At 27.4% G+C, this 115,997-nt stretch overlaps 2 protein-coding genes and 1 long non-coding RNA gene across 8 annotated transcripts; 1 reads left to right on the top strand and 2 right to left on the bottom strand.

Annotated features, from left to right (window-relative positions):
- Positions 1–4,154: 4,154 nt before the first annotated feature.
- LOC135922941 (uncharacterized) lies at positions 4,155–4,883 on the bottom strand. Its single transcript, XR_010571075.1, has 5 exons — positions 4,799–4,883; positions 4,622–4,693; positions 4,505–4,574; positions 4,286–4,357; positions 4,155–4,238 (listed from the first exon to the last, which is right to left on the bottom strand). It is a non-coding gene; the product is annotated as an uncharacterized LOC135922941 (long non-coding RNA).
- A 24,312-nt stretch (positions 4,884–29,195) lies between these two features.
- LOC135922940 (uncharacterized) lies at positions 29,196–113,012 on the top strand. Of its 6 annotated transcripts, none has more exons than XM_065457480.1 (11): positions 29,196–29,301; positions 61,830–63,400; positions 63,896–64,341; positions 67,915–68,102; positions 71,971–72,238; positions 72,686–72,887; positions 80,216–80,380; positions 81,059–81,892; positions 83,659–84,022; positions 84,745–84,877; positions 111,749–113,012. In XM_065457480.1, the coding sequence occupies exons 2-11, from the start codon at positions 62,022–62,024 to the stop codon at positions 111,913–111,915; spliced, it is 4,146 nt and encodes a 1,381-aa protein (XP_065313552.1). In that variant the 5' UTR covers positions 29,196–29,301; positions 61,830–62,021; the 3' UTR covers positions 111,916–113,012. The 6 variants fall into 6 exon arrangements, with proteins under 6 accessions (XP_065313552.1, XP_065313555.1, XP_065313553.1 ...); XM_065457483.1 differs by having other exon boundaries at positions 80,219–80,380; XM_065457481.1 differs by having other exon boundaries at positions 29,196–29,297.
- Positions 39,162–40,199, bottom strand: LOC135925334 (piggyBac transposable element-derived protein 3-like). The gene has a single exon (XM_065460606.1). It carries the CDS (start codon positions 40,197–40,199, stop codon positions 39,162–39,164), a length of 1,038 nt encoding a protein of 345 aa, XP_065316678.1.
- Positions 113,013–115,997: the final 2,985 nt, after the last annotated feature.

Genomic DNA, 115,997 nt, shown 5'->3' on the forward strand with positions numbered 1-115,997 from the left:
TTCTTCTGAAAGAAATTGGTCGGTTTAGGGCAATATTCACACGAAAAACAAAAATAGATTAAAGGCTTCTACAGCAGGAAAATTAGTAAGAGTGTATCATAATTTAAGATTGATTAAAAATATTAAAGAAAATAATGATTTGAATATGAATCGGAACAAGACTCTGCCACGGAGGGTGAAACATTGACTATAGAATGAATTAAAAAATATTATGATATTTATTATTATACATAGATTTATTATAATATTATATAAATGCAAAATAAAGTTAATATTGGTGTAAAAAACATTTATTTGAATTTGACCATATTTGACCATATTTGACCGGTCAAATATCGGTCAATTGACCGAATTGTATTTGACCGGTCAAATGCACAACCCTGATAAAAACTAAACGTCTTCATCCTAGAATAATACTCAAGGATGTGATGAAGAGATCTTTTTCTAAAAATTTAAAGCTCAAAAAATTATTTTTTACTAAAAACAATCTTATGAATAATTATTATTTCAAAATACTTTTTAAATTAAAAAATAAGGACATAAAGTTTAAATTTCCGAAGAGAGAGATGGATGTACAGACATACATATCATCTCTTATGAAAAATATACATAATATAATATTGATTTTTTTTAAAAAAATAAAATAAAACGCGACCAATTATTTATTTCATTCCAAATATTCAATATATTGAGAAACGTAAAACGCTATTATCTAAAACGCAAAATATATAATATAATATAAAATAAAAATAAAACGCCACCAATTATTTATTTTATTTCTATTCAATATATGATAAATTTATTCTGATTCAATTATTCTTAATCAAATTCGTTAAATTAATTCTATTTCGTTTACTCGATGAATCTTATTCTATAATGACGTTATTCAATAATATCTACATTCTAAAATCTTTTAAAATCTTCATATACATATATTTAATAACAAATAATGATAATAACAATTTTAAAAAAAATTGATAATAATAACCATTGAGATATGAAGCTTACGATTTAAACAAGCCAACGATTGAGACGACATATGCAACAACTTGACAATCAAAATGATGAATCATTTGTATGACAAGCCTGCTATGACAGCTCAGATGGATTGTGGGAATGCTTTTCAGAAGAAGGGGAATGTTTGATTTTTTATTTAACTTAAATTGTTATTATAGCCTTAAAATATATATTTCGTTTAAATTGTTTTTTTTATAATACATATATATATACTTATTTTATATTTATTTTTAGTATCATTTTTTAGTTTTAGAATAATATAATTATAACTTAAAACCGTTTTTCTTACCATCTTTATTGTTATATAACATAAAGATCTCACTTGAGGAAGAGGATATACTTCAAACGGATATCCTACTTTGGTGGAAACGACAAGAAAGAGATTTGCCAAAGCTACCAAGATTAGCAAGATAAATATTGGCAATTCCTGCAACTAGTGCTTCTTCTGAACCAGGTTTAGCATTGCTGGAAGGTTTTTAGAACATTGAAGAAAGTGTTTGAATCCAGAAAATGTTAATTCAATATTATTTTTGCATTATAATTATATACTAGTAAATAGCCCGCAAAAATGACAGGGAATGAGAATTTTCTTCGTTCTTTTACGGAAGATGTTACCTTTTATTTAAAAACCATAATTTTTATATTTTTTACCTCCCCTTTCATGTCAAGTCCAACCCATTAATACTAAGAGTGAATACTATTTATTGATTGAAAATTATTTGTTATAATTGATTACCTATAGCTAATATTTAATATTATAAAATCCCAAGCCAGGTCCAAGCCCGTTATATTTTTGAAAATTTCTCCAAACACGAGTCAAGACCATAATAATTTTGGTAGTTCAGAACTAAAATAAAATTTTAAAAAAATCGTAATGCATTAATCAGAGATCCTCATGGTCCTTTTTTTGATCAGGCCCAGCCTAGGCCCGGGAAAAATTTCCTTAGTCAATGTCTGACTCATATTATATATTAAAAAATTTTCAAGGGTCCAAGACATTAATAATTTTGAAAAATATTTAATTTAGAAATTTCTCAAACCTGGTTCAAACCATAATAATTTTGAAAATTCCAAGCCAGGCCCATAATAATTTGTAAAAGATTTTCCCAACCCAGGTCCAAGCCGATATTAATTTTGAGTAATATTTTCCAAGCCCAGCCAAACCCATAATAATTTTGAAAATTTTTTCCCAAGACCGGAGATAGTTAAATTTTTAATTGATTTATCATAGCCCGGCCTTAGTCTGGAGTAAGTGCAGCCTGGGAATTATAAATGCCATGAAATCAGATATTCCCATGAATAACAAATGGCGAAGGATCACAAATCAGGAGATATCAGAGTTTAAATAAAAATATAATATGAGTATCGGGTTAAGAATGGATATTAAAAAAATATTATTAATTTATGTTTTGCCAATATAAATGAGTATATTTTCATAGGTTAATTAATTGTACAAATATTTACTATATATAATAAGTATATATGTGAATTAAGATAAATATTGTTTGGAGAACGATCGTAGAGAATATAATTTGTTTTTAAATATTTAAAAAAGCAACGATTTTCCATTTTGAATTGGAATTTTCCCCTTTTTATTGGATCTTTTACTTTTTTGATAGAACCTTTTCCTTTTTGATCAAACTTTTAATGGGAAATTAATGGTGCTTGAAAGAAAGTAGCAATCCAGAATCAGTTGGAATTAAACTTTTTTTAAGAATGATAGGAAGAAAGGGAAAAGAAAAATAGAAAGAAGCAGAAGAAATGAAAGGAATTGGGAAAGGGAAGGAAAAAAGAAAGATAGAAAGGTAAACGGGGTAATGGAAAGTGAAATAAAAAATAGAGAAAAAGGGAAAGTGAAATAAAAAAATAGAAAAAAAGGGAAAGAAATAAAACCTGGAAAGGAACAGTGAGAGGATAAGGTAAATAGAAAGAAAATGAAAAGGCAAGGAAAGAGAAAGAAAAAAAATAAAGGAAAGGAAAAGGTTCTAATGAAAAGAAGGGGGGGGGGGTTGTAGGATTGTTAAAATCTGATTTAGGTCGTTTAACCCAACTATTTTAGCCAAAATAATATGTAAGACTGAAGATTTTGCTAGTAGATGGCAAAAATGTTTGCACCTATATTTTACCAATTCTTGAGGCTTATATAATATTATTTTGCCTAAAATAATAATAGGGTCATTTTTATAAATCGACTCAAATCAGTTTTAAAAACCCTATAAAAATTGAAAAATAAAGAAAAAAGGTAGAAAAGGAACAGGGAAAGGGAAAAGAAAAAAGGAAAGAATAAATACAACTTATTATTATTTTTATTGAAATAAAACATGTTGAGAAGTCAGCTAGTATTAATACCCTTTAGAGAACATATCCAATGTAGTGGATTAATATCCACTGATTGGGAATTTAAACCCGGGGTGGGGGAAAGGTAGGGCACATCCTTGTTGCTAAATCCACCTAACAACACTTTGTCAAAAATGAAAATAGCCACCCTTAATAAAATGAGTATTTAAAATTCCCCTCCTTTTACAATGTTGCTAATGATATTTATGATATATAGCTTTATCATTAATATATAAATATTTATTAGACTATAAAAGTTATTATATTTTGATTTTATAAATTTATAAAAATGCTTTTTTAAAAAATATAAATCTTGAAATTTAAATGATGATTGATCTATTTAAAAATAAAATAAATAAGAAAATTAATTTTGAATATTGTAATATAATTGATATAATGAAAATATTATGTATCATATTACTAATTAGTAGATTGGAAAAGGGGAGTAGGGCAGATCCCTGTTGCTAAATCAGCCAAACAACACATTGGCAAAAATAAAAATAGCCACCCTTAATAAAATGTGTATTTAAAATTCCCCTCCCTTTACAATGTTGTAAATGATATTTATGATATATAGCTTTATCATTCATATATAAATATTTATTAGAGTATAAAAGGTTATTATTATATTTTGATTTTATAAATTTATAAAATGCTTTTTAAAAAAAAATAAATCTTGAAATTTAAATATCTATTTAAAAATAAAACAAATAAGAAAATTAATTTTGAATATTGTATATAATTGATATAATGAAAATATTATGTATTATTGTATATAATTGATATAATGAAAATATTATGTATTATTGTATTTTACATTGGTGAATAATTGTTTTCACTGATAGTAGCTTCTTGATTGAGAGTGATAATATCATCTTCAATAGCTATATAATTGATATATTAAAAATATTGGTATCATATTGTATTTTACATTGAATTGGTGAATAGTTGTTTTCACTGATAGCAGCTTCTTGAGTGAGAGTGGTAATATCATCTTGCATAGCTTTATAATTAATATAATAAAAATATTATGCAAACTTGAAATTTAAATGATGATTGATCTTAAAAATAAAATAAATAAAAAAATTAATTTTGAATTTTGTAATATAATTAATATAATGAAAATATTATTTATCATATTGTATTTTACATTATAGAATAATTGTTTTCACTGATAGCAGCTTCTTCTTGAGTGAGAGTGGTAATATCATCATGAATAGCTTTATAATTGATATAGTAAAAACATTAGTATCATATTGTATTATACATTGAATTGGTGAATAATTGTTTTCACTGATAGCATTTTATTAAGAGAGAGTGGTAATATCATCTTGCATAGCTTTATAATTGATATAAAAAAATATTATGCAAATTTTATAAAGATAAATTAAAATGATTTGTAAAATTTTGTAAAGATAAATTAAAAGAATATATAAGGTTTTACTTTCGCTTCCTACAGTTGCATGGTTAACTGAAATTATAGGCTCATCTGTTAGTATAGATATTGGAAAAAAAATAAAAAAAATAAATACGTAGAGATGACATGACGTAGCGATGACATGATTTAGTGATGACGTAGTGATGACATCGGAAATAATATAGATAATATCAATTTTGTTTTTTTTATTTTTTTCATAAATATTTTATTTGATCAAATAAATTATCCAAAATTTAAATTGAATATTTTTTTATACTTAATATAGTAATTTCCTAAATCATAAAATTTTTGTAGAAGTGTAATGGTGATTTTTTTTTTATAAGATGCTTAAAAATTGAAAGAATGTAATTAAATTTTATAATAGCGGCTTAGATTAAAATTTCTTTTTTAAATAATGGGCGGGCGGGTAAAATTTTTTAGACTAATGGGCTGGTAGGAAAGAAAATTTAGACTAATGGGCAGGCGGGCGGGTATAATTTTTTGAAAATTATGGCGGGCCGGGCGGGCAGTTAAAATTTTTTAAAATATTGGATGGGCGGGCTTATGGTCTAAAAACCCGCCCAATGCAAACCTCTAGTAGTAACATATAACAAAATATATTAAGCATATAGAAGGGCATTTTAAGTTTAGGATAAATTCATTTATCCGAATGTCTTTATTATATCGATCAAAGTTTTTATAAGAAACGATAATACTTTTATTTGTAATTCTTTTGGTATATATACGTTTATATAATTATCCAATTTAACTTCTAATAATATGCAAGATTAACCTCGATAATATAATATTACATGTCGGAATAATATAATATACAAATATAAGGTGACCTTTAAATATATCTTACAATAATAAATATTCAAATGTAACAGTCTTAAATTTAAAAATGGGATACTTGCTCAACTTGCCATCTTTTCTTATCAACTATTAATCCACTAAAAAGTTTTAAATGTATAACTCATTTCTAATGCCAAAAATTTTAAACTCAGCTCAAGTTAAAGAAAAAAGAAAAATATAATATAAAGCAATAACTAGTGTTGTTAAATACAGGTCGGAGTCGAAAAATTGGCTTAAGCTCAAGCCGGCTCAGGAGTTGGCTCAAGCCGGCTCAATGGCTCAAGCCGGCTCAGGAGTTGGCTCGAGTCTAGTTTTGAGCCAACATTTATTAATTTAAATATTTTAAAAGAATATAATAAATATTATTTTTGTTTTAAAATTTTTTTTAAACATAATAATTTATATTATATTATGAAAATGGATTTATTTATTTGATATTTTTTTTAATAAAAAAAAATGCTATGCTGATATTGTAATATTATTTTTGTTAATAATTTATTAGTAATTTTCATGTCATGCCTAAAATTTTAAGCAAAAAGATATTTATTTGTAAGAATTTTAAATTTTCTTTGTAATTGAGGAAATTTTTTGAGAATTTTATTATAAATAAACTATCCTTTAGATGAAATCGTTTATAGTTTTTTTTATATCTTTGTAAAATTATCTATTTTTATGTATATTAAAAGAATTGGTTTTTTCTAAATTATTTTTTAAAAATATTTATTTGCTAACATGTTTAAATAAAACTTCAGTGAAGATGTACCCTAGATAAGTGACAATTGTCATAATCGTTATTCTTGAAGTTTATTGAAATGCGTATAAATATAGGTTGTAAACATGTTAAATTAAAATTTTAGTGAAGATATACTAAAGATAAGTTACAATTGTCATAATCGTTATTATTAAATAATTTTGAATTTTTTTACGCAAATGGGGAAATTAATGCAAATGGGTAAAAATATATATTGTAAATATGTTAAATTAAAATTTCATTAAGATTTACTATAGATAGGTGACAATTGTCATAATCGTTATTTTTTTTAAGTTTTTAAAATTTTTTTGATGTAAATGGGCTAAAATAAGTATTTCTAACATGTTTAAATAAAACTTCAGTGAAGATGCACCCTAGATAGATAAGTGACAATTGTCATAATCGCTATTTTTGAAGTTTATTTAATATTTTTGACGCAAATGGGTATAAATATAGGTTGTAAATATTTTAAATTAAAATTTCATGAAGATGTAGCATATAAAAGTGACAATTGTCATAATTGTCATTTTTAAAGTTTTTGTGAATTTTTTTGACGAATGTGTTAAAATATAGATTGTAAACATATTAAATTAAAATTTCATGAAGATGTACCATGGAAAAGTAACAATTGTCATAATCGTTATTTTAAGCTTTTTGAATTTTTTTAACACAAATGGGCAAAAATATAGATTGCGTACATGTTAAAATAAAAGTTCAGTAAAGATGTATAGATAAGAAGCAATTGTCATAATCGTTATTTTTAAAGTCTTTTGAATTTTTTGACCCAAATGGGTTGAAATATATTGTAAAAATGTCAAATATAAATTACATGAAGATGTAGGAAAGTGACAATTTACAACCTATATTTATACCCATTTGCGACAAAAAAATTCAATTAACTTCAAAAATAACGATTATGACAATTGTTACTTTTCCATGGTACATCTTCATGAAATTTTAATTTAATATGTTTACGATCTATATTTTAACACTTTCGTCAAAAAAATTCACAAAAACTTTAAAAATAACGATTATGACAATTGTCATTTATCTAGGGTACATCTTCACTGAAATTTTATTTAAACATGTTAGCAATATTTATTTTAGCCCATTTACGTCAAAAAAATTAAAAAAACTTTAAAAACAACGATTATGACAATTGTCATTTATCTATAGTACATCTTGATGAAATTTTAATTTAACTTATTTACAATATATATTTTTACCCATTTGCGTTAAAAAAATTCAAAAAACTTTAAAAATAACGATTATGACAATTGTCACTTATCTAGGGTAAATCTTAACTAATATTTTATTTAAACATGTTAGCAATATTTATTTTAGCCCTTTTATATCAAAAAAATTTTTAAAACTTTAAAAATAACGATTATGACAATTCTTACTTTTATATGTTACATCTTAATTAAAATTTTAATTTAACATGTTTAAAAATACATATTTTTATTCATTAGCGTCAAAAAAAATCTAATATTTTTAAAAATACCGATTATAATAATTATCATTTTTCCAATGAACATCTTCATTGAATTTATAATTTATCATCTTTACAATATAAATATTATTTTTACCCTTTTTTGTCAAAAAATTTATAAATTGTTAAAATATCGATTATGATATATGTCACTTTCCTACATCTTCTTGAAATTTAAATTTGACATTTTTACAATATATTTTAACCCATTTGGGTCAAAAAAATTCAAAAAACTTTAAAAATAACGATTATGACAATTGCTACTTATCTATACATCTCACTGAAGTTTTATTTTAACATGTACGCAATCTATATTTTTGCCCATTTGGGCCAAAAAAATTCAAAAAACTTAAGATAACGATTATGACAATTGTCACTTCTCCATGGTGCATCTTCATGAAATTTTAATTTAATATGTTTACAATCTATATATTAACCCATTCGTCAAAAAAATTCACAAAAACTTAACAATTATGACAATTGTCACTTTTATATGTTATATCTTCGTGAAATTTTAATTCAACATGTTTACAATATATATTTTTACCCATTTGCGTTAAAAATACTTTAAAAATAACGATAATGACAATTGATAGTACATCTTCACCGAAATTTTAATTTAACATGTTACAACTTATATTTATACCCATTTCCATCAAAAAAATTCTATAAACTTTAAAAATAACGATTATGACAATTGTCACTTATCTAGGGTACATCTTCACTGAAGTTTTATTTAAACATTTTAGCAAAAATTTTTAAAAACAACCATTAGCATCAAAAAAAATCTAATATGTTTAAAAATATTGATTATAATAATTGCCAATTTTTCAAGGAACATCTTCATTGAATTTATAATTTAACATCTTTACATTGTAAATATTATTTTACTTTTTATGTCAAAAAGTTTCAAAAATGTTAAAAAATAACGAATATGACAATTGTCACATTAAAATATTTTCGTTAAAAAGATCATATAAAATAATATAAAAAAGATATAAATATTTTTAAAAAAATTATTTAGAAAAAACCACATCTTTTAATATACTAAAAAAATAGATAATTTTACAAAGATGCTAAAAAAAACTATAAAAGATTTAGCTAAAAGATTGTTTATTTATAATAAAATTCACAAAAGAATTCCTCAAAAATGATTTATTTACAAAGAAGATTTAAAATTCTTATCAAATCAAAATATGTTCAACAAGTATATAAATATTATAAGGCAAAATCTTTGTTGATACTGAAGATAGAAATAACAATAACAACTTAAACGATTGATAGATTATGGTTAGACCAAAAATACATTAAAAAATTATGGGACGGGCCGGCCCTAAGTATATAAATCACGGACTATGTCTAAATATTTTTAAAAAAATTCTTGCCAGGCCTAATTTTTTTTTTGAAAATAGAATCCTGGACGAAATTTTTCTATTTTAAAAATTCGGGCCATGCAAATTACCTCTGCAGCTATCTGATATTAAGATTAAAAAAAACCACATTTAAAAATTTATAAACAATACTTAATATTAATAAAAACCACCTTTAAAAATGTTAAATAAAAAAATTAATTAATATTTATATCAAATGAAAAAATAAAGAAATAAAATGTTGAGTTACAGGGTTGCATGTGTTTTATTTGGTGATATAATAAAAACAAAAACTATTAAGTGGTATATTTATGTATTAGGAAAAAAATTTAACAATTAATAAAAATTTCTCATAAAACTTTTTAAAAAATAATTTTTTAAATTTAAAATGTTTAATATTAATAATATTTTATCCAATAATACCAATAATAGTTTTAGAAATTCTTCTTTATATAATAATAATTCCTTTTTATCTAATCATTCCTTTTCCACATCATTTTCGCTATCTGCTATAAGTGCCAATTCTACAATAATAAACCCTATAAACTCACCGGCAATTCAAAACCCAAAAAGAAAATATAATTGCTGGAATAAAGAGAAAATTGACATAGTAACCAAATTGTTGTCCCAGCCGGAAATGGAAAGAATGGAAATAAAGGACATTGCCAGACATATTGATATGTCAATAGTCTCGGTTAACAAATTAAGGTAAGAAACTTTTTTTGAGTTTATAGGGGGGCCATTGAAGCAATATCAAATTCAAAAAAGGGATAGAAAGGTTATAAATGTTTTAATGGATAACAACACCTCGACTATCAAAGATATCATAGAAAATTTGCCTCCAGGTTTCCCAAAAAATGAGGGGACCATCCGAAAATATATTAAAAAAATAGGATGGTCTAAAAAAAGGGCTGGAATAGAGCTTGATCGACGAAATACACCAGGAGCAATTCGCATTCGCCAGGCTTATTGCCTTAAAATGCTAAACATTCCTATGAAAAAATGTTCTTCCTAAATAAAACAGGCATAAACCTACATACATGTTGTACCTGTGTATGCTTGGGCCCCCTACAACGTCACACCAACTGTGATAGTTCCACCTTCCAAAGGCAAGAACGTTAGCATTTTATATACAATAGGAATTGGTGGCCTTATAACCTATCGAATTATTAAGGGCCCTTTAATGGGTTGCTTTTCCTTGATTATCTGAGAGAATTAGTAACAATTCTTCCAAATGATGCAATTATCATTATGGATAATGCCGCAATACACAAGTGTCATCTTATTGATAGCTATAAAAATCGAATTAAATATCTTCCGCCATATTCACCTCAATTAAATCCTATTGAAAACTTTTTCGGGGTCATAAAAAACAAATATAGGTCTATACCAAGGCCTAACAATAGAGATTAAATCATAAATAATGTTACTTCGATATTAAATCAGTACATTCCGTACGATTTTACAAACTTTTATAATCATATGCATGATTTTTTGGAACTTGGTTTTCGGGGACAACCAATCAATTAAAGGTAATATAAATTTATATAATATTTTAAATATATTTTTATCTTTTCTCTATTTATATAAAAATAAAGATGCCAATTTCGGAACACTCAAAACTAAACGAGATTGCAATTTTAAAATATAATATTTTCTGACAAAATTAAATCATTATGTAAATTATTATTATTGTGTTTGTATTTGTAATTATAGATTATTATAATATATACAAAATAAAATATTCTTTGGTTGATAATTTTTATATTTCGTTCTTCTGAGCGCCTTTCTATAGAAAAAAACGAATGGCATTTACATTTATCTGCAACATAAGTTAATTACTTTAAAGGTGGGTGGTGGTATTTTAAGTTTAAATTCTTTAGTGTAAGTCTTTATGATCAATATTGAGATTTAAGGTTCATAAATAAAGATCATTTAATACATAGTATTATTTTTTGTTGATGATTTATACTATACAGTTATTATCACTTATACTTGCAAATCTTCCAAAAAATTAATTTCCAATTACATACGATATTCTAGAAACATTTCATAGGTAAATTCTTATGTTACTTTATTTAAAAAAATTATTGTAAAAATTTGAAAAAATATTCACTTAAACTATTTTTTTCCAAATACATAAATGTGGTATTTCTGTTTTTTTAAACACTTCAAACTTATTATTATACCACTTAATAGTTTTTGTTTATTATATCACCAAATAAAATACATGTAACCCTATAATGAAAGATTATTTATCAAATATCTTTTAGCTTAAAAGAAAAAATTGATTTATATTTAAATTTATATACCTATAAAATAAAATAACATGTACGAAATAATATTTAAAAACAAAAAAATAAAATATTATTAAAAAATATATATGAGGGGTATAATTTATTTACAAATTCTAAATTTGTGTTTTTTTCCATTTATAGCATGGGTATATAAGAATAAATAATAATTATAAAATTATATTAAACAAATTCATAATAATAAATAAAATATATAAAAAATGAATCAATCCTTTTTTTAAATGTTTTTAAAAAAAATTATTATATCATTTTTTTAAAGATATTTAAAATAGCTAGTTCGATTATTTAATATCCATAGTCTTTTTTTTAAAAAATGAATATCTAAAGTAGGAGTTATATGTAAAATGATTAAGCAACTTGTGAATGAGTTTTGTCTAAATAACCAATTATTATCGTCTTAATACAATATACTTTTTGCAATTTCATAATGCGGGTAGAAAAAAAACAGGAGTCTGCCACACCGATGCAATATGTGTCGTAGATCTTTTTTAATTATGGGATCTTCCTTTTGGCTTGAGCCTAGTCAATTTTTGACTCAAAAACAATCTGAATTTAAGGCTAAGCCGGCTTGGCTAAGACGTTTATAAATAAATTTAGGCTCAAAAGTCGGCTTGAGCCAAGTCATGAGCCGACTCGAGCCAGCCGACTAATTTGGCTCAAAGAGCCGTCTTGAGTCAATTTTCGACTCAAAAGTTAGATGAGTTTAGGGCTAAACCGGCTTGGCTCAGCCATTTAACAAAACTAATCTCAAATAAATAAATTTTGGCTTAAAAGACGGCTTGAGGCAACTCATTAGCCGGCTTGAGCCGACTCAACCAGCCAACTAAAAGGGGCTCAATGAGGAGGCTTGAAACTTAGTCAATTTTTGACTCAAAAACTGGCTGAGTTTAGGGTTTTGCTGGCTTGGCTCAGCCGTTTAGAAACACTAACACCAATCTCAAATAAATAAATTTCGCCTCAATAATCGGCTTGAGTGAGCCAACAGCTGAACCAGCCGGTTCAATGAGCCGGCTTGAGCCTGAATCGAATTTTTGGCTCGAAATCTAGCTGAGTTTTCTGCTAAACCGGCTTGGCTCAGCCATTTAACAACACTAGTATCAACTAGACCCTAAGGTTAAGGATATTTATCAAAAGCATTTTACTGGTCTCAAAACAAATATAAGTTTTTTTACATTTCTAGATTTTTACGTGTAAAGTTAAAAAATGCTGGAATTAGAAAATTCTTACTGAACCCAAAGGTTTTTAAACATTTTTCCAACATCATAATTTTTTAAATAGGCTTAAAACAAAGATCTAAAATATAATTTTTTCTCGTGGAATAAAATATAATGGCAGTGATACCTTATTAGATCCAGTGTCGTTAAACGCTACTTTTAAAAGTAGCCCGCTATCGCTATCGTTTTCAAATGAGTAGCGCGTTATTAGCTACTTTTTACGCTATTTTGATTTTTTTAAAATATTTTTTACATAACTTTATTTCCACAAATAAAATATTGGTATAATTACATGACTATTGTTACATATATATATAATTTATTTATTATTGCACTTTAATAATAATAACATTTCGGTACTGTCATCCCCAAGTCTAGAGCGACGATCAGAAAGTATAAGCTTTGCCATACTAAATAATCGTTCAGCTCTAGCACTTGAGGGCAACGCAGTATTAAATTTAATAAACACACTTTTTATATGAAAAAATTATCTAAAATATTTAAATGAGTATTTTTAGATTTAAAAAAAGCATCTAGAGGTTGAATATTATTATTATTATTATTTATTTCAAAAAAATTGTCTAAGGAAGGCCGCGGTTTCGATCTTGCTATAGTATTAATATCGTGGTTAAGCATGGCATTTTTTAAAGTTACCATCAGCCTATCAAGTTGCCCTTTAGATTCAGTCAAATTAATGTATGGCCAATTTAACTTGAAACTAGGATGAACGATATCAGCTATTACATTATCATCATCATACAGATCTGGAAATCTAATTTATATAAAGCGATTGTAATTATTATAAAAAAAGAAGAATACCTTTTTAATTTTCAAAATTTAAATTTATCTGATATTTAGATTCATTTATAAAAAATATTAAAATAGCATTAAATTATGGCAAATAAAGATTTTAAAAATATAATTATTATACACAAGGTAATAAATATTATATTAATTTTGAATTTTATATTAATACTATAGATTGTGTTGTGAATTAAGCCAATTTAAATTATGGCTAATCTGGCAATAAATTATTCATTTTATACAATTGTATAATAGAAAATAAAAATAAAGTTTTGACCTTTTCTCGATGCCTTTTAGCATAGACTCTACCAGAGTTGGCAAAATTTTAGATTATAGATTCTTTTGAGCTTGGTAATTAATATACTCAGTGTGGAAACATAATATCCCATGCTCATATTATCTTGCCCTTCCAAGATTTTAAGTGAGGATTTAGTAAGACATATGGATTTCTGAAATAATATTTGCTAGAATGTCATAAGTGACAGCCAATTATTCTTTTTAAAGCTATTGCTACAGATTTTCGTTTTAGATTTTTTGGATCAATCCAATGTGCGGTCACTCTTACATAAGCTCTAAAAATATGAATATCATATTATAAATCAGAAAATAAACATTTTTACCTTCTATTGTGTGCCCAGCAATTTGCTGTTGTACAAATGTAGGAGACATCTGATAGATTTAATATTAAAGATTCTTTCATTCTTTAAAGCTATCCAAAATTCTTGCCATCTCTGCCGGCAAAATATCTTGGTACGTGGAGAAAAAGTGTTTATCATCTTTATAAAAGAACCATTATCTACCAAGGATAATGGTTGAATAGTCTCTATTATAAAGTTCATTATGACTTTGTAAGCCAATTTTTGACATACACTTGGTGTTGATGAATCCAAATTGCTTCATTTTGTTTGAATTAAATTTGACTTGGAAGTGGATGTATCTTCTTCCATTACTCCAAAACTTTTGAGATATTTTTCAATCTCTTTATAATTTGAGGTGTGAACAGTCTAAAATTATAACAGTAATACTTAAAATAAAAAATTAAGTAGGAGATAAGTACATAAAAATGATTGAAATAACTATTTTAAAATGTTTTAAATAATTTAGATAAAATTTATGAATATATAAAAAAAATGATTGGTCTTTGATTTAAATTTATTTTAAAAATTAAGGATTAGCCTACACATTGATATTAAATTTGTTTAATATATTACCTTTAAAAGTTTTGTCAAATTAAAGCTGCATGTATGATTTGAGGATAAAATTTTGCGACACATCTTGCATCAAAACCGATATCCAGTAGTAATTTTTTCTTCTAGATTAAAGAATTTTTTAAATTTTGGGAAAGGATAATCTATATTTTTCTCATTTTCCAAATAAATTTCTCTATCTTCAACAATCTCACACATTTTTAATAACTAAATTTATAACGCTAGATTTATAATGTATATTTTTAAATATAAATTTCAAAATTAAATTAACTAAAAGGATTATAATTTAGATTTAATAAAAATTTTTAATAATTTTTGGATGTATTTATTATGTAAAATTGAAAGTAACGAAGTTAAATTAGCAGCGAGCTACCGCTATCGTGTTTTTCTAAAAAAAATAGCCCGCTAAAGCTACCGCTACTGAAAAAGGTAGCGCGCTATTTTAACAACACTGATTAGATCCAATGGTTTTAGAAATTCTTTATAATATCAAAAACTTTTTAGTGGGTTCTAAACATAAATAAATATTTTTTTATCATCTACATTTCAATCGTGGAGTTAAAAAAAATGGCACTATAAATTTCTTTATAAACAAGTTTAGAACATCTTTCAAATATTAAAAACTTTTAACTAGGTTAAAAACAATCGTGGACTAAAATATAATAGCAGTGATTACTAAATCCAAAAGTTTTAGAACATCTTTTTGGTATCAAAAACTTTTAACAAGGCTTAAAACAAAATTTTAAAAATTCATAATTTTTTTCCTCGTGGAATAAAATATAATGGCAGTGCCAATTTATTGCTAAGCCAAAAAGTTTTAGAACATTTTTCTAAGGCTTAAAATTAATTTTTAAAAAATTTTCACATTTATTTTTTCCTTGTGGAGTAAGATAAAATGGCAGTACTAATTTGTTACTAAACCGAAAGTTATAACATCTTTCCAGGCGCGTAACCAATGGGGAGGAAAGAGGGAAATCCCCCCCCCCCCATCGCAAATTTGACTGCCCCCCCCCCCCAAATCAAAATTTTATATTTGTAAAGTATTTTAGAAGATTGGTTTATATAAAAATCGTTTATTTAAATTTAAATTTTATACAATATATATTTTAAAATTTTACATTTTCTTTGAACTAAAAAAAATCTGCTTTATATAACAAAATATATCAAAATTTATATAAAAAAAATCAATCTATCAATTTATATCAACATAAAAACAATTTAAAGGTTAGTATTAATCGGTCATATTAACATTCCACCCTTTAAAAAATGATCTCCACTCAGGTTTTTCTTGCATGTGAATCTTATCGTGCAGTCAACGTTTCTTGATAGTTTGTCATTAGTATATTTCATTAACTTTTGCTATTGTAAGTTTTTATTATTATTTTTTTTTTTTAAAAAGAAAAATATTTTATTATATATATTTTTTTAGTCTTTATTTCATTATAAAATTATCGAATTTTTTTGGCAACATTATATTCCTGCTAGGTCTTTGACTAACAAGACACTGTTCTTGCATTTCTACTTTTTGATCATCATTTCTTCTAAAATTTACAGTAATAGGTATTGCATTTGTTTTCACATGTGTCGTTTCATCCAGAGGTGCACTACTCGTAGACCTTTTTTAATTTGGTCTAAATGTCTTCTAATAATTTTGTCTCCTGTTTCAACTTCAAATGTTAAATTTCCATTTTTACGTTTTATCGTGCCTTTGTCCCACATATTACCTTTGAAGGTTTTATACCATATTTTGTCACCATTCATGATGTTTCTATTTGACGATAAATTGCGATTAAATTCGTTCACTTTATCTTCTTGCGGTTTTATCAAATCCCATGTGGTTCTTATGGTTCTGTTGAACATCACTTCGCTTGGTATCTTGTTGGTTGTCACGTTTGGTGTGTTGCGATAGTTAAATAAAAACTTTTCTAAAGCTATATCTAAGTCTATTTTCTTATTACTTTCCATATTCCTTTTCATGCATATTTTCATTGATCTTATCATTCGCTCACACTGACCATTGGACTGTTGGTGATGAGGCGCGGTGAAAATGTGATCAATTCCATGATCACTACAAAATTTTTTGAACAAGCTACTTGTAAAATTCGTACCATTATCGCTGACTATCATATCGGGTATACCAAACAAACTGATTATTTTTAATAATTCTTTGATAGTAGATTTAGTAGTTATATCTCTCATTCTTCTAATAACAGGGAATTTGCTAAATGCGTCAACACATACCAAGAAATTGCTACCTTCAAACTGTGCAAAGTCGATGTGCACGCGTTCAAACACTTTAACAGCTGTTTCCCATGGATTTTGTACATTGTGAGGATTGTCCGCATATTTATTACACGTGTCACAGTTTCTCACCTCCTGATCTATTTCAGCGTTTAAACCTGGCTACCACACGTAATCTCTCGCCAACAATTTCGTTTTCCCAGCACCAAGATGCCCTTTGTGTAATTCCTGCAATATCTCCTTTCTCATATTTTTTGGTATAATGATCCTATTCTCTTTAAAAAGACAATCTTTAATTAAGCTCAGTTCCATTTCCATATTTTTATATATTTTATTCATTATCTGTTCATGATTCTTTATATTGTTGATTACCTCCATTAATTCGATATCAATACTAGTTTCTTTAACTATTCTTTTAAAATTTATTGGTAAATCCCAAAATTTGTCATCAATTTTTTTATCATCTATCTCTTGTATAATTTCTTCTGTGCTCATTTGGGGTAATCTTGACAAACAATCCGGTACTATATTTCGTTTCCCGGGCCTATGAATTATCGTAAAGTCATAAGCTCCCATAGCCAAACTCCATTTTTGAAGTTGCATTGATATGGATGAGTTATCATTAAGTCTCTTTGTAAATATGTAAACGAGTGGCTTATGATCTGTGATTATTGTAAATCTCGTACCAATTAAATATTCTTGAAACTTTTTTACCCCATATATAACAGATAAAGCTTCCCTCTCTATATTAGTGTAATTAAACTCTGATTTCAATAAATCTCTTGACGCGAAAGCAATGGGTTTCTCTTTACCATCACCTTCAATATAAAATAAGACTGCGCCTAGACCTTTCTTTGAAGCATCAGTTGCAATGCCTATTGGTAGATCCGGATTATAAAAATTTAACGTAGGCGGAGTACTTAGCAGATTTTTTAGATCGTCGAAGCTTTCTTGATGTGTATTATCCCATAACCATTTGTTTTTATTAACCATTTTGTATAAAGGATCAGCGATGTCCACAAAATTACATAAAAATTTTCCATAATAGCTCGCCATCCCCAAAAAAGTTGTCAGTTCATCTTTTGTCTTCGGTTCCGGCATGTTAGAAATAGCTTTTATCTTATCATCGTTGGGATGTATACCATATTTATCTATATCATGTCCCAAAAAACGTATTTTATCTTGCAGAAATAAACTTTTGTCGAAATTTGGGGTTAATCCATACTTGACGATCTTTTCAAATACTTTTTTAATGTTTTCCAAATGTTTCTCATCGTTGTCACCTGTTATTAACAAGTCGTCAATGTAAAATATAACATCTTTCAAATCTCCAAAAATGTTATCCATAGTTTGTTGGAATATTGCCGACGAAGTTTTTAAACCAAACGGTAGTCTCGTAAACCTATAATAACCTTTATGTGTCGATATCGTAAGAAAATCTCTTGATTCCTTGTGTATGGGTATTTGGAGAAACGCGTTTTTAAAATCTATCTTGGTAAATTTTTTTACCTTTAGATAATTAGCGATTAAATCATTTATACGTGGTATAGGGTACTTGAAATCTTGTAAAGCAGGGTTGATAGTATTTTTGAAGTCGGCGCAGAGCCTAAGTGAGCCATCGCTCTTATAAACGGGAGTGAGAGGACTAGCCCATCTAACATCTTCAACGGGTTCAATAATTTTATCGTTTATCCACTTTTGAAGTTCTTTTGTTATCAAATCAACTCTAGAATATGATATACGCCTTGGCGGTATGATTTTCGGTGTGGCATCGTGTTTTAAACGTAATTTGACATAGCTGCGTAGCATTGGTTTTTGTTAAGTTTAAAATTGCATTGCTTGATTAATTCTTGTATGGTATTATCATAATCATCCTCGACAATATTTACAAATTTATCTAGTATATTCCCAAAAACTGTTATCCAAGTCCTTCCTAACAGTGTAATCTTATCACTCTGGACTACATAAGCAGTTAAGATTTGACTTTTGTCCTCGAATTTTGCCTTGACTTTGGTAGTTCCTAAAACATTTATTGTGTTTCCATCATAACCAGTTAATTTAATATCTGATTTATTTAAGATTTTTACTCCAATCTTTTTCGCGATATGAATCGGTAGAATACTATACCTTGACCCGGTGTCAATCTGCATCAAAATAGGCAAGTCGTTCAAATATACCGTGACCTTATAAGCATCGTTAGCTGTGTAATTATTATCGGTATCCATATTGTTTATGTCTAAATTGTATAAATTATATTCTTTTCTTTCTAGTTTGTCATTATCGTCTTCTTTTATCTCTTCTATATTTACAGTGTTTACTTTATTTGTATATCGTGATTGATTATTGTCGTTGTTATGATATTTACAATTGCACATTTGATTTGTTCCTCGATTTCCAATATTATGATTATCGTTATATCTTTGAATACATCTTGAATCGTTATAATGTCTGTTATATCTGTAATTATAATCATTATTAAATCTATTATTATTATAGTCATTTTTATTATAACTAGCTCTATTATCAAATCTCGAAGAATTATTGTACGATCCTGGATAGTTTGCTCTGACGTTGTTGTGATAATTCGCGTTATAATTCTGATATCTAGGGTTGTAATTATTTCCTTGATATCTGGGGTTATAAGTATTTCCTTGATAAATATTTCTTTGAAAGTCATGGCCTCTTGCTGTCCATCGTTGTCTGTTATCGTAATTAGATTGTAAATTTTGTCGTTCATCATGGTCTCCATATCTCACCAATTGTTTATTTTCTTCTGTTTTTCTGCCTCTTTGCCTTTCTACATGTTTCACGGTTGTATCATCTTCTGTTTTTTCGTTTAAAGAAATATTTTCAACTTTAGCAATTATATTTTCTTTCAATTCTAACTCTTTAAAATCATCTCTTAAAGTAAGAACTTCTTCTAATGTAATGTTTTCTTTTAACGTAATTTTCTGCCTAATATTTTTGCTGATTGACGAAATTTTTACTTTTTCAATAACTCTACTATCACTTAGCAAACATTCATTTTTTAAAATGCATAATCTACTTACCCAATCGATCTAACTTTCGTTTTTAACTTGTACAGCTGCATTAAATAATAATAAGTTGGAACTTGTAGATTTCCTCGGGTGTAATAATCTGAATTTTTTAATCAATATCGATGGATTGATGAAGTCGGTAGGTGAACATATCGATTTAAGCTTGATGTATACCTCATCTGGTAATCTTCTTGTAAAGGAACCTGCTTTTACGATGTCCGATATCTGAGTGTCCTTGAAGATGTCTTCAAATCTACTCAAAAAAAAATCGCCATTGCCTGCGTATATTGGAAATTCAATATTTATATTAACATTATTATTGGGAATCTGTTTCATATTTATTTATTTATTTACGATTTCCTCGAATATGTAGCGGAGCTGCCACCATAAAGTATTTTAGAAGATTGGTTTATATAAAAATCGTTTATTTAAATAAATTATTAAATTTTATACAATATATATTTTAAAATTTTACATTTTCTTTGAACTAAAAAAAATCTGCTTTATATAACAAAATATATCAAAATTTATATAAAAAAAATCAATCTATCAATTTATATCAACATAAAAAAAAATACACCCCCCCCCCCCTTTTTTTTTTGTTCTTAATAACACTTTTTATACTTTATGTATCTAGTCTTATTTTATAATTATTATTATTTTATTTTTTTAAAATTTACCAACCCCTCTAATCTCGATTATACTTCTGATAGGATAGCTCATATATCTTTCTCTTTTTCCAATTTGGATTTTTTTTCCCCATTTCCCTAGTAAATATCTTCTTTTTTTTTCTCCCATTCAAATATATCCGTTAATATTTTTTATTTGTTTTCTCCCTTTCAAAGCCATCCCATGGTAAACTCTTGTTGTCAAGTATTCTTGAAAATAATTTCGCTTAATTTAAATGGTGTGTTTAGGCAACACGGTTTACCCGCTTGCCACAATTCTGGAAAATTTCCCCTCTATTACGGCCCAGATCCTTTTATTAACGCTCCTCAGTCGTATGACCCCAGTCCGGTTTGTTGTTCCTCAAGCTCTGTTGATTTATTCCTTAATTCGCATAAGCCCCCAGTTCTTTCTAGGATCCCTATAGCCGCTCGAGAGTCTATCTCAAGGTTTTTTACGTCTCTTATGAATAATTTAAACTCAGATTTCTCCTCAATACCCTTGAGGTTAGATTTAATTAGTTTCTGCTTTCGAGTTTTAGTTAAGCCCAAGAATAGAATAAATAACTTATCTACCTCAATCAAGGAGAAAGTGTCCAATTTTGGAAATACGATTATCGATGAATTTTCTCGATCTAACTCTTTAAATCCCAACTCCTTCCGTTGTAAATTGGTCTCTGAAAAATTAGATCTTGGAGATATTAGCGGTGCTGCCCGAATATTGACTTCCGATGATACTATTTCACCTATCATATCTTTCAACAACTTCTTGAAAAACATCCACTAGCTTCCCCTTTTAATTTTCACCCGCATGTCTCTTCCCCTATTCCTTTTACCTGTGATGAAGTACTTAAGTGCTTAATGTTCTTTAAAAAAGGGACGACAGGTGGGTTGGACGGCTTCAGCCCTGTTTTTTTTGGATTTAATTCAATGCTCTGATAGTGGTTTTATAGACCCTTTGCTGAAATCATTAACTGAACTTTGCAATAATATCCTCGTATGCGAAATTCCTCTTTGTATTCGTCCTATTCTTTTTGGCGCACGTCTTGTTTCTTTAACCAAATCGTATGGTGGCATTAGACCCATAGCCATAGGGTCATTTTTTCGTCGTTTAGTCGCCAAGGCTATTGTAAATAGGATTCGGACTAAGGCCAGTTCCTTCTTATTTTCTTCACAGTTAGGAGTTGGAGTGAGAGGTTGGTGTGAAGTGGCCTCACATGATGCGCGCATTTTTATAAATACTGAGGCCGATGAGGTTTTCTGCAAGTTAGACTTCAGAAATAATACCATCCATAGGAGGGCATTCGTACCATCTTTTTTACACCATTTCCCAAAATACTGGAATTTCCTTAATACCTGTTATGTCGTTACTCAAATTCGGGGAATTTCCCATATCCTCCGGAGAGGGGATTCAGCAAGGTGATCTACTATCCCTTGCTCTTTACTTTAGGGATTCAGGATTTGATCAAAAATTTAAAGTCTGATTTCAAATTAGACTTTAATTTATGGTCTCGACGATGGCTCTTTTGGCGGTTCTTTATCCAATGTTATGTCGGCTATAGAGTACGTTGAAATGGATGCTCCTAAAATTGGTCTTTCCCTAAATAGAAAAAAGTGTGAAATTTCCTCCCTCAACAATAAGGATTTTATCCCTCCCTTAGATTTTACAATCATTCCGCACGAGGAACTCTGTCTTTTAGGTTCCCCTATCGGTTTTTCAACTTCCTTTTGTCAAAAAACTTTTGACGATTTGATCCAATCCCTTTCCAATTCACTCAAGAATCTTCCTCATCTCCCCAAGCATCAGTTCTTCTTTCTCAACAAAAAATGTCTTTTTCTACCGAAATTCTTACATTTATTTAAATCAGGTCTTCAAATTAAAATTTAAACATTTTATCGAATCCCTTTTAAGATTTTTCCGATTTCAATTGGTCCCTCGCCTCTATGCCCGCTTACCGGTGTGGACTGGGATTTTATTGCGTGCTTTCTTTCATCTCGAATATCCTTTACCGATTCTATTTCCTCGCTTATCGAGTTGGACGATCCCCTTCTATCTTCAGCTAAACAAGAGTGGCTTACTCTAGTCACCCAAGGCTCCGAGCAGCCAGTTTCCAGTCATCTAAAGAGCTTCCTGGTTCCTATGCTTCAATGTGCGTTTGAAAAACTTTGTATGTATCCCTATCTAACTAACCTTCAACTGCTCAGAAACGCAAAAAAAAACTTTAACGGCCATGAATGGCTAGACGCGATTCCGAGTGGTAAAAAGGAAACGTTACTCACAGACGATGAGTTTCAAACTGCCATTGGCCATAGGCTTGGTTGCCTTATCCCTTCTGTGGACACCTGTGCTGCCTGTCACAAACAGGTTGATCCTTTCTCAAGATATTGTTTCTCGTGCCTCAAAGTCAGTGGCCGTTTTCTGAGGCACGACAACCTTAATAGGTTAATCGGCAGAGCCTTGATTTCGGCCGGTTTCCCCAATATTTTGGAGCCATTAGGTCTCTTAAATGTGGACGGTAAGCGCCCCGACGGCATGTCTTTAACGTCTTGCAAGCGGCAAAAGACTTGTCTGGGACGTCTCTTGTGTTACCTCCTTTCCGGCTAACGGAAATACCGACCCCTTGGAACTACAAGAAACCAATATGTATAATAAATATAGATTCCTCCCTAATTCTTTTTTATTTATTCCCCTAATTTTTAGCGTCCTTGGAAACCCCGGCCCCCATTGGGTAGAAGAATTTCGTTAAGGACAGGGTTTAAAAACGAGTCCCTATCTCTTAAACAAAAAATCCAATTTGAAATCCTAAAGGGGAACTACAAATGTTTCTTCGAAAAACTCCCATTTCCCTCCTAGTTCATCAAATATAGTTATTTATTATATATTAAAAACTGTTTTGTTAATTTTATTTATATTTTGCATTGCAACTATATTTAGGATTTAACCACAAAAAAATATTTTTCGTTTATGTATTAAATATTTAATATATATATAATTTTTTGATAATGTATATACTTTAAATAATAAATTAATATTAAATAGGAGAAAAATTATAAATTTTTTAAATATTTTGTATAGTAAGTTAATAGTAGCTCAACCTTCACTATTTTTGGTTAGCTTCATTGTAAGAGATGAAAAAATTTCCCCTTAGAAGGAATAATCTAAATTGTATAGATACATGTTGTTGATCATCAGTTAATTTTATTTGGGTCTTCTAATAGTATATAAATCAACCGATTATAATTTTTTGACATCTCAAATTGTGTGTTATCATCATCATTACAAGCTTAATTTTTGATATCCACATCATACCCAAAAAGTTACGATTTGAGCTTTGTCAGATATTCCAATATTTGTATGAACTTCAACAATTATTTCACAAATTCTTTCAAATGCTTCAAACTCAAATGAAAGTATTAAAAATACGATCAAATGTATCTTTGGCAAGCTATATATAACTATAATTATTATGTTATTTTTCAATCAACCCTACCCAATGGCTTGTGGATAACTCCTACTTTTAATATACCATAAGGCAGTTGTGCAGATAGTCTTGTTTTAACTTTTCTTTTAAACTTTTTATTCCAATTATAAATTTTTCGACAATGTTTTGTTTGTTGCAAAGATCTTCGTGACAAAATTATATACAAGAGCCAATAATCATGATTAGATTTACTAAAATTTTTATTAGAACAATTTTCTTTTATTTCTATAGCCTATTTATAATTACATAAACACTTTAATGTATATAATGTTTCATCATAACTTGAATTTAACTCTTTTGGAAACACTGCTTTCATGACTAAATATAATTCATCTGGTAAATTACCTATTAAGCTTAGAGTATTCTTACTATCATGAAATTTTAAATAATCTTCTAACTTGTCAATGGACTTTGTTTTATTATTATTATCCCATATAGGTATATTCATAATTTAGAGAAAAATTATTAAAATTTTTTAATTATTCTTCACTTTTTCAAATTAATCATTTCTTACGTGTTTTTGATATAAATATTACATTCCAGAACTTTTTCTATCTAGTTGTCTATGTTCCAGTAGCAAAATCATATTGTCTGTAGATTTTAGAATATTTTGTAAGTCATTATAGCCCAATTTTATTTAGTTCGTCTAATTTGATATATACCTCATCTGGTAGTCTTCTTGTAAAGGAACCTGCTTTTTCGATGTCCGAGATTTGAGTGTCCTTGAAGATGTCTTCGAATCTACTCAAAAAAAGCTCGCCATTGCCTGAGTATATTGAAAATTCAATATTTATATTAACATTATTATTGGGAATCTGTTTCATATTTATTTATTTATTTACGATTTCCTCGAATATGTAGCGGAGCTGCCACCATAAAGTATTTTAGAAGATTGGTTTATATAAAAATCGTTTAATTAAATAAATTATTAAATTTTATACAATATATATTTTAAAATTTTACATTTTCTTTGAACTAAAAAAAATCTGCTTTATATAACAAAATATATCAAAATTTATATAAAAAAAATCAATCTATCAATTTATAAAAAAATCAATTTATATCAACATAAAAAAAACAATTTAAAGGTTAGTATTAATCGGTCATATTAACAATTTGAATATCAATTTTCCAACATTTTATTCAAAAATATTAATAAAATAGTATTTAGTCAAAGAGATTGAAATCAAACGATAATTTATTTTATTATTATATATATTTATTCTATTAAATTTAAAATTATTAGTGAGTTAGAATTAATAAGTGTTTTTAATAATATTTTAATTATTAATATATATCTATAATTTTTTAAATATTTTTCATTTTTACTTCCATTTTGTAAAACAGAAGAAATAGAAATACAAAAGTTAAATAAGGCTGAGCATGAAAAAAAGTAATGTGTCGTAAGCCATATATTATTGAATTCAATTGATCAATCAGAGTTTATCATTGCTGCTTATTGCATAATAAATTTTTTTAGCTCACTACTTTGTAGAAATTTACAAAAACCAAATTTAGATTTGGTTCAGGTTATTGATTTGACGGAAAATATATATGAACAGGTAGATAGAATAAGAATGAATGTAGATAAATATTTTCATAATATTTATCTAAACGTTGAATCGAAGGCTAAATTTTATGATATAACACTAATTAAACCTCTTCTAGCCCCTAGGCCATTATTGAGATGTAAAATAAATATTGGCTCAACTGAAGAATATTATAAAATATTTATCTTCATCCCATTCTTAGATACTTTTTTATCCCAAATAAAAGTACATTTTTATATAAAAAACAAGTCTTTAGGAATCTTCAAGTTTTATTACCCAAAGATCCTTCTTCGTTTTCTAATGCCACTATTGGTAAAATTAAATATTTAGCAAAATTTTATTCCTATGAGATTGATACTGAAATAAATTTAATCAGTGAATTCGAGTTGTGGTATAAAAATTTACTACGTTTAGCTATTTTACCTGAGCATGCTAATGATGCGCTCAATCGGTGTAAAGAAACCTTGGCTCAATTTCCTAATATTTTTAAGTTGTTTTATATTCTTGCATGTTTGCCTATTACAACATGTACGAATGAAAGGACTTTTTCCAACTTGAGAAGGTTGAAAACATATTTACGAAGTACTGAATCTCGGCTAAATGGGTTAGCTCTGTTAAATATACATAGAGATTTGGTTCCAACGACAAACGAAATTCTTGATGAATTGGCAACATTCCCAAGAAAATTAAAAATCACATTATAATTATAGAAAATATTTTGTATAATATTGTATTTGATAAGAAGTTAAAAAAAACTTGTTAATTTAATTATTTTCTAGTCAATATTTTATATACACTACTATTAGTATTTTCACAAAAAAAAATTAAATTCTACTTATATTGTATGAGAATTTAAGCTGAGGCTAGTTTTTAAAGCAAATTTTATAAAAAAATGACATTACACTTTATTTCAACTTTACATTTAAAAAAACTTTATTAAATATAATATATTTAACTTGAAATAATAAAAAATAGGTTTGTAATATGCATAACACGAATTAGTAAATAATAGTTAAAAATAGAAATATAATTATTATTAAATTATTCATAATTTAATAGAATAGCTAAAATATAAGACCCGGCCGAAGGCCGGGGGAAAGCTGGTTGAAGGCCAGGTTAAAGGGGTTTGGGGGCGAAGCCCTGAAAATTATCCCCCCCCCCCATAAGAAAATCCTGGATACGCCACTGCATCTTTCTAATATCTCTAACATTCATTTAGGTTTAAATCAAAGTTTTAAAAAATTTTCTTTTTTCATCGTGGAATACAATATAATGGCAGTGCTAATTTATTACTAGAACCAAAGATCATATAACATTTTAATATCAAAAATTTTAAATCCGGATTAAAACAAACTGGTTTAATTTTCTATATACTTTGTTAACAAGCAAGCCGAGCAGGACGACCTTGGACCGAGCAAGCCGACCTAGCAGGAGGACCGAGCAAGCCGACCTTCGACACAGCAAGCCGACCCAAAGGGACGCTTGAAGCTCATTTGTTCGGGTCGGGTGATCTATAGCCAAATAGGTTGGCTCGGGTTTAAGGTCGTTTTATCGGATTTACCCTTGTTAGGTTTTCGGTCAAGCCTACCCGACCCAGAAATTTAAAAACACTACTCACGCTCCATACTGGTATAATTTCTTTTTGATTTCAATAAAGCTATTTATGCGAATCGGCTTTGCTTTCTCCTTCTAAAATAAAATATCTTCTAGATTTGCAGCTATGCCAATAGGTAATAATTATGGGCTAAAAAACTTAATGTAGGTAGTTGGCTGATCAACGTTTTTAATTGTTTAAAACTTTCTTGGTGATTCACACGCAAAGTCAATTTTTATTTATTAACGTTCTGTAAAGAAGATAACAAAATTGTTCAAAAACATTTTGGTGGTGGCTTGCTCTGTTTAGAAAGTAGAAAGTTCTTCCGAAGTTTTTGGCTCAGTCATGCTTGTAATTTCTTTAATTTTATCCTCATTGGTATGCATGCCATCTTCATCATTTTTATCTTTTGAAGATGTGATTCATTGTTGTCTCCTATAAGTAACAAGTCACCTATGTAGAATATTAAGTCATTAGGATCTCTAAATATTTGCTCCATCGATTGCTGAAATATCACTGAAAAGGTTAAAAACTAAAAGGTAGTTCTTGTAAAACGAAAATATCTTTTATGCGTCGATATATATCCATTGAATCTTTGTATATAGAGATTTGGAGAAGGCCTGCTTGAAATCCATTTTACTACATTTATTTCCTCTGGATTATATAGAAATCAAATCATTGATTCATTAAGATAATTTTGCTTAAATAAAAATTAAACAAAATTTGTAAAATATTTAGATAATCATTTAATAGATAAATTATATAATATGGTATATTTACCTTTAAAAAATAAATTAATTTTAACACTCTACACCAACAATGATTGTGAAAGTATAAATCATGTATTAAAAACAAAATTTGATTGGAAAAAAACTCCTTTACATATAATGATAAATAAAATAAATGATATAGTTTAAATACAGGAAAAAGATGCGAGCCATATGTGGGTTGGGCAAAGCTGAAATGATCATATCGTAGAAATCGCGCAGTCTCAAACTGCCATTATTTAAAAAAACCGGCATCAATGGGCTTACTAATCTGACATCTTTTACTAGCTCAATGATTATATTGTCTGTTCATTTAATTTTTTCGTTATGCCAATTATTATTGTATAAGAGGGGGGGGGGGGTTGGGTACGGTTTTTGGCTTCTCATCTGATTTCATGTAATTTGACAGAAGTTTTCGTCATGGTTAATTCATTTTTATAACCATGATCTATCATTCCCACAAATTTAAAAGTATTCAACCATGTTCTGCCTAACATCGGTATCTTGTCGCTGTAAGTATAAGCAATTATCTACGCTTGAGATTTTCCTTATTAACTATTTATAATACAAATTATTTTTTTAAGCCCTGAAAATTATTTTAAAAAAATGAAGGTAGAACAATGTAATATTTAACTAATAAAATGTGAGAGGAATACCGTATATTTCATTAGTTATATTATATTTATTTAAATAAAGAAACAATTGAACCTAAAAAATTTTAAACAAGGATATTTAAAAATATTGAATATGTGTATAAGGAGCCACCGTTAAAATTCCTCAATTTGTAAGATTTAATCAAAAGTGGAAGGAAGGGGGGGGGCGAATTTTATAGAACGCTCTACAAATGCCCGCCCCCCTCCCCCACCCATAGTGCAATTACTGCACTAATAATTGGCAGATAATTAAGAAATATAAAAATAATTAAAATACCATGCAAATGATTAAAATTTGCAGAGTTTAAAAATTTGTGAAAAAGGCACATATCAAAATCTGATTATATTTAATTCTCCTCCGTAATTCTAATTAGCAACTATTCACGAAGAGTCAATCAATTCATAATTTATTCAATCAATCTCATTTTCTAACCTATCTTATTTGATAAAGTATTATATATTCATTCATACAATTAATATTTCACGTCTAATTGGATCTCCTCACAAGTCCTATGCTCGCCAATATTGTAGGTTTTTAAATTACTATTAAAGTTATAACATTTTATTCTAAATTTATAATTATATTTTATTTAAGAAATATAATTAAAAATTTTTTTTTATATAATATATAAATTTTTACTACGAAAACTTTTAAATATAAATAGTCAAGATTAGATATAAAATTATATTCAAAAACTTTTATACATAAACAGTTAAGATTTACTTAAGTTAATTTATTAAATTTAGTTTTACATCATAATAATTGAAAGCATATGGTTTTTATATTCCTACTATTATAGGCAACTTTATATTAATGATTTATTTATTGATTTTTTCATAATATTAAATTATAATTACCTTTTTTACTCCAAAATTGCATTAATTTAAAATAATAAAATTTTGATTAAGTTATTTCAATAAAATATGATTAGATTCTTGAATTTATTTTTGGAATGTCTCATTGGGTAAAAAAAACATTAGGTCTGGCTTGGCTGGGCTTCTGTGCTAACTTTATTTAATTGAGGTTAGGAAATAAACTCAAAATATTTGTCTTATTTTTAAATCTCATTATTTAAATTTAATAATTAACAGTAATGAGCCAGCCTTACAGAACTCTAAATAGCTGATTTAAAGATAAGTCTAAGAACATTTTCTTGATGTTTAAATATGATTTTTCAGACAATTCCTATTTTAAATGATTAAGGTAGTGCCCATTAAGACTAAGTTAATGGTAAACAGACTTAGGTGGTATGGGCACACAATGAGAAGGCCTATGAACTACATAGGAAATAAGATTGAGAGTTTGGAAGTGATGGGCAAATGTAAAAGAGGAAGGCCAAAACTTCTATGGGGCCATAAAGTTAGAGTCAATATAAAGAAGTATAAATTAGATAAAAGAGATTGTATGAATAACATAAAGTGGAGAGAGATGTTGAAGGAGCTTACCACTAGAAAAGGTGAAAGCTAAAGAGAAAATTTTTTTTAATGACTATAAAGATTAAGCTTTGTACTACTACATAATGACATATATTATAATTTCTTTATCTGTTTATTTCTGCATTTAATTAATATAAATTTTAATATTATTTGGTGCATTGTAATTTTTGATATGTGCAACTATTACTGAAAAAGAATCTGCATTTCACTGTAATATTCTGATATTTATTGATTAATTATCAACTTACAAATAAATAATTCTATATCATTCTTGGAAAATATTATTTTATAAATAATAATTAAAAATGGTCTTATATTAAATTAAACCAATTCCCAAATTTTGAAAAAAATTAATTTGCTATAAGAACAAGTGAATTTTCACTACCTCATAAAATTAAAATATTTATTTGTAGGGCTGTGCTGATCCACATATTTTTCTCCAATCCGATCCAATATTTTCCGATATTGGTTCAAAACCGATCCTATACCAATCTGATATTGATTTTCCACCACCAACCAAATGTAATTAACCCTTTAAAGTCCCGTGAGCTAATTTGACATCATCTTATTGAATGTTATTTTTTAACGTTTAAAACGACTCAATGATTTAATTTAACATTTTAAAATAAATATACAAATAAATTCAATTGTATTTTATCAATAATAAAAAAAAATATGCTTAATTGTTTTTATTTTATTATCATTTAAATTTTGACTATATTTCCGTTTCAATTTTTTCTGAATTACTTGTTTTTACATATTATTTAAATATATTTTAATTGAAAAATTTTGAAAACTGTTTATTTTATAAAGAAGAAAAAATATTCAAATATGTCATCACGAATTTATATTTTTTTAGAATTTTAATTATTTTTGTAAATATAATTTTAAAATTATGATGCCAAATTAACTCATTGGGAATTTAATAAGTTATTTTATTAACATTGAATAGATTTTATTTTTTATAGATGTCAAATAAAATAATTATAATTGAAGGTGATATTTCGGAAACAGATATTGATAATAGTGAGGATAATTTTAATCATCCTATTATTCGCCCATAAATGCACTTCACATAGAACTTGATAATGTTCATGAATGCCCTAGTTTTCCTAATCTCAGTAGTAATTGGGTATTAAAAAATATTGAATCATTTGATACATTTTCTAAAAAATTTTCTAATCCCCCAAATAATATTCCAACACCATATCGAATAATATTTCATTTGATAGATACCTGCATTGTGAATGCATGGTAATTGCATCGAAGACATTACTTCAAAAAAATGAAAAATCTTTTATAAATTATAACATTTAAATCTCAAATAGCTCCTGCCTTGTTAATGGCAGGTAAAATTAGTAAAAGAAAATTAGGGAGACCATCAAATGAAAATCCTAAAATACAAAAAGGATCTAAGTTACCTAAGATAATAACTGACGTTAGATATGATAATTTAGGGTATTGGCCAGAAGTTTCCAAGACTCGAAAAAGGTGTAAATTATGTGTTATCGCATATTTAAGGACTATGTGTGAAAAAATTTATGCTATAACTAGGAAATAAATTTTTAAAAATTTTTCATAATAAATAAATATTTTTTTATATACATGCATTTCGCTCAATGATGCCAAATTGTAACATGATTTTTTTTTACCTGTATACTATGAAATAAAAGTCGAAATAAGAATTTTACATCCTTGGTGTATATAAGTGAAGATTTTTGATAAAAAAAATTTTTAGTTTTATTTTAAAAAGTCGAGCTTTAAAGGTAATGCAAAAAATCAAATTATGCATGTAATTTAATTTTTTTATTTCTACAATAGTTAAAAAAAAGTTTACGGATATTGGTATGAATTTTTCATTAGTCTTCCCCTTGAAATTAGAATTCTGCAGATAACGCATTTTGTAAAATTATTTTTCCTCTGTAAAATATTTCCATAATTCAGATACCATATTTTAAAAAATTCTTTTATTTAAAGTATATATAATAAAATTGGTGTCAATATTAAAAAGATTAAAAATAGATAACGTTTTGTGTGTTTCTTTCTCTTTTTTATGGGTGTATCGATACCACTAACTGGAGGCCGATCCGATATTCAGAATATTAAATTGATATCGGCTGATTACCGATCCGAAATCATCCAATTTTGTATTCTGTAAAGATACCAATGGTTTTTATTTTTAATATAATTTTTATTAGTATAACATCTATAATTTAACCATAACATAACTTATGTCATTTAAATATATTATAATGATCAGTTATAGTTTATATTTAATTCAATTGCAATTCTAAAAGTATATAAAATATTTTTATTGTTAAATCACTTTTATATTATAAGTAATACATTAATCTATATACATAATAAGTAATAAACAAATATATATGAAATTTGAAATAAATATTTAAAATAACATTTAACATTAATATATCAAAGATTTCTTTTTAGAAATACCAAAATCCAATTTATCAGAGGTCAGCCTGTGGCCATGGTAACTATCAATATCACCAGCTTCACTAAAAACTGATTCTGAAGAGATTATCGCATACTTTTATAAACAGAATACGAAAAAAAATAACAATATGGCAGAATGTTTATTAATTAATTATTATTATTTAAAAAAATATACATAAAAATGGATTTCGATTTTATTTATAAAAATAAATTATTTTAGATATAACTTTTTTTTAAAATTTTATAACATTTTATTTTGTTAAAGACGTCATTTTATATGGGATAGGATTTTAAAATATTGGCCGATAACAATGGATGAATTATCGGCCTGATCCGATCCGATAAAAAATATCGGTACATCCCTCATATTTTTATAAAAAAACTTTTTAAATACTATAAATCTATTTAAGAAAATAAATAAGACGTCATTTTTATATGGGATCGGATAATTTTATAATATTGGCCGATAACCGATATTTTAAAATGGGTGAATTATCGGCCTGATCCGATCCGTTAAAAAATATCGGTACATCCCTACTATTTTTATAAAATTTTTTTTAAATACTATAAATCTATTTAAAAAATATATAATTAATATCTAGGTAAAAAAATGACGTAAGTGGTCTTAATGTATAATATATCTCCATTTATAATCATTATTTTGCTTTAATATTTGGTAAGATAGAACTAACCTTAAACTTGATAAAATATTTATTTATTTAAATTTATTATGCTTAGATTAAAGATAATCAGGATAATTCTAATTTGTGCCAAAATTTTCTAAATAAACTTTTTTTAAATTTCAAATATTAAATTAAAAAAATATTTTTCTATTATGTCATCATTATAATTCATTATTTTGATATTTATTCTTCATATAAAACAAGATTTACATGAATACATTCAAATATAAAAAATATAGGACATTGAAATATGTTAATTTTGATATTTAAAACATTTATCACATAAGGAATTAATATGTTTCAAACATAATTTTTTTTCTCATATCTGGCAAAAATATTTAGTTTTCTTAAACTTCTATGACACATACTACACCTTCCTCTTGACTGGATAAAATTTCTATTTTGTTTTTTACCTAAAATATTGCAAATAAATTTCTTCAAAAATCAAGGCAATCTGAGAATTTTTGTTGTACTTCTAAATATCACTTAATAAGTTCCATTCATAATTTTTTATATGAAATTACTTCTTGGAGGTGATATTTTTATGTTTGCTATATTATGTGGATTAATTAATATTATGTTTAAAAGTATGTAAAAAATGTCTAGAAGTGTGTAAGAAATTGTTAGGGGCCATCAATTTGACCTTCTTAAAATTGAATAATTTTTTGTCATTCAATCAATCATATCTAACCTAACCTTTAATTATATTATAAAATATTATAATTTATCGTTTGTTTCGGTCATTTGTATGGTGGAGAATAGATAGCATTACGACATCCTTTTCTTTCTTTGGAATGATAATAATGTTATTTTTTCATATTCAACTCAAATGTATGAAAGAAAAATGATATAACATTTTAAATAATTTTATTATATTTACTTTCAGAATATGCAAAAATCATAATAAATGACAAAAATAATTCGAAAAATTAGATAATTATAATAATAATTTAAAAAAAAAAAAATTATTTATTTACTCCGGTGAAACCCCAATTAGCCACAAAATGCTTATATCTTAAAAACTACTTAACCAAAATAAATGAAATTTGGAATATAGACTCTGTTTTTATATAGTATCAATTCTAGCAAGCCTGGGGTTTCATATGCCCCACCAGAGTAAGAAAAGTTAAGTATTTTTCTTGTCAATTTATCATCTTTTAGACTTTCCAATTTTTCTATCTAAATAAGGACTAGAGGTTGACTCCGCCTAAACTGGCTCATATACCTGGTCCATCCCATAAAATATATCTTTTACAAGTTTCTAATATAAATTTGCTTAATTATTAGCTTTAAAAACATTTTCAGAACTTTTTTGTCTGGTTGGACCCAAAAATCTTTTTTACCCGCTCTTCAGGTCAAGCTAGGTCTGCACGAATATCTAATAAGGTTGGATCTTCAGGCCTGGTCACTGCACCAACCTCTAATAATGGCATCAATTCAATAATATTTCTAAAAATCTGTTACTCCATTATGTTATTAATATTTTATTTCAATTATAAATATTTTATAAATATGTTTACTAATTTCTAATTTCTTCCCCTCGTTTTATGAAATAACATATTTTTAATATTTAAACAATAAGATCCTATTTATAAATTTAAAAAAAAACGAAGGCGTTTGACATCCCCACCCCTACTCTCCTTCTAAATATTTTACTGATTTTGTAAAAAAATCAAATTAAATATTATATTGATTATTTTTTTAAAAAATTTGGAAAATTACCTAATTTTTTAAGTAAACTTTCCGAATTTACATCTTAAAATGTTAATGAAATATATTATCTACAATCCCATAAAAATAAAATATTTATAAAAAAAGCAATCGATATTATTTTGACAAGTAATTATATTTTAATTCATAATATAAATATGATTGTTATTTTGTTAGCTGAGTCAGGAGAGCAGGGACATTAATTGATGACAATTATATTCAATAAATATAGCGCACGCTGCAATATTTGAATTGTCGATTTCGCTTTTTTTTTAATCCCTATCATTTTTATATGATATGCTTAATCATATTATACTATAAAACAATTAGTTATTTTATTTATTTACAAGAAATTTATTACAAATAAAATGTATATAGCAGCTATATATATACTGACCTGTGCTCGACTTTGACGATTCCGGCAATCTTTTCCCCCCATTTTTTGACTAACTTTTTATATATCTCTATCCTTTTCTAAAAAAACTTTTAAAAAATATTATATTTTTTAATATATAAATGTAATAAATTATTAAAAATTTTACAATGAGAATTAAAAATTTATCAAAAATGTTTTATTTTCAATGGCAATTGCCAGAGTTTTGGATAAAATGACATTCCAATTTTCTGATATTTATGATATGATTGCTTTAAACATATTTGGAAAAATATACAAAGATAAAGATCATTATATATTAATCACATCACGCAACTTAGTCCTGTAAAATGAGGAATATCCTTAAAATAATGAATTGACTTTAGTCAAAAAATATGCAAGGAATGATATAATTAATGTTTAAGTCTTATTATTTGAAAGGCAATTATCGCCCTTTAAAATCCTGAATTTGACATCATTAACTTGCATACTTTTTATAACCGCTAAGAACGCTAATGATTTAATTTGGCATTGCAATATAATTATATAATAAATTTAATCTTTTTTTTATTAATTCGGCTAATAATAGGCTTTTGCTTGTATTTTATTATGTATTAACCTTTCCCCATTTTTGTGTATTCATTTTTAATATATGGTTATTTGTTTTTTTAAAATATATTTTTATTTATAATTTGTAAAAGAAAAATTTGTGAAAATTTGTTTTTAAATAAAGTATTATATTCAAAAAAAATAATAAAAACGAGAAAATGTTTATATATTATGAAAATCCTTGAAACATTTAATATGAAGTGCGATTTGACATGTTTGGCACATATATATATTGAGTATGTAGGCAATACTGCATCTGTATCTTTTCCCATCTATAACTTTGGATAAATAATGTCCAGATCAATCAGTAGGGTTTTCACTTTATAATGCCTGGCTTGCGTGCCCTGTACCTAAATTTTTCAATTTTTACTGGTTTTCGAAGGAGGTAGTTAGCAGTGTTGTTAAACGCTACTTTTAAAAGTAGCGCGCTATCGCTACATCTATTTTATAAAAAAAGTAGCGCGCAATCGCTACCGCTATCGTTTTCAAATGAGTAGCGCGCTATTAGCTACTTTCGGTACTGTCATCCCCAAGTCTAGAGCGACGATCAGAAAGTATAAGCTTTGCCATACTAAATAATCGTTCAGCACTAGCACTTGAGGGCAACGCAGTATTAAATTTAATAAACAAACTTTTTATATGAAAAAAAATCATCAAAAATATTTAAATTAGTATTTTTAGATTTAAAAAAAGCATCTAGAGGTTCAATAATATTATTATTATTTATTTCAAAAAAAACCGTCTATGGAAGGCTGCGGTTTCTATCTTGCTATAATATCGTGGTTAGGCATGTCATTTTTTAACGTTACCATCAGCCTATCAAGTTGCCCTTTAGATTCAGTCAAATTAATGTATGGCCAATTTAACTTGAAACTAGGATGATCTTGGTCCGTGGAGAAAAAGTGTTTATCATCTTTATAAAAGAATCATTATCCACCAAGGATAATGGTTGAACTGTATATTTTATAAAGTTCATAATGACTTTGTCAGCCAATTTTTGGGATACACCAGGTGTTGATGAATCCAAATTGGTTAATTTTGTTTGTATTAAATTTGATTTGGAAGTGGTTTATCTTCTTCCATTACCCCAAAACTTTTGAGATATTTTTCAATCTCTTTATAATTTGAAGTGTGCACAGTCTAAAATTATAAAATACTTAGAATAAAAATTATGTAGGAGATAAGTATACATAAAAATGATTGAAATAACTATTTTAAAATGTTTTAAATAATTTAGATAAAATTTATGAATATATAAAAAAAATGATTGGTTTTTGATTTTAATTTATTTAAAAAATTAAAGATTAACCTACACATTGATATTAAATTTGTTTAATATATTACCTTTAAATGTTTTTTCAAATTAAAGCTGCTCGTATGATTTGAAGAGATAATTTTGCGGCACATCTTGCACCGAAACCGATATCCAGTATTAATTTTTTCTTCAAGATTAAAGTATTTCTTGAATTTTGGGAAAGGATCATCTATATTTTGCTCATTTTCCAAAGAAATTTCAATATCTTCAACAATCTCACACATAACAAGATTTATAATGCTTAATATAAAATGTAAAATGAAATATAAAATAAGATAAAAGCAAGGACATACCAATAACGGAATTTCAAAAATATATAATTCAATGAATGCGCGAAATATAAATTAAATACAGATTGCTATTTAACAACTGTTTATATCTAATATATAACAATAATGTATATTTTTAAATATAAATTTAAATTTCAAAATTAAATTAAATAAAAGGATTATAATTTTAGATTTTATAAAAAATATATTTTAATCATTTTTAGATGTATTTATTATGTAAAATTGAACTACTTTCTAAATTAGTAGCGAGCTACCGCTATCGCTATTTTTTAAAAAAAGTAGCGCGCTATAGCTACCGCTACTGAAAAAAGTAGCGCGCTATAGTAGTGCGCTATTTTAACAACACTGGTAGTTAGTAACTTCTAGTCTAAATCAAGCAAACTCTTGTTATCTCGATTCACGAATTTACTAAAGCTGCATAGATAAAATTGGTGAATACTGGCCACTACCATTTTTTTCATCTTATTTTTATTCTATATATAGATATGAGATTATCACACATCAACTTCACCTCCATGTCAAATCGATCAAAAAAGGCACTTTTTCTGCTGACCCCTTTTTAAATTGTTAAAAATTTCTGGAATTATTTAGATAGGTAAAAAAATGAGAAAGCCTTTTATTTTAGTCCGCTAGCAAACCTGGTTCTCGAGATATATGGGCCCATAGGTACAATAATAAGCCACCTTGGAATCTGTAAATTTTTTAAAATGCTTATAATAAAAAAATATTTATAGTAAAAAAAATATATAATATATCATATTGTGGGTAAAAAAATATCTAAATGGCTATCATAAAAAAATAAAAATTGACGCCAATTTGAATCTTTAATTTCCGGTTTACCTATATTGCTTTATCAGTATTTTTAAGCAAAAAAGGGAGTTTATTTTCAAAATTTTTTTTGATTTTATTTAGACCCTTTTATAAATATAAACTATGTCAAAATTTTGGCACGCAATCGACTAGGGATGTACCGATATTTTTTATCTGATCGGGCCGATATTTCACCCACTTTAAAATATCGGTCATCGGCCAATATTATAAAATTTTCCGATCTGATATAAAATGGCGTCTTTAACAAAAATAAAATGTTATAAAATTTTAAAAAAAAGTTATATCTAAAATCATTTATTTTTATAAATAAAATCGATATCTATTTTTATGTATATTTTTTTAACCCTTTGACGCCCAACTTTTTATTAATTAAAAAAAAATTTTTTTTTTATAAATTATTCATTTATACACTCCATAGATGCCTAATATTTATTTCAACTTTTATATTTAAATATACAGTTAAAAAAAATGATGATGCCAAATCAAATCATCAGGCTTTTGTGTAATAAAAAAATACAAATATTTATTTATTATGAAAATGTCGAAAACAATTTCTAAATTGATTAAAACATAAATAATATATATTACATTTTCCACATTTTGTTCTTGAGTATGCATTTATGCATAACTTGCACCTTTGCCTAGTTTTGCAGGAATCTGGCCAATGACCTATGTTATCATATCTGATATCAGATATAGGAGCCATTAGAAGAAATTTTTTTTTTAATCGGTTTATTTAAAGGCCTCCCTGATTTTCTTTTACTAGTTTTTCCTGCCGATAACAATGCTTTAACAATATGTGTTTTAAATTGTATAAGTTTCATGATTTTATTCTCCTTTTCATGGCATATTTGCCGTTTATACAAAAGCCATGAATTTACTACACACATATCTAGGAGATGAAAAATAATTCTTAAGTAGAATCTTTTTCCTTTGATATCTACTCTATAGCATTCAACAAGCATATTGTGTAAATCGACTCCTCCCATACCTTCATTATATATTTTTAATACATTTGGTCTTGGAACTTCAATATATTCCTTGTTACTCAGTGACCATCTTTTTACATTTACTACCGGATGAACACCGACAAATGTTGAGATGATGTGCACAAATTTATTGTTATACCATTTGACAATTATTATATTTTCTTTTTTATCAACTTTATATACATAGCTCCCACGACCTTCTTTTTTTAAGTCTTTATCGCATTTTAACTTGCAATCTTTCAAACGATTACTTCTAATAGTCTTTACCATAAATATACCTTTTTCTTTTAATTTTTTAGCCAATGCTATTGAAGAAAAATAATTATCGCAAAAGAGTTTATGATTTTGAAATTTCGGGATATTTTTAGCCAATTGGAGGACTATATCACCACTTATCCCTAATTCTGAGGGTGTTGGATTAGTTTGCTTTCCCGCATAAATCTCAAAATCATATACAATACCGGAGGATCCAGCTAATGCAAAAATTTTGTTACCCCATTTGTGAGGCTTCGATTTTATATATTGTTTTAAGGAACTCCGCCCTTTGAACGGGATGATTAATTCATCAATACATACTCTTTCCTCCATCTCTAATTTTTGCATATTATTTTGAATCTCTTTAATAAATGGCCTAATTTTAAAACATTTATCATATCCATCTTGATTTCTTGGGATAAGTTGAGAATTATCATTAAAATGTAAATATTTTCGCAATATTTGGAACCTGGTTCGAGACATAGTTTCCGTAACCTGTGGGAACGCATTGTGCAGACCAATACTGTCTATATGAAGGAACTTTGACCAAAGAAGAAAAAAGATGTATGCCTATAAATTGTTCTAATTCATTTATATTAAGATTTAGCGATCGATTTATTTGCTGAAAACTGTATAAATTACTTTGTTCACATATATTATTTAGTATATTATTTGAAATAAATAATTTGAAGTATTGATACGGAGTTAATATATTGGTTGAAGTGGAAAATTTATTAGCATAATTTGTGTCCAATTGATGTATATCACCTACTCTCCATTTCATATTATTTCGAATGATAATGTTTTCATTAATTTCTCTATCCTCTATCTCGATTTGAAGATTATTAGATATTGGAGTTGATGAAGTTGAAGGGGAATCATTGTAGAGAGTTTGCAAATTAAATTCCTCATGATCTGATTCATCGATATCAGCTTCCCGAAATATCTCCCTCCACTATTAATAAATTATTTGGCATCTATAAATTATATAGAATCATTTTAAAAAATATAATAAATATAAAATTATAATATAAGTCAGAAGATATAGGTCTTATGAACGCCAAATTCAAAAATAGTATGGTCTGATTGGATTTAGAATATATTTTATGGTAAAATTTAATTATAACTATAGAAAACCATTATAAATATAAAACTAAAAAAAATATTTAAAAGTTGTATTCTAAAATCCTTGACTTATTTTGGCATCATGCACTTTGAGTTGTTATAAAAAAGAGCATAGTCATTTTTAATAAAATAATTGATCATAATATTATACTCTTACCTTTAATAATTAATAAGAATTTTAGGAATAATATATATTTTCCACAGAATATGTTTTATTGTCGTTATAAAATCGTAAAATTCAGTAAAATGGAAAAAAAAAATTATGAAAATATAATTGGTTCAAATTTAAAAATAAAAAAATATACGTTATTAATTTTAACAAAATGCGAAAGTATTTTTATTATATTTATATCATATGATGTTAAATTAAATCTATAGGCTTTTATAAATTTAAAAAATATAATTATATTATATGATGTCTAAACAAATCATGAGACGTTAAAGGGTTAATAATAATAATTAATTAATAAACATTCTGCCATATTGTTATTTTTTTTAGCGCATTCTGTTTATAAAAGTGTGCGATAATCTCTTCAGAATCAGTTTTTAGTGAAGCTGGTGATATTGATAGTTACCATGGCCGCAGGCTGACCTCTGATAAATTGGAAATTTTGGTATTTCTAAAAAGAAATCTTTGATATTTTAAATGTTTATTTCAAATTTCTTATATGTTTATTACTTATTATGTATATAGATTAATGTATTACTTATTATAAAAAAGTGATTTAACAATAAAAATATTTTATATACTTTTAGAATTGCTATTGAATTAAATATAAACTATAACTGATCATTATAATATATTTAAATAATATAAGTTATGGTATAGTTAGATTTAAAAAGTATATTAAAAATTAAAACCATTGGTATCTTTACAGAATACAAAATTGGATATGATATAGGATCGGTAATCGGCCGATATCATTTTAATATCGGATCCGATCGGCCTCCAAAAAGTGGTTTCGGTACACCTCTACAATCGACTCTTCCGAAATATACATTTTTACACAAAAAAATAGATGGCGCTAATGGTTGAAAAATATTTTTCAAGAAAAATGAAAATATTGATACGTTTATAAGAAATGTTATAAAATTTTCCAGGTCTGCCCCCACCCTCCATTATTTAAAAAGTTTTACATTTTTTAGATATCTACTTTGCTGCTATAGCGAATGACTTATTAGCTCGATAATGTATAACAGCAGCATTAAAAAATAATATTTTATTAGGCATATTATCGATTATATTTTACGAGCATATTATTTTACAAAATAAACTGTTTAAAACGATCTCTCTTTCTACATAATATTTTTTACCTACCCGTTCAGATTAATTTTATATAATTCAATCCGTCTGCTTATTATTTTATCGTCCAATGACATCCGGGATTTGGAGAGTGCAAAAACGTATATTATAGGTGCAGATCAATTAAAAGTTTATTCTATATCACAGACGGACGTACCAAATGTTAAAATTTCAAAATGTTGTCACCCATTTAATCTACAAAGACATGCTTATTATCGCAGGAATCTAGGAAAAGAGCAAATAATTTTAGAATAAAAATTCAACAAAGCGTGTACAATACCAGGAACGCAAAAATTTCATACTTTTCATCTAATTTTTCAGGATAAAATTGAAGCAAAATTTTATTCAAACTAAACAGAATCGCAAATATTAAATATAACATTTCACTCGAATATTAATGCAAATTTACTATATGAAAAAATAAATGCATATTTAACATGTATCTATGACAATGATGGCCTATGTTTTAGGGAAAAAATCGAAACAGAAATGTTAGTTAGTATTTTTATTATCCTCAAGGACCCTCAAATTCTTATACATATCCCTCCTTGATTGACAAATTATGGATACAAAAATCACAAATTTTAGATGTGGTCAGTCTTTCAAATGCTACCGGACGAATATATACTTTACATAAGGATGAGATGAGACATTTTTAATTTATTTTCTTTAAATATATAATTATCTATATCTAACTAAATAGATGTTTCAAATATATAAATTATGGAATGAATATGATTATCTATCTATATTTCTATATTATTAATAAAAATGAATGATAAAAAAATTATACCAAAGATAATTATTATTGGAAATTTGTTACATTATTAAGTGTCTAATGGGCATTTGCCCACACTGCCTCTCAGTTTTATTATTTAATAGAAATTCGAAATTTTTTAGTGTAAATATCCTGTTATTGGTAAGTTATCAACAAAACTTTAATCATAATCCGTAATTTCATAACGCGCCATATATTTTTCTTTAATTTTTGGTAAAAATGTATATTTCGGAAGAGTAGATAGCGTCGCCAAGATTTTAATATCGTATATATATTTATAAAAGGTGTCTAAATAAAAATCAAAAAATGATTTCGAAAAACTCCCCTTTTTGCTTAAAAATACAAGTAAAGCAATATAGGTAAACTGAAAGTAAAAGATTCAAATTGGCGCTAATTTTTATTTTTTTAATAGCCATTTAGAGATTTTTTTTGCCTACAATATGATATGTTATATTTTTTTTACTATAAATACTTTTTGAGATAAAAGAATTTTAAAAATTTTAGAGATTTCAAAGTGGCTCTTTTTTGTACCTATGAGCCCCTATATCTCGAGAACCAGGTGTGCTAGCGAGCTAAAATAAACGGCTTTCTTATTTTTTTACCTATCTAAATATTTCCAGAAAATTTTAACAATTTTAAAAGGGGTCGCCGAATCACGATTTGACGTGGAATAACCTCCATGCGTTTATTATAAGCAGTGATCATATTTGGCTTGGGAATTTTTATTTTAGAAGATATTTACTTGGAATATCTTGAAACATTAGAAAGCGAAGAGAATATATGTCATGCCGATTCAACGGTCACCACCGAATTATTATTCCAACGAACTATAAATATTTCGTTTGATTTTTCAAATCTATAATCATAATATCCTCTATCTTATTTTTACTACAGCCTTTATAGATTCAATTGGGCAATGCTCTATTCTATTATCCTTCACAGTTCTAGTTGTAAAATATCCCATTTGTTTTAAGTATGACAAAAGTTTAAAAGGTAAAAAAATTTATCAAAATATTTTTTATGATAATTTGGCATCTGTAATAGTGATCTGCATCCGGCCTAATTCTTCAAGACCGGCCCGGCCCGAAATTAAAAAAGTTTTGGCCCTGTCCGAACCCGAAATATCTTTCCGATTTTATTTTTTAAAAAATTAATTTTTATAATTACTCAAAATAAAAGACATATGTTATATGGCGTCTAGTTTTATAAATAAAATCAAATATTTTTATTGTATATAAAAAATTCAATATAAAATTGATAAATTTAAATATATTTTAAAAAATTTCCAAGGCCCGGCCCGAATTTTTTTAAAAAATATTAGGCCCTACCCGGGTCCGAACCCGTTTTCCTATATATATATATATATATCAAATGAAAATACGTAACCGTCGGAAGAAGCCAATATCCAATATTTGTATCCAAAACTAATTGGCTTTCTTTTTATGAACATTTTGTAAGAATATCTTCCACGTTATATTATGATCTTTTCATCTATTGATAAATGATTTGAAATTCCTAATTGTTGAAATTTATGGTATGATCTTTTCATCTATTGATAAATGATATTTGAAAATTCCTAATTGTTGAAATTTATTATACTATATATTAATATAAGGCCTAACTTTATAACATCTATAATATATATCTATTTTAGTATTATCTGCTAAATGAATATTATATTATTTCAAAATTGTAATTGGGTCATTGTATTCATGATTTTTGGAATAAAAATATCACTATCATTATACCAATACATCCTTTCTTGCGAAAGCGAATGATATCCAGTAAATAATATAATTCCAATAAATCTCTTAATATCTGTGATGGTTATAATACATATATTAGGCCTATTCATTTTGCATAGATATTACTTTGATCTACAATTAGGATACAAGTCTTCGTCGAAAATTAAAGAAAATATATCTAATGGACTTTTATAATGCAAATCGTTTTCGTGTTTTATTATATCTTTCTCTTCCCCATTGAAAGGACTTGTAGAATATAATGCATCGGGTTTTCTCCATTTTAAATTGCGAAAAATTACCGAATAGCTTCTTGTAGAAGATGGTTCTGGAATGTCGTCATCAATTGAATTATGAATCACTAATTCACGAGCAGCATCTGAAGGCAAAACTCCATCATTTAAGTCATTAGGTTTATAATAAGAAGAAATTAAATAAATTTAAAAATAAAATAAAATGTTCAGCAAGGAAGAGGTTACAAATAATTTAAAATTTTTATGAATAATTATAAATATTTTCGAATATTTATGAACAGAATATTTGCGAATAATTTTATATAATTTGATCAAATAGATAAAAAATTATAAAAGGAACAATATATTATTCGATTTAATTTTAGGGGGCTCAAAAAATATTTTTTATAATTATTTTCAAAAGACCTTTTTCTTAGCTAACATTTTCAAAATGACATTTTTTGGGTATGAACCCCCCCCCCCCCCATCTTCTGTGACGGTACTGATTTTAGGTATAATATATAAATAACTATTATTCATTATGCTAAATTTGATTCGAATTTTTTAAAATAATTTATATTGCTGAATAGTTTTATTTTATGTAATTACCTATAAAATTTTAATTATTTAATTATTTAAAAATTCAAAAATGATTTTTAAATATAAAAAAATATATACACTATCATCAAAATAATTTCATACTATGCTCGTGAGATCACATAGAAGACTTTGCATTTTAAGCCTCATAAATTTGCCATGTTTAGGGACATAAAAAATATTTTTTTCATATTTTTATTTTCTAGTTTTGAAATACAATGTCTGAACTATATAAAAACCTTTTTTATTATTTTTTAAAATAAAAACTACTGTTTAAAGATGATATATAGGAGGTGGTGTGTGACTGTTAACCAGTAACGGGTTAAAGGGTTTAATTTTATAATCGCACAATAAACTTTCACTCCTCTAGGTATATGAATGGGAATTTTTTCTCTAGTCATAGTCAGGAAAGGATATTTAGAGTGCAGAAAAAAATTCAAAAGCCATTCTTACTCGATATAATAATAATTACAAATAATCATAATGAATCATTTATTTTAAAAATCCTCAAAGAAAATCCCCGGGTTAAAGAAAAATTAAAATATTTTTTTTACCTCTAAAATTGAATAAATTTGTTGTGAATGAAAATGTAATATACTTTGTTAAGGTTTTATTTTTTACCGAATTCCAAAACATTTATTGCATAATATCAATACAAAAATTATGATCATTTAAAAGTAATATATAATATGCAAGAAAATCTTTTCCTAAGGCAGGACGAGATTGACTTGTAAAAACACATGTTGCACAATTATTGGGAATTGATTCTAGGAAAGGTTTCATTTATACCCAGTGTTCTAAATGTTACTTCTTTGCAAAAATGCCTACTGAATATAACGTTTGAAAGGGCATATAAATTCTACGAATACGAAATTTGTTTCAACTTTAAAGAATAGTTATAATAAATTTAAAGTATTGTTGCAGGCAGGCGCGTACGCAGGAATTTGGTCTGGGGGGGGGGGATAATAAATTTTTTTAAGAAATAATATTTTTAATTAAAAATACTAAGCATAAATTTATTAAGATTAATAACTTTTCTAATACACAATTTTAAACTAATGTGAATTAAAAAAATTATATATATAAACCGGCATTTAAATGTGAATCATAAAATATAAAGTGAATATAACCCACGATATGAATCACATAAATGACCCAAAATTGAAATTTGAATTTTTTGAGCTTTTAAAGTATAAAAAATTTAAATGTTGTAAATATAAATTAATACACAAAAAGTTTCTTAGGAATAATTGTATTTTGTATGTTTTGAGCTAATTTTTCAATTATCAATCCTTGCTTGGCGTTAAATGTCTATGAATATTCAAAAGATCCAAATCATTCAATCTACTTTCAAATGTTGTATTTCATAGGTATGTTTTTCACAGACTTGCAGGCCTGGCCCCTGAGCCGGACCGTATTTTAATTTTTTTAAATATACCCGGGCCGGGCTCGTAATTTTTTTTAAAAAACACCCGGGCTGGGCCTGAAAATTTTTTAAGAAAAAATATCCGAGCCGAGTTGTATATTTTAAAACCAAATATTTGAAATCGCCATTATTAGCTATAAATATCAAAAATAAATATAATTTTTTTTAAAAAATTCGGGCTAAGCCAGCCGGGCCGGGCCTGAAAATTTTTTAAAAAAAACCCGGGCCGAAAAAAATTTTAAAATAAAATCTGGGCCTGGTCCTGCAAATGGTACCTCTGCAAGGCTCTGTTATTCTTCTTAAAAAAGTGAATGTTCTCTCATTAGTTTACTAAAGAGCTGCTAATATATATATATAACCATTTTAATAATTGGGAGTATAATCTAAAATGTGTTTGAAATAAAAAGCATCCATAGCATTTTTTGGGACTGTATCAACCATAGTTAATCTTTTAATCATAGTTATTCAGCTAATAAGGCATCATAAGATATTTTAACATCTTCATGATAAAAATATAACAAATATTTATATTTTTTTTCTATCACCATATGAAAAAGGTTGGGAGAGGGGACATTTGTTTTATAATACTCTTCTACTGATCCTATATTAATGTTTTGATGATGAGCTTGCTTGCTGCAAGTCGAGGGGGACAAATATTTAACACGTATAGCTCTGCTTTTGACTCAACAATAACATATAAAATATGAAATTCTTCAACAACACTAGCTCTATTTCCTTGAGTTCTAATAAAATGCTCTCCGCTATTCTCATCTTCTTAATCAAGTCAATGTTATGTTTTTAAAAGTATTACATAAAATAGTTGTATAATTAAATAATACATTCTAATGAGAAAAAAAATTTGGAATAAGTATTGAATCCAATAATTTTCTTGCTTCTGAGGAAATATTTCTTTCAAGCCATTGTGATATTTCAGTAATAGCATTAATAATCAGCTCTTCTAACTCCAAAATAGCTGTTACTGTGGCGGAGATCTCGTTGGACAAGCTTGCAATTTTTTTCTCCCTGTTGGACAAGGAGTTTCAGAGATAATTATTATTTTATTAGAAATTTAGATAAATATTACGCCACTAAAATTCGAAAATAATAGGTAAATTACGCCAAGAAAAACTTGAAATCGAAATTGATTGATAAAATAACTTAGTAGATGAATGTGATAAATAAAATATATATATATATATGTATATATGAGATAAGAATAAATATTAACAAATATAAATTAATATTAATAATAATATTTTTGAAAAATATAATCCGGCATCTGCATTTTTTGGCTTTGGGGGGGGGGGGGATTTGTCTCCCTGTCCCCCCCCCCCCCCGCTGCTTTCGCGCCTGGTTGCAGGTAATCCCATCGTTAAACCCCGTTTTGAAATCATTTTACGCCAAATATATATGCCTTTTTTTTAAATATAACTAACCCTAACCCATATATGTTATTTTGATTAGCAGATTAAGAATTTTTTATTTAGTGCTGAGTCGATATTAAATATTGGATCAATACTCGCAGATATTTACCAGTTACAAAAAAATATGATCGCGTCGATATCTTCAAAAAAAATATCAATAAAACAAAATACATTTAATCATTCGTGCCTTGGCTATGAGATTTCAATATTTTTTTATTTTGCTCATACTTTATAGTAGTGATCTGCATCGGGCCTAATTTTTCAAGCCCGGCCCGGCCCGAAATTTTTTTAAAAAAGTTTTGCCAACCCGTTCCGAACCCGAGATTTTTTTTTAAAAAAAATTTACCGGCCCGCCCCGTTATTTAAATATAAAAATGAATTTTTATAATTACCAAAATAAGAGACATATGTTATATGTCGTTTAGTTTCAATAAATAAAATCAAATATTTTTACTTTACATAAAAAATTCAATATAAAACTGATAAATTTAGATATATTAAAAAAAAATTCCAAGGTCCGACCCGACCCGGCCCGAATTTTTTTTAAAAATATTAGACCTGACTCGGCAGAACCCGATTATTTTAAATAGAATTAGGCCCGAGCCCGGCCCGAACAGGCCTAACTTTGCAGATGTCTACTTTATAGCTTCTTATTTTTTTGCATGGAATACATATTAAGTTTTTTACTACGTTGATTCATGTGGTAAATAAAAATTAATTGAAATATCGGATTGGTATCACAGTTACCGGATCGATGAAAAGTTTGTTGAATGGCCCAGTTCTACATTTTTTTTAAAACCAGAAAAATTAAAATTGAGCATTATGCCCTTGGAGCGAAACTTTAGTCCACACCAGGCCTTGGGCCAAATGTTGGGTTCTTTATTAATGATTCTAAATCAAATTTTTTATTTAAAAAAATGATAGTTTTTCCTTTCTTAACCCTTTGACGATCGCCAACTTGTTTTATTTAACTTGTCATTCATTTTATATATTATTTTTTTTACACACTAAATACTAGTGTTGTTAAACGTATCCATTTGAGCCGATTTTTAAAAATGACGAACATACTATTTTAGCAGAAAAATATTGTCTAAGCCTTGCCGCCATCTGTGAGCTAGGCTTGTTTTCTCGATAAAATACTGATTTTGCCAATTTTAAAAATTGACTCAAATCAAGTTGTTTAACAACACTACAAAATACCATGTGAGAGCCGAGCAGATGCTTCATTGGTTTTAGCAGATCTTGCTATTATTTTTATGAAGAATAGCTCGGGGAATTTAAAAGTCAAATTAGTATTTATTTACTGAAAATTATTACCGAATTGAGGAACGTCTTAAGCCCAATTATAATAAAAATTTTATGGTCGACGAAGAACGAGAACTGAATTTGGAAGAAGAATTGAACATGATAATAAAAAATGCGAAGGACGATTCACAGGAAAAACTGGATTTTAGCAAATTTAAGCAGGAGGTATAATTAGTTTAAAAAATACTGGAAAACCTAGAGAAAATCTTTAGAAATTGTACAATAAAATCGACGTCAACCACTAAAATTAGATTCAAATTATTCAACGAATCGGTTACATTCATTGTTTTTTTTTGAAATTTTATTTATTTACATGAAAAAAATAATTTTTATTAATTTAATATCCATTTATATATTGAATCAAAATAAAATAACAATGCATCACCTATAAATGTCTAAATAAATCAAAGCCCTATTATTTTAGTGAAAAAAAATTATGTTAATAAATATAAATAATTAATGTTAAAATTAAAAAAAATTTTTTTATGACGGAATAATAATTTTTATAATCTTTCATTTTGGGATTCTTCGATCTCAATATCAAAAACCGTACCCACATGTGAATTTACTTTTATTTAAACCAGGGATGTGAACCCTTCTACAAAAAAAAGGGTCCAGGTCCGGGTTTGGGTACAGGAATAAAATTTGAAAGGACCCGGAGGGAACATAAAAATAATGACTCAAAATAATATATTTTTTAAATTCATTTATTATTATACTTCAATATATACATATTCATAATTTACAAATGAAAAATTTAAAAATGAAATAATTTTATTTTAAATGATTTATTCTCGCACAATCATAATATCTTCTAAAATATCATCCTTGAGATTTCCACGTAAAGTAGACAATATATATTTCAAAGATGAAAATTCACGTTCTACCCTTACCTAAAATAGATAGTTATTTTTATAAAATTATTATACTTTGTCGCCGGTACAGCCATGAAGATTCTAGATAAGATATACTGAATATATTGAAGAATTTTCTTCCCAAAATTTTAAAATTTTATATCCTTATTTATTCTTTTAACTTCTGAGAACTTTACTATTAAAGATGCAGGTTTGATCCTCCTGTCTATCTAATGATAATTTGATTTTTTTTTCTCTATCTAAAAGTAAAATTTCAAGATCATCAATGTTGCTATCATTATTATTATTATCACTACAACCAAAAGATATTGTATTGTAAATATTAGTTTTGCTTATGCCATAAATCAAGATGGTCTTTAGCCATTTGTTTTTGCTCAATACTCAATAAAACTTGATATTGAGGGTCTAAATATATAGAAGCGTATACAACACTATTTTGCAAATATTGTTGCTCTCGAATTTTCATGTTTTCTAATATTTCGTATAAAAAGGACTGTAAATTTTTCTAAATCTTATCGGCATCTAATCCATATGCCTTAAAATCAAATAAACATAATTGTTCTGATTGTAATCTTAATATTTTTATTTTTAAAGGAACTAATACACTAGCAAGGTCCTTTATTTGGCACCAATTATCTTCCGACAAAATGACTTCACATGCTCCTATAATAAAATTATTACAGAAATCTTTTAAACTTAATAATCGTTCTAGCATCATACAAATTGAGACCAACGTGTTGTGAATTATCATTTAAATTAAAATATTATTACTTGCAATACAAAATAATTCACTTTCAAAATAATCAACGTATTTCTATAACATAGCATATTAATAAATTTACATAATAAAATATTACCTACACTAGAAAATAATTTATGATATCAATCTCTAAATAAAATGGAAGTCCAGGAAGAAAATTGAAAGAAAAACTCGAATATAAAAGAGTATTTAGGAAGGTTTTAAAAACATTTAAATGATTTTTTGAGAAGAATGTAGATTTCAAACTAAGTGGCCTCTGGATGTGGAAAATTTCTTAAAGAATTGATAAATATCATAACTCACAAATCATATTTTTTTTATTCCATATTTTTCATAATATATTTGGCCTTTTCTCTAAAAATTTATAGAAATCTTGGGAGGATGAATACGGATAATCTATTCCTCTCATTTGAATATTATTCTGATTCATCCATCGTCAAATGAAGGTAAAATTTATTATTTATCCATACGGAGAAAATTCTGATCACCCGTCATTCTTGACGGGCTATCAGCTAGTATTATATAATAATGTATTTATTCCATGGCAGGAAAACTATAATTATATTATGTAATAGATACTATGAGTGTTAGCTAGTGTTTATCACCCAACATTATATTAATCATAACTATATATAATCATTATAACCATATCTAATTGACGAATATAATATTTCATTTTGTATAAATATTTTAAAATAATTTTACGGCCCGGCCCGGGTATTTTATAAAAAAAAATTTCAGGCCCGGCCCGGTTATTTAAAAAAAATATTTCAGATTTTAAAAATTTAAAATACGGCCGGGCCGAGCTTTGGACCAGGCCTGCAGGTCTCGGATAATTTATCTAGCTTCTGGAATTTATTAATTTTATATAAATAAATATTTATTAACCATCCCATTGATACACAGTCCAAAATATGATAGGTAAGATAAAATTAGTCGAAACAAGACTAAGAAACAGTTACCTACAATATTTAACAGTTGGCATGGGGGGGTGCCTTCGCCTTAGGGCATCAAGGGATTTTCAGTGTCATGAGCTCACGGGGATCTAATTTATGTAATTCATCACTAAAATTTAAGGAAAATATGATTTGCTTAATGTATTAAGTGTCATAATTAGGGCTGGGCAAATTTCTAAAAAAATGTATTTGAATATAAATACAAATATGTTTTAAACTGATTTTCATTTTAAATATAAATACTAAATCTCAGGATATTGTATTTAGATAAGAAAATATGGCATCTGCATCTGTATTATATATTTGCTAATTGTATCTGGATACTATTTTAGAGGTATCAATATCTATTTTTTGATAAAATTAATATAATTATATTTTGCCTCTTTTTTTATTAAAAATAATAATATTTGAATTAAATGTTTTAAATATTTTATCCGAGTTAATTGATTACAATAAAAACGACAAATTTTATTATGATGATTTATTAAAGTTTCTAACTCACAGATAACCTGTGAAAAATAATAAAAAATTTAATATTACAGATTTTTTTTAGGCACCCCTTAGAAGATACGAATAATGATATAAATTTTATTCTCATCAAATTTTGAATAATTTAAAAATGAGTGTCGGGATTTCACTATATTTAAAGATTATCCCAATATAAAGTTGTTAGTATAGTTGGGTTTTGTTTGGTCCGGTTCGAGATTTATAACTATTTTAACCACCGATCCAATCCTATTGGTTGAATGTCTGTTAATTCGGCTCAATGTATAGGCGTATGCCGGGAAAAATCATTTAATATTAAGGCTTTTGATTTTATTAGCTTCTTTCAAATTTGAGTTGCTATATTTTTAAGAAAAACTCTAAGCAAACTCGGTTTAACCTATTTTTTAGCCGGATAAAAATATATTAAAAACTCGGTTTAGCAGATTTTTTAGCCGGTTAAAAATATAGTAATTACCCAACTATATTTGTTAGTCATAAATTATAACACCACTTTGCCATCAACTATCTCGGTCTGCTTACCGCTATGCCCTCGCAGGTTCTTATGGAATATGCATTTTTTAAATCTATTATTATCTGTTTTACAGTTTATTTGTATGAATTTCTTTTTATTATTCACCGGTATTTTCAAATTATTCTTTCATCGATGGATCAAAGGAGGTAAATTAATTTTTGTAAAACCCTCACCTATCAAGAAGAATTTTTTGGGGTTATAAATTACAAACACAAATGTATAAATATTTAGTTGAAAAGATTTTATTAAAAATAGTATATTTACAAATATGTTTAAATTATTTGTTTATATTTGAAGGTGCTAAATAAAAATAATAGAAAATTTCGGATTCACCATCTAAATAAAAGTAAATTTATAACTCAAACCTCACAGAGGAAAATTTCTGATTCACTCATCATCAAATAAAGGAGAAAATTCTTCCTGTCATTCTTGACGGAATATCTGCTCGTTTCTTATCATATATATTGTGTATATGTATTGTAAAATATAACAATTACTATTTATCATTTTATTATATATTTTATACATGTATTAAATATAATAATAATTATTTATCATTTAATTAAATATTTTGTATGCAGATGAGATGTCAATCCAATAATTTTTTTAGCTCAATTCAAAGAATGGAATTCTAAATTAGGCATTATGCGCACCTCTTAACTATAATAAATGTATTTTACGGGAAATTATATCTATATTTATATACATTTGGGGAAATATATCTAAATACCATATATTTCAGTCGTTGTCTGTATCGAGATCCATTTTAGGGGATATATCTCTATCTAGATCCATTTGAAAAGTATCCTTAACAACTCCTAAATACTATTGAAAATGTTCCAAATTAAATTTTATCTGAAGAAATGCAAACATTATAAATAATATAGTTATTGTCAGTAGTGGCATATTAAATTATGTTATAATTGCAAATATAATTAATATCACAGTTTTACAGAACATATAATAAATTTGAACATAATTATATTCCTAATAAAGATGAATATTGCAAATAACAAATTTAAATGATAACATAATATTAAATAAAGCAACCATAAAAAATTTCAAATAAATCACATTTATAAATTGAAAAAAAAGAGAATATTTGATAATTTATTAAAAGATAGAATTAAATATTAGTCTATGTCAATTTGTCCTATTAATTAAATTTACGCAGTTGAATAATCTTTCCACCGGAACAGATTGAAATATATTTATATACAAAATAGCCTAAAATTGGGTGACAGGTATATATATGGCTTAGGTATGACTTGGCTTTGGAACCCTGTTATTTCTAATCTAACTTTAAAAAAAGTAAACTAGATATTTTTTCATTTTATTACTATTTTTTTTAAAAACTTATTGAGAAGTATACATTGTATCCGCGATATGCTAAACTTACATTTTTAAGATATTTTTCTTCCTTTTTAAAAATTTTTTTCTATCCCTGTCGGCAAACTAATTAATTGTCATAAAAAATCACACAATCAATAGCAAAATTTAATTAAAATTTCTATCACGTGATCAAAACTATTAACCACATTAATATTATTATTTTTATAGCTTAATCAATTTTTTTTTTATAAAATGGAAATATATTTTAAAAAATTCTCTCCCTTATAGAATATAACCGGAAAATGTTGGATTAATTTACTACATTTATGGCTAGTTAAAAGGGTATTTATACATCTTAACATTACATTGTAACAGTTAGATATAATTATTCTTATCTGCGAATATTACATTTTGCTTATCAGAATTTTAAATTTATTTCCTTATTTAAAAATTATTCTAGTAAAAAAAGGTGATTTTTTCAAATCACAAAATCATTGTGAATATGCTTTATAATTATCTTTTAATCACGAAATTTTTTAGTATGTATGATCGTATCTCCACTTTGCCATGTAAATCTGGCTGGATTGACATCTTCTTATTTTTGTGGTAATGTTAAACGGCTCGTTTTGAGCCGATTTTTAAAACTCAATATTTTAGCCAGAAAAATATTGCCTAAGCCTCGAGATTTCGATAATATATTCTAGACCTTTGTTCCTTCTATGAGCAGAATCTTCAGACTTACGTAATATTTTTCAGGATAAAATATTGAGTTAGCCATTTTTAAAAATCGACAGAGCCCTTTAACAACACTATTTTGTGCTTATCTATATTGGCTTTCATTTAAAAATTCATTCCTCCCATAAATTTCTTAATCTTCCACCGCAAGAGAAATTTTTTCCTAAAGCCTTAGATAAATAAATCTAAGCCCATCATTTAAACTATTTAAAAATTCTGTCCCATAAAGCTCAGTCTAATCTCATTTAGATAAAATTGTATACGTCGAAGCCCTAAATTGAATAATATACAATAAAATAAAGTAAACTAGTTAGGATCGGCACTCTTCTGTAAAAGTAGATTTTTCTCCAAAACGCAAAAACGGAACCATCATGACCTATTTTATACGGCGTGATGAACCTTTTCAATTTCTCTTTGGTAATACACGAATCCAATAAAAAATTTAGCCATTAAAATTGAAACTCCATTCATGAGCCGTTGAGTAGTCTCCTACCCATAATTATGTTGCCTGTCTAAACGTTCTAATCTTTAAAGTATTTCCCCCCCGTCTCGAATCTAATCAATCACTTTAATTAATTTTCCATTAATTTAACCCACAAGGAGGTTGAGCTCATTACAGCGTATTTTTTGTTTCAAAATTTTTTTGCTTTTATCAACAATTTAAATTTTGCTTTTTTATTTTTTAAATCTACGAGATATTACACTAATTAATGTTTGAAGAGGAGGAAAAATATAAGATTATACTTTAGAACTAAAAAAATTCCTACCTGTTAATTGTATCGTCATAATTGATCGGAGAGGGGGTCGGTCCTTCTATTATGATTGAAAAGATATTCACAAATACTTTGAAATTTCTTTCATAAATGATTGTTTATTTCCTTTGGTATTCTTATTATCTTATACTTTTTTCCAGGTACTCTTTTCTAAATATCTGGCCAAAAATTGCGGATTGTCTCTTTTTATAGGATATCCTCAAATTAATCAAGATGGAAATGAGAGTTCAAGTGTAGCACTGCTGTTTAATACAACGTGATGATGATGACTTATAATCATAATAAATTATTATGTGTAATATAGCTTTAATGGTAAATTTTCCTCTAACGTTTCGGAAATAAATTAACTTACATATATCTGCAAAATTAGTCCGATACTTTAAAAAAAATATAAAGCAATTAATCATATTTTGGCAGACAAGATGTAAATTCTAATAACCAAAACCAACCGCTGTAAATTTTTTTATTTATAAAAAATCTGCTAAATATTTCACCTTGCTCTACTAAATGAAATAAATTGTATTTGAGACTGAAGCCTTGTAAATCGACCCAAAGTCTAGCTCGGGACCTATAATTTTAAAATAAATGGGCCGGGCTAAAATATAAAATGATCTTTTCTATTTATTTATCAAAATAAAATGATAATTAAAATTTAACTATAATTTGTGATTTCTATCTTTCAATATATATTTCTTTAATAAAACTTTGTGCTGGGCTCAGGCCTAAATAAAAAATCCGGGCCGGACCTAAATAAATAAAAATTTCTGGCCTAATAATTAAATTAACTGGGTTATAAGCTAGGTATTTCTTAAAAAATTTATCTAGCCCTAAGTAAAATTAGCTAATAATTTTTCCAAATGATACAACATAGGACCTATAGCTTACCTCTTTTAAACGAGAAGCAACGATTTATCTTATATAAATAATATAAAATAAACCTTCGTCATATACAACTTGCTACATATCTATCTACTTGTACGTTCAGATCAATCAATTGCGTCAACATGTAAATATTGATTATATTCAATTTAAATAAAATTTTTCTTTCACGGGATTGGAACACCAAATCGAATGATCACTTAAATAAATAATCATATATGTTCACGATTTTTTTTTTGAACGAATAAAAAAAATATTTTTTTGCCATTGAAATCTTTATTTATTTAATTTACAAAAAACTGAATACCTTACATAAATCGATTTGATTGAACAGATTTTACACTTAACTGCCAAATGGATTTCTGATTCTAAAATACAGGTCATCTATTTACTTATTCCATCCATTTTGAATATCCTTGACAACTTAATTATGTATCCATTTTATAAACCAAATAATTGTGCACGAAAATAGTGACGGAACGTGAATAACGCAATTTTAATATAAAATTTAAATACACATTATGCTTTATTAATTAGTAGATAATTTTAAAATAAATCTCCATTAAAACTTTTGTTGATTAAGATGTTTATTGAGATCAAACAAATTTGTCGCATTCTTCGATTTTTGATTCTTATGATTTTTGCGACATTCGTGTATGTTCTATTTTATCGTAATTTTGATCCCTCTGTCTTACCATAACATTGTGGTAGCACGTCGATGGTAATATTTTTTTTATTATGATTTTATGAGAGATACTAAATAGTTTTCTTACCTTTGTTTGATAATTCTTAAGTAAATAATTATTCCTGGTTTTAAGAAAAATGATAATTTTTTTTATTAGATATCTTTTTCCTATGCTTATATATTAACGCGTTACAAAATAACCTTTTACTAAAAAATCAGGTAATAGCGTTACTTACGAAAAGACACATATGAAAGTAACTTATTACCTTTTACGTTACTCATTACTTGATATTTTATGTTTTATTGTCGTTGAATGATGAATGGCGTTCCTTTTATTTTTGACGAACTTTGAACATGAACGCGTTCCTTTATTTTGACTAACGCGTTCGAATTTAACGATTGTTCAATTAAAAACTCTTTATTTTTATTTATTTGAAAAATTTAATATTAATCCGAATTTTTAAGAAAAAAGTCTTATATTTTATAATCAGCTGTTTTTCTTTTTTCACATTTCAATTTTTTAAACACGCCGTTATTATAGTTTATTAATTTGAATAATTTTGTTTTTATTTTAATTTAATAGATTAGCATAAACATGGATATTATTATTTCATCATCATCTGATTCTGAAAATTATAAATCAGATGAATTAACATTACCATGGCCCAAATATGTTAAATATTTTACAGTAACATCCTATATTGAAGGAACTAATTCAATACTTACCAAATGTAAAATGTGCCCAAAAAGTATTATATTAGTTTCAAAATCTTCAAGTCCAATTTTAAACGACATTTGATTGTAATATTAATAATTTTATTTTATATAATATAACTAAGCAAATCATTAAATTTGAAGAAAACAGTATTTAGGGTATTTGACCCCAACACAAAAGTTATTTTGAAATTAAATTAATAAAAATTAGTGGCCTAAAAATGGTCAACCATTGATAGACGCAGTATTAAATGGGATTAATAATAAATATTAAATGGGATTAATAATAAGTATTATCAAATCAATTACATATATTTTATTTTTTTAAAGATTTGAACATATATATGAAGATCAATATGTTCTTTCTGCAATTATACATCCAGTATTCAAGATTCAATGGCCATCGTAAAACTTCCACAGAATGAATCTATGAAAAATAAACTTATAGCGTTATTGAAAAAATGCATTGAAAACCTAGAAATTATAATGCAAAAATTGTTAATTTCGAGATATCCTTTTTTTTATAGAGAAAGTAGAAGATGAATTGGAGGAGGATTACTTATCTCAATTTTTTGAAGCAAAGGACAAAATAATAAATGTTTTTAATAAATTCCTAAAATAGTTGTTTATTAAGTATAATACCGCAATCCCCTCATCTACCCCTGTAGAGCGCGTTTTTAATATAGCTAATGCCGTATTAACTGCCAAGCGTTCCTGTCTATCACATAAAAATCTTGAAAAACAATTGTTATTAAAAATTAACAGAGTTGTTAAAAGATACTTTTTAACTGGATCTAGATACAGATACAGATACATAGTCTCAAAAGTTATCTAGATACAGATACAGCGTCTAAAAAGTTATCAAGATACAGATACAATTTTTAAATGTATCTGTATATAGATACATTTTTTTATGCTCTTATAGGTTTGCATAAACCTAAATTAATATTATATTGTAAAAATTCATGAAATGAGCTAAAAATTTATTGACGCGATATAACATTTATCAGAATATAACTAAAATTATAATTTTAATATAATATATGAAAATATATGATTAAATAATTATTAGATTTCAGTAATAAAATATTTTCAAAATTTTGATCATTTAGGCATCCTCGTTTATCTGTGAAGACATTTTTAGCAACACTAAATAGTCTTTCCACAGGGGCGCTTGAAGGAATTGTAGTGTTATATTTAATAAATAACAATTTTATATCAGTTCTTTAAAAATGCTAAAATCTCTACATTTATTTTTGAAAAAGTTATTTAAAATTTGTTGATTTAGAAATTATATCTGCTGTAGGGTACTGAAAAAAATCTGAAATTAAATTATTTTTTTTTTTGGCAGGTTATTTGCTTGCAGTCAGTTGATGACTTTGATAATTCACCAGCTAATCTTTGTATCAATTGTTTTCTTTTATAATGGCTGCATGCCATCTATAATAAAAGCAATAATTAAATCATCTAAAGTGCCTTGAGTTTAAGTCAAAGGTCTTTTAGCAAAAATATTATTGGAGGATGAGCCTTGCCAATATTTTCTTTAGTAATTTATTTTCCTTCCCCTTTTTTATTTTTGTTAACAAGGTTGGATATTTTCTCTTAAAATTTTAATTAGAATTTTAAATATATAATATCTATACCCTTATGTGCTTCACGATATTGCACGTTGAAGTCATACTGACGGATATTTTTGTATTTTTAGGTAGACACGGGAAACCTTTTACCATCAGAGAATTAATTGTTTTCTTTGTTTTGAGATATTATTTTAAAATATGCACAATTTGGCCATGGTAAAGCAATAGAACTTGTTGCTTCCTCTTCTTCATCGATATAGATCTAAATAAATATATAAACTTAAAAATTTAGTTATAAAATAAAATTTACCATTTCCATATTGTAATATTAAAATTTGTATGGTTTATTGATAAACTAGGACATAATATTTAAATTAATGAATATTTATATATATTTTTTATATATAAGTTTTAATATTTTATGTATATATAATTCTTTATTATAGTATTAATAAATATTAATATATAATATATATATATTTATTTATTTCATAAGCTCATATGAAATAAAATAAATTTTACAGTCAAATATTTTTATTTATAATAAAAAAAGGGGTATATAAAATGTATCTTAAAAAGTATCTAAAAACAGATACAGATACCTCTAAAAAAATATCTAGATACAGATACAGATACCTTTCTAAAAAATCTATCTTGATACAGATACAGATACTACATTTTTATATCTAGATACTTTAACAACTCTGAAAATTAATAAGAAAATTTTTTATATAAATAAAAATATCTTTTTTTCGCTATATTATATATTATATTTTTTTTTCCGGTCATGTGTTACTTTATTTGAATATTTACATTTATAATTATATTATCAAAAATAATTTTTTATCATGGCTAATATATTGCGTTAAAAAATATAAGACATTTATTTATAATAAATTAAATTTATAAAATTTTGAACGAACGTGAACGTGTTCGATTTTTCTAAATGAACGCGAACGCGTTCGATTTTTTTATAGAAATTTTTACAGCACTGTCTTTTAATGTTTAGGTCTTTTTAAAATAAATTACAAGTATCTCATTTCTTTCTTTTTTTCTTCTGTAATTTTTGTGGCTTATTGGATGTAGTTATATTAGAGAAAAGCTTGTGAGGATAAAATGTGAATTATTTTCATCATTACCTTAAAGACAAATGAATAAAATACAGTGTTTGCATATGTGCCAAGACTCATTCCCTATAATAAGAAAAAGTGTTTTTTTGTGATAAGGATATGCTTGATGACTCGGATGATGAACTATCAAAATATTTCCAAATAAAAAATACATGTTTAGAAGAATTGTTTAAGAATTATAATAAGCCATCCACAGCTCATAAACTAGTGTCCAGCACAGCAAAGAGGTGCTGAATGTTAAACGATCTTAAAAACTTTGGAAAACAATCGCCATTCAAAAATTATATATAAATAGAAAAATCAATAATAAAAAAATTTGTGAAATTTATTTGAATTATGGCTAGTAGCTATTTTGGTACTTAGAAAGGGTAAAGTAACTTAAACATAACGGCCTTACTATTTTTGCTGAGCAACGTGAAATGTAACGAAACGACGTTTCCTTTTTTTGAGTAAAATCTTAAAAATTAAAAGGTAAAAGATAAAGATTATATTATGTTAAAATAATAAGAATAAAATTAAAGTATAATGAAAAATAATATTCGGAATTTTTAAAATTGAATTTAATAGTAAATAAATAAGGTGTCTCCTTGTTCGAGATCTCTTTCTTGACATTCATGTCTGTGAATCTTGGAACGTATTTGATATTTTTTATTTAAAAAATCATATTATACTATGCCTGTGTTTCAGTGATTTTGGAGAATTTTTAATAATTTTTTTTTTCGACTTTCCTCATTAATTTTTATTAGATCATTAAGTACGTGATCACTTACCAGATTAAAACGAATCTATTTGCTGGAACACAACGAATTTAAACACATATCGTAAATTTTTACTCACATCGGATCTCGTACTATTACTTTCGTGGCAAGGAAGCATACAACTCGTTATTTAAATCTTACGATTATTATAAAAGAATAATATCCTATAAAACCACGATCATGAATGACAGCTTATCATCCTTACAACACGACCAGCCTCGCAAGGCTCTTTTAACGACCAAGTCTAACGGGTTCACCAATTACGGCATAACCAATAAAACTAGCAAGAGTGATTCATACTACCTAAACGATGAGCGCTATAACAAAAACAATGATCAAAAGATATCGACCGAAATATCATATTATGATCTCAAACCGGAAGTTCCCCTTTCGAGTCTCTCGCCGCTAAAGTCCGAGAAGGCCTACTTTCACGACAGCGGATATCACGAGGTATACCAAGGTGAATATCGCGAAAATGACACGAAATATTTGTTGCACTGTGGCGCCCACGACAACGTTGAATATCATTGCGAAAAACACCTAACCTTTGATGATTATCATTCACACAAGAAAGAGACGCTTACCGCCTTTGAAATCGCACAACTTTTTTACCGCACTTCTTTCATGTTTTTTAAACATTTTCTTTACAAAATATCCCGTTTCTTCTACTGCCTTCTCTGCCTTCGTCACACCTGTTCGGTATCCCTGACTGGGCTTTGTCTGGGAATAACTCTCGGCATGTTCTTGGGTATATATTTGGAGACATGCACTTATAATGGCAGCAATTTTGGTGAAGACTATGATATAAATTTTTATAATAAATATCCCCCTTATTTTCCCAATAAAAACGCTCGAATTCTCGACGGCGTTAACGGACAAGCTATATTTCTGGACGATAAGGGATTCAAGAGAGGGCATCTTCGCTCTCAAGATATGGTAGAAAGATTTTCAGGCCCATTTCAATATCGATATCACTCAGCCCAAGAGGATGTGGGCTATCAGCCCCGTAGGATCATCCCTTCACTTCACGGAGACAGGGATGATGACAAACTTCGACCTGCCGGCTCTGTCAAGCTCGTTCGCCCTTATCATTTGGCTACTGAGCTAGGCATCATCTCCAAGACCGCTATTGTCCTCATAGCTCGTGAAGATGAGTCTTACTCTTCGAACTCTCCCTCCCCGGCTGCCCTCAACGATACAGAGACTCGGCTAACTAATTTGCTTGAACGTATTTCCGCCCTCGAAACTAGTTTGAAACGTCAATTCGCCTCCATGCGTAGTGATCAGGCATTCTCTGGCAAGACCACAGCGGGCGACGCGTTCGGCGACGAGGATGTGTTCGGCGTCAAGGACGGCTCCTTTGTTTTTCACAATTCTGTGGCCGACGACTTCGATATGAGTTCAGATACCTTGACTGCTAAATTGCGCGCTGGAGGCGGAAGTCCGCCTACGATCGGAAAGATACTCTGCTTCATCAGGGCCTCGAGCCTCGACATGGGGACCGTTCTGCACTACTACTTTCCTCATCTTCTACCACTCTTGGTCTACCCGAAAGCGAAGTTAATTAAACTCATATTTGCTTTGCTATTAATATTTCTTCCTAAAATATTTTTTACAATTTATATTATAATCTAAAATTATTTTAGGATTTTATTATAAGTGGTCGGCAATGGTTTTAAATGAGCGCACTGATTAGATTAGGTTAAATTGAAATAAAATATTATAAAATGATTTTTAAGGTTGAAAAAGAAATAAATATATTAAAAGGCAAAATTAGAAAAATCGAGCAATTTGTTTAGCTTAAAATTCTAAGGCGCATTCTGATCTTTGATATATTTTCCCCATGGATTGCTTTCCTTATATGTATTATCTATTATAATGTATATATTTGCATTTTTCATTTTAATATGATGGTGGTTGGTAAGGCACGCACACGCCTCTTATCCCAAGTTAAGTTTAGATATATTAAATATGCCTTTAAATATTTTTTAAAGAATAATTTTATTTATAACAAAACGTTTTGAAAATAATAACAAACACTCCTCGTACATCAGCAAATTAAACCCGAAAGAAGACGAGGGCCTAGCTCTTCACGGACTAAATTTGATGGAGGATGACAACGAATTAAACAATCAAGACTCACTCAAACCCGAACTCGTTAACTACAAGGATAACGATCGTAGCAACCGAAAGAGGTCCAAGAGAGAGGAACACCAGGAAAATAAATTCGACACTTTCAAGAATGAACGGCTATTTCGTCGATTCGTTAAAATAGTGGCTCTCGAAGCCGACTCGCCCCAAGATTTTGTGTCAGCTACTTTGGGTCATATTGTAGACGATTATATGCATGATTTTGAATCGGTTTACATAGTTAAAGCCTCTGGCACCTACCTCAGGCTCGGCGCATTTATAGAATTTGCTGGCGGGATCCGTCGGGGGCAAGACTTATACGTGGGTCGTCCTACGGAAGACCAACTGCTAGTAGGGGGACCTAAAGAAGGTAGTACATTCACGTATCTTGCATAGTTCTAAACTTTGGAAAATTATATCGTACAAAGCTTCTATCTTTTTTTTTGAGTTTGGGTTTGGATTAAAAAATCTATTAAGATATATGTTAGAAAATTCCCTTGTTTTATATTATGAAAAACATAAATATTTTTTTTTAAGTTAAAAGAAAATATAAAAAAAAAATGTAAAAACTCTAAATAGTATATAATTGATAACTTTTCCAACCTTTTTAATTTTGATAAAATTTTCTATATATAGAACATCATTAGAAAGCAACGAATCCAAAATTTTAACCTCCTAATGCTAATAGTTCCTGAGATATCAATGGTCAAAAGTGCCAAAAATCCTTTTTCGAAAATGCGATTTTTAAAAATGAGATAAGCTTAAAAATAACGTTGTTAATAATAAAAATTGCATGTCTATAACACTATTAAAGGCCTTTAGTGATATTATGGACTTTTATAAAATAATAATTTTTCCGTTTTTATTTACGTTATAAATTTTGAACCTGAAAGCTCTAGTGGTTTCGCTTTCCAAATTTTTTGAATTTAATATTTTATTATTCACTAACATTTTTTAAACTAGCTTTCAGGTTCAAAATTTTTAACTTAAATAAAAACCATAACATTTTAATAATAGGCTTTTAATAGAGTTACAAAAAATAATATATAATTTTTATTTTTAGCATCATTATTTTTCGAAAAAGGTTATTTTTGGCACTTTTAACCTTGATATCTCAGAAACTATTAGTACTTAGAGGCTATAATTTTGGATTCGATGCATTCTAATGATAGTCTCTCAGTATACAAAATTTTATCAAAATTAAAAATATCGGGCCGAAAAGTTATCGATTGGTATGGAATTACTCAATATAGTTAAAAAATGTAAATATAAAATTGGGTTAGAGGCCTGCAAAGCCCGATCCTTTTAAAATCTTTGCACAAGTTGTTCTCCCCGACCCGAAAATATTTTTGTTGGGCCCGGCTAATTATAGTTTTTAAATAAATTTGCCCGGTCCAGCCCTGTCCCCTTATAATTTGTTTTAGAATTTGCTCGGCCATATAAAAGTTTTATGAAAAATCCAGCCCAGCTTGTTAAAGTTTTACGAAAAGTACCCCCCCCCCTCGGTCTCTTAAATCTTTTAACGAATTTTCCGGCCATCATATTTTTTAGATCTTTACCTATTTTTTTCCATGAGGTAAATTAAGGCTCTTATATCTTTCCTTTAAGGCTATCTATCTCTATAACAACAGTTTTATAAATCAAATACGTTTGTATCTGTATTGTGTATTTGTATTTGTATCATATAAATAAATTGTTTAATTTTTTGTGAATTTACTTATTATTTATTGATTAATAGTATTTTAGTTAGACAGCTCTTAAAATACAAAAAAATAAGCTTATTATTTTTATTAATATCAAATGGTATTAATTAATAAAATCAAAACATTTAGCTTGAAAAAATATATCAACATTTTAATACTCGGCCTAGCTATGATAATTTATAGACATAGCCTAGCTTGCCATTATTATAAAGAGCTTTTCAGTCGGTATCACATCAATTCGGCGCGGCGACAATTCGGCGCAGCTGCAATTCAGCGCGGCGACGATTCAACGCAGTATCAATTCGGCGCGTATCTAATACAGCTGTAATTTATTATAAATTTATTAATATAAAAAAAAGGATGATTAAATAGAAATCATTTAATATGTAGTCCTATTAATTATTTCTTTGTATTTTTTTTACAAAAGTCTCAATTTTATTTACCATATATGTAATATCAATAAAAAAATTAATAATATCCAAAAAAATTAACAACCAATATTTATACCGATTTCTTTGGTGGACAATTTATCACATTATAGGGTATACATATTATTTTGGCTAAGTTTTTAAAAATGACCCAAATCGGTCGTTTAACATTTTAATTTGAATTTATAAAGAGAGGTCTACTTTTCTCTGAGATTTTGCTAATTCATCTAGAATCAAATTTTTATCATAGGGCTAATCCAAAGATTTTTCACCGGTTGTATTTCTTAAATCTGCAGAGCATTTTTTGGTCTCAACGAATACTCTATTCTATCATGATTACGAAAATCAGACATCACAGAGTAACTTATCATATGAGCTTACTATATTGAGATTTTCCTAATATCCTCGCGTGTTTCAAGCGTAATCAACTTTAGACTCAACCGGCAAAAGAAAAAAAATGCTTTTTAAAATAAAAATATGATTAATAAATCTTTCCTTTAATTTAAATAAAAATGTATCAATAAGATGAATAAAAATGTTGATTTATAAAAATCCTCAATCGTAGATGCATCAATATTTGAGCAATTGGATTGTCTAGAAACTACTCTAGGTTAATTCCAAACATATTAGCAATCTTCTTTACTTTCTCATATTTCATGAAATTTTATCCACATTCTCTCTATTATTTGTTAATATTTCAACAATATCCTTTGCTCTATTCATAACCTCCCTCAAATCCAAATCAATTTTTTTTAGCATTTTGCTAAAATCATATATATTTAAATAAAAAAAATAAGCACAATGAATAGATATTAAAAATTGTGGCTAAATAATAGCCTACAAAAGATTCTCAGCATCTGCTGAATTTTTTTTCTTGCTTCATATATAAAATTCCAATGCTGCAAATGCAATATCATATAGTTTAATAAAGAGTTTCACCGACTCTTGTCTTTCAATGAATCTAGTCCGACAAAATCTTTTTAGTTTCCTTTTTTTTGATTTTTTAAGTCAATGTCATGATAAGCCACTTATATTTTTTTATCCATGATAATTGAAATGTCAAATTTCTTATATTAATGACACTGGAAATTTATAATTTTATTTTCAATTAGTATATTTAAGATTTCAATACCTATAATATAAATAAATAAATAAATTGCTCATTAATTCGTCGGGCTGATTTGGGCTTATTTTTAAAAACGGTCGATTATGATTTTAGCTAAAATAATATGTAAGATTAGAGATAGAGGCCCAAACCTTTCTTTTTCTTTATTTTTTTCATTCTTCTATTAAATTCTTCAGGGTTACATAATATTGGCTACTCAACATACCTTATAAATATGGTAAATTGGTCCCCCAAAGAAATCGGCATAAATATTGGTTGTTAATTTTTTTTGATATTATTAAATTTTTTATTGATATTACACATATAGTAAATAAAATTGAGATATTTGTAAAAAAAAATACAAATAAATAATTAATAGGACTAACATTCAAAATGACTTCTATTTAATCATCCTTTTATTTATACTAATAAATTTATAATAAATTGCAGCTGTATTAGATACGCGCTCAATTGTCGTTGCGCTGAATTGACGCCGCGCTGAATTGACGTTGCGCCGAATTGACGTGGAACCGTTTCAGTCGCCATCGAGGAATCAATAACATAATTTCATATAAATTGGTTTTAGCTAGCTATCCCTTATTGAACCCATACGTCCATTTCAACTTGATATAAAACCTGATGTCCTTATTAACTCTCCATAGTTTAAAGGAAAGCACGAATAATTAATAAAAAATATATATATCAAGAATATTGCTCGTTGAATGCCGGCTTCTTTATAGGCCAATCTGAATTACTCGAAGTCAAAAATAATTTAGCCACTTGTTTAGACGATATCAAATCTTTCGAAAAAGCCCCCGAATCCAAAAGGTTCCAGCACATTTTGGGTACCTGCATTTCCCAAATCCTTCAAAGAAAATGTCAAACTAACATTAATGTAAACATTTTATAAACTTTCATGTGAGAATTATAAGTTAGAATTCATTTATAATTTTCCTATTATAAGACTCTTATCTGACATGCATAGAGATGAATGATAAATTTCACACTCCATTCATTCGCATATATAATCTATTCGCTTTGAATATTAAATGTTAAGAATAAGATATAATATATTAAACTTTTCTGATTCTATTTTTATTTATTATTTTTTAATTACAGTATATAGAAATATGGCGTAGGGCTTTAGCAAATTCAGGATTATGCATCATAGACCCCGGTTTTTTTAAGTTTGTTATAGTTCTAGGTAGTGTTGTTAAACGGCTCTTGGGCCCATTTTTAAAAGTGGCTTACTCAATATTTTAAACAGAAAAATATTGCCTATGCCTCAAGATTTAGCTAATAAATGTCCAAATCATCCTGCCACTTATGAGCAAAATGTTAAAAATTGCTCATAGCCGTTTTTAAAATAGGTTCAAATCGAGTCGTTTGGCGATTTCTTAATTTTTTTTCTATGTTAAAACAAAATTTAAAAAATTATTTAGTGATTCATTTACGGACTACAACACATTGCCTTCTATTTTTATATAATAAAGTAAATAAATATTTGTTGAACATAATTTATGCTAATAACCAAAAATGTTAAATATGATATTTTTTTTTAAAAAAAAGAGTATATTATGTTTTTTTTTATTTATATAAAAGAAAATAATTGTATTTTCAGAATTTGAAAGATATAGTTGTACAATTGTACCCTCTCTAATTACATTTAATCCGAGCTCTAACCTTAACTCTCAAAATTACAAAAATAATCATTATTATTCCTTAGTGAAAATATTCCTTAGACGGACTCACAAACTTTCCTTAGTTTCGAAGAAAACACCTATTTCACTTGTGCCTCCCAATTTTTCTCTAACTTAAATATCGATCCGATTATTATAGCCGAAAGGTCAAAAAATTAGGAAGTACCACAACTTTTCAAATTTCATTTATAAAATTTCTCGAATTAATGGTGATCATGGATCCTCTTTTAAAAACAATCAACTAAAATCGCCGCCTACTGAGGCAACTATCTTAGTTTCATCGGTTTATTGAGAGCCTCCCCCCCCCCCCCAAACCTCTTATATGTTTTTTAAATATAGTTTTTATTTATCTTGATTGTTTACATTATTTTTTTACGTGTTATTTTAATATAGTCTTATATATTATGCTATTTTTTAATATATTCTTTTAAATTTAATAAAATAAATAATTTACCAAATCAATTTTCTTCAATTTTATATAAAAAAAAAGGATTATAAATTTAGCTTTTTTTGTTTTTGATGATAATAAATCAAATTCACAAAATTACAAAAATATATATCTTTAAATTTCGTTTTAACAAAAAAATGAATTCATCAAAGCCCGAGGACTATTTAAAATTTACGAAAAACTCGTGTCTATGAATTTAACAAAAAAATGAATTCATCAAAGCCCGAGGACTATTTAAAATTTACGAAAAACTCGTGTCTATGAATATAGCCCAGAATTTGCTAAACTCCTACAAAATATATAGTGCAGGCGCGTACGCAGCGGTGGGAAGCCAAAAAATGCAGATGCCGGATTATATTTTTCAAAAATATTATTGTTAATATTAATTTATATTTGTTAATATTTAATCCTATCTCATATATATATTTAATTACATTTATTTATCACATTCATCTACTAGTTATTTTATCAATTAATTTCGATTTCACGTTTTCCTTGGCGTAATTTATCTATTATTTTCAAATGTTAGTGGCGTATTATTTATCTAAATTTCTAGTCAAATAATAATTATCTCTGAAACTCCTTGTCCAACAGGGAGAAAGAAATTGCAAGCTTGTCCAGCGAAATCGAGTCTCCGCCATCAAGCAGTAACAGCTTTTATGGAGTTAGAATGATTATTAATGCTATTACTGAAATATCACAATGGCCTGAAAGAAATATTTCTTCAGAAGCAAGAAAATTATTGGATTCATTACCTATTCCAAATTTTTTTTCTCATTAGAATGTATTATTTAATTATACAACTATTTTATGTAATACTTTTCAAAAACATGACATTGACTTGATTAAGAAGATGAGAATAGATGAGAGCATTTTATTAGAACTCAAGGAAATTAGAGCTAATGTTGATGAAGAATTTCATATTTTATATGTTATTGTTGAGTCAAAAGCAGAGCTATACGTGTTTAATATTTGTCCCTCTCCACTTGCAGCAAACAAGCTCATCGTCAAAACATTAATATAGGATAGTAGAAGAGTATTATAAAACAAATGTCCCCTCTCTTATATTATAACCCAAATAAATGAATGATTTTTAATTCATCATGCAGCACTTACAAATCCGCAGATATTACTTCCACAAAAGCCTTTTCAACCTTTTTCAGATGGTGATAGGAAAAAAAAATAAAATATTTGTTAGATTTTTATCATAAAGATGTTAAAATATTTTATGATGCCTTATTAGCTGAATAACTATGATTAAAAGATTAACTATGGTTGATACAGTCCCAAAAAATGATATGGATGCTTTGCATTATTACAAACACATTTTAGATTATCCCAATGTATTAAAATGTTATATATATTTAGCACTCTTCCCATTAGTAAACTAAAGAGAGAACATTTTCTTTTTTAAGAAGAATAAAAAAGCCCTGCAGAGGTACCATTTGTAGGGCACGGCCCAGATTAAAAAAAAAATTTTTTTAAAAAAAATTTCCAGGCCCGACCTAAATTTTTTGAAAATAAATTATATTTATTTTTGATTTTTATAGCTAATAATGGCGATTTCAAATATTTGGTTTAAAAATATACAGCTCAGCCCGGATATTTTTTTGAAAAAATTTTAAGGCCCAGCCCGGGTGTTTTTTAAAAAAAATTTGGGCCCGGCCCGTGTATGTTTAAAAAAAATTAAAATACTGTCCAGCTCTGGGGCCGGGCCTGTATGTCTCTGAAAAACATACCTATGAAATACAACTTCTGAAAGTTGATTGAATGATTTGGATCTTTTGAATATTCATAAGCATTTAACGTCAAGCAAGGATAGATAATTGAAAAATTAGCTCAAAACATACAAAATACAATTATTCCTAAGAGACTTTTTGTGTATTAATTTATATTTCTAACATTTAAATTTTTTATGCTTCATATATTTTAAAGGCTCAAAAAATTCAAATTTCAATTTTGGGTCATTTAAGTGATTCATATCGTGGTTATATCCACTTTATATCTTTATATTTTATAATTCACATTTATTTTATAGTTTTTCAATGTTTATATATATAATTTTTTTGTAATTCACATTTATTTAAAATTATGTATTAGAAAAGTTATTAGTCCTAATAAATTTATGCTTAGTACTTTTAATTAACAATAATATTTCTTAAAAAATTTTATTATCCCCCCCCCCCCGACCAAATTCCTGCGTACGCGCCTGATATATTGCAATACAGAGGAAATATTAAAATCTTTTGATTAAAAAGCAGTAAATACTAAGTAAATAAAATAGATCTATAAATTCACTAATTTGAGCATTTTTGATTCCAAACCATTCACATATACTTCTTATTCCTGTTCATAACTAATGTTGTATTTATTCGTAAACCTTGATTTAGGCACTTTTTAAAGAACGACTAATTTAATTTTTTAGCCAAAAATATTACCCTAAGTCTCGTGATTTGGTCAAAAGAGGCCCAAATCTTTCTCTCATCTATATGTAAAATCTCGGAGGCGTATGTAATATTTTTTAGGCTAAACATTATATGTCTAAATCAAGATTTTCGACAACATAGCATTTGTCCAATTTGGGCATCCATTTTTTTCGCGTCATTTAAAAAAAGAGAATGCCCTATATCACTTCACTATACACTGCTGATCTAACGTTCAATTCCGCCGTTAATTCCTCCCTGCTCTTGTACGGTTTACCCACCGCTAAAACGGGATTTAAAGAAGCGGAAGTAACCGATTCTCCCGATCAACTCAACCAAATATACACTCTATTAGACCGACACTACACCGACGTCGATATCGCGCACGTTAAGGAAGAGATAAATCTCATCAAAGGCCAACTAAAATACTTGGTACCTTTTATACCCGATGCCGAAAAAAGTTGAGGACCTAATTTTTTATATAATCTTATGATTTTTACGAAGATAGGTTTAAAGTAAGCAAGCCGATTTGAAAAATTTAACCTCTAGTTCAAGCACATTTTTTAGGCTCCTACTTCAAGTTTTAAGCTCAAAGTAGGTTTTTAACTTTCAAGGTTAAGCCAAAAAAATGGGCTTAAACATGGAAATTTTAAAATCTTTAGCTTATAGTAATAAGTAAATGCCCATTTATTCGGCTTAATTTCTAGGTCTAAGTGAATTATTTTAATTTTAAGGTTTGAGCTGATTTTTTTGCTCATCGAGATAAAATCCGATTTTGTTACCTTGAGATTAAACATGATTTGGAAAATCATTAATTTAAATGGCATATCTCAGACCCAAATACACTATGATTCACAATTATTTCATACTCTTTACCCCTTTTGTTTTTTTAAACACCTTCAAATAGACATATTTTTCTCAGACGGAATAGCACCTAAAAGCAAGCCCACCAATCATTTTGACGTGGCAGATTGGATCTACTTTAACACCAGTCACGTGCTCTTACCCAATGAACTCGAGACGGTGGCCAAACTCAAAAACAACGAAAAGTTAGAGATTACCCAAATCATCCACTACGGGATAGCCCAATTTTTGCAAAAATATCCAAAGTGAGTATAGTAGCATTTTTAGTGTATTATATTATTTAGAAATGTACCAGATATTATTGCATTAGTTACCGGAATCAACCTCTTCCTATATTATTTTTTATTTACAGTTCAGGTAAAATATTAAGAAATATGTTATTATATTGGGTTTTTTATTTCTGTTTGTTTTAATTTTCCCTTTTTTAAAAGTGAAAATAACATTGTCAACTCTCTCTATACTATGTTGCTTAAGCACTAAGTACTTCTACAAATATCCATTTAGAATTTCTATAGAATTTTGGGTTTTAGAGGCTAGAATCCAATACAATCATTGTTTACAAAAGATTTTAGAAATGTTAATTTTGTTTAAAAATATATAACATATTAACTTTAAGCTTAAATTCTTTTTTAAAAAATATTAATATTATCTTTATATGCGCACCTTTTTAAATTTATTGTAATTTGTAAATTATAAAGTATATATATATAATATATATATGAGTCATCGTTTGTATGACTTATTCTATATTTTTAATATAAGAAATTTGTTAATAATAATTTTATTAGATTGCCAGATCCTGTTAGGTATGAGCAAATTAATTTTTTTATTTTGCCATATACTGGTAGTTAAAATTATTATCTCAAACATGTTTAAACATCCAAACACATTTGCGATCTCTTGTGGTAGGAGCCTTAGTCGGTAGTTTACAGGATATCTCATATGTGCTCTCACACTTCTTAATCCACTTCAACTAAAAAGAACTGATCCTTTCGAGTACAAGCTACTATCCTCACGAATATTTTCACCAATTTGAGATGTCTGAATAAACTGATACTTAATTTTAAATTTGGGAATTTCTCGTAATTGTTGATCACCCTATTAACCAAAGATATTACCATTTAGCCCCCTTCTTTACTGTCTTTTAGCATGTTGATTTTCTCTCATCTATCATGTCACTCTATCATCACTAAGGGCACCAAATATCTTGACTCATTGTTTCATCAGGCTATTGATCTTTGGAAATTCTTTTCTTTGTCGATCCCTCTTCAACCGCCCGGAAAATATTTTAGTTGGCAAAACTCCTTAGATCGAGGAGCCTGAGCATTCCTTACTTTTTTCGAACTATTCAGGAAATGGCTACAAATTTTTCTAACCTTCCTTATTCGAAATCTCGACCAGTTATTAAATGACGATAAGCTTTGTCATGTTATCTGGCTTAAGTATAACTGCAGCCTTTTACTTAATCTAACTGCTATAACCCTGCCAACTAAGGAATGGAAACGATTATCCCTCACCGGTCCTTTTTGGGGACGGATTGACGCAAACTTGCGCGCGTCTTAATTCAAATGGATTTCCTTCATATAATACATTAATCGAACACAAATGTTATCCCTAAAATTGGATCATATAGTATTAATCGTTTGCATAAAAATAGTGTTGACAAAAATCATGATTTTTTAAAAAAATAAAAAAATATTTTATTGATTTAAATCGTTATTTAAACCAAATAAAAATAATTCAAACTTTAAATAATGTATGGTCTAAAATTGTAAAATTTTGTTTTTTTAAATTTTTGTTTAATATTATCTTGCAAGTAAAGGACTAATGCTCTGGGGAACACGTCAGGAAATTGTTGAAAAATTAAATAATGATAATTGTTGTAATTTGATATTTTTTCAAATAAAGAGCTGATGATATATAATTTAGTTATTATAAAAAAATATCCCTGTCAAAAGAAGGTCAGCTGATATTGTTGGTTAAAATAATTTTATTGTAGAAATTTCTGTTTCAAATAAAAATGCCAAATGAAATGTAACTTTTTATTTTGGTAAATTTGATTGAACAATAATTGTAAACTAAAATTAACTATTGCTATTTCTCAACCGGTTAATAATTAACCAAATTTAAGACTCTTCATATTTTTCATTGATAAGTATTTATTTTTCCATATAAAATAATTATAAAGATAATCTATTTTTAAAATGTTCATAGATATAAATTTTTAAATTATAAAATTAAATCCTAATACCAATGCTGTTGATATAAATATTACTTGTATTTTTTATGTCATTTCTTAATTTTACAAACCAATTGATTATTATTTTTTATCATAAAAATTTTTTTTTAAAAATATACGTAGATTTTTGATATTTGTCATTTTACATTAGATTATTAAATAATATTTCACTATTGCGATTAGGATCAGCATTTCTACTATGTCAAAAATTGAAATAGAAAATAAAATTTTTTGTCTAACAAGTGGTGATTAATAGTGCAAGTTGGTTTGATTTAAATCATTGATTTTTTTTAAAAAAAATGGGGTGATTTAAATCGCCATTTAAATCACTAAACGTATTTTTTTTGTCAAACGCGTTCGTTTCAATGTTTTTATTCAATTAAAAAAGAAAAAAATTTCATTTTTTTAAAAATAAATTATTTCATTTTCTTACTCAGCTGTATCATTCAAATATTTTATAGTACGATTTCCATTCTGACTATGTCTTTTCATGCTAATATGATGTTTATATTTTTTTTATTTTTAAGTTTATAAATTATTTTAATAGATCATGGACTAGGCACGGCTAACTCAATATTTTAGCCAGGTAAATATTGTCTAAGCTGATTTCGTTAGTAAATGTTCAAACCTTTGTGCCACCTACGAGCAAAATAAGACATGTATAAGATTTTTCCTAATAAAATAATGAGTTAGCAGTTTTTAAAAATCGACTCAAAATGAGCTGTTTAACAATACTATCATGGACCCTATATGCACTAGTTTTTTGTGAAAATTGGACTATTTGACTCCTATAATAACTATATTTTATAAATTTAAAAAAAAATTAATTAACTTATTTTAACCTTTAGTGGATGCGTTAATAGATGAGCTTGGTAAAGTTTAAATTATCAAATTAATTATACTTATATATTATAAAGATTTAAGCGTGTACATGTTAGGATCAATGTTTTTTCCCATCAATATGTTCCTTTTTAAACTTTAAATTTTTCAACACGTTTTGTAAATTTTAAAATCCGGTTTTTCCCAAAATGTATCCTAGCATGTTTTTAATACCTACTAACAGACAATTTTGCCGTTTACTTTTGAGTTATTTATAATTTAATAAAAAATTTATGGAAAAACAAATATAAATTTATTGAAATATGACTAACCACGGCCTCCATTAAGGGAATGGGGATCGAATACTCTCAATGGTCTGGGCATTCAGGTGTGTGGGCAAGGGAACCCGTTTTTCAGAAATTTTAGTCACGTTTAATTTATCATTTTTTTGATTTGTCCAAGTGGTTGAATGGTATGTCTGGAGAACTATGTCTTTCTGCTGATGATAGACATAGATGATCCAGTGTCAATTTAGATGGTGAGTGGTATAACTTTTATTGTTGCTATAAATGGTTGGTTTTTGTTGGGGCTTAAATTGCACTCCATTTTATTTATTTCATGATATCTTTCTTGATTTGGTTCAGCGCTAGAAGACTGGGAGGAAATTATCGGGAAGACAGGCTTCGATTGTATCAGTGTTGATTTATAAAACGAGTGAGTATTGTTATTGTATTGATTTCTTTTCGGGCAGCTATTTTGGTAAAGATTGATGATCCCGCAATAGTAACAGGTGGGATTATTATTCCTTTCATAATTTTGGCCTGTAGTTGTATAGAATTATTGATTAGTTTGTTGTGGATAATAAGTATGGGCGTACTTTGTATATTTTCTTTATCAGATTGTTATTGTTAAGTACTTGCCATTTCCCAAATTTGCATTATACTTATTTTCTCTTTAAATGGTAGGTTATCTGAGGTTATTACTCTGCCCTATATTTCGTATGATTCAATTTCGGGCTCAAATTGTGAAGAAAGAAAGAGATCAAAACTCTGGATTAAATTAAACGGGGTGCCTAAAATTATTAGAGCTTCTGCATATTCCGTTATACTTTCGTCTTCTTGGAAATGATTGTGGAGTTTATTTATTGCTGAACCCTTATTGTTATTATTATTATTATGAATGCCTGTATTCAACCGCTTGGAGTAATCAAAACAATGATAAATTATCAAGGAGTTTCATTTTGGGAATATGTTACTACCCAACAATAAATATTCCTCAACTATAGGAAGAGATATACTGACAAAAATACCAAATAGAGAATTCTTAAGCCACGAATTCAACAGCTATTGTAACCAGCACAGAATCACTCATGTCTACATACTCCCTATTCGCCACAAAGTATACGACGGGATCTATAAAGTCAGGAGGAAGGAGAAATATCTGAAGATCCGATGAAACCGAACCCCTTCACCACTATGACCTTGAACGATTACTCGATGACATATAACAACCCAGCCACCATTTTTGATACCGGTTTTCCTAACCTTCCGCTATATAGGATATAGACGAATCCCACGCAAAAAGTATCTGAAGACTCGGCGGAACCGAACCTCTTCGTCACTATGACCTTGGACAATCCTTCGATGACAAATGACAACCCGGCCACCTCATACGATATCGGTTCGCATGTTCTCCACTCCACTGAATCGAGATGACTCCCCCGCCGTGCCCTCGACTCAAACAGGGATCCAGACTATATCCCCTTCTAAAGCTCTATGGAGAACCTAGAGATGGAATATCTCCCAATCCCTATCACTTCATGCTAAGACTTTCCCGAATGTCTCAAGATAACCCACGAAAAAAAACCATAAGTATTTTCACACAAAAAGCGATAAATATACTTAGTTATATTTATTAAAATTTAAAAACAATGGGTCAAAAAAAGAATCGCAAATTGATGGTCATAAAACAACCAAGGAAAACAACATTATACTTATAAAGTAACACGGGGTGTTAAAAAAATTTATTCATGGTTACGCCAAATATAATATCCCTACTATACAAAATTATCAAAACATTGGCTTCTATTTAAAAATAAAAGGAAAATACATCAAAATTATTTTAAGTTCGTTGGCAAAATTTTTCTAAAAATCACAGAGTAGGATTTTTACGCATGCTGTAATTTATTTCTAGCAGAATCATATTTTAGCACGCTAAAAAAATTTAAAGTTGAAAAAATAACACATTGACTGAAAAAATTTTATGTAATTTTCTCTATAACACATCCTGTATTTAAACTTGAAGAGTCTTGGATAAATCTTTCACAGAATGAATACTTAAAAATATACTAGATCATATTTAAAGAAACTCGTAGAAAACCAATTAATGGGGAAGCATTAGACCAGAGAGTCGATTTTGAAATATCTTTTTTTCGACGAAGAATTAGTAAAATCGGAACATGATTTGTATATCGAAATATTTTTTTAAAAAAAGATAAAAACATCAAATATTTTCAATAAATTTTCAGAATGGTTCGATTAATTTTTGATACTTAGGCGCAGCTTTTGAACTAGAGCACTCTATTTTTGTTTAATTTATGTTTTTATATGTCATTAATTTTTTTAGTATTTTTTATTTTGTTTTTTTCCTCTTACTTTTTAGGCTGTTTAGTTATCAAATATAATAACACTGTAATACTATCCTTAACTCCGGTGGAACGCATTTTTTTTACCTTAGTGAATTCAGGTTTAAATACAAAACGTTCTTGTTTATCGGATGAAAATTCAAAAAAAATTTAAATATTATATTATATTGTTAAATTTTAAGCAAAAAAAATCTTTGAAGTTGAAAAAAATTTTTAAACATATTTTATTTTGATCAAAATTTTAAATCTTCTTTATAAATAAATCTTTTTTGAGGATTTGTGAATTTTATAAAACAGATTTTTGAGGTGAAATCTTTTATATATTTTTTATTATTTTTGTAAAATTATCTTCTTTTTAATGTATATTAAAGGTGATGTTTTTTCTAAATTTTTTAAATATTTATAATTAAATTTTTTAATAAGGATAATATTTTAAAGTAACAATTGTCACATTCGTTATTTTTTAACATTTTTCACACAAACGGGTAAAAAAATATATATTTGTAAAGATGCTATATTATAAATTTAATGAAGATGTTCCTTGGAAATATGACAATTGTCATAATCGGTATTTTTAAACATGTTTTATTTTTTTGATGATCAAAAATATGTATTTTTAATATCAATGAAGATGATAGAAAAGTGGCAATTATCATAATCATTATTTTTAAATATATTTGAATTTTTGACACAAACACCAAAAATATATTGTGAACTAAATTAAAAATTTAGTGAAGATGTACCATAGAAAAGTGACAATTGTCATAATCGTTATTTTTGAATATATTTGAATTTTTTTGACGCAAACGGGCAAAAATATGTAATTATTAACATGTTAAATTAGAAATTTAGTGTAGATGAACCATAGAAAAGTGACAATTGTAATCGTTATTTTAAAGAATTTTTTTGACGCAAATGGGCAAATTTATGTATTGTGAACATGTTAAATTAAGAATTTAGTAAAGATATAACATAGAAAAATGACAGTCATAATAGTTATTTTTAAACATATTTGAATTTATTTGACTCAAATGGGCAAAAATATGTTTTGTTAACATGTTAAATTATAATTTCAATAAATTTTTAAGTAAATAAGATTCCTTTTTATACAAATGGATTTCGGAATGTATTCGATATTTAATTAATAAACAGCGAACTTGAATTAATTCTTTCTTTGTTAAAAATTGTTTACAGCGCAAGCTTCTACCGATTCTTCTGCATTGTTATTATTTTCTATTTTTTTAAATCCCCACTTTGTTTAAATATTTTTAATTTAAATCAATTTTCAATGCCATTAATTTTAATTGGAATTTTAACCTTCCCATTAAAATCGGATCATATATTTGGGTATTCAGAACCATAACTAAAAATTTTGCTTAAGGGGTAGAAGGGGGGGGGGGCACTGAGGGTCGTACTTTGAAAAAAAAGATTGCATAATTCGTTCTTCTTTCATAAGAAGGGATGTGCGAATAATAGGTTAGAATATGATAGGTATTATGAATCCAATTTATTATAGTAAATTATAAATAATTTACTATAAATGACTGAATTAGGTCATTATAAGCGTATTATATAATATTTATACCTTTTAACATTGTAATTTACTTAGAACACAAAAAAATCATGCATATTTTCTGTATGACGGCCCAAAAATATTTTAAGGAATCGCGCTCCCAAATTCTTTAAAAGTTACGGCCTTATATGTATTATAGCTACGTACTATTATCTATTAATTTTATTGCTATCGGTCAATTCTGTGCAATCTCCTTCACAAACATGCAAATAATAAACTTTCTTATTAATATAAACAAATTCGTTTTAAAAAATAAAATACTTATTAGTGTTTTTTTTTAAATTTAACCTTAAACAAGTAGCCTGACTTACATGCGTTTCGTCAACGGGTACAAGCAAAACGATCCCACCCGCGGAATAGAATATATTCTTGATTTCGACTTTTTGGACACTTCCGTGACCTCTAATTTGCCTGTGAAGGCTGATGAAAGCGCCACTCAAGACATCAAGATTATCTCTAAAAGGTAATTTGAAAAAAATTTTGCATTCATTTAAGAATTCACTGCACTTAGGTATAGATATTTATATGTTTCTTTAAAATGGTCAGAAAGAATAAAGTTTGAGAATGTTCTACCCTATATACAATTGAATTTCTATTCTTTAAAATAGAGGCCGCACAAGTTTCTTCGATATTATTTGGATGATACTTTTTTTTACAATCTTTTCATTTAAAAACCGCGAAATCCAAATCATCTTTTTATGCTACTGAAAAACGTTCATTAACGCAATTCACTTTACAAGTATAAATCCATAATATATCAGTACTAGAGGTCAGCCCGCTCAAAGTATGTTCAACATTATGTGGGTTAAAAAAAATAATTTTTAATAATTTTCAGGCGAAATGAGCAGAACAGACTAAAAATAATAGTTTTATTTCATAATATTACATATTATATATATATTTAATTAAAAATACATTAAAATAAATAAATGAAGAGCCATTAAAAAAATTATAAGGGGGTAGGCTAGTTAAAAAATTTCAAAACAACGAGTGGACGGGTTTTTTGGCTAAAACCTACCCCACTCATTGTAGACCTCTAATCTGTACTACAATAGTAAGGAGTGATATAGAGGAAATGTGTGAAATAAATATGATATTTCAATCTGTATGATGTTTATTTTCTCCCCCTCTTAATTTGCAGATGCCACATGATGCGCCCCACGGGCGAACCCTCCATATCTTTCATAAACAACAATAACGACCAATACTCCCCACCCCAACGAAAAGATCTCAGTATAAAAAAACATCAAATAGAAGAGGGCGTCGATGAGGGCATCGATCCCGCAGGAGACCCAGAGAGTGAGGAAGAAATGGATGAACTGTCCTCTACACCGCCCATATTGGTAAGGTACCTACTTCTACCGGTGTGGGCCCGCAATTGCCCAGATCAGGCGCTACAAGCTCTACGTGCTTACACATCAGAGGAAGCTTCTAATTCCCGCTTATCTATCCGCTCCATTGATAACGCTCGCCTCCTCCTTATTTTTCTCACCCTCGAACCCCCATCGTTCCCCGCAGATAATACCAACGTTTCTCTAATAGCATTAACGGACCGTTTTTTGCGTTTGCAGGCTGATCGACTTGACTCTGTGAAACGCGAAGCTGTGGCCCTTAAACGAGGGGGAGCGTCCCTCAATCTGGGATGGTTCACTCTCCCGATTCCCGCGCTCCTTCACGCCAACCCTTCCGATCTTGTCAACATCTCGGACGAGCGCCTTCTCGAATCCTTCGTTTACAATGGCAGCATCTCGATCCGCATCCTTGACGCTTTCGCACAAAAACTGCATGCTAAATACGGCGATGATCGATATTTTCCCGCTTCATCTGCCGCTAAGGAATCTAAGACTGCCCGGTACATAAATATGGTTACTCTTCTAACCCTCAATGTCCGAATAGTGACAAGTCCTTTCTTTGCGCTAGCTCGCGTCAACGCCCATCGTGGTAAACGTGTTTGCTTCCCGATCTCCTATCAAAGGTTTTTCCCCTTATTTTCAACTTTTTTATATAAAAATATCTGAAAATTTTTAACTACTACACTCATATCTATTTTTTCCCAAAAGTGTAATATAAAATTATAATCGTTGGAGAAGAATAAATTTTGATTTTTGACTAGTTTCTGGAAGTGGAAATGGCAAAGAATCTTTCGATATTTTAAGATGTATATCTTACGATAATAACTAGCGTTGCTTTATATATTATATTTTAATCATTTTTGTTTAATCATTGTTTAATGTTTAGGTTTAAACAAATTATCCGGACATCTAATTTCATTCTTTTAGCTTTTATTTTTGTTGGTCTATTCGATGTCTTAAATTATATTATGAAAATAATACTACGTTTAATTTTAAAGCCAAATTAATAAAAGAGTTGAGGAAAGATTGATAAAACATATGACATTATACAGAGAATTAATGGCAAGAAGTATTCCCGTCTGATATATCGGATATTGATAAATATTAAAAAATTTTCAGTGAAAAGATACATTCTTAGAAGGGAAATTAACTGCCAAACATTCTGTTTATAAAATATAATACACCCCTGCCATCCTCCACAGCAAAAGCTGTGTAGAGAGGTAAACTTTTAAATATTTTGAAAAAAAGTCAATTCAAATATATTTTAGAATATTAATTATTAATATATTTATAGCATATTTATAAAAATTCTATCCGATTATTTATATGAATTTTAGGATTTGTGTAATACAATGTCGATTGATGAAATAAAAGGAAAGCAATTTATTCAATCCTTTTACATAGTAACTGTTTCGGTACTTTAAAAGAATAAAATAATGGCGTTACTATTCTTAAAAATCATCATAACGGAAATACTTTTTAAAGAAACTTAAACATGTGGGCGTTACTATTTTTTGAGTAACGTAGACTAGTGATCTGCATCGGGCCTAATTTTTCAAGCCTGGTCCGGCCCGAAATTTTTTTATAAAAGTTATGCCAGCCCGAACGCGAATTTTTTTTAAAAAGTTTTGCCGGCATGGCCCGAACCCGAAATTTTTTTTAAAAAATTTATCGGCCCGGTCCGGCCCGAATTTATTTAAATATAGAAATTAATTTTTATAATTACTCAAAATAAAAGACATATGTTATATGTTGTTTAGTTTCAATAAATAAAATAAAATATTTTTATTTTACATAAAAAATTCAATATAAAATTGATAAATTTAGATATATTTAAAAAAAATTCCAAGGTCCGACCCGGCCCGAACCCGATTATTTTAAATAAAATTAGGCCCGTGCACGGCCCGAAGCCCGTTCGGACCGGGCCGGGCCTAACTTTGCAGATCTCTAACGTAGACAGCTCTAGACATTACATATTTCTCTATCTTTATTAGTTTTTATAATATTTGAGCCGCCACCAACTAAACTAGAAATAAAAGGAAACAATTTATTCAATCTTTTTACATAGTAATAGTTTCGGTACTTAAACAAAGTAACGGCGTTACTATTCTTAAAAAGCATAAACATGGGCGTTGTTACGTTATTTTTCTGAGTAACATAGACAATTCTGAACATAACATTTTCCTCTATTAATGATTTCCATTTTTCGAACCGCCACCAACTAAATTATATAGGCATATAGAGTTGGAAATTTTAATTTTTTAAAACTTAGGATCATTGGTTAAAAAATATTTTTTTGTAAGAATCAGGGTGATTGGAAATCTTTCAGAGCTATTTATCATGGAATTTCAATTATTTTTATTCCTCTATTTATTCCTAAACCTCGTAGATACGATCCATCGATTGCCAGGCCCACCTACGAGGGCCATGCTCCCGATCACCGCTACGATATACAGGAACTTAAGACAAATCTCGGTCACTACGATGTCGCCAATTGGGGGTCCGCCATATTTTACCTTTCAGATTATCTTAACGCCCGAGAAACTCTTTCAGCTTCCGCAACAAATGATTCGCCTTTTTATTCGCTCGTTAAATGGGAAGATTCTATGGACACGCTACCTGCACATCAACCGCCAGCTAATCTAGATTTAGCCGAGCTCTTTAAAGCTTACGCCAATCATATTCAAGGCGAAACATCAGCCCGACAAACCAACGAGGCCTCTAATAACATTATCAGGTCCAACCAGATACTCGTAAGTTTTTTTAAAAAAATGCAGTTTCACCTATAATGAATTTTCTGATGGTCGAATGCTATTAAACGAGCTATCAGGCCCTAATTATTGCCTCTATATTTACGAATTTATCGTTCAGTTTTTAGATTAAAATTTACATTATATCTGGATTTAGATCGTTCTTTTTTCTTCTAAAATGCGAAAATTTTACTTATTGCTTGCGGATGAAGCAGGTTCAGCAATTAAATGCTGGTTATTTCTCGCCATTCAGTTCCACCTGATTTTTTTTAAACATTTATTGTTTTTATATCCGTTTCAATTGTGATATTCAATCAAAGAAAAATGAGAAATATAAAACTAATATTTTACTGGACCACGGGTTGGGTTCCAATATTTTATTGATGAAGGATTAACCCTGCGGGAAAGCTTTTAAATTCAAATATAATTATCTTATTACCATTTAATATTACCATTTTTTTTCACAAAATAACTGAATCTAAAAATATTTACATTTAGGACATTGTTCTACTTTACATTTAAATTATTATACTAAATCTGGCTTTTACTTAGTTGACCAGTTCTAATGCGTTGGACTTAAAATTTACAATATTATTGAATTTACTTCCATCCTAGTTCATGCTTGTAATTTTCTTCTTTCATCAGAAATTATTGCTAATTCTAAATTTTATTTCTGGAGAAATATATAAAAAAAACATTATATATTTATATGAACTTTAAAACAGGATATGAATTTTGGTCGGCCTTTCGAACTTTTCCGTTACATCGAGCCCAATCTCATAATGGAGCATGATCCGTGGGAAATAGTTAACTGTCCTGTCCTTTCCTTTAATGAAACAGATTCTGACACCGTTTTAGGTAAACTTCGTAATTTGAGTTGATTAATATCAGGGATCCTGAACAAAGGCATTTGCGCTACTGTTTCGTTTTTCTTGCTCAATAAAATGTTTGTTCCAAGTTTTATTGGTTTTTATAATATAGATTAATTATTACATCTAAGTATTAATTATGACATTTCTGAAACTTTATTATTTATATATGTGCTGTGTTAATATAAATCTAAGTGTCGATAAATGCCACCTTTCAACAAACTTTGCAACAAAAGTAATGGCTATGATTTTTTTGGGCAGTAAATTAATCAAAACAGGCAGTGTTTTTATTATATGTGTATTTTTTTAATAATAATAATTAATGAATAAACATTCTGCTATATTGTTATTTTTTTGCGCATTCTGTTTATAAAAGTGTGCGATAATCTCTTCAGAATCTATTTTTAGTTGAATGATATTGACAGTTACCATCGCCGCAGGCTGACCTCTGATAAATTGGAAATTTTTGTATTTCTAAAATAAAATCTTCGATATATTAATGTTAAATATTATTTTAAATATTTATTTCAAATTTCATAATATATTTGTTTATTACTTATTATGTATATAGATTAATGTTATATAAAAATGATTTAACAATAAAAATATTTTGCATACTTTTAGAATTGCAATAAAATTGAATATAAATATAATTCATCAAATGACATAAGTTATGGTGTATATAAATTATAGATATTACACTAAAAAAGAGTATATTAAAAATTAAAACCATTGGTAATCTTTACAGAATACAAAATTAGATATGATATCGAATCGGTAATCGGCCGATATCAATCGGATTGGATCGGCCTTCAAAAAGTGGTATCGGTACACCCCTAGTAAACATGTTAAATTAAAATTTCAGTGAAGATACCATAGAAAAAATGTACCATAGAAAAGTAACAATTGTCATAATCGTTATTTAGAATATTTTCGATTTTTTTTGCTCAAATGATCTGGTTTTTAGCTCACGCCCTTCTATTTAATTGGGCGGGCTAGCTAAATTATTTTAACAAGTGCTAACGGACCTTTGAAAAATTTGAACAATGGGCGGTCTAACAAACTTTTATATTTACAATTTATTAGGTAAACATTAAAAAATATATGCTTCTTAAATTTTTTTTAAATACCAAATTATCGATAACTGTGGATGTTATCGTCAGAAAAATTAGTGAGATGAAAAAAAACTTCTTGGATTTGATTTGCAAATTATAAACAGCTTGTCAGAACGGTTTTCTGCGAAAAGAGAGCTTATTTTGAATGTGTAGGCATTTTGATGAAAAAAAATAGTAAAGGTATTTCTGAAAAGGCCGTGTAAAAACTGACACAATTGGCAAATATATTGAGTATTAAATCACGTAACGAATTGTGTTCATTTGCCTGTGAATTTAAAGATTTAATAGCAGAATTAAATGAAACGGACGATGATATCGTATGTGCAGGTGAGTAGTATAATGAAAAAGTACAATAAGATAATAACTCAGAATGTGAAATGTGATAATAAATGTAACAATTGTTTAATATGCGTGTATGAAATTCTTAAAAGATACAATATGCACACACAGGGGCGGACTGACGACGCTACGGCCTCGTGGGTATTTATTATAGCGGCCTCATTTATACCCCCATTTTACCGGGTTCCTTTAAATGGCTTCTTTGATTTACATAATTTTTATTACTTCTTATTTTTTGAAAATAAGTTCAAACGATTTACATTTTTATTAAAAATTAATAGTATTTTACGATAATCATATATTATATTTTTAAAAAATGCATATATCTAAAATCATATTCATTACCTATATAAAATAATATTCATTGCACATATATATTTTATATTAGATTTACAACGATGTTGCACTTGCACTTTTATAAAATCAGGACCGATCATATTGTAAATTATATTAATAAGATTCTAATAAATAGTGAAGGTCACGGTCCGGTCTTTGGTCCGGACTGGACCTATATCCTCGGACCGGACCACGGTCCTTAAGAAAAAGATCGATCCAGACCGTAATCCTAAAAAAAACCGGTCCAGGACCGGTTTTTTTATTTGTTTAAAAAACATTTTTTTTTTAACCTAATTTAATTTGTTTTATCATTTTATTAAATAGTATTATATAAACAATAAAATTTATCCAATGGTATTGAAGAAAGTGATTTTGTGCTTGTGGAGGGCATATTAAAATTAAGAGTAGATTGTGTTTTTGAGATATTTTCACCATTAGAAGTATATATTTTATGTTTTATCAGATGTCTGCTTAAGGTACCTAATTATTTTATTAAGAATAAGGTTAAGTTATTTTGACAATGAATTATTCAGACAGTTTTTTAAGAAAAAATGAATTATATAAATAATAACCAAAATATTTTAATAATAATACTGCTTATTTTGATTAATTTATTTCTTAAAAAATTATAAACAATTATTTTGTTACTTGTTGCTGACGATACATTAAATTTGGCACTGCAGTGAACACATACTCAAATGTTTCTTGGACAAACTTATGGTTTTCATATTGTGAAATAAAAATTAACAAAATCTAAAATAACTCATCTAGAAAAATATATAAAATAAAATATACAAAATCATATTAAACTTAAATAATAATAAAAGACCGGTCCGGACCGTAAAAGATAAAAAGACCGGTTCGGACCATGGTCCTAAAAAATGAGGAAAATATATAATTTTTACGTTAATAAATCTCTCATTTACTTTGAAACTCTGCGCAAATATACATTTAGGAGGAATATCTTCTAGTTCAATATACACTAATAGTTCTCGTTCAACTGACATCATTAAAAGTGCTTCTAATTTTTCTTGGTCAATAATAGCTCTCAGCTTATTTTTATGATTTTAATTTACCAAATGCTTTCTCGCAATTAACCTGCGTTAAATGACAAAGTTAAAATGTATTCAAAATAAATTAGTGTCACTGTATGCATATTGTATCTTTTAAGAATTTCATACACGCATATTAAACACTTGTTACATTTATTATCACACTCTGAGTTATTATCATATTGTAATATTCAATCGTCTTCATTTGACTCCTCACTTATATGGACAATATCATCGTCCGTTTAATTTAATTCTGCTACCAAATCTCAGAATACACTGGAAAATGAACATAATTCGTTATGAAATTTAACACTCAAATATATATATACCAATTATGCCAGTTTTTCCAAGGCCTTTTCAGAAATGCCTTTACTATTTATTTCATCAAAATGTCTTGGATGCAAATATTGCACATTCAAGATAAGCTCTCAATTCGCAGAAAGCCGTTCCGACAAGCTTTTTATTATTTGATCAATTATAGGACGATATAGTTAGAACCTATAAAGGTCAATCGATTCTTGAAGACGTTCATCTTGGTATTTGTCACTATATATTCTCTTCGCTCGACCTATTTTATTTTGACAGAGCATTCTGTACCCTGATATCTCTGGGAGCTTTAAATATAAAAGTGTTTCATTTAAAATAAGAAGCCATTTTATTGCTTTATTTTGAATCGATGATACAGAAGATTTAGCATCTTCTTTCATTTTCCATGCCGACAAAGTACCTAATTTTTTAATTTGAAGATATGACAATGGCCCCAATTATAGCTGTACTTAGAGTCTTAAATTTATATAAATTATCAAGTTTTTGTCTCAAATTATTTATTATCTATTTATAAATTGAAGTGCCTTTATCGTTATTGAGAGCAAGCTCTCTTTACCATATATCCATCTAAGGGCTTTTTCACGTGCTCACCACCTTATCTCACCTATTTTTTGCAGCCTTCTCAACTTATTTTGGCCAGATGAATTATTCTGTTTCAATCAAGCATCCATCCTTTTATCTGATTCACCGACCTGGATTTTATTTGATTTCAATGAATTAAGAATAAGAAATGTTGGCTATATTATTTCTACAATAAATTAATGTATAAAAATATAATATAATAATATAATCAAAACTTAGCTTTCACTCTACTCGAACGGAAGCGTTTTCACTTCATTTGAAAAAAAAACAACAAATAAAGTAATGATGTGTAACTCAAGCGACGTTATTGATATATTATGCATTAAAATATAGTAAACGACATGACAATTCTCAAGGAATGTGATATTCAAATCAAAGAGATATCATTAAAAATAAATGTGAACATAATAATATTTTTTTTCTAATCGGCCTCTATTTTGATATTTCCTCTGATCGGTCTCAAAAATCGATATTTTCTCGCGGCCTCGTGGGAAAAATGCCCACCTGGTCTTATGCCAGTCCGCCCCTGTGCACACAAGTGCTTACACTAATTTATTTTTGAACATATGAATACATTTTAACTTTGTCATTTACGCAAGTTAATTGTGAGAAAACATTTATTAAATTAAAAATGATAAAAAATAGGCCAAGAACTATTATAGCCGAAGAAAAATTAGGATCGTTTTTAATGTTAATTGAATGAGAACTTTTAGTGGAGATTGAAGAAGATATTCTTGTTTATTTGCACAAAGGTTTAAAGTTAATGAGATTTATTAACGTAAAAATTATATATTATTTTAATTCTTTTATTTAAAAAATCATGTAATTCAATTAAAAAAAAATATTTAAAAAATAAATAAATAATAGGAACACTTTTGAACACAGAAAAATTGGATTCATTATTATTTTTGCATAATAACAAATAATATGAATAAATATTTTTTTTATATTATCATAAATATTTTGATCATAATTTAAATCGATTATTTTTTTTATGCTTACTAAATTATGAAATTAGTAAGGGTGTAGCGTTGAAACTGAATCATTTATTTGTTATTAGATGCTTAAAAAATTTGAAGAATGGGCATATTTAAATTTTATATGGGGGGGGGGCGAGCGTGGTTTATTTTTTTTTATATGGGCGGGGCAAGACGAAAAGTCTATAAAAATTATTTAAATTTTATTTCATATTTTTTCTCCATGATTAAATATCCCTTATAACAATAACTAAAAATTCTGCATTCTTCTATGATAAAAAAATTCAAAGGAAGACACATTTAATTTAATTTATTAATAAATAAACGTACACATAATATAAAGATATTTTTATAATATGCGGTTACCATACAAAAAATATATAGATTTAAATAATGTTAACATAGTGTCATTATAAAAGTTCAATGTCCCAGCAATCAATAGATAAACATTGCTTCAGGGTGATGGATGAAAGCAGTTACGTTTTTTAGTCATCCACCGCTTTGCTAAAAATTCTTTCACTTGCAACATTCGTAATTTGCTGAGCCAAAAAGTCTCTGGACATAAAAACAAAGTTGAATATATTGAGCTGTTTTTAAGCCATCAATCGAGTACATTGGTTGTCGGACTAGCTACTTCCTCTTTTAAATATGTATCTATTTCATCTGTTACATGATGTGGAAATTCATAAATAGCCCTTAATAATAAAGACAAATATATATACCTATGTAATCATATTTACCTTCATAGTTTTTTATATATAAGCACAGAATAAGGCATGGCTTCATTATAGGGCTCATTGTTATAATACACTGACGATCCGGACATTTTACTCTTATATTTCACGTATAACGTTTCGAAATTTTTAAAATAAACAGGATTATTTATAAATTTAGGCAAAAATTTTTCTGTCTTTGGGTCTAACAAACACGATATATAGTTTGATAGAGTATTCATGTGTTCCATTTATATCTTTAATTTTTTTAACATAACACTAGCAGCATTTTTTAATATTTCATTTTCATGATTTTCACTAACATCTTCCAGTGTTTATACAATTTCATCTATAAATAAAATTGCCGACCCAATTGTAGAATTTGTATCTGAGGATATTTCTTGGGTAATATTGTAGAATGGTTTCAAAAATATTTCAATATCTATTAAATATTTGGCCTCTTCATTATTTATAATAATTTGATTAGGAAGGCTGCCCTTCTTGCGTAAATTATTTACAACATGAATATTCTATAAATATAAAATAATTTTAAAAAAGTTGTTATTACTTTGGTAATTGTGGAAATCATTAAGAATTTGGAATTCCATCTTGTGATGACATCTAGTGGTATACGAGTCCCACCTGATAATTCCATGTATTCTTCATAAATTTGGAAGAATTATGTAATTTTTTAACAATTTATTTAATTTGTCTAATTTTTGATTCAAAGTATTCATTCCTGCGCTCACTATTATATTTAATATATGAGCCAAACATCTATGGCTATATAAACAAGATCCATATTTATCCATATAAAATTTTGTCGTAATTGACACAGATGATAGGAAATTTTTGGCATTATCGATTGTTATCGACATTATTTTATCCTGAATCCCAAATGTTTGGAGAGAGGGTAATAAATTATTTGATATTTCCTCACACGTATGTGGATGAGGTAAATCTATGAGATCAAGTAGGTGATTCACAAATTTTCAATCTATCAATGTATGAATTGTCGTTGAACAATAAGATAAGGAATTTATTCCCATCTAAATGTCCGTTGTTAAGATGATTTTGCTATTTACCTGTTTAAAGTCTTTAATAATTTTATTTCTAGATTTTTGAAATAAATCATTTACGTATCGGGCAGCCGTTTGCCTGCACATTTCTTCTCATTTTTAAATATAAATGAGAAGATATCTCTGAAATACGGAGATTCTATTTTGTTAAATGATAAGTTGCTTTTTATTACATATCTCATTATCAATTTGTTCAATTGAATATTTTCGTGTGGGACCAATTTTCTTATCCCTACTAATGAATTTGATTTTTTGTTATTATTTTCTAGATGCGAATGTGATTTAGTGATATATCTTTTTAAATTTGCTAAATATAAAAATTATAGTCATATATAAAATTTTAAAATTATGTACTTGAGGCTCTATTTACACATAATATGTATTGCAATGTATACATTTCCGACGAGATTTCGTCGGAGTCATCTTATCCTAGAAATACTCAACTTTCTAGATGTAGATATTTCCGAAATTTGTGATAAATCACTTATATTAACATCTTGAAGGCTCTATCTATATATTATTTATATAATAAAAAATATATTTTATCTTTTAAAATTGATTCTTTGTTATTATACAAAAAGGTTATATTAAATTATATTTTTTTAAAAAATTGTTAAATATGACTATCGAAATATATTACATCCGAATCTGTGTCAAACCCACGAATATTGATTCCTTCATTGTTTATGACTTCATAACTATTTTCTTCTGCATTGTAAATAATATTAACTAAGGTCTTTTGATTCTATAAAGTATTGTGCATAGTTAGTGTCTTAGTCGAAACTGAGCCAAGTTTTGGGCGTAAAAATCGACCCAAACTGACTCTGGTAGGAACCGATGCATACTTAAAAGGATCGAGATCGATAGAATTAAATATACAAGTAAGAATTTAATAAATAGATTAGAAAAATGGGTTATTCGATATGGTATTCCACATCAAATTGTAACCGACAATGGTTCACAATTTATTTTAAATGAATTTAATAAATGGTGTAAAAGCAAGAATATATAACATTTAAAAACTACACCGTATCATCCAAGAAGTAATAGTAGAAAGATGCATTCAGAATAAAAAATCGATATTTTGCAAATAGAGAACAAACGAATAATGGGGAAAAATGCTTAAATGAAGGGCTATTTACATATAGAAATTCAGAACACTCATCAACAGGGCGAATACCAGCAATACTATTTATGGAAAAAAGACTAAATACATTATTGGAGCGGATCAAGCCTTCTATTATTGAAAAATTAGAAACATCTGTATAAAACCTAACTAGTTGGATAAAGAAATACATATTTATTCTGACGAAAACGATTTAGTTTGGGTAAAAACCCAATTGAAAAAGGATGGCATAAAGGAAAGATAATAAATCAACAAGCTAAATTCTCTTACCGACTACTAACAAGGGAAGAACCAGTTGAACTCAAATCAAAATAACAGATGACAATATAAAGTTAGAAGAAGTTAAAACAGTAAAAAAAATGGAACTAAGTCAAGAATGAATTCTATCCAACGAGGGAACGAAAGCCAACAAAAATTTTAATAAACCCCATTTTTTGGGTCTGGCCTAATATTTTTTAAGAAAATTATGGCCCGGTCGGGTGGGCCTTAGAAATTTTTTTAAATATATAAATTTATCAATTTTATGATGAATTTCTTATGTAAAATAAATATTTGATTTTATTTATAGAAACTAGACGCCATATAACATATATCGTTTAATTTGAGTAATTATAAAAATTAATTTCTATTAAATAAATTCGGGCCGGGGAAAACTTTTTTAAAAATATTTTGGGCCTGGCTTGAAAAATTAGGCCCGATGCAGATCACTAATTCAAAGCTATTTGAATATTATATGTTTGTTATACTTTCCTATATTTAATATTAGTGAGGTCAATATAATAAACAAAATATTAGAAGTTTAATTACAAGTATATAGATAAGAATTTAAAATAGAGACACCAATTGTTTTGACTATAAAAGAGTCGACTTGAGTTAATCAACTAATTCTAATTAACAACACTATGTACTGTTGTTAAATGGTAGCCAGGCCAGCCCTAAAGTTAGCCAGTTTTTTAATCTAAAAAAGCCGGTTCATTTGTCACATGAGTCGACTGTAGCCCAACCCGTGCGCTATTTTTGAATAAAATATTTTTACTCTTTTTCTAAATTGGTATCATATTAAGTAACTCCTGAACCGGTTTGAGCCCGGGCCGAATTTTTAACAACACTAATTGGGTATAATAATTAAAATTATATATAATAAAAATTAAAAATTACATCATCTTCCTCTTTCTGTTGAGAATCCATTATAGTATTAGTATTTTCTAACTCCAAGTATCTAAATAAGGTTTTTGATTTTATAAAACATTGGGTTCATTAATTTAAATATAAAATTAATATAAATTACATTATCCTCCTCTTTCTCTTGAGAATCCATTATTTTACTGGCATTTGAGCTTGAGGTAGATAAAGATATATTACTCATTATAATTGTAAAATTTATTTTAAAAAAGTGATTTATTTTTGGGAAAAGAAACGGGAGAAGGATTGGTTACTTATTATTTAAAATAAATTTAAAAAAATTTTTTTTTTAATAAATATAATATTAATATTACATTGAAATAATATAAAGAACCAAAAAATCTTGCTAAATTATTGTTACAAATTAAATAACAAAGGGAGAGAGAGACGGGGTAGGCATTGGTCATTTATTTTCTAAAATAATCATTTTAAAAAATATACAAAAAAATAATGGTGCTAGCTAGACCCTAAAATATTTCAAAATTAAAATAATAAATAAAATCTCAAAATGTGGTGATATTTTATTATATGAAATTAAAAATAATATTGACAATTTAGGGGAAATGTGCCATGAATTAGTGATCTGCATCGGGCCTAATTCTTCAAGCCCGGCCCGGCCCGAAATTTTTTTAAATATAGAAATTAATTTTTATAATTACTTAAAATAAAAGACATATGTAATATAGCGTTTAGTTTCGATAAATTAAATCAAAAATTTTTATTTTCATAAAAAATTCAATATAAAATTGATAAATAATTTAGATATATTTAATAAAATTTTCAAGATCCGACCCGACCCGGCCCTACTTTGCAGATCTCTACCATGATTGACCATGAATGGCTATGTTTTTGCTTTTTTGAAAAAAAATTGTTAAGATTTAGGTTTAACCAAACAAATTTTATACTAATGTGTAACCTGATTATTAATCTTTAAAAAAAATTTGAATCAAAGCTCTATAATAGTTTATGAGATAGATGAGGTAAGAATTATATTATATATATGAAATAATATAATATGAAATAATATAATATGAAATACTTGTAAAAGACCTATGCTAATTCTACATTTTTTAGTTATATATATAAAAAATTAATTATAAACTAATTTAATTAGTATGATCTCAATTTACCATCATCTGTTTAATGATAATATTATAAATTAATATCTTAATTATCTTTTTGCTAAACATTCTTAAGCTTGTTCATCATTTGAAATTTCACCCAATACATAAGCATCAGGCCGACCCGGGGTTCAGACGGGGTCGTGTCGTGTAACGATTTAATAAACAAGTTGATAATTAAATATTTTTTTATTGTAATAATAATAATCACTGATAGAGGGCGGGTCTAAGGTCTTGGGGGGTCAGGAATAATTTATCAAAACAAAATATCGATATATGGGTAAAATATAATCTAAATATCTTTAGATTGAAAGTATTCATTTTTTATCTTGATGGGTATGACTTGGTTTTGGAGGTGGATGGGGGGGGGGGGGGGGTGAAAAATAATATTTTTTGATATGGAAAAATATTTTTTGTAATAATAATAATGATCACTCATACAGGGAGGGTATAGGTCTTGGGGGGTCAGGTATATTTTTATTAACACAAAATATCGATATGGGTAGTGTTGTTTAATTGGTTGGTTGTGTAAATCCCAAACCCAAGGTTTGGGTCTAATAAAATCACTGCGATCTACATTAGCAATATTTATATAAGAAATAAGCCAGCATTAACTCGAACCCCATAAATAATGTTTTCAAATATTTTAATAAAAAATTATTTATCAATAATATCGAACTTAAATAGGAAAATCCTGCAAGCAACTCAGCTTATGACTAAAAAATTTTTAATCGGGGCCACTTACTTAGGGCTTGGAAATAATTAAAATGAATTATTATGTAGGTTTGCTTATAGATTATTTCTATACCATCCTGATCTTAGTTCAGAATTAGATACGAACTTTCTGACCGGATTTATTTAATTTCATCAACTAGAGTATGATAATTTAATAATATATTTAATTAAAATATAATTTTTATTTTCGGGTTTTTAATAATAAAATTAAGTATCTGTAGCTAATTTTTTTAATAAAATTCCCTATTTTCTTATGTGATAAAAAAAGTAAATTATATATTTCTACATGATTTTAAAATCTAAAATAAAGATCTGATTGATATTAACGAGTGGCTTATCGTCTCTAGTTTCTATAAATATAATAAAATATTTTTATTTTACATAAAAAATTCAACATAAAATTGATTAATTTAGATCTATTTAAAAATATTTCCGTCAACATTCTCGATGGAAACAGTTATAATTATAAATATGATGATTAATTTCTATTTTTTTAGATTTCGGAAGAAAAGGAAGTTTTTCAAAAAAATTTCAAAAACACATTTGTTTTCAATTATAATTTTATTCGTATTTGTAAATATCATCATCGTCATCGCTTTTCTTATTATGTATAATATAATTATAATAACCATATTAAAACTGAAACAGAAAATAAAATATAAAAATGAAATCAGATAATTATTAATTACTAATTTATTAAATTAGTTTTTCAAACTTCAAAGATATGTATGATATAGATCGAATTTCTTTTTCGATATATCATATCGTATGTGAGTTAAAGAGGTTGTGAAATATATTAATCAAAAAACTAGTAATTGCCTCAATTATATTTGGATCTTGTTTTGTTATTTGGTTTGAAAAACGCTTTGAAAAATAATTATTTAAGATAAATTACAGGAAGTTTTTAAAAAATAACAATTAATAGTAAATTTGATTTTATTATTGCAATAAAAATTTTTATATCTGAAGGGGTTTTATTTTTGATAAAATCGTCGGTTAGGGTACCTTTTCAGGGGCAATTATTTTTGTTATTTTTTAATGTTATTTTTTTATGCGATTTTTTTTATGTAATTTTTTTATGAAAACTATTGTTTTTATGTTATTTTTTTATGATTGGTTCATTTTCTTATTGGTTAATTTTTTATTTAAGATATAATATATCTTTTTTTATTTAAGATATTTTAAAATAATTTTTTCTAAAATTTAAAATTCGTACAATTATTTAAAGGAAGTGATGGGGGCAAATAAGGGGGAAGGCTAGGGGTAAGGGGTAAAATTATTAGATTATGTACAATGCGGGTAGGTTTGGGGTTAAATTTTTGATAGATGAAACTTCGCTATTTAAAATTTATTTGGTTGATTCTTTCTATACAAACTTAATATGATTTCTTCTAAACAAACTTAATACGATTCCTTCTATACAAACTTAATATGATTCCCTCTATACAAACTTAATATGATTCCTTCTATACAAACTTAATATGATTCCTTCTATATAAACTTAATATGATTCCTTCTATACAAACTTAATATGATTCCTTCTATACAAACTTAATATGAATAATTTTTTCTAAAATTTGTATAAAGAATTTAATTTTTTTTAGTGATAACACTATAATTAAAGGAAGATTCCAAAAATAAATAAAATTTAAGCATAATCGAAATAATTTATTCATTAAATTGAAATATAATATTAAAATTTATACAATCATTAATAAATAAAAACATCAAAACTATTTAATAATCTATATTTTCGAAAATATCTATATTCAAGAAGATATTCATGAATATTATCCCGATCCTTATGTCTTTTATAATTTGCCTTTAGATCCCGCCACAGCCTCTCGACTTTTTGAGTATGGATCGATCTGTCATTTGGATCAACAAAATTTTGCGAATGGTTGATCCGATAGTGGAAATAGTTTGAACTTTCTAGCCGATTATATCTAAGATAAATATATTTACATTTATCACCACTTTTGCTTTATTGAAGAAATAAATTCACATACCCTAACCACGAGTCAGTCATTAATTCTTTAAAAAATATTAAACAAAATTATTTTTAGGCCGTTATAAAATTTTAACTGCTTCGAAAGAGTTAGATTATGATAAGAAGGCAATTTCAAGATGGTAATCTAAAGTATAATATGGTTTTTTACTTCACTTATATAGGTTTAAAAAATTTCGAGAGGTATGTGGATTCCATATAGCCTCGAATCATTCAAAGATCGGGGGGCCTGGCCACGTTATTGAAATTGATGAAACTCATGTATGGAAGCGTAAATATAACCGTGGTCGGCATTTGACTTCCGAGGCTATATGGATTATTGGTGGTATATGTCGGAAAACAAATGAGATATTTTTAAGTGCCACCACAACAAGAGATCAAGATACCACCTATCGTGTGGTTAAAGATAATGTTATGCAAGATTCCACGATAATGACTGACTCGTGGTTAGGGTATGTGAATTTATTTTTTCAATAAAGCAAAAGTGGTGATAAATGTAAATATATTTATCTTAGATATAATCGGCTAGAAAGTTCAAACTATTTCCACTATCGGATCAACCATTCGCAAAATTTTGTTGATCCAAATGACAGATCGATCCACACTCAAAAAGTCGAGAGGCTGTGGCTGGATCTAAAGGCAAATTATAAAAGTCATGGGGATCGGGATAATATTCATGAATATCTTCTTGAATATAGATATTTTCGAAATATAGATTATTAAATCGTTTTGATGTTTTTATTCATTTTATTAATGATTGTATAAATTTTAATAGCATATTTCAATTTAATGAATTAATTATTTCGATTGTTATGCTTAAATTTTATTTATTTTTGGAATCTTCCTTTAATTATAGTGTTATCACTAAAAAAAATTAAATTCTTTATACAAATTTTAGAAAAAATTATTCATATTAAGTTTGTATAGGAATCATATTAAGTTTGTATAGAAGGAATCATATTAAGTTTATATAGAAGGAATCATATTAAGTTTGTATAGAAGGAATCATATTAAGTTTGTATAGGGGGAATCATATTAAGTTTGTATAGAAGGAATCGTATTAAGTTTGTTTAGAAGAAATCATATTAAGTTTGTATATAAAGAATCAACCAAATAAATTTTAAATAGCGAAGTTTCATCTATGAAAAATTTAACCCCAAACCTACCCGCATTGTACATAATCTAATAATTTTACCCCTTAGCCTTCCCTCTTATTTGCCTCCATCACCTCCTTTAAATAATTGCACCCATCTTAAACTTTAGAAAAATTATTTTAAGATATCCTAAATAAAACAGATATATTAATTTAAAATATCTTACATAAAAAATTAACCAATAAGAAAATGAACCAATCATAAAAATAACATAAACAATATAAAAAATTACATAAAAAAAATGGCATAAAAAAATAACAAAAAATAACAGTAAAAAATAACAAAAATAATTGCCCCTGAAAAGGTACCCTAACCAAATCGTCAACATATTTTTTTAATATTAATAATTAATTAATAAACATTCATTGTTATTTTTTTGCGCATTCTGTTTATAAAAGTGTGCGATAATCTCTTAAGAATCTGTTTTTAGTAAATTTGGTGATATTGACTTGACAGTTAACATCGCCGTAAACCTAAACTGATTTCTGATAAATAAGTAAATTTTGGTATTTCTAATAAGAAATCTTCGATTTATTAATGTTAAATATTGTTTAAAATATTTATTCAAATTTCATAATATATTTGTTTATTATTTATTATTATATATATAGATTAATGTTACTTATTACTATAAAAATATTTTATATACTTTTAGAATTGCAATAGAATTGAATATAAACTATAACTGTATAACTGATCATTATAATATATTTAAATAAATGACATAAAAATTAGATATGATATCGGATCGGTAATCGGTCGATATCAATTTAATATCGGATCGGATAGGCCTCCAAAAAGTGATATCGGTACACACCTACTTAAAACCCAAATTTATTATTTATACCTTTAAAACCCGTGGTGATCCTGGAAAGTTGACATCCCTTTAAAAATTATGACATATATAATATTGGGAATATAACTTTAATATAATAAAGAAAAATTTTTATTGGTCATTTCATCAGAAATTATAAATTTACATTTCTTTTTATTATTTATACATGCATGAATGACGTTGAATTTTTATATTGGTCCACATTTAATTACAATATCAATATGTGTTAAAATAAGATTTTACTTTTTTATTTTTTTTCCGTCATGCATGGGTTACTCTTTTTGAATATTTACACTGATATTTTTATTTTACCATAAAAAATTTTGATCAAAAGAAAGTCCCCAAAAATGGTAAGAAAATGAGAATAAAAAAAAGCTTTATTAATTTAGAATGAATAAGATTTAATTTAAGAATAGAAAATGAAATTTTTTTTTACTTTTTATTTATCCAAGCCCCAGGTGTAATTCATAGGTGGGTCTGAACCCCGGGTCTGTGCTCGGGGTTCGTGCTCAGAGCTGGTTTGGTCGATTACTTAGACCCAAACCCCGGGTCTGGGTTTTACACAACCAACCAATTAACAACACTACTCTTCTCTATTAACCTCATCTACCCTTCTGCTGTGATTTAATATTGACGTGGATTCCTCCTATTTTTTATCATTGCATTTAAAATTTAATAATTGAATTTTCTTTGCTTTTGGAAAAACGGGTGAAATCATATTTTTATTCACGTCGATGTTATATTCTTCCATGTAAATGTAAGAAGTTATTTTAATCTCATTAGCTTCTCCCAACGATAGCATCCACAACAGTTATCTGTACTTTGGTATTAAAAATGTTAAAATTTTATGAAGCATATATTTATTAATGTTTTTTCCTAATAAATTTTAAATAACAAAATAAAAGTAAAAATTTTTTTAACCTGTCCGCTCGCAATTTTTAATATTATTTAGCTAGCTCGCCCAATAAGATAAACGGGTGTGGGCTAAAGGTTAGCTCGTTTCAAAAAAGTTGAAAAATAAATATTATGGCAATTGTCATTATTCTATGGTACATCTTCACTGAAATTTTAATTTAAAATGTTTACAATAAATATTTTTACCTAATTTGCTTTAAAAAAGTTCGAAAATAACGATTATGACAATTGTCACTTTTGTCTGGTACATCTTCACTGAAATTTTAATATAGCATTTTTACAATATATGTTTTTACCTATTTTCTTTGAAAAAATTCAAAAAAGTTCACAAATAACGATCATGACAATTGTCACTTTTCTATGGTACATCTTCACTGTAACTTTAATATAACATGTTACGATATATATTTTTACCTATTTGCTTTGAAAAAATTCAAAAGTTCACAAATAACGATGACAATTGTCACTTTTCTATGGTGCATCTTCATTGAAATTTTAATTTAAACATGTATCAATACTTATTTTAACATATTTTCGAATTCAAAAAACTTTGAAAATAGCGATTATGACATTTGTCACTTTTCTATGGTACATCCTAATTTAATTTTAATTTAACATGTATATTTTTGCCCATTTGATCCAAAAAAATTATTAAAAATAACGAATATGAGATTTGTGACTTTTCTATGGTTTATCTTCTCTGATATCTCAAGTAGTCGGAAGAACTAGACTAATTATCAACACTAACCCCGATACAGTGGTCAAGTTCGGTTCGGCTCAAAAATTTTATTTAGTCGACTAATAGACTAATTAAGTCGCTAAAGTTTTTAGTCGATTTTCATGACTATGACTATTAGTCGTAATCCAAAGAACTCGACTAATTAGCAACACTAGTCAAAATTTATAGCTTAACTAGTAGCCACGCAAGTTCAATATATATCATCTTGGGGTAAAGTTGTTATGGGTAAAACGGTTAAAATGTTCTATCTGATTTAAGCTTTATAGATCATTTTTAAATATTAACGTCTACACCATATAAAAAGATATTTTTGAAAAAACAATAATAAATAGTTTCTGTGTTATTTGGAATAAAATTTTATGAATAGTGGCAAAGTGAGAATTATTGAAATGTCCGATGTGCATAAAATAGGCAAATTCAAAATGTGCTCTTTTTGATATAATTTTTTACATGATTAATTATACTTAGTTTTTAAGTGTATTCTGGATACCCATAGTTGATATTGAATTGTATTAAACGATAGAATAAGTATAACAAAATACTATTTAAATTATTTAAAATTTCTTTATTTCTTATAATAATCTTTTCCTTTAAAACTTCAATTTTTTTTAATTTAATTAATCTTTACAAAATAAAAACTAAAATTATATATTATTTCTTCTTTTTTTATAAATTTAACAAAAATTTTTCAATGAATTAATTTTACAAAAATATATATTTTCAAAAAAATATATTATTATAATAATTATTATTATTTTTTTACATTAAATAATAATAATTTTTTTCCTCCAATCAGATGTCTACAATCCATCTGATTGACATTTGAGGCTTATATATATACATTTTTTTAACATACTAAGACATGTCACCCCTTTATGGGTCAACGACATTCTTCACCATTAAATATAATATTTAATATATATTTTGAAAAATATTATATTATTAATTATGTTGTTATAATAAGAGAATTTTCTTCTTTAGAATGTATTCATAAGGAAAAATACGGATATCCAGTTGTCCCTTTTTACTCCATATTTATATACTCTTGAGCTTGATTACTAGTTGTACCGATAATCATCATGCGATTGCAGGCTTGACTCGAATAACGATAGTCAGCATTTAATCGTTGGCTTGATCTGAATAACGCTGGCCCTCCATAACATCAATTGAAACGACCGAAAATTTTTCCCGAATTGTCTTCTCACTTTTGTGAATCCCATTGGTTCAATCACAAGGTCAAAGTTTATAGTCTTAGTTCAACCATAAGGTCAAAGTTTATAGTCTCTTTATTGTCTAACACAATTTGAATCTTTTTTCTTTATACCATAGCAACATCAAAGTAAACCGTCCGTGAAAACAAAAAAAACATAATTTTCTTTTTCCACTGACCATCCATCACAAAAATTTACATTTTTTATTAACTTTTTCCTTACTTTCCTTGAAAAAAAAAACAACTGCTCGGTATATAACATAATCATAAACGATTCCCTCGTTATACCATTTAATTACTTATATTATACTCCTATCACTCTACAATGAGGAGACTCGAGTATATAAAATAATCAATAAATTAATAAAATACTTTCCTCCGATGGACTTTAATACCATGTAACCGAAAGCATAAATTACCAAAACACCCCCAGTTGTTCAGTATTCAACTAATTCATTAAGTTATATAATTTTGTTTTGTAATCCACTAATTTTATCAATTACGTGATTATTTAAATAACCAAAGTAATCTCTTCCTTCAAGGGAAAACAAAAAAAAATTGTCTTTGCCCTTCAATACCCCGAGACTCAATTATAATCCCGTATAATTATAGGATGTTGAGTTCTCCCTCCGAAATATAAAAATCCCTTCATTTTCCAGGCTTTTCAAAGTTTCAATTAAGCATCCTCTAATGGATTCCATTAACACTTAATCCCAAAGAAGCCTACCCCTATCTTTATGATAGTATCTTACTCCCAATACTACGCAAGTATCGTTATCAGAGTATCCCAAAAGAATCAATATTTTCATTATTCACATTTAACATATTATGCTATATTACTATAATAAATTTCATTATTCATCTTTAACACATTATGTTATATGATTCCAATAATCTAAGATTCTGGAAAAATAATCAGATAATATTAATATTTGAGCATTTTCATATTATCTTTATCCTTTATTACTTTCTCTTAACCTTACGTGATCATTATGTCTGATTACCGTAATTCCATTTATTAGCAAAATTTCATTTAATTTGGAACCAAGGTTTTCTACTATACGACCTTTTTCCCATTTCTTCCATTTGTTATCAAACAAACGGGTCCATATAATTCTTCCCACAGGATATTTTATTACAATCTTATCAACCGAAGGTACACCAGTTCCATCTTTGGATTTTAAGAAATCCAACGGCATTCTGGTCCTTCTTCCCAAAAATAACTCTACCGGAGTAATTCCCTCTCGGTTTCTGGAATTATTATAATATAAATGGGCCATCCAAACATCATTACTTTCTTGTTTGGCCTTTTTAATCCAATTTTTCACGATAGCTACCATTCTCTCCGCCTGTCCATTGGAACTGGGATGATATGGTGGAGCTAATACGTGTTTAATTTCCATCGCATTACAAAAATCTTTGAAACTTTCACTTACAAAGGCCGGACCTCCATCAGACACTATTGTCTTTGGAATCCCAAATCTAGCCCATAACCTTTGTAACAATTTGATAACAATTCTAGTGGTTAATCCATGAACCTCTTCATATTCAATCCACTTAGAATATGCATCAACAACTAAAAAATACGACTTCTTGTTTAAGTCAAAGAAATCCACGTGAACACGCTCCCACGGCCTTTCAGGTCTCCGCCAATAACTGCCTATTTCCTTCCGGGGCATAACGGCACACGAATTACATGGAATACAACTCCTTGTAATCTTTTCAATATCATCGCTCATTCCAGGCCACCATACATACTCACGAGCCCAAGATTTCATTTTATCCCGACCCTGATGTCCTGCATGCAACAATCGTACAATTTTACTCCGTAATTTCAACGGAATCACGGCTCTATTACCCCGCATCAAACAATCATCCACTACGGACAATTCCTTTTCAATTTTTTTATAAACTTTACTATTATTTTTCCACGGTTCTTGTCCCGTCAAAAATAATTTTACTCGACCCAATTCCTTATCCCCTAAGGTATTGCTTTTAAGATCCTCCCAATTCGTAGGACCACCCTTTAACATATGTGATAAAGAACAAATTAATACCCTGTCTTCATTCACCATTATACTTTTGTTACCGTCAAGATCCCCTTCACTGGATCCTAACCTAGATAAAATATCAGGCAAACAATTTTCCTTGCCCCTGCGATATCTGATTTCACATTAAAACTTCCCACCAGTAACAACCAACGTTGCAACCGGGGAGACAGCATTAACTCTTTATTATCTTTTTTAAATAAATGAATTAACGGCTTATGATCCGTGTAAATTATAAATCTTTTACCGATCAAATATTCACGACATTTGGTTAATCCAAAGATAACCGCTAGGGCTTCTTGTTCAATAACCGAATATCTAGTTTCCACTTCCCTGAAAACTCTCGAAAAAAATATGATGGGTCTTTCCACACCATCCATTAAATGTAACAATGCACCTCCAACCCCCTTGTTGGATGCATCAACTGCCAATATGATCTCTAAATCATTATTAAAACATACCAAAATCGGTTCCTCACCAATTTTTCCTTTTAAAATATCAAAAGCATTTTTCTGTTCAATTTTCCACACAAAATGAACACCTTTCTTTAATAAACCATACAATGGAGATGCCAATTTTGCAATATCTTCCACACGATGATAATAATTTACCATCCCCAAAAATGATTGCAACTCCGCATTGGTTGGCGGATTCATATTCGTTATATTTTTTAAATTTTTTTCCAGAGGTTTCACCTCCATTCCATTTATGCGATGTCCTAAGTAGATAACTTCCGTTACCCCAAGAACACTCTTTTCCTTGCTGGCCCTCAGACCCTTATCACGAATCCGCTTGAAAACCTCTTCCAAACGTTGATTATGTTGCTCTGGTGTTATACCAGTCACCAACACATCATCCATATAATAATAAACTCCTTCTAGGCCCTGGAAAACTGATGCCATAGTGCGCTGAAATATCGGCGCTGACACACTTAATCCAAACGGTAGCCTACAAAAGGCAAATAATCCTTTCGGAGTCGTTATTGTAAATAATTTATGAATTTCTTCTTTCAAAGGCAATTGCAAATAAGCCGAAGAAAAATCAACCTTGGAAAAATACTTGGCACCTTTTAAACTGGCCAAAATTTCCTCAATCCTAGGCAATGGATATTTTACCTCCACTACCCATCAATTTAACGTTACACGGAAATCAGCACATAGCCTTAACTTTCCATTCGATTTTCTAACAGGTACCAATGGTGTGGCCCACTCACTATATTCCACAGGAATAATGATGCCATCTCTAACCAATTGATCCAATTCTTCATCGATTTCCCTTTTCCACTCAAAAGGAACTCTTCGACAAGCCAAAAAGATGGGTGAAAAACCCTCTTTAAGTTTAACGTCTACTTGATAATCATTTAAACGTCCTAATTTTTCTTCAAAAATTATACTATATTTTCTAACCAAAACAGGTATAGCCAGATCGATCTTTTTTAATCCATCGATTTCAATTTCCATAAATTGATCCCTATCAATTTTACCATTTATTTCTGTATGATCAGAACTGATCCCTACCCTTTCAGGAGTTTCAATAAAATTATTATTACCGACAATCCTATTTTCATCGTTCAATAATTTAGATATCCCTTCTTTCTGAAGTTCATCTCGGATATTATCCGCCATTAAATCTCCTTTATCACTAGCTAATCCGCTATCAATAATAAATAAATTCCAATAATTATTATAGGGTCCAATTGTGGTAATCCAATCCCACCCCATAATAGTTTCCACTGCTTTTCTTACTATCCATAAATCTAAACTTATGATAGTATCATTAAAAACCACATACCATTGAGTTTTACCCAAAACCTCAATTTCAGAACCATCGAACTGTTTTAAACACATATTTTCTTTAATAATCACGCCATTAGGCCAATATTTATAAAAATTTTCACAAGACATTATCGAAATGCTCGCACCAGTGTCAAATAGCATATCAATATACCTGCAGTCAATTCTCAAGTTAACTCTAGGACATTGACTCAGTCTATTTATTCCATCAGTCCTTAAAATTTCACAAGTTTTAAGGGGCTGATCGCTATATATTCCCTCTGAAATATGCATTTCATTAAAATTTAAATTTCCTCCTAAATTCAACTCAGAATTTCGAGGCTTTTTACTAATATTACTCTATTTTTTCATAATATCCCGAGGATATTACTCCCATTTAAAATTATCAACATTTTTTCTATTTGTATATTTCACAATGCTCCCAAGAAATCTTTCCCATTTAAAAGCATTATTTTTCATTATATTCACATTAAAACTATAATCCGTTTTAACTTTATCTTCATGATAACAAACATTTTCATTAAAACCATTAAAATTATGAGAATCCCATCTCTTTTTATTATAATATACTTTCTTAAAATTTTTATTTCCCTGTATTCCAATTGCTATATGATTACATTTGCTATCATATAGTCAGTGTAAAGCACAATTTATAGCTATATGTCCCGTCTCTTTACATTTAAAACATAAACGAGACCCATCCAAATCCGATTTCAACGAATCAACTTTATTTACATGTAGGCCTGAAATCTTCCTTACGTTGGAATTTTCTCCATTAGATTTTTGCAATGGAAAACCCATTCTAAAATTCTGTTCCTTTACAATACAGGTTTTGGCATAATGACCCTTGTAACCGCACCGATTACAAATTATGTCAGCAATCATTTTTGGAAAACTCTTTCCATTCGAAATAATTCTATCACCGAATTGTTTCTTATCCCCTTGATTATTCATACTAATCAACCTGGATACATCACTATAAATATCTTTAATAGATTCTTTTATATCTTTTAATTCCTGGAGGATAACCACTGATCTCTCCATAAATTCCAAACGATCATCAATATTATCTTTCATCGTTTCAACCATTCCTGGTTTGCCGTTCTTGATTTCATTTAAAATTTCATTTAAACTACTTTCCAAGTCCGAAATTCTTTTAAAACAATTAACAGACACCAGAGTGTCCTTTTTCCAATCACCATATACCTTGGTCGCAACCAAAGTACATTTTCCACATAAAAATTTCAAAAGTATATATATTGAATATAGAATTATTATTAATCCTAATGTAACTAAGTGATGACCTATATCCAATTCATTAAGGTTCTGATACAAGATTTTATAACCCATATCCTTAAAGATGGCAATTTTATTAATAAAAGTAGGCTCAGAATACTTATCGAAATACACAACCATCGCATATTACAAATTTCTACTTTAAAATTACGTTATTACAAAAAGAAAAAATATTTTTCCAAACTACTTTGTTAATTAAAATTCACAAAAAAAAATTTAAACCACAAAAACGTTATTATTGCGTTGTGTCCTAAGGTAACCTATAATATGTAAAATAAAAAAAAGTTTTATTTTTTTACCTTAAAATAATGAATACCCTTGAATTTCCAGGTTCGAATCCTGGTCACGGCACCACTTTTTAAGTGTATTCTGGATACCCATAGTTGATATTGAATTGTATTAAACGATAGAATAAGTATAACAAAATACTATTTAAACTATTCAAAATTTCTTTATTTCTTATAATAATCTTTTCCTTTAAAACTTTGACAATTTTTTTTAATTCAATTAATCTTTACAAAATAAAAACTAAAATTATATAATTATTATTTCTTCTTTTTTTATAAATTTAACAAAAATTTTTCAATGAATTAATTTTACAAAAATATATATTTTCAAAAAAATATATTATTATAATAATTATTATTATTTTTTTACATTAAATAATAATAATTTTTTTCCTCCAATCAGATGTCTACAATCCATCTGATTGACATTTGAGGCTTATATATATACATTTTTTTAACATACTAAGACACTTAGAAGTGATGATTAGATGTCAACATTGCAATATTTTGTTCAATTAAACAATATAGTAATGATCAATTTTATTTTAACTACTTTTCCCTGATGCTTAGCCACTTTATCTTGCGTATGGGGTAAAATTGCGAAAATGACGCATTTCACTTAATTAATCACAGTTTTTAAAGTATGGTAGTTAGAGTGCTATACCTTTTTTATTTTATAGAATAGAATATAGGCTACATATAAATCTATAATTTCTCTGTTTTGCTTATGTTTAAAAATTTTATAGCAAAAATGCAAAATACCAATTGATTTGAAAGATGTTTAGTATTTATTTAAATATATCTTTATTATTAGCTATCAAGTATATAATATGAAAATTAATATATCAAATATGAAAAAGTTAGATAAAATATCAAAAATGTTATGGAATTGCAGTTTTTATTGAAAATAATCTTTATATCTATATATTTAATTAAAACTTACATGAGATTATACAATAAGAGTCTTTTTAATATACAACTATCTCTTTTATTATAAGTTATCAATAATATTTTATAAAAATTACATATCTTATATATAAAAATTAACAAATATATCAAAAATTCAATCCAATATGGAATTGCAGTTTATTATTGCACATTGTGTCATGGGCAAATCTAAAAAATTGAAAATAATTTATAAATGTTTATATCCAAATAATAAATAAAACTTACATGTTATTGTGCAGCGAGCCCTTCTAACCTAAGGTCGACCTCTGCGTCGTTTTTGCCTTATTGGAATATCCTTGGCTGCTGGAGGAGGTTTACAATAGTTTCATCTTATAGCCAAACCAACAACATGTTTAAATAATTTAAAAAAGATGGGGTAATTACAAATTCCTATTACCTTTGTTGAGAGGTAGTCTTACAAACCAAATGCATTATATTATATTTATATTGATTAAAAGAACTTCATGCTATATTTTTCACAAAATTTATTTCATCCTGATTTATTACTTGCAATTTATCAGCAGGTATATAGTACTCAATATAATCATTCATTTCAATTGATGGAATATTTTTTTTATAATTTTGCCCAGTTTTAACCTATGTCTATATTTCTAAAATAATTGTTGGATATGTCGTAAACACTTTTTGAGAAGTAGTATAGGCACCATTTTTCAACCATCTCCATAGCAACAATTTTAAAACGGGAGGTAAGCGTTCTCAAGAGTATTTTCATCTTTAATTACTCGATCGCTTGCTTCTAGTGTATTGTTGGTGCTGGGTTTAAATTTTTCCAAAATTTTAATATACCTACCATATGTTTTTTCTACTGCCCATTTTGATTTATTTTACTGTCCATTACTTTATAAAATAAACTGCCACAATAATTTGTTCTCTATAATGTTCAAAAATTTTATTATATAATATTATATTAATCATATAGTAAAACACTTAAAATTATTTTAAATTTGATTTTAAAATCTTAAAATAGCATAATAATACTAAATAATGAGCATTAATCTATGTGAAGCAAATTGGAATTAAAGAAAGAAAAACGAATATTTATAAATGAACCATTATAAATATTTTTTTTTGATAAATATTAGTGATTTATTAATTTAATATACGAAATTAATAATATAATTAAAAACATTTTTTATAAAAGGAAAGGAGTTAAAAATAATCATCCTCCTCTGGTGGCCATGAATCTTCAAATACTTTAAAATTATTACGTAAAATTTCAAAGCTGATTTTTTGTTTGATCAAAAGGGCCCTCGAGATTGTTGTTTTAGGACTCTTTTGGCCAATTAGTTTGATTAGGGATTTCGCCTCTTTCCCACAATTTGTTGATGCTACGACGGGTATAAATATATTGTTATCGGCTAGATGTGAATATTTTGGGGATTTCTTTTTCCCCGCTATACCTAATGGACGTATTTATTATTAGATTGGGCAAAAATGTCTTAACGTATGCCCATTAGGACGCGAGTTATTAATAACGGAAGTATCTCATGGTGTGAGATATGAAGGAACATCGGCCTTGAATAATGAATCTGGATTATTTTATTAATTTTTTCATACCTTATATATTTTTATCTGTTTACGACAATGGAGTGGATGTCTAGTTTTAGAATCAACCATTACCCTACATCCTTTACAGTTGTAAGGTAGAGATATGTCTAAACCTAGCTTGATAGTTAATGCATATCAATTCCTTATTTTTCAGAAGATATTTATAGGTTAGTATACTGCTGTGTGTCATCAACATAACATATCATGACACGACAGCACAATACCAATCCTTTTGTAAATGGATAAATTGCGTTAAAGGATTTGTTAGTAGACCAGTTTGACAAAGCATTGTTTATAGTGGTTTAATTAATTTAAGAATGAGATTTTTGTTTTTTAATAAAAAGGAAATAGAAGAAATTATTGAAAGGGGTAGTAAGCCAAGTCCGCCAGATTTTGTTGGAAGGGTAGTTTGTAGCCAGCTATTTTCAAATTTTAGGCTGATTATTCTCCAGTATCGATTTAAATTTTTTCATATTTAATTTTTTTTCAATTAAATAAAATGCCTAATGGGAAGGTACATGCTTGACAATATTTTCTTTTGAACATAGACTAATTAAATTGTTTTCTAAAAATGTTTGGATGCCTCTAGATCCTCCTATTGGTAACCCGAGAACGAAGATTTTATCCTTAATTACACCGTTATAATAATTAAAAATTTTATATTCTTTTGCGGGAACCTTCCCGAAATTACCGTTCTGTTTGTGTTCCAAAATTTTTCACAAGTTTCGTTCCTGAAACGAGCCAAGAACGTTCTGTTCCATATCCCTGGTTAATATTTAATAAACCAAAAAAAACCCTAAAAACACAAACTAAACAAAATCTACCTAAACAAATCCTCGAAACTAAACCCAACCCTTCTAAAAAACAAACTATCAAATATTATACGAAATTACCAATCAGAAAACCAAGAAAAACTAAATGACAATCCAAAATTTAAATAACTCAAAAGTCAATAATAATAAATCTTTGTTTAAGATAATATCAATAATTTTTTATATTTTTAAAATTAATTCCAAAAAAAATAATTATAATAAATATAATATCAAATCTATATTATATAACTACAATATTACATAAAAAACAAATACCACGTGATTATGAGTGACGTGTTATAATATACACTATATATATTTATAACTACAATTATATCTAATTTTTATACCCAATCAACCTTATTTTAATTGGTTGATTGGCATTTCGCGTAAAAAAAAAATATAAATGTAAACGTATTTACAAATACGACAGTAATCAAAAGCTATTTCAATATTTATCCATAATCAGTTGTTTAAGATAAGACCCATTAATTATTTATATTTATAATTTAAAATTATCTAATCAAAAAGCTAACCTCCCCCCTGCACTATAAATTATTAGGTTATACCTTCGCTATGAAATTGTCCGAATGTCGATCCAGGGCCGCCAATAATCTAGCTACAAGTGTTCATATGAGTTTCAAAATTTTCGAGAGCCAGATGGGGATCAACATGTCCCAGTACGAGACCATCATGGCTAATCAGCGCAAGTCAAAAAAGTTTGTGTGATTGTATGGATCATTCATAAATAATTTCTATTAGAAGTATTTAGAAACAAACTACTCAAATTAATATTTTAACCCTACGCGCTATATATTTGTTATGTTTACTGGGGTATTACGATTAATTCAATATGATTTACACAAAATATCTATATTTTTTTTAAATTATTAATATGCCAAAATCAAAACACTAAATTTTTTCAACAAAGGAAACGATTAACTGATCTCTCTTCAACTCAGTACTGAATGAATTATTTTTCTTTTTTGTTCCGCCCTTACTATCGCTTTTTATAACATTTAATGATACGAGCATCATATTATATAGTATACTGTGGAAAATGTATTAAGTTTTCATAGTATTTTTAGTCCATTTCTATGTTGATAGAGTGTCCTTATAAGGTTAGTTAAATCTACAAAAGCTAAAAAGCGGTATGTTAAGTGCAAAGAAAACCAATTGAGTTCAAGAGCTTTGCTAAATATGGTAAACAATAGCCGACATTTTCATCAAAATAAATAATTACGCTTTCATTTGTTTTAAATTTTGAACAGGTTATTACCAATTTGTAAAACTTTCATTCAGTTTTTTTTTAAAACTTTTTTTAGGGTTAATTTTTTTTTCTTGTTCAACGCGTTTATTCCTTTGGATTTTTGCTCAAAACAAGAAAAATATAATCAGCTGACTTGTATATACCCCTATTGGGTATTCTCTATTCCTCGTATAGCAATTTATTTTTTTATTTTTAAAGAATTTTCTTGGTTTTTTGCACAATACAATGTTATATTTGTAAATCGGTGCTAAGTTGTAAAAACGATTTTTATCGGAGCCTGACATTTTAATTATAACTAGTTCACTCTTACCCGGTATAGGTCTACACTTATTATACATTTATCCAAATATTATTTTAGAAAATTAAGATTTATTTATATATATATAATAATATTAAAAATATTTTTTATTGTCTTTCGTTTATAAAAAAATTTTGTTATACCACATTCCAATTAATTTAAAACATATTCGTCTTGTTAGATATGTTTTTTTTGTAACTCAATGCAGATTTAATATTTTTTTTAAAAATAAATTTATGATAAAGATACTTTTGAAATATTATTGAAATTTTACGCAAAAAAAACAAGAAAATTTACTTCTTACAAATTGTCATGACTACTACCTTACACTTTTTATTGTCACAAAATTGTAATTTTATCTATGCAAAATTCTCTTTGATGAAACAATCTTAAAATAAATTATTTGATTTTATTGTTACTTGTTTGTAAAAAAATTTAAATAAAATAATTTAAAAATTGTTAATATGTTTTTGTAATATGATAGTGTTATGAAGCCAATATCCATTATAGCGTAAGATATCAATACATTGCCCTATTTGATGGGGGGAGGGATCAACCGGGCATTTGGCCCTATCCCCTCCAAAATAATTTTTTATTTGTAAATGTGATTAGATATGTTATTTTAATCACAAAGCTTCAAAGGAAAAAACATTGAGAAAACAAATTTTATGATACCTTTTTTTTTATGTACTCAAAATTATAAATAGTGGATATTAATAATTTAGCTACTATTTTTTTTAGAAAATTTTGGCCCTCTTCCCTAAGTAAAATCATAAACCACTGTACCAGTATACAGTTATTATATGCTCAACATTATTATCTAAACTAAGAAGCATATCAGCACGACAATATTTTATATCTCGGCAAACGTTTTATCCTATTTTTAAAAAAATTATTAGGAAAAATCTTTTCGTAGAATATGTTCAATATATGCTCTTTATATATTCGAAGATTTAAATTGAGTAATAGAAATAGAAAAAAAGAGGCTAAAATTTGTTAATTTAAAAAAATAATTTTTAAATAGGTTCAAAATCTATGGCGAGATGGCCAGCACAAAGTGATTTTAACTTAAAACATCAGCATGATGACATTCCATAAAAAATGAAATAATGAAAATTAGATTATGATATTTTATAAAAATTAAAAGACAAAACTTTTTATTTGCTTAAATCTTAGTTATAAAGTATGGATATGGAAGAGTATTTAAATTTAATGTTTTGCAAGGTTTTTAAATGACAAAATCATTAGTTTATTTGAAAAAAAAACATTATTTAAATATATAAAATTTGACTACTTAATAGGCTTCTGGATGTTTATGTTAATGATAATATTATCAAGTCATTGAATATAAACTACTTGTGATGGTAAATGTACCTAGATATATAAATGTTACCCTGATTGAATCATTCTATAAAATGGATAATATTGACCCATTAATTTCTTAAACATCATATTTTCTTCATACACCATAAAAATTTTTATAATTTGCCCACTTCCGCTCTGAATCTATTATTATAGAAATATTTTGTTTCAAATTTATTTTATTTTTAAAATATTATTTTAAAGATTTTTAACCTATTTATCGTTTAAATTTATTAGTATTCTGTATAGATATGAATTATCAATTTATGGGATAATTATTCATAGGTTATTTCTTTGCACTTATAACAAACGAGAAAATAGTCATTTTACAACAAAAAATCCACGATAAAAATTGAAAAGGGATACAAATTTTTACACCTATCAAACTTTGAATGATTTTTTTTTTAAATTGTGAATATTATAATTTTCATTCATTCCTTCCAGTGAAAATATTTTTATTGTGGTTAACATACTGATAGAAACGTTGAGTATGTTATATTGTTAAAGGGCGACAATAATATTTTATATATATAATATCAAACTGAATACTAAAATGTTTGGTTCACTCCATATTTTGAGTTTTAATAATAGATTCCCAATTTTGACATTATACCTTACATGATTATAATAAAAAAAAAGCATCTTATAAATATATTTCGAAAACTAAAAGGTTGCTCCATATTAATGATAATCTTCTTTATATTTAAAAAAATATAACCATTTATCGAAAACTGCTAAACATTTTCTTAATAATGACTGCCTTCTTTTTTATTTTATTTTACAAATAAAAAACTTATTTCAGCCGTTTTGGACGATGGAAGACATAACTTCCATTGTCTTTCTTGTAAAGGTCGAAACGTTATACATAATTTGTGAAATTCGATTATCCTTAGAACTTATCAGCTCAATTTCCTCTATTCTTGAACCTTCTGGTCTTTTCCGAACTGATGGGAAACGTCCTGATGAGATTTCTCAAATTCCTTGGAAGGGTGGTCTTCCTGGTCTGGGATTATTTGTGTATTGACTCTTTGGCTCCATCCAATCAAACACTTAACAGGAGAAAAAGGAGTTACTTAAAATAGAAAAATATTCTGAAATATACAATAATACATATTCATTCCTATTATTTCCACAACCTTTGGGAATTGTGCATTCTCCTTTTTCAAGGAACTTGGCTCGTACATTCGTAAAAAAGACGCGCCATAGCAATTCATAGGGCTAATTACATTAGCTTCATGGGCAGCCTCATCCCACAAGATGATTAGTTTTAACATTAATATTTTTTGTGCGCGTTGTTTTCTTTTTCTTTTTTTTATATATAACATATATATTTTTGATATCTTTAGTTATGTATAAAATAAATTAAAATATAAATTTCTAGAAATTTTTATTTATTAATATTTTGATAAAAATTTGAAATATAAAATATTATATATACATTAGATTAAGGTTGTTGAACCTTTAGTGATATATATTTTTTAAAAATATTTTGTTCCATAATATGATTTGGTTAAGCTTAAACTAAATACCGAACCCTTCTATTTCAAATTGTACATTTTAAAATTTTTTTAATAATATACAACTTCCTAAATAATAACAAGTGCCTAACTCATAACCTCATCAATTTATTTATCATGGTTGCTTGGCTCATACTTTTTTTTTAAAGGAGACATATATTTTTGTGACAAGCATGCGCTGTTTATAATAAATAAATTAAACTCTAATTCTTAAAACTTTTACGAAATAAGTTCATCTATAATAATAATTGCACCATTTTAACTAATATGTAATTCAAATAACCGGAATAATGCAAAGGTATATTTAATTTGATTTAAGTGATAAAAATTGGTCGTTTTATATTTTTTTTTGTGGCGCTTGTCA

Source organism: Gordionus sp. m RMFG-2023, chromosome 1, assembly GCF_954871325.1.
Source record: "Gordionus sp. m RMFG-2023 chromosome 1, tfGorSpeb1-WG-v2, whole genome shotgun sequence".
NCBI classification, from domain to species: Eukaryota; Metazoa; Nematomorpha; class Gordioida; order Chordodea; family Parachordodidae; genus Gordionus; species Gordionus sp. m RMFG-2023.

Excerpts from the sequence above, each read along its gene's own strand:
- LOC135925334 (XM_065460606.1), bottom strand. The coding sequence starts at position 40,199 with ATGTCTCGAACCAGGTTCCAAATATTGCGAAAATATTTACATTTTAAT.
- LOC135922940 (XM_065457480.1), top strand. The coding sequence starts at position 62,022 with ATGAATGACAGCTTATCATCCTTACAACACGACCAGCCTCGCAAGGCT. Across the intron at positions 72,888-80,215 it reads TTTTTGCAAAAATATCCAAA|TAGCCTGACTTACATGCGTT; the intron begins GTGAGTATAGTA and ends ACCTTAAACAAG. Across the intron at positions 84,023-84,744 it reads TCAGGTCCAACCAGATACTC|GATATGAATTTTGGTCGGCC; the intron begins GTAAGTTTTTTT and ends ACTTTAAAACAG.